Raw genomic sequence first — 103,668 nt, 5'->3', positions numbered from 1 at the left:
TTCTGTCTGGGCGAGACCCATTCGCCCACCACTTGCAAGCATTGCAAGGAATTCACCAAGGCGACCCTGAAATCTCGTCAGCAACGCCTCAAGTATTTTCTCTGGAACCGTACTCTCTCAGCTTCACAACCGTCAGATATGGAATCTGTCCAGTCGGTCTCCACCGTTCGTTCATCGGTCACTTTGGTCTCCTCTTCCCCTCCTTCGACATCCAAGGAGGTGTCCACGAAGGTTTCCAAAGCGAAATCTAAGAAATTGCCTACTGGAAAGAAGTCTTCCTCTGATGTTCCTTCTTCTTCAACCTCGGCACCGACAAAGAAGAAGGGTCCGTCCAAGGCGGCGTCGAAGGCTAAGGCGAAGACCAAGGAGATTACCCTGGTCGTCCCACCTGTCTCGGCTTCGGTCCCTTCTCCATTTCTTGAGGAGTCTTCTCGGGACCGAGACTCGGTCTCCGACTTAGGCGCCCCCATTCCACCTCGCCAACCGCCTCCGGTGGATTTGGGAAAATCGCCTACGGTTAGCCAGCTCGACAAGCTCGTTGCCGGCGCCGAAAGCATGCCGCTCAGCCCAATACTTACCGGGCGTACCACCCGATCTCCTTCACTCCTTTCGGAGTCGGGTCGATCGGCATCTTCTCCCCCCCCACGGGGTCGACCTACCAAGCCAGTCGAAGATCCAGTCCCTCGGCGTCCAGCTTCACACTCTGCCGACGACGAACCATTGCCGAAAAAACCCCGTCATCGACGCAGGCACCGTCGAGGCCACCGACGCCGAAGGGACTCCTCACCGTCCGACTCAGAATACAGTCGGGGTCGGAAGAGGTCCCACCGGAGACGGTGAAGAAGGGATTCTTCTACCGAGTCCTCTTCTACCTCAAGAGATAGGAGACATAGGAGAAAGAGATCTAAGTACTCCTATTCCTCATCCTCTCGGTCACGTTCTCCGCGTCGAACCCCGTCCCCGAATAGACCTTCGGAAACGGGCTCCGGTAAGCCTACGGCGCCGACGGATGCCCCGACTGCACCGCCTGTCGCGCCACCTCGACGACCTGCAGAGGAGTGCCCTCCGGCCCCGAAAAAGACACCTTCGGGGCCGAAAGTACCTCGTCCTCCATCCTCTCCATACCACTCAGAGGAAGAGCATCCCGGAGAGGAATCTTCCGGGGCGGAAGACGACACCGAGTCGGAGGTGTCCTTGGAAGTTCCGATCCCGGGGGAACCTTTGCCCCCAGAGGCAGCGAACTTAAAGCCATCCTCTCCTTCGGAAGATTTTTCTTCCTACACCCAAATGGTTGGCCGCATGGCGCAGGCTTTGAAGCTTGCAATAGAACAGTCCCCAAGGAGAGAAGAAAATCTCATCTTCGGGGATATCGAGGCCGAGCGAACGCATCCAGTCAGTTTGTCTTTCATACCTGAACTGATGGATCTTATTAAGGAATTCTGGGACCACCCGGCCAATGCTACCTCGATTTCGAAAAGAACCGAGAATCTCTATAGGATCCATGGTGACAACACCTCTTTCCTGGTCATGCATCCTGCACCCAACTCTTTAATAGTGGAGTCTAGCTCCACTAAGACTCCTGCAAAGGGTCATCCTACCCCAACCAACAAGGAGGGCAGGAAGTTAGAGATTCTGGCACGTCGAATGTACTCTATGACCACATTTACCTTGCGTGCAGTGAATTATTTAGTGGCTATGGGTGCCTACCAAAAACAACTTTGGTCCAGGGTTCTTCCAGCCCTTCAAGTGGCTCCAGATGACATTAGGCAACTCTGTCTGGATACTCATGCGGAAGCTCTCACGGTATCTAAATACCAACGACTAGCCGCCCGCCATGTAGCAGAGGCCACTTCCAAGAATTTTGCTTCCCTTATTACTCTGAGAAGGCATGCTTGGCTGCGCTCAGCCAACATTGTTGAGGACATTAAGACTAGAGTAGAAAATCTACCTTTTGATGCCACAGGCCTCTTCAGCCAGAGTACTGATGAGAACCTGGAAAACTTACATAAAAGTAAGAAAACAGCCAAGTCCTATTCTGTCCAACCTCCACCTAGACAATCCAAACCTCAGTGGCGTCCAAAGTACACCACCCAGTCTTACCAACAGCCTTCCACCAGTACTTACCGTCCTTATGGAGGCAATTCTTCCCAACGTCCACCTCAAGCTTCTTCCTCTTCATCTGCTGCTTTCAGACCCCAACCGTCCCGTAAGAGGCAGTCCTTCAAAGCACCTGGAAGAAAACAGAAACAGTACCTTTGACTCCCTGGCCATTCCACCGTCACCCTCCCACACCACCCGCCTCTCTCCTTACCTTCACAACTGGACTCTCATCACCAACGACATCTGGGTTCTCAACATTATCACCTCCGGTTACCGCCTGGAGTTTATAAGGTTGCCTCCTCTAGGACAGGTCAACCCTACATCATTCGATCCAATCCTACAGGAGGAAATCCTGACTCTCCTTCAGAAAGGGGCCATCCAGAAGGTGTCATCAGAGGAGGTCCTCGACGGTTTTTACTCCCGATACTTTCTGGTACCAAAGAAGGACGGGGGACTCCGTCCCATCCTCGATCTGAGAAGCCTCAACAAGTTTCTCAAACCACGCAAGTTCAAGATGGTGACTTTAGAGTCCATTCTCCATCTTCTGAGGCAAGGAGACTGGTTTGTGGTCCTGGATCTAAAAGACGCATATTTCCATGTCACCATACACAAGAGCCACAGGAAATATCTGCGTCTACTCTTCAACAACACCATTTTTCAGTTTCTGGCCTTACCCTTCGGCCTTTCCACAGCACCCAGGACTTTCACCAAGTGCATGGCTCCCGTGGCAGCATACCTCCGCCTTCAAGGGATCCAGGTGTTTCCCTACATCGACGACTGGCTGATTGTCTCGACCTCAAAACATCAGGCCTTAAAGGACACTCAGTATGTTCTCCAGACGTTACAATCACTAGGTCTTACCGTGAATCACGAAAAGTCCAAGCTGAATCCATCTCAAGTGGTGGACTACATCGGAGCGAGGCTAGACTCTGTGCACGCTCGGATGTTCATGCCTCCAGAACGCATCAGAAAGTTGCACAAAGCCATAAAAAAATTCAGGCCATGGGCGAGAGTAAAAGCACGCCTTGCACAACATCTACTGGGCCTCATGGCTTCTACGACGGCGACCTTGTCCCATGCTCGCCTCAAGATGCGTTCACTTCAAATCTGGCTACTGTCCCTCTTCAATCCACTCCTCGACAGTCCAAACAAGCTTCTTACTGTCACCCCGGAGCTTGCACAGCAGCTCCAATGGTGGACTTTCCCACCTCACCTTTTGGTGGGACGTCCCTTCCGTCCTCTTCATTTGACAACTCAAGTCACTACGGACGCGAGTCCACTCGGATGGGGCGCCCATTGCCAGGGTCATCAGATCAACGCTCTGTGGTCCCCTCAGGAGAAGAGCTTGCACATCAACCATCTGGAGCTGCTAGCCATCATAAAGGCTTTGAAGTCCTTCCTACCTTTAGTGAGAGGCAGGGCGATTCAGCTCGTCACAGACAACACCACAGCGATGTTTTACGTGAACAAGCAGGGAGGAACAAGATCAAAGTCCCTTCTGTTCCTGTCAATACATCTCTGGGAGTGGTGCTACCAGGAGCACATCTACCCGGTAGCCATCCACATAGCTACCACCGACAACATCGTTGCAGACGAGCTCAGTCGCCGTCCCACTCAAAATCACGAATGGGAACTGGACTCAGAGATCTTCCAGGAACTCTGCCACAGGTGGGGAACTCCGACAATCGACATGTTCGCCAAGCACTCCAACAAGAAATGTCTCCGCTACGCATCCAGGGCAGGACGGGGCCCAGGATCATTGGGAGATGCTTTCATGATCCCTTGGCACAAGGGCCTTCTCTACCTGTTTCCTCCCATTCCATTGGTTCAGAGGTCAGTAGTCAGAGCCCTCCAGTTGCAAGCAGAAGCAATCTTGATTGCACCTTGGTGGCCCAGACAACCTTGGTTCTCTCTACTTCTGCAGACAGCAATCGACAAGATCAAGCTTCCTCTCATTCCTCACCTAATAACTCAGGACTCGGGGTCGATCTTCCATCCCGACCTCGACTCCCTCCAATTGACAGCGTGGAGGATATCCCGTCAATAATGGAAGTTCTTGACAATGCAAGAAAGCCTTCTACCATCCGCCTCTATCAACACAAGTGGCAAGGCTTTCTCAAATTTACTACGGAGCGGGGTTTACAAGCATCTCCCGTCTCTTTATCTACATTGCTACTGTATCTCAGACACCTGTTTGATCTTGGTTTAACCAAGTCTACCTTAAAGGTATACACCTCAGCCATTGTAACTTTCCAACCCAAGGGATCTCAATCCTCCAGATGGTTTTCCCATCCAACGGTGAAAGCTTTCTTCAGAGGTCTGACCAACATGAGACCCCCTGTGAGGAGACCATTACCTCAATGGTCTTTACAGACAGTACTACACTCACTGGTTCGTCCCCCCTTTGAGCCAATGGCTACCTGTGACCTGAAGTTTTTATCCCTGAAAACTTTGTTCCTTGTGGCAATCACTTCTGCCCGTAGGGCTAGTGAATTGGCGGCTCTCAGGGCTGATTCCCCTTACCTCCAATTTTTCAAGGACAAGGTAGTGTTACATCCAGATGTTTCCTTCCTTCCCAAGGTGGTGTCAGATTTTCATGTCAACCAACCTCTGTTGCTGCCTACTCTTTTTTCCGAACCCTCTTCAGATGTTGAGCGTACGCTCCACTGTTTGGACGTCCGTCGTGCGTTATCCTTTTATATCTCAAGGACCAAGGACTTCAGGAAAGTCCAGAGACTGTTCTTGTGTTACTATGGCCAACGTAAAGGGACTGCGGCTTCGACGTCGACCCTGTCCAGATGGTTGGTTTCCACCATTTCGTTGGCCTATGAGTTGCAGCACAAACCTCTCCCTGAAAACCTGCGTGCTCATTCCACACGTGCTGTTGCTACATCCACGGCCCTGCTGCGTGGGGTAGACATCCCCGATATATGTAGAGCAGCTACCTGGTCCAGTGTATCCACATTCATCAAGCACTACAGACTGGACCTCAGGGCCAAGAATGAGACCAGATTCGGGAGAGCTATCCTTACATCACTGCTGCAGTGACGGCCCACCATCCTGTAAGTAGCTTGGTAGTCACCCATCAGTGTGGATTCATAGAGAACCACGTTAAAGAAGAACAGGTTACTTACCTGTAAACATGGTTCTTTAAGTGGATTCTCTATGAATACACACGACCCGCCCAACCTCCCCACGTGTCCGTCACTGTTCACTGAGTTCCAACTCTCTCTATGTGCGGGCACATGGAACTGGGGATTTTTGGCGGGCTGCACTTGCGCAGTGCAGGGCAACTCAAACATTGTATCTTTTCCCTCATAGCTCTGGAAAATTCCGAGAGGAACCAGCGCAGGCGCTGTTTAACCCATCAGTGTGTATTCATAGAGAATCCACTTAAAGAACCATGTTTACAGGTAAGTAACCTGTTCTTATATGGCATTAGGTGCCACTGTCATACTAAAACTTGCATTTTTTTTCTTTTGAATTTTAATACTTGCCATTTTGTAAGCTGGAGATCTGTGGAAAGGTATTTGAGAAGTACACAAAAGATTCTGGTGATTTCTTCCTTCTGAAAATAGTCCTGGGCCTTCCCCACCCCTTACGGCCCTTCATTGGGAAACATAAGCTACAATGTTGGAGATGGTGCTAACAAGATACATTGCAACTATTTCTAGGGTGATTTGATTAAGCAGAATGAAACAAAATTGCATTTCACTTGAAATACAGTACATGGATGTTTTTAGAAAAGTTCAGAATACAAAGGAGAACTGAGTTCCTGGACAGAAACAACTGATGTGCTTCTGAACTGATCTAAGATCAAGAACGGGCTGCCTGGGAATGAAAGCTGAAGTGTGGGCAGTTTATTCTTCTAGCGTTAACCTGCTTCTTTGATGAAATGTAAAAATGCAAGAAAGGGAAGAGAATGAATTGAAGTGGGAGGTCACATGTTTGCTGAGAGTGGTTTTTTTTGTTGTGAGTCACTTTTGTGTCCCTTGACACTTAACGCAGAGCAGCATTTTTCTGTGTTTTAGCAGATATGTTCCTGTGTATTTGTTACAGTTCTGCCTATTTTATTCCTCTTTAAATGATGTGTAGATGAATTTCTGATAAATTAAATACTGTTTATTCATGCTGAATCTCTTTATTTTTCTTTCTAGAACTTACTCTCCATAGCATAGTCTTTATTCTTTTTTTCTCCCTGGTCATGACTTGCTTTTTACATTTTAAATCCCTCTTTGGGTTCCTATTTAAGGAGAAAAGCAGGATAAAAATATTTTACATAAAATAAATAATCCCGGGAAACATACTGCACACTTTTGGAAACACTGGAGCACTTGTGTTTTTGTTGTTCTGAAATGCATGGACTTAGTGATCACTGCTGGCGTATTTCAACATTTATTTATATTTATCATGTAAAGTAACTTAAAAGTTTGAGTGGTAGTGTAACTATGGCTGGGAGTGCTATTGGTTGACACTCCCAGTTGTGCTAGGATCGCAGAGGAGTGTATTACTCCTTCCTTGCTCAAGATCAAAGCTCATAAATGCTAGACAAGATTATTTGAATTGAGGCTTAGTTCTATTTATTTAAAGTGTGATTTTTAAAAAATCCCATGGAAATGCTGGGGTACGTATGCAAAAGTAATTTTAAAACTTAACATCATTGTGTTGAAACTGGAACAGATACCCTGATCAGTGTGTGGTTTCATAGGGAGGGGGAACTTTTCTGTACTAGAAAACCAATTGGTAAAACAAAGCAACAGGAGTCTTCAGCACGGATAACTCAGATAAATGGGCAGTGCAAACATCTTTTGTCAAAAGTGCCGAATAATTTTGTACAACAAAACTTAATCTGGAGTTCAGAGGAATTAAATCGAAGGGGAAATGGCATCATTTGCCACAAGAAAACCTGGAACTGGTGGCTGAACAGAATAGAACAGTGCTGTTAACATGTAGAAAAAGTGAGGAAAGGAGCAAATCTTAAAATAGTGATAGGACATTGTTGGCCCTCAAGATGTTTTAGACTTAAATTCACAATACTGTACTCAGCATGGTCAATGCTAAGGGTTTATGGGAGGTATCCAATACATCTGGAGGGTTAAAGGTTCCTTACCCCTAGCTTTAAGGCTACCTTTTTATACTCCATTCAGCCTGCATACTTGTTTAGTGGCTAGGAATAAAGGCAATTACAATGTTTTTAAAGAAACTTTTTGTCCCTGTAAGACTTCCAGTGGCAGAGAATGCTTGACCATTCACTCTTTGGCACTCCTGTTAGCAAGCTTTGATTAATTAAACATCTGCATTAATCTAATGGAAGAAGTTTATATTTAAAAGAGTCCCTTTTCCTTCTTAAGAGACTGTTTCTTCCATGGGGCCAGTGCAGCAAAGTCTTGTCGGGACATTCCAAAAGCAGCAAGAAAATCTTCATCCGATAAGTAGTCCTATAGGCAGCAAGAGAGAAAAAGAGAAGCTAGGATCATAACTGGAACTAAACGTAGTGAAAATTTTACAGTTAATATTTCCTGTAAGAGTGAGGACTACAAGCAAAACGGGTAACAGACAGTTCTTGTTCTAAAACTGAGCATTTCAGTGCTGTTTGGTACAACTTCATCTTCTTTGGAACTAATCCAGTAGTTCCGAATTGTAGATAACCCAGGTGTTCTTGGATTGCAGTTCCCAGAAACCTTCACCCCCAACTATGATTTTGAAAAAAAATATTGAAATGCTGCAGTATGTATGGAAATAAGTAATTTTAAAATTTAAGGTTGTGTTGAAACTGGAATGGAAGATCTGATCAGTGTATCATTCCGGGTTGGAAACCACTGGACTAATCTATTTCAAGTCTGCCATTCCAGTAATCCCACAGGTACTATGATATGTAAAAACCTGTGTGTGCAAGGTCAGGCAAAGCTGGATAGTTAACTTTCTAGTTCCTTCTGGAATTGTTTTTCTAAATTGGTTTGTATTTATGTTTTATTTCTGCTCACATATGAGCAACATTCTCACCTCGCATCAAATTCTCCAAAACCATCTACTAAACCTGCTGGTGAATAATGCTTTTTTTTTTTTTTCATTTTTGCTTTGTTATTGTTAATCTCACAGTTTTCTGCATCCAAGTGCCACACAATGCTCCTGAAAGAGTGAAAACGCTCATAAACATGAGGATGTTGAATAAAACCTTCAGGTCTCTCACCTCCTTCCTACTAGGATCTACATCACTGGGCAGCTCCTCTACAGGCACATTGACCAGTTTCTCCAAGGAATATGTTCTCAGTGACCTGTTGCTAAAGTTGGTGTTGGCAGTGAAGACCTCTTTTGCTTCAAGGATTTCCTGGAGGAAAAAGAAAACCCCAACACTTTTTTCCATGGCTGGACTGCACTAAGGCTATTTAAATCAAGTTGAAAGAACATAGATATTGTGAAGTGAAATACTCTTAAATCTATTGACACACCTTGTGAATATAGGTAAGCCCACACAATGTAAAATCAAGTGCAGAAATTAACCATGAATACCTTGCAGGTTGTGCAGCATTTTGTGAGGAAAATTTCAAACTTCTGATTCAAAGGTCCTATTACAGTCACAGTTTGTGAGATGTTCAAGGAGTCGCTTACAGTTCCCACCAGTGATGAAAAAGGAGTTAGGTTCTTGGATTTTCCTTTGTTACTGGTTTGTGAGTGGTAGCAAGCACAAGAGGGGATCCTGTACACCATCTTGATTGCTGACATTAGATTTTGCATCATTTTTCCTGCTAGTCAGTGTCACTGAGATGCCCTGGCATTTTGAATTGTAGATACAAAAGCAGAGTATTCCACATTCATGGAGTGGTGGTGTTGGTTTGTTTTTCATTTGTTTTTAAGGGATTGAAGTATGTATCGGACAGGTTTAGCGCACAAACCCTTTAAGTACTTTTCAGTTAAAATAACACACAGTGAACTTGAGTACCACCAATAGACTTTGTTGTACTGTAAACACGGGCAGGAAGGAACTCTGAGCAGTGTGGAAGAGCTCATGCTGTTGGGGAAGGACTGATCTCTAGGGACTCAACCTCTGGCCTTGTGTTGTATCCCCTGTGGCATCATTGACTACAGCGACAGAGGAATGGTATAAGATGGTGGAGGAGCCCTCTGTGGTGGTGATAGCTGGAGGAACAGGGTCTTTGTGTTACCTTTTATTTAGCAATGTTCAAATTCTTTATAACTCATTTTTCTGTTCTATAATAGTGTCAAAAGCATTTTGTCGTACAACTTGCACGGGGCAAACACTTTCACAGTAGACTCTACAGTTACTGGTTTTCATCAGAACAATTGTGACCTCAACTATTTGTGTATCTACTTCCCTAGTGCCATTTGATGTTCAAAGACATGAAAATAAACACTTGTTTTCTCCCTGCCTCTAGGCTCAGATGGCAGTACTCACCGAAGTGAGCTGCTCCAGCTCATTGTCGTGGGCAAGGTCAGCCTTCAGTTCTTCGTAACTTTTCTTGTCCTTTGTAAACACAAATTGTAAGAATTTATATGCCACATTATGCAAGCAGACACCAAAATCTGTTTTTGCCATAGATATAGCTGGAGGATCACAGTGAGTTCTATGCAACTCTTAAAAGAAACCTGCCAACTAGAAGTATGTCAGTCTGAGGTTACACATTTAATAGTCCTCTGACTAGCTGGTCCAGCTGGCTACCAACTCAGTTCAAACAAAAAGTTCATGAAGGCTGATGTTGAGAAAACTTCTATGTCCAAAGAAGAAAGACAGACAGGAAGGAGGAATAATGTTTTCTCAAAATGGACATCTTTGTTTCAGATAAGAACAGTTAACCCCTTTTTGGATGTAAATGTTCTGCGCTTCCATTTCCTATATCTGTGAACAAGTGTTGCTTACCTGCCATTTGAGGGGGTCCCATGCTGGGAACCATCCAGTGAACGTGGGAGGTTCATAGCCTTGCTTCACAACCACAATGGGGGTATCAAGGTCACGGCCACCTGGATGAGTGCGCAGGTACTCCTGGGCAGTGACAGCTGCTGCCGCTTTCTCATCCTCATTTGCATTTTTGCCAATCCAGAAGAAAACCTACAGGAGGAACGTTTGAATGTTTCTTGGCTTCTTGGAAGCTAAGATGGCGTGTACATGCTAATAGCTGGGTTTAGAGTCTTAATGCGGAAAGGAACTTCAAGAATAGGTAAGCGCGGGCATGCATGCAGTGGCAGATTTCCTTGACATTAAAGTTTACGTCAGATACCTCCCTGCTTTCACCAACAACATCAATAAGGAATTCTGGGGCTCTTCAAAGACCCAACATATTTTACTAATAATAAATATATCCACAGGACTTTTATTCTAAAGTAACTCAGTGTTGCATCTACAGCAGCAACACTGCTGTAGGTGCAACCTGTTCCTTCAGGTTGATCTAATAACTTATAGTATGCTCATGTACAAACAAGGCAAAGAATCCTGAAGATGAAGCAGTATAATGACTGATCTGATTATTTCATTGGTCTCCTGCTTGGGAACAGTGATTTTCCCCAAGCTGTTCTATTGGGCATCTGTTCTCCCTGTAGAAATGGCAGAGAGTTTAGGAAGACCATGTATTCCCTGTACAAGCTATATGTGGAGGCCTAGGTAAAGGTAAAGGTTCCCTTTGACAATTTTTGTCCAGTCGTGTTCGACTCTAGGGGGCGGTGCTCATCCCCGTTTCCAAGCCATAGAGCCAGCGTTTTGTCCGAAGACAATCTTCCATGGTCAGTGCGACTTAGACACGGAACGCTGTTACCTTCCCACCGAAGTGGTCCCTATTTATCTACTTGCATTTGCATGCTTTCGAACCACTAGGTTGGCGGGAGCTGGGACAAACGACAGGTGCTCACTCCGTCAAGTGGATTCAATCTTATGACTGCTTGGTCTTCTGACCCTGCAGCACAGGCTTCTGCAGTTTAGCCCGCAGCGCCACCACGTCCCCATGTGGAGGCCTACCTGAGGATTATCTTCTAAATATACACACAATGGGATCTTAAAATGGGAAAAAGGAATGACATTGACAACCGGTTAAGAAAATAAAATGAGAGACAGAGCTTTAAATGGAGACAAAGAACAAGATAATCCAGTACAGAGAAAGGGTAAAGGAAAGAGGAAGACAAAATACTCTGAAAAATCTTGAGTGAAAATGTAGCCCAACATCAATGATCAAATGTTGATAGCTTCAGTAATTATATCAGGTGGGAAGTGGCTGTGGAAACAAAATGAACGAGCAATTAAGCTGCACAGTTAATCATGATGAAAATTCTTCCATGATGCCCCTACTTCTGGCTATTGTTCAGGTAGTGGCCAAAAGCAGAAGCTGCTTCTTTCTACTGCTCCCTCTGGCTCACCTGGTCCCAAATATCCAGCAAGTACACATCATCTTCCTCCAAGTCATCTTGAGTATAACTGATTATCTCCGTGGCAAGAAAGGTGCCTGTCTTGTTGGAACACTCAAAGAGCCGCGGCGTGATGGAAAGCGTTTCTTCTTGCAGTCTGCGGAGATTGAAGGAAGAGGCAGATCAGGCTCTGCTAGGGCAGATCTAGGCTCAGCCCCACCCAAGACACAATCAGCTGCTTCTCTGCCAGGTTGCACTGGAACAGAAGCAATCTGGAAGGCGGAAGCAGTAGCCTCTCCCTTCGTGAGCATGCACTTAACCTTTCTCCTTGAAAGGTCCATTCCAGCTCTGCAGTTCTCAGACGATGATATCATCAGCACCACCACCATCATCATTGAGTTCCTCCTTGACCCTTGTTGGCTCAAGGTCACCTTCCTCTTCAAGTGTTTTTACAATAAGCACATACCCCTACACCTGTGCAGCCCACGTGGAAGAGTTGGACTCAGACTTGTGAAGTCCACACTTCAAGTCCCTCCTGATTCATAAAACTCCTTGGGGAAAGTCATCCTTAGCCTGCTTTGCCTTATAGAGCTGCAACATAGGGGGAAAAGGTGAGGCACACATTCTTGAGCTTACTGGAAGAAAGGCAGGCTTATAAGCCTAACCAAGAAATCTATAGCTGACCATTGAGTTTTATTACAATTATTAAAATAATATGTTTGTTTCTTAAGCTGAGCTCTCGGAGAATCACCTAAGGTTTTTTGATTCTGACAAGTGATGAATGTTGTGCTCTGCTCAGTTCAGTCTAAGCTTTGGTAAGGCTGAAGCTTGCAAGTTGTGTGTTTGGAGGCATACTTTGTAGACTCTGAAGACTGTGTAGGCCTTGGCAGTTAAGCCGAGGACACAAGGAGAGGAAGTCCCTTCTGTTTTCTCCCTGGGGGGTGCATACTGTCAGTTCCCTGATCCCCAGTCATAGGCAAATGGATCTGCTTCCTTTGAGATCTGTGAAGCTATTATAGGAAAATTAGAACTTTCTATGATTCTGAATCAGGCTACTGGTCTGTGTAGCCCAGTATTGCCAACTGTGACTGAAAGGATTCAGGCAGGATTCTCTCCTGGTCTCACCTGGAGCTACCAGGTATTCTTTAGTGGCCTCCCATTAAATCATTAACCATGGCTGACCCTCCTCAGCTTTAAAAATCAGACACCATCAATGTGTTGAGGGTGGTATGACGGTCACCTTTTGTTGTTGGCGTACTGAGACTTCCCGCCCAGGGCAACCCAGAATTCCGCAGGCTCCTGACCCTCAGCGATCACAATTTTCTCCATCTTGGAGATGAGATCTGACACAGTCTTGGCCATCTCTCTCTCATCTCCACTGCAGCCCTGAAGAAAGGATGATATAGCAGGTTATGGGAAGGGCTTTAGAGAGTACCTCAGGCTTTCAGCATCGTAGTTTGAGGGTTCTTCTTCCTCCTTCCCTGCTTCCTCCCACCTTGAGGATGCCAGATTCCAGCTGCTCCTCAAACCCAGGAAATGTGGGGCTTCTAGAAAACCTCCCATTAAGACATTAGTGCTTCCATTGGGTGGATGATGTCAGTGTTCTTGACAGAGGTAATCAAAGTGACTATGCTGGTTGGCGCATTCTGGGGATTAAGGTCTAAAAAAAGTGATTTTTTCCCCCTGCACGTAAAGTTTTCTCCTCGCTCTTGGACACAACAAACCTACCTTTCCATACCAGAGATAGCAGCAACTCTGGGTCTTGAGAATAAAGACATCATTAGAGTTAAGACAGGAGGCCCTGGGAGTCACCTCGGTGGCTTTAGTGTTGTACTCATTAGTTCCCTGAACATGGAAAAGGCGGGTGGAAGGCACTGGATCTGTATTGCCAGTTCGGGAGGTACCACCCTAGGTAAGGAGTAAAATAAAATAAATACTGTATCAAAAACCCGTAACAGTATTGGACCCAATATATAAACATTTTCAGAATGTGTTTTGCCTGGAAATATATCTAACCCCATGCCTCTTAACCATAGTTAGGATCTTATTGGATATTTGTGTGCACACAAGAGGAACAGTAGAAACTGTCACATTTATTGGTGAGGTACTGGTTGCATAGCAGTTGTGTACCTTGTACCATTTAGTTGTGCCAGTTTCTGTGCCTCTTCTTATGCACACATAAATACAGAATGGGATTTTGGCCCATGTTCTTGATGGTCATACAAAGGAGGAGCTCTACCATCATGATGCTACAAGACCTGAGGCAGTGATATTTGGAAAGTCACACTTGGGAGTAAGAACTATAGACCAAATCCATTCACACTCTTGCTTCCAACTGCCACGACATACTCCTGAAACTGTTGCACAAACTATGTTGCACCCAATATTCCGTCAAAGGAATATAGGAAGCTCTTTACTGTAAGTTATACAATTACCCATCTAGGCCAGTATTGTTTACTCTGACTTGCTACAGTTCTGCAGGATTTCATAGAGAATTTTTTCCTAGCTGTACTTAGGAAAGACAAAGTATTCTCTGGTTGTCTCCCATTCAAATACTAACCAGACTCAGGCCCGGTTTAGCTTCCAAATCAGGTGTGTTCAGGAGATTGAACATCATTATTACATAACCACAGAAATATAGCATTGACCCTCAACAGGGCAATGTCTGCCACAGGACAGGAATGGATAATGTTTGAAGTTCACTCTCATACTGAGGACTTACAAAAGAGAAGATTCCAGGACCCCTCTAGGCAGATTTTCTACCACTGTATTCATCTGAGTGCCGTGAATGACATTTAAAGCCACTGCTTCTTGACCCTATTTTCAGAACAAGGATTGAGCAATTATTTTCCCTCCCCTTTGTGTAATTATCACCAACAGCCCAAGGAAGGGACACATCCCAACATTGTGGGATGAGATGCTCCTGTCCCTTGCAACTGGTGGCAATAATCCAACAGGAGAATGCCTACAAAGCGAACAAAACAAACTCTCCAAAGAAAGGAATGAAAAGAAAGCTATGACTACAAAATTGTGGCTCATGAGGTAACATGTAAAAAAGCAACTCCGAGTGTTTACAGTCAAATGAATTTCCTGAAATGGTCTGGTAAGGAAGCTCTTGGGCCAAAAGCAAAGCAAAAAGCAAAGTGTACTGCTTATATACCACCCCATAGCGCTTCAAGCACTCTGTGGGTGGTTTACAAGTTAATTACAACACATTGTCCCCCTCTTGTTAATTCAGTCTTCTAGTCACAGGATAGGAAACATGCCAGGGATATTTGTAAGTCTTTGGGTCCAAGTCCAACTCGGAGTCTTTGGTACCAAGTCACAAGTCCCTATTTTAAAACAAGCTCCCCCCCCCAGAAGAAAGAGAGAGGGTGGGTGGGTTCTGAGTCACGAGTTGAGGCTGAGTCATTTAAAACAACAACCAAAAACACTGAGTCAAGTCCAAGTCAACTTAAGTCCAACTTAAGTCCAACTTGACAGCGAGACCCACAACTCTAGTCTCCATCCCTGAAACATACTTCTCACAACGGAAATGCCCCTCCTGCCTCTTGTAAGATAGAGAGGAGAGTGAGAATGTTGCAGGTTGGTTGCGGGGGAGTCGTTCTGCTACTGAGCAAACAAGGCCCTTCTGGCTGCTCAAAGAGCATACCTAGAGAAAAGCCCCTACATTCTGTTTCTGTCGTTTTCCTTTCAGTTAACACAGAAATTGATGTCAGTGGAAGGGCAACAGTGTTACTCACAAGGCAAAGTGCTGACAGTTAAGAAGTAAGCGTTTGGGTCCATCATTGTGTGCCCATTGGGTGGCTTAGCACCTGACCAAGAATCTAAACAGTGACTTGTAAATTAGTGGCAGTTTGCCACTGTGAATTACGTCATCGTCCTTCTGCCAATGTACCGTAACTCTGCAACAGGATTTTGCCTAAAATTTGCTAAGTAGGGAAAGGTAGAATAGCTACCTGGTGCCTTTTAACTAGGAGTGCTAGGGGCACTCAACCTAGAGGAGGAGGTGTGCAAGATGCAAGGCCTATCCTACCTAGCCCGTTAGGATGAATGCTTGGCACTGTAATCCAACAACACTTTGCCTACCTCTAATTTAGAAACACCCTTTGATCTTCCAATGGGCTCTTATTACTTTGGAACAGTTGGAAGGGCTTCATTTTTTGCTACCTGGTCATTTTTCTCCTTATCATTTCCTTAATTTGCAATGCACCTTCTCCTTCCATCAGCCCTGAAACTTGTTATTAGATCCTGGGCATGAGGGCAGGGAGAAGTACCGCTTACTTATATTCTGCCCTTGCCCTCAAAGCAAGACAAGTGATGTGTGTGGGATTGAAAAAAAACAATCAGGGGAAAGATTAGACATCTTACCACAATTGCTGTGATCAAAATCTAAATCCCCAACTGCTGCTTGTTTTTCTTTTTTTACTGGTGTAAACTACTGGGTTGTCATTAGTTAGGCAGTCTCCCTGCCTAGGTCTCTTTGACTCACCGCATAGACCACCATGCGTCCCTTGAAAATGGCCATCAGATGGGCAGGCTCCTTGCCCATGGTAACTCGCACCTGCACAGGTTCACCATTATACTTTTGGTCCAGAATGACCGCCTGGTACGCGGAGGCAGTGATTTCGTCCTGGCTGGCATGGCGACCCTGAGAAGCGGCAACACAGTGGGCTTTATTCAGAAAGAGGGGAGATGTACCCTGTTTCCCTGAAAATAAGACCTAACCTGAAAATAAGCCTTAATCTGATTTTTCAGGATGCTTGTAATATAAGCCCTACCCCAAAATAAACCCCAGTTCAGTGAAACCTCCACCATTGTTCAGCATTGTGCAGCCACCAGAATACATGGCTGTATTTGAATAAATGTAGATTGCTATACATGAAAAAAATAAAACATTCCCCTGAAAATAAGCCCTCGTGCATTTTTTTGGAGAAAAAATTAATATAAGACCCGATCTTATTTTCGGGGAAATGCAGTAGTCCTAGTCTTCATCCAGCAGAATTCAGCAGAAAAAGGAGCTTCTATCCAAGACGCTCACCCCTCTTGATTATGCTCTGACCAATCAGATGCAGCATTCTCATAGCAGAGTCTGGTAACATATTCAAGATCCTTTCTGAGAATTGAAACTGTCTAAATTTTGCATGCAGTCTTTTCACCAGCTTTGCAACATGCAGAGAAACAACCCACAGAGTACTAAACTTCTCCATTTTTGCCAGCCGTCTTCAAAACTTGGAAAATTTACTTTTTCAATTATTTCTCGTACAACCCCCCCCATCCAATGCTCTCCCAGATCAACTCAGATTCTTTGAGTTCAAAAGAGCATTTCCACACACACACCCCAATTTACTTTCCATGTCTCGTTTTTCTTTGCCTGTGCTCACCTGCCAAATGTACAGGATGTAATGGAACTTATTGTAGACTTCATATTTGTAGAGGATAAGATAGCAGTCACCACTGTAGAAATGCCCAAGCCAACGATTCTCTACTGGCACCAGCTCCAAGTTCTCAATTCGCCACACCTATTGACATACACAGAATATGTGAAATATGATAGTTATATATATTTCAGGTAGGGGCAAATGTAACCAATAAAACTGGGATGGGTAAAATTAGACTTGTTAGCAGTCTAGGAGGCCATAATTTTTAAACTCGACTAGGAATGTTTAGTTTTATTGTACTTTTAGACAGTAGTTGTACTTACTAAAGCATTTAATGTATATTTTTCCATTTTACATAATCAATCACATTTTTTAAAAAAAAATGTACACATGGTCTTGTATTGTGCTTTATTTCACCGAAACTCTAAGCAAGCCTCATACTGTAGCTGTGCCTATTTGTCCTGTAATGAGTCTTTGGAGGTGTGAAATAGATACTTTGCTCAAGAATTATCACTCCAACAAAATTCCATCCCTGCCTTGAGTCTTTATCCCAAAATGGTGTAGGAATCATCATTTAGGAATATTGCACAGGTTTCTGATGCAATGGCTTCAATGTTTAAAATGTACACATTTTAAATAGTCTAATTTTAAACTACTTTAGAGATTACAAGAATCACAGTGACTATGAGCAACCAGTACATAGAGCAGTGATTTATGTAGCTGTCAATGTTATATGTATGCAAAGCATACTAATGTACCCGTGCCCTGAGATAACAAATGTGCCGAGGGATGTGGAATTTCGTTTCCTAGGGACTCTTGCTTTCTTTGAAAATAAATAAACTGCACAATTCCTTTCTGTCCTTCTGGACACAGGGGCGTACTTCAACCTGTATGAGTGATGCTACATGAAACATCAGAACCCAGACACACACAGACCTGACCAAGGTTACCAATGGCCACGGGGGAGGAGTGGGGGAGTGTGCCTCGTGTAATAATTATTTGATGACTGTAACCCACATTGCTGTGAGGATAGACAGTGTAAGGAGAATATACAGACAGAAATATAATAGATTTCATTTTTTTAATTGTGAGGAATTGGAGCTACCTTAATGCAGCATTTGGATCCCCTGCCAAACCTGGCATTACATTATTTATTTAAAACACTTGGTAGCCATGTCTTCTGATCAAAATGATCAAATGATTTCCATGGCAATTTAGAAATTATAGCAATGAAGCACAAAGCAGTCTTGAAATTTCCTGCTGGTGCAACTGCCAGCAAAAACGCTGGTGTGAAAACCTTTCTTCAGCTCTTCTGGTATTCCTGCTGTTTAATGCTTAAAAGACTACAATCCTCTTTCAAGTTTTTCAATGTTCCTGCTGTTGTGTTTGTAAAAAAATACAAAGACGCCTCTCTGCACTGTTTTGGTCCCCCTGCTGTTGTGTTCCTTGAAGACTACAAGCCTATCCCAAGCTATTCAGTATCCTCCCTGTTGTACTCTTACAAGCCGAGAAGCTTCTCCCCAGCATTTTGTTGTATTTTCCTACTGCTTTATTTTAAAGAGCCAGACAGCTCTGTAAAACTTCTTAGTGCTTCTGCAGTTGGACAAGTCCTCTGTCTCCTGGCAACCATAAAAATCAATGAGACAAGAGCACTTCCTCCTCTTATGTGGAACATGGTTTCCTGTTTGTTGTTTAGTTTAGGAGCAACTTGCTCTATTGTATACTACTTAGCTCACATTCCTGTTTGTAGTTGTTGCAGTCTTTATAGGGCCTGTCATGGGTCCAGGGCATGTAGCCTTCTTCCCATGTAGGGAAATATGTAGAAATGTCTACACCACTCTGTCCAAGAGTCTTTGCAACTGTAACACATTAATGTTGCTTCTCATCAATTAGCTGAATTCCTCGTGATAGGTTTCATTTTGTGGCTTGCTGTCCTTTCAGAATGGGAAACTGAGACCTGTCAAGGCTTTGACTCCAACTTCTGCCCCACCTCTCGAGTACAAAGCTTGCTTGCATGTTAATCAATTAGCGTAACTGTAAAACACCAAAAATCAAAAGACAGCACGGCAGTGAATTATAAATACAGTAGATATGGTAATTTTAAAAAGGCATTTGCCTTGAATATTCCTACTCAGGCTTCTGAAAAACAAGCATGTGGACAGCTCTAACCAAAGGCATTTTTAATTCTTTGGTTGCAATAAGTAGACTGCAGCACAGCCTAAAATAAAATAAAATAAAAATTATGGACTACAACTCTCAGAATTCACCAGCCAGACTGGCCAGTGGCCATGATGCTTGGAATCACAGTATTAAAAAGGAATGTTTCCAGCCTGTGAACTAAAGTGGCATGGCTTGGTCTTAGGCTGGTTATACCACATATTTTGCAAGTGCACATCCTGAACTTTATGTCCAATTAGTTAAAACCACAGGAACAATCTATTTCACAAGAGAAAGCCTCTGTGCTTGATCTGCCTTCTGTCTTTATGTGGGTGCCGTGTCATCCAACTGGCCTCCGTGCCAACAGAAGACACATTGGGCTGGCTTGGTCCTTACCTCCACCTCTCCAGAGCCATCATCCACCATCTTGTTCTGGGCAGCTATCTCAGGCTTTGCATGCAGAGTGGTGGCATCAAACTTCACCTGCTCCACTTTGGCTGTTGAAAGAGATGATAAAAGGGTGAGAGAGTAGGCACAGAGTTACCCGCAGAACTATCTGAGACCATACTCTTGCCCCAAGGTTGAAGCAGTGGGAAGTCTAAGGAGAATATTTTATGGGTTGATAGTGGAATAAACTCCCCCCCCCACCAGCCAGCCTTGTGGTTTCCCTACCACAAAAAGGGAAGATGGAACCCAGCATCATTTCTTTCTAGAGTCATATTTGTTAATATGGAACACAAATCCTCTGTAGCTCAGAGGAGGGAAGGGCTTTTTTCTTGCAGAGGAGCATGGAAAAATTACCTTTTGAGACTTCTGGGATTCTGGGAGTTGTAGTCTTAAAAAAGGAACCTTTCCAAGCTCCCCAGAGGAGGCTGCCAATAGTCATGAAATACGAGCTGGCTTTCTTCCAGCCAGAACTCTAGAACACCACACTGAATGATTCTGGAAGGACTACTGCTCCCCTGCTTCTCCAGCATTATGTCTCTTTTGAGAGGATGTGAAGGAAACCCCCAAGAGATCCTATACAAGTTCTCACATTTGGGAGAGGATGATCCCTAACCACAACCCTCTCTGACTGTTCTGCTGTGAGGTCCATTCCTGCCTCTGGCCAATCATTATTCATAGTCTCCAGCACTCACCTACTTTTCCAATAGTATTGACCTTGCCAAAACCAGTAGTTTGATGCGGGACTGTCCATTTCTGAAAGAGCTGCCTAAACAGGGCTGATTCTGAACCATCATTTTCAGTCTCCACAGAGGTGCTGGGTGGATAGTTCTTTGCTTTGATAAAACCCTGAGGTGGGAAAGAGGTAGAGACAAGGCCACAATAGGAAAACTCACATTAAAAGGGATGTTTGGGCAGGGAGAAATCATGTTGCTGTGATTTTACTGAGCAGAACTTCTTCAGAAATGTCTCAGATGAAGACATTTCTGGGATTATATGGCCTTTGACAAGCAAGACCTGCAAAGAATGAGGTGGTGCATGTATTCACCATCCAGAAAAGACTCTTTGCAGATTGCCTCTGATTTGGTGAAAGCTGGATGAGAGACTAATCATACTCCTGTGTATTTTTTGAAAGCATCATATTTTTCCCCCTAAGATTTCACTTCTACCAACGAAAAGCTTTGAGATGATCACAGCTAGAAGAGAAGGAAATATCAAAAAGATATATACCATCCCCACCACCCTCGGTTTTTTAACACCAATAATTGGAGGAGGATTTCTTTGTTTGAATTTGGCACCCAACAAACTACTTCCTGTTGTCCACACCGTGGTGTTGTCCCTGGTTGTCCTGGGGTTGCTCCAAGTCATTCTGTTTTGGTTTTTGGTTTTGATTTTCCTTCAGATTTGAGTAGAGCATTCCAGTAGGGGGTATCCACACAGGGGGAAGGGTACTTGTAGCTGGTTGTAATAGGATGGACCTGGCACTGTTTGCATTCATTCATAATTGTTCCCTGGCGTCTCACTCCCAACAAAGATTGCCCTCTCCTTTTACCCATTTTCTCTGCCCTCTCCCTAACTACTTCACTCTCTCCTCCATTCCCTTCTGATTTACCCACTCACCACTCTCAAGCCATCACATTTTGGCCACCATGCTTTCTAATTTAATTTTCATTTTTTAGCATTCACTTTTGTGTGCAGGACCAAACAAAAGCAGCAATAAGGCATGGGGAGGAGTGAGGAGGACTGACCAGGAGAACAACATCTTCAAATGACACACACATATAAAGTGCATGGATCAGGATGTGGTACTCTGGTCTACATGACCAGATCCTGCACAGGAGACAAATACAGTAATAGCAAAGCAGAGCAAACAATGCACCACCACTCAAACAGTGGGTTTAAAAAACCCTAGAAAATAAAGGGGTTGTCCCACTTTCACTCTTTTGATACTAGGTTCAGCCTCAAAGGTGCAATACTGGTATCATGGGTGCAAGAAAAGCTGAACAAATGCTCGGTGTGGATGGGCCCATAACTTCTTGCCAGATAGGGAACGGGACAGGCCCAGCCTCGCCTCACCCCCAAGAACAGTAAGTTCTTCAGAGTTAGGGTGTGACTACATTGACAAATGGAGCTACTGGAAGGACAGATCCCGAAGATGAGGCTCCAATACTTTGGCCATCTCATGAGAAGAGACGACTCCCTGGAAAAGCCCCTGATGGTGGAAAAGTGTGAAGGCAAGAGGAGAAGGGGACGACAGAGGATGAGATGGTTGGACAGTGTCACCGGAGCTACCAACATGCATTTGACCAAACTCCAGGGGGGGCAGTAGAAGACAGGAGGGCCTGCCGTGCTCTGGTCCATGGGGTCATGAACAGTTGGACACGACTAAACAACTAAACAACAAAACACTGACAAATAATGCAGGAAATAGTCCAGGACTGGGAATAGTTTGACATTATTTTCCATTGAGTATATACCCTGTTCCCCGGAAAATACGACCTAACCTGAAAATAAGCCCTAGTATGATTTTTCAGGATGCTCATAACATAAGCCCTACCCCCACAAATAAGCTCCAGTTAAGTGAAACCCCACCCTCCATCATTGCACAGCAACCAGAAGAAGATGACAGGATTGTAAAATAAAATATGCCCTGAAAATAAGTCCTAATGCATTTTTGGAGCAAAAAATAATATAAGGACCCAGTCTTACTTTTGGGGAAACACGGTAACATACAAATCAATGTGCATCAGCCTGGAGTTTTTCACCTCTAATTCATACTTATTCCCTGTGCTGTTAGGGCTTCTTCCTTTATGGATTCAAATGCATTTGCATCAGCTCATGCAATGTAATTGCTTGAGCTGATGTGGAGAGGCTTGTAGCCATTGTATTTAAAGCCGTTCCAGCCAACTCCAACAGCAGTGAGAAACGTAGGGCAGTGTGGAAACTGGCTGACATTTGAATCTGCTCCTCCCGCCACCAGCTGCCTGGGCCTTCTTTTATCTTCCTGCTTCTTCCCATTTCTTTTTCTTTTAAAGGCTTGCTTTAATATTATTTTACCCAGGCTTCATGCTCTGGAGAGGACACTCCAGCTCTGCGTACAGCGTCAAAACACTAGACACTGTTCCAAGTCCTCCATACAGAGCACGCTGCCATAGTCTCTCGAGACTGAAGGATGCCTATGAACAAAGGCTTGCCAATTTATTACTAGGATAGCAAGGTGTCCATAGGGAACAAAAACCACCAAAAACTTGGCAGGTAGTGAGGAGGACATTTTAAGATCGCTCTCTTTTAACCATCCCTCTTGAAAATCTGGATGCCAGAGCAGTTACAGTACATCTTCCTCTCTCTCTGCAGAGTCCTCACTCCTTTTTCTTCTTCTCAAAAAACTATAAACAAAGCTGAAGTGAAAACTTCTTGTCTCTGTCAATTCCTCTTTTTTCTTCATTGATCACCTGTTCTGGTGCTAGAACAGCAAATGAACAAACGAACAAACGAAAGAAAGAAAGAAAGAAAGGGAGGGAGGTGAACAAGCTGACCCAGGCACCAGGTGTGGGGAAGAGGGAATTCAAACAGTTAACAAGCAGCAAATAAGGCTGATTTCTTGTCCTGTCTTCTGTGTGGTTGGTTGAAGTGAATGAACCCAGGGAAACCCAACTTCCCAGGTGCAACCTCCCAGCAGACCCATTCGCATTTTTCCTTACTCTCACTCACCAGGGCCCGCGACATGGCTTCCTGCTTCTCTTCCTTGCTGGCAAGCTTGCCTTTCCACACAAAGATCTTAATGCCACCCTGGTCCAAAATGTAGCAGTCCTGACAGGAGGCAAAACAGCATCTAGGTGAGGTCTTCATTTGGAAGCAACTGAGAGGGACAAGACAATCGCTGCCTACAGCCATCATCGCCTGACTTCTTCTTACAATACAGGTAGCCATCCAGACATTTCTGAGCAGCAACACTCATGATTCTGAATCATTACATATGCTGCACAAAACTAATGGGAGATAACACTCCCCTCCAGACAAAAGTAAAAAAATGGAGGGTCATATTTTCTTCACACCTGGTCTTAAGGACTTCAGGCCCAGTTGTACCACAAGGCAGAGTAAGGTGGCCATCTCTGGAAATAAGGTATAAGCGGTCATGAAAGCAAATTGTTTATTAATATTTGAATTGTATCTTTACCTGCACAGACAGAGAGAGGTAATCATGTGATTCATCTGCCTCATGCACCAAAACAGTCTGGCTGGTTGCTGTTCCACCTTAGGCGGCAAAATGTGACTTGTGATTCCCAAAACGAATCTGTTAAAAAATCTGCTCCCCTGGCTTGTGACAGTGCAGCCAGATGCAACAAGGAAAGCACTTACCTCATGCTTCAGGAGGTCCTGGGTAAGGGGCCGGATAGCAACTTCCTGGATGAGGAGGTTTCCTTCTGCATCAGATACACTGAGAGAGGGAGAGAGAACCAGGAGATGTCAGAAAGTCAGCTACTCAATGTGTTGCATCCATACATCACATTAGAACCCGGTCGAGAGTCACATTATTGGTCTACATTTCCTAAAATTCCCCATCAGCATGCCCATCCTGGCTGGGGGATTCTTTAAACTGTAGTCCCCAAAAGTAACTGCTCCCAGCTCTGCATTAAAGTAATGATTTTGAAAATTTAAATCAGGATTGGACTTCTTCAAACATACACACAGTCCAGAACCTTACAGAATTCAGCTCTCTTAGAATTTCAGAGACTTTCCATGTTTAGGATGAAGTGGGGAAATAGCAAATAAAAATTGACCATGGTTCTTTTTACTCAGCACTCCTGTGATATGTGATGGATGAAGTCTGCACTTCACTTGTATCCCAAACTGCCTTTGAATGTTTTCACTGTTTTCCCCCCAAAAGATGTGACTAGGACAACAGGATTTCTTTATGTTCGCTGTTGTAGGTCACTGGCAGTGGAGTGCTGTCACGGTGAGGTCTTAGGGATGATAAATCTGTTCCAGTGTTTTGCCTGAACTCTGCAGGAGAACCCTTTGCCCAAAATAAATTAAATGCCTTGGATACCTCCTTTAAATTTTCAGCTAAAACCTGGAGTGGATTCATAGCCCCCATGACACTGGAATGGCCAGTCTTCATTGCCACAGAAGTGGCAGAATGTGGTTCTTCTTCTTGCTGTCAGACAGCAAGTCTCATAAACCTTATAGCCAAAAGAGCCAACGGTGAGAGATGATGGGTCACAATCCAACAACATATAAAGGACTGCAAGTTGTCTAGCCCTGTTGTTAGAAATATTTAATAATGACATCTGTCAAAATGCAAGGAGTTCATCTGTAAAGCCCTCTTCCTTATAAGAGGGCTGTCTGTTTGTCTGTTTCATGTACTATTTACGGTACATCTTCTGCTATCACATTTTTTTCTGTTATCACAGTTCTTGCCAGGTTATTCTGGGTTTACTCAAAACTGAACCTACAAGCCACAAACAGATTTGCTCCCATGAAGGAGCCTGGTGCAAGTATTCACAGCTGCATCATTTGTTGTGATGGCAGAATAAATGGGTAAAAAAGTTTCACACAAACCCTTGGTTTCTTGACTATTCTCCAGCGTGGTTAATTTGCGGAAGGCCTCCCTACACTCCTCCTCTCGTCCCCTTTGCACAAGAATGGTTTGTCCCTGCCTTCTGTATCTGCTCCCCCCACAACCTTCTCTGACCTTCGTGGTATCTGCCACTGCACAGCAAAATTCACTCACTGATAGAGCTTAAGAGCAGATTTGAGTTTCTGGTCCACCACAGAGTCGGGGATGGCCGGTTGGATGTCTCTCTTCTCCCCCAGTATGTAGGTCATGACCTTCATGAGCCCAGGAGAGGCAGATTCATTCTCACCATCCACCACACCCACATGCGCTCGGCCCCCACGCTCCTGGTCACGGATGTTTTTGGCTAGGGTCATCGCCTGTGGGAAGCAGGTCAGAACAACAGCTAGGTCAGAAGCTGGCAGGAAAAAGTCTGAATGGGAAAATCCACACATAAGAGAGCAAGATAATATGTACACACACGTGCATGCATGAGAGCAGGACTTATCCTGAATGGAATTTTGGCAGTTCTCATTAGGTGTCAGTCTATTCTTCAATCATATACTGAGTTCTGGGCTCTGATGCCATCACACAACGAATTCCTTCATATCTGGTTCTTACTTGTGCTCCAGGAGGGAAGCATTATTATTATTATTATTATTATTATTATTATTATTATTATTATTATTATTATTATTATTATTATTATTATTATTATTATTATTATTATTGTTGTTGTTGTTGTTGTTGTTGTTGTTATTGTTGTTATTGTTATTGTTATTGTTATTGTTATTGTTGTTATTGTTGTTGTTATTGTTATTATTATTGTTATTATTATTGTTGTTGTTGTTGTTATTGTTATTGTTATTGTTATTGTTATTGTTAAAGAGGTTCTTGGTTGGAGACTGCTCAAGAAGGGAAGTTACAAGAGAGCTCCTGTTTCAAAAGATGAAGTTCTTTTTCCTGGTATCCTGTTCTTACGTGTGTCTTTGTGTGTGTGTGTGTGTGTCTTTGTCTTTTAATCTTTCTGATTGTTCATAAACAGGATTCATGTTGCATACATTTTTTTTAATCCTTCAAACTATCAGATTCCCCACCCCACATCACCAAAAGCCTGTTAATTGGAATCATCTGTCTTCTTTCTCTTAGGGCTCCCCAGCCTCCCTACTTCTACTCCCTCAGCCACCTCCTTTGCACCTTCAGCCGCTCCATCCGGTTGCTTTCAGGGCCATTCCACTGGATGATGAGCTTCCCCAGGTCCAACAGGAACACATCCCCCAGGTTGAAACTGATCCAACTCATCTCCACCTACATGAGAAAAGAAACACTGATGGGGAAAGGTGTTGAAGGGAGCATATCTGGATTCTCTCAGTTGGGGAAGCAGAATTGTTTTTATTTTTTAATTATTTTAAATTATTTTTAGCACAGAACAGATACACAATATTAAAAAATAGAAATTGCTGGCTCTCCCATCGGTCAAAATGACCTGTCAGTCTCCATGCAAACATTTGTATTAGGAGTTCAGCAATTAGCCTCTGTTTTGCTGCAGTTGTGATGTTCTCCTCAGTGAGATCAAAGTGTTGTACACGTGGCTTTCTTCCTTACCATTTTTCCTCACAACACCTCTGTGAATGTATGTCAGTCTGAGAACATATAACTGGACACCCAAGCGGGTGTTCGAACCTGACTTTCCAAAGAGCACTTCTAGCACTCTTAACGATGACTGCTCTCCACCCTTTCCCTGTGCCGCCCTTCTGTCTCATTGACCTACCTCTCCAGCTACTATGTTCTTTTTGCCCTTGACGTGCAGCAGGCGTTGCACATTGTATGAGTTGGTCTCCACATGCTTCATACCAGAGGCCACACCGCCATTCTTATAGCTGTGGAGGAAGGTCAGAGTTAGCCTGGTCCAAGATGGAGCCCCAAGAACCCTGTCTGCCACTGAGAGAAGGGCTGGTTTCTTCCCAACATGCCTTGCCTAAGAAAATGTGAGGGATCTACACTGTGGAGAGGGAGGAAAGAAGCAAAGTTCCCCAGCCTTTCCTGTCCACTCAGTCTTCATCAGAGTTCCTGATGTTTACAAAGTGATTTCACAACCAACTACTTCTCAAACCTCAAATGCCCCTTTGTGACCTATACATACAACAGCCTGTCCCAAGCCATGGTCCCGCAAACTGACAGGCCACAACTCCCATCATTACCAGCAGCACAGCTAATGATTATGTTGGATGAAGACAGTGAGAGTCCAACACATCTGGAGGGCCCTGGCTTGGGGAAGGCTGTTTATACACTATCAACATCAGCCACGAACGAATGTATCCAAAGCAAAAAAAGTCAAACAAGGCTTGACTTCTATCCAAAGAATCCATAGCCTGCTTAAGAGTCGGATATGTCCTCTTCACCTACAAGAGAAGGGGACTGAAAATTTTTATTTCAAGTTTCAAATCATGTTTCGATGTTTGGGCATAACATTAAACAGTTAACCAAAATGTGAAATCTTTAAGTTCTGTTCTATCACTTGCAAAGTGTGTGAAGGAAGAGCGTGCAAATCCAAATCAAACCGTCATTCATTTTTCTAATACTATCCCATTGCTGATGTGAGATCTGGAGCAGATCACACAAAAAATTGGAAGATGTCAGATTCTTGAGAATCTATTATATCATGCAGTTGCTACTAGCAAGTCCAGTTGTCATGTTATTTCCTTATCTCTGTCCCTGTCTTTTCAACCGTGTCCCACCCCACCCCACCATCCTATATCTGCTAACTTACAGTGCTTTCATTTGAGCTCAAACTATATATTACATGAAGTATATCATTAGGAAAAGGACTCTGTTACGTAAGTACTAAAAGAGGTCTGATAGTCACAACATGAGTGTTCCATACTTCCTACAGCTTACAAAGTAGCTGACTAGTCCTTGGGTAGGAAGCATGGGCAACATGGTTGCTCTGAGGTTCAAGGGAATTTCTTTTCTGCAACACTAACGTGACTCCAGCTTCTAATGGGGTGCTAGATGTAGCATAGAGGAAGGTGAGCTGCCTCCAAAGATCTGGAGGCCTCACATGCTCATCCCTGGATTTTATAGGGCTGTACTTACTCCCATGACCATTCTCTGAAATCTATTTTTTTAAAAAGGAGGGGGAAAACTTTTTTAAATAATTGAGCTAGAAGGGACCTATAAGGCCATTGAGTCCAACCCCTTGGTCAATACAGAAATCCAAATCAAAGCAGATCTGACAAATAGCGGTCCAGCTTTCTCTCCAATTTTTCTCTTTTCCCCCCTCCAATTTTTAATGTAGGCTATGAAAGACTATGAATTTTAATTTGGAAAAGTTTACCTTTTGGATCTCTTGTTCCAAGTTGTCCAAGACAGCACAGTTACTAACCATGCTGTCTAGGCGATTTGAGGAGTTATAATTTCCAAAGTAACTTTTCCTAGCTCTGCGATGAACTCCCTACAGCCATTACATTACATAACATTACATACATTACATAACAACTGGGTTTGCCACTGGTGCTCCCTTGTAAGGTTGTGTCCCTCAGTCATAAAAAGCCCAGCCTGGCCTGTTCTATTTTTGCCTTTGACCAGGGTGACTCCTTGTTACATCCCCTTTTTTAGTGTTTCATTTTAGACAGACCATTCATTTTGTGTTGGATTCCCTCTACCAAAATCTGCTTGGTCTTCTTCACAGATAGCACTACTGAACCAATGTAAATTTACGTATGTTTCAAGAGATGGCAACTCTAATTCACTGTAGAAAATATAGGCACACCAGGTATACAGTAGACGTGCACCAGAGAACCACTGTCATCAGGATTCTTCCTCCCTGGATGTTAGGGCACCCACTGATACATTGAAAAAGCCAAGCCAAGAAACGGTCATGAGCATTATCAGCCACAGGGGGCAACAAAGAACTTTACGTACATGAGACCCTGTTTGAAGTAACTTCGGAAGACTTCGCTCTCATAGTTTTGGACCTCTCTGTGCTGCACTGCTACTCCACCCAAGTACTCGTCCATTTGAGTCGTGTAGATGGCAGCTGCACCCTGTTCATCCTGAGATGAGAGGCTGCCCAGCCAGAAGTGGACATCATAGGTGAAGGAGTTTCCAGTCTTATGGGTCTGTTGAAAGAAAAAGCTACATAGCAAGGCAGGTTGACATAGGATAACCCAACTTCCAGAGATGTTCCTGATTCTCACTCTGCTGCTCAGGTTTTTGACTCCCACACTTAGTTAGCCTTGCCAATTATCATTCATATCATCTATTGGTTACTGAGATGTCTGCTTATACTCACAAGAGGGAGTAAGACAAGCACCCTAGAAGTCCGCAACTCCTGCTGGAGTGTAGACATCAGTAAGCTTCACCTGCAATCCAGAGCAAACTACTCCTCTCGCACACGTGTTCTAATCTGGGGAAAGCAGAGCACGTGTGGGCGATAGGAATGGTTTTGATCCAAGTTGCAGATAACCCACAGTAAAAAAAAAAAACCTTACTGTTGGCTGCATTTCCACTCTCACCCTGGACAAGAACAATACTAAGTGCTGGCTTGGGCTGAAGTAGCTGGGAAGGCTCCCAGCATTAGCCACCCAGCAACCTTTTTACTGTCCGGAGAGTCAGCTTCAATGGCCCCATTTTCACTGCAGGCTGTTCTTCCTTCTCTGCAGGACTTGCTTGTCCGGTGGGTGGCTGAATGAATGGTGGCGGCGGCAGTGGCTGGAGAGTGCATGATAGCAGTAGTGGCAACGTGTGTGTGTGTGTGTGTGTGTGTGTGTGTGTGTGTGTCTCCTCAGCCCTGGACATGCTGGATAAGCAAGCCCTGCAGAAAAGGAAGATCTCTCTTGTCCAGCTGAAGCCTTATTGCGCTTTAAAACATCACTCAATGTACACTGCAGAGCAGAGTGGGCGCCAGTTTAAAGTGCTCCGAGGCATATGTCACGCGGAGTGACTAAATTTGCTTCGTGTTGACAGGGGTTTGATGGGAATGTGTAGTTCTGGCTCTGGTGGCAGTAACTTCCACAATGATATGCTTACTTCTTTTCATCAGTCATAAATCTCCCACAATTTAGCTTCAGCAGACAGCTCTGGATGCTGGTATTAGAAGAGAGGGAGGAAAAACTCGCCAGGCACTTTCTCCAAACCATGAATAACTATATACACCTCTATCATGTCTCTCCTTTTCTTCCAAGGGCTCATTCAGATGGGCATTTGTCCTGCTGTTGGGTACGTTGCTAGGGGTGGATTGGTCTGCCCTTTTTTTCTGGTGACTACTTGACAAGCAAACAAATGTACCCCCAAGGCACCCTGTGAGGGGCTTCTACTTTTTTGGCATTGTGTTGGTGCACTTTTATTTAGTCTGTTCCCAGCCCGTGTGGTCACTCAGCACGGACTAAAATCAAGCCTTGCACTCGTCAAAGCTGCCAATGTTCCTTCACGTTTGAATTTCCAGTATTATGAAGTGGCTTAATAAATGAGCCACTTTACGACATCAGCAAATAGAACACTTCCCCTACTTCTCTGCCAAGTAACAGAGAAACTATTTTATTTTATTTTATTTTATTTTATTTTATTTTATTTATTTTATTTATCTATCTATCTATCTATCTATCTATCTATCTATCTATCTATCTATCTATCTATCTATCTATCTATCTATCTATCTATCTATCTATCTATCTATCTATTTATTTATTTATTTATTTATTTATTATCTACTAGACTATTACTGATGTGCTGAATCAGATTAATTTTTTGGGAAAAATTATTTGCCTTTGTGAGCAGTGCTAGGTAGAAATGGGCACAAACTAAAAAAAATGAATAACCAAAGTTGTTCAAAAATCGCTAATTTGTTGATTCATATGAATCAATCCCTCCAATGAATATGAATCAATGAATTTTAGTGATTTTTTATTTGTTTGTCTGTAAAAGGGGCCCCCAGGCACCTAGAGACACCAAAATTGCATGGAAGCTTCCTCTGACTCTGGTTTCAGATGTTCAGGTTATGCACCCACAAGGAGGCCCCTCCAGGAGGCACCTAGAGATGCTAAAATCACAGAGAAGCTTCTGCTGACTGTCCTCTGCAATCCCTCCAAGTTTGGTGAAGATTAAGTTTCCCCAAGCCAGTTGCTAAAAGGCACTATCCTAGGGGGACTCACTTTGTGGGTGTATAACTTGGATGTTTGAAACCCAGTCTTCACCAACTTTGGAGGGATTGTAGAGGAGGGTCAGTGGATGATTCTCTGTGATGTTGGTGTCTTTAGGTGCCTGGGGCAAACTTTCCTGGGTGCCCTCCTTGTGGGTATATGACATGGACATCTGAAACCCAAACTTCACTAAACTTGCAGAGCATATATAGAAAAGTCATAGAAAGCTTCCAGGCAAAATTGGTGTCTAGGTGCTTGTGGGGCTGCTTTACAGGAGTTTTTAAAAAAACACAAATTGATGAATTTATTCATTGATTCATCAGGAAAAAAATTGTAAATTCATTATTCGTTGACCTTAATGAATCCTGCATCAAAATGAATCTTTCTGATTCATGCCCAACTCTAGTGCCAATAGAAAAACCACAGCTGTAGGCAGTATCTTTATCAGTACTACATACAAGGCAAAGGAAAAAAAACAATTTTTGAAAAATTTCATCTAAGTGATTGAGTGTATCAGCAATGGTCTAGCATAGGCAAAAATACCCCCCCCCCTTCAAGGAACACTATTTAGGTTACACCACTCAGCACCAAAAGGGCCAGTATAGATGTGCCTAAGTTAAACAGGAGTGAATGTTTTAACCTTTCCTTAAGAAGAACTGCTCCATCTCCTTTATTTTTTCAGATGCTTTGTTCTGCACCTTTTCCAGCTTTATAATATTATTTCTGAAGTCTTCTGGTGTTGTTGTGCTTTCTGGTTAAACTTGCAACATTTATATTGCTTATATCCTGTTAGAGGAGCAAAGTTTAGACAAGGATCTCTGCTCTGATCTAACCAGTCACTCAATTGTGCATTCATCCACACATCCCTTTCTTATCCTCACAGCCAGGCTGCATGTCGATAACCCATCATTTCAGAATGTAAACAATGCAATGAGACAGGGGCTGGCAGGGCAGATGGGGAAAGAATAGAGAGAAGGTGTAGCAATGGGTAGGGTGAGAAGCTTTGATAAGTTATTGTTTGATGACTACCCTACCTTTGGCCAAATTCAGCCTTCAAGACAGCTTCCAATAAGCAGAAATGCAAAAACAATCATTAAAAACCATGCAAATAACAATAACTATGACAAAAAGTGGCAATATATAAATACCATTGAAAGTTAACAAACTTTAAAAGCACAAGATAAAACTAAGTTGTTTATATCACTTAGGAATATTTAAGGATGAGACACCCCTCAAACTATGAGTCCCCTCTTGCTGCAGCTAGATCCAGCCTTATCAGAGCAGGTTCCATGATGTTAATGGGATTTAAGTTAGTCATTGATTTAAGTCCTGTTCTCTTGATCTAACCACAGTTCTCTTCTTATCTTTTCAGCAAGCTTGTATGATAAGTCAGCATTATCACAGATGTCACAGGTGGATGGTGAATGGACCAAGGCAAAGAATGATGCTTACAAGTACCTTGTGAGTTCATGTCTGACATGAGTTTTGACAGGGAAACTTTTAAGTTATAGCTTAGTCCCTTGTATAGATGTTGCAACAGATTTTAACCCCTCCAGTTTTTCAGAGCCAATCATATTAATTGCATTACTGGTTAATACAAACCATATTAAATGAATACTGGTTAATACAAACATAAATAAATAAATAAATAAATAAATAAATAAATAAATAAATAAATAAATAAGTACGTAAGTACGTACGTACGTACACACACACACATACACAAACACACACACACACACACACACACACACACACACACACACACACACACACACACACACACACACACACACATACATACATACATACATACATACATACATACATACATACATACATACATACATTTTTATACTGCACCATCTGGCCTTATCCAGAAGAACTAAATGCCACTGTTCATTTTTAAAAAGCAAAACGTATCTTGGTTTTTTCCAAAGAGGAGAATCAAGTCCTTCACAGTGCATGGATTCAAATCATCACAGCAAAGGACCAGAGAATGGGTGAAAGGCACATAGCATCGTTGCTACTAATGCTGATCCTAGGCCCTGCAAGCTGTCTGTATAAAAACTGTAAGCAAGCAACTCTAAATTCCCTGGCATGAGACACAGGGTATTAAGACAAGGAACAATCCTACCAGCGTTCATGTAAGGTTTGCATAAATTGCTGGGGCTAACTGTAACTAATAGACAAGGTGTCAGGGCACATCTCAGTTATGCGACCTGCCCTGTGACCAGGCACATGATCAAACACTTTCTCATTTAGTCTCAGTTAGCCACTGCAATTTATGTAAACTTTAGGCAAACACCAGTCAGAATCTGGACAGTAAATCAGCTGAGTTTTCCATCTAAGCGTTTTCAGATGTGCAACTGCATCAGAAACAAAAAGAGTTTAAATAAAGACTAAAATATTTTCCTTGTCATCAGCTCTCATGGACAGCAACCCTCTTCATCGAATGTATCTGAAGCAGCTTATGCCAAATAAAACTAGTTTAAGGTACCACAAAGCTCTATGTAACGTGGGCAAATCTGCATTTAAAGGTTGCATGTTCATACTCACACATTTACCCCACCAACATGCAGACTTCCATGTAAACAATCTGCTTCATCTATGATCCCCTTGCATTGCACAACCCACTGCCACCCTCCACACAGGACAAGACCCCCCTAAGTCTGCTTCTTTTGGGGGCTTTCTTCTTTCCCATCCCATCAAGTTAAATAATATAAAGCCTTCGCTTTTACCGCAAGAATGATATACGCATCTCCTTCGTAAAAACTCCCATACGATTGGGTTGGTATAGGCACCATCTGCATGTTCTGGAAGAAAAAAAAAAAGGAGAAAATGAGCTGGGTCCATGCAAAAGGTCTCTCACTCAGATATGTTTATATCATGAAGAGCGTTCTTCCTGTATACTACACATGACATTCAATGTGTCTTTGCTAGTCTTGTGGAAATCTTTAATTTTCTTTGTGTTCTACAGAATCTAGCAAAATATTCTCATCCCATTCAGGTTCTGCACTGCCTTCCCCCCTATTCCTGCATCAAAAATCATATGTGTTTTGGAAGATCCCTTTTGCTACAATACACATTTCCTACATCAATTTTCAAATGTACACATTTTTGGTTGTGCATTTTTACTTGCATATAATTTGAAGGAAAATAACTGAAAGAGAGCATTGCTACATTTCCTCCCTGCGTTAGGAAACAGAAAAATAGCTTGCATTCATAATTTTGCAGAGTACATGCTGGATAAATTCACAATAAATGTTTCAGATTCCTTTTCTATCCCATGTCCTTGCATTTAACACGCACATTTACAGAAACTGCTAATTACATTTTCTGGAGGATGGGGCTGATAATTCTTAAGATAAAAGTAGGCAGGAGATTTAACTGTGCCCCCCCCCCTGCACAGAAGGGAAAATCCCTTTTCTGAAATTGCTATTTGCTTTGGAAGGGAATACCCCATTGGCACCAAGCTTTACTCCTTGTAGCTAGAGAGACCTATGCGATGCCAGCTTAGCCTGTGGAGGTGTCCTTGTTTAAATAGCAGATGGGGATGTAAGGCAGGGACAGGATTAGCCTCTTCCTTCCTGATCCTCTTGTATCCAATGATAGGCCATTAATGTCACATCTGGGTTGCCCCCCAAAACAGCACATTAAACATTAGGATTCTGCAATTTCTGTTGCAATTCCTCCGCAGCATTCAAAAGGCAGGACATCCCAGGACAATGTGGAATGGTGGGAAGACAGAGAGCACATAGAGAGAAATACACTTTTTAAAGTTGGTCTTGTCCTGGGATACTCAGCGTGGTGTGGTGGACATAGTGACAGACTAGGGCTCTGGAGACCAGGGTTCAAATTTCTGCTCAAAATGCACGTTGGGCTTTTCACCAATTGGTGAAACCACTCCTTAAATATTTCACTTACAGTATATCACAGAAGTGAGTATACCCCTCACATTTCATAAATATTGTAGCATATCTTTTCATGTGACAACACTGAAGAAATGACAATCTGTATACCCACTGATTTACACTGTAGCCAAGTGCCATTTCTTCAGTGTTGTCACATGAAAAGATATACTAAAATATTTATGAAATGTGAGGGGGTGTACTCACTTCTGTGATATACTGTACCTTGAAAGCCCTGTTAGGGGAAAGTCCATATTAGGGTCACTCCAACTTGACGACACAAAACAACTTGTCCTCAACTTGATACAATACTTTTATCTTGTTTTTTCCTCTCTCTCTCTCTCTCTCTTTCTCCCACACCCCCTACACAAACCACACCAGTACGTACCTCAATTCTCCATATCTGGAGTCCAGGTGTAGTTTTGTTCAGAGTCCGGGTAACCGTGGCACTGAGTTCCGGCATGATGCTTAGCCCTTTGTGGTGAGATCTGGCATAAGGAACGGGAAAACTGACTGATAATAGCCATGTCACAAAGTATGCATATCAACCAACACCGTAAAATCGCAGAGCGATCTGGGCTACTTCTGTAGTGTTGAAATTCCCACCACCACCCATTCCTACAATTTGAAAGCACTACTGAGAGAACCAGAATATGTTATCATCTGTGTTCATTCAGATCTTGTTTGCTTTTGTCTATACATTGCCCCCTGTAATGGGACTTGAGGTGGCAAACAATGATGAGGTGAAAAAAACCTTCTAAAACAAGTAAAAACAGTAAACAGCTGCAATTAAAACCACAGAAGTCTTTAAAGGCAATGATGATGATGGTTGAGAAGATGATGGTGGCAATGGCACTGATGACAGCATTTGCCTGGATCAAAAGTCTCTTTTACAGCAACCCTGCTGAATTGCCAAACACCTGCCTCAATAAACATAATAGTTTGAACCTCAAGTGGGTGGACGTACACTAAGAATCGAGTTGTACATGCTTTGAGTACATGCCCAGTATGGGAATTTGTAATCAGTACGACAAACAAGCTCACAAATCCTTTTCCATAAAATAAAATAAAAAAACTAAAAAACACACACTGCCTGCTCCTGATTTTCCTCAAAACAATCTTTTTCACCATCCTAATTTTGCAAGGGAATAGCTTATTAGCTGCTCCTGTATGACATGTGGGAGTAACAAACTCCCTGAAATCTGCAGCTACATTCTCCTCATGCTTTAGAACAGCAACAACAAGGAGAACAGTTTTGGGACTATTAGTTACACCCAAGACAAAATGAGATCTTGCAAAGTGGGCAAATGAGTCGGCTCTGTCGTCCGAAATGCTTCGCTTGAATCAAGCAAGCTCAGCTCTTGGGATGGCTTACTTTAGTGTTTACTCTCTACACCTAAAACATCATTTTTTGGGGGAGAGGGGAACATGGGGGGGATTTTTATGCATGGGGTCCTCTTGCATATGTATGTGTAGTTTAAAGAAATAAACATTTTAACGCAACACACAACGAAGAAACAACAGTGACAAGTCACTTAAAAGTAAGGAACTGCTTCTGGGAAACAAGGTTCCAAACTCCGACTGGGCCTGTGTGTATTCTGGTGGCTTCTGCAACTAAAGAGAAGCCCCTGGATAAAGCAATGGAGACAAGAGATCTGCTTCCTAAGATTTTCAGCTTTGAAATGGTGGGAAGGGTGAGGTTGGAATTGCCTTAGGATTTCAGAGATGGGCTTGGAAAGGCATTAGCAACATGCAGCCAATTTTTAAAAGCAGAAAAATGCCTGAATAAGATTCTCCTTAGACCAGACACTGATTCTTCAGCTTGGGACTGTGCATCCTTGAGAGAAAAGACTGCCTGTTTATTCTACCTTGCCTGACTAAGCCTTTGGTAAATTAGACTGCTTTTGTAATTCATAATCTGAGAGATTAGCAGAGCTTTGTAGTTTGTAAGAAGAGGAAACTGGCATTTGCCTTTAATGTGTAATCTGACTCTGAGATATCTGAGGGTCATCAGGGTGGAGCTTCAGTGTAAATCCCTCCCCCCCCCCCGCACCCCCAAGCAGGGTGGAAGAACAGGAAATAATGACACAAAATAGTAAAAACTGCTGGCCAAGGGCCATCAGAGGACAATCTTCTTTTTGCTATCCAGTCCAAGTCTGATTTAAAGGCAGAGAACCATAAGGAGAAAGAATACTTAAAGAGCTGACTCAACAGGTAGGTACGGAGATCACCTGGATACTGTCTTCCTTACACGACTGAGATACGTGCATTCTGATTCTGTTCAAATTATTTAAAAAATATATTCGCAAAGGCTTTCACGGCCGGGATCTAATGGTTGTTGTGGGTTTTTCAGGCTCTTTGGCTGTGTTCTGAAGGTTGTTCTTTCTAACGTTTCGCCAGTCTCTGTGGCCGGCATCTTCAGCGGACAGCAACCTGTACCCAGAGCACCCGAAAAACCCAGAACAACTATTTAAAAAATGATTTCTAATTTAATGTATATATACATTAGCATATGCAAATCAGGATCTCTTTTATCCTCTGGGTTGTGCATACATGCTTTTCTTTTCAGTACTGTGCAAAAAAAAAAAGAAAGAAAGAAAGAAAGAAAGAAAGAAAGAAAGAAAGAAAGACAGAAAAGAAAAGAAAAGGAAAGGAAAAAAAGGCCATCCTAGCTGCCAGTCAGACTGCAATATGGTGCCAATCTTGACCTGGTATAAGGTGCCTTTATATACAGTATATTTACATATTTCACAAGATAGTTTCATATATTTATTAAATAAGCCTTGAAATTGATTGACTGATTAAAGGAATTAACCATAAAAATTAAAATAAACCATAATTGATAACAAAACAGAATGAAAGCTGAGTGGTCCGAGGCCAACAAAAGGATAAGCAGAAGGTAAGGAATGCATTTGCTGCCCCCGCATCTCCATCCCCGAATCCAGTCAGTGTTTGCAGTATTGCCCAGTTGTGTGGGGTGTGCACAAGACCAAAACCTTGAGAAGTAAAGTTGCACAGATTTTTATTTAAAACAAGTGACACCAACCCAGACATTTAAAATGTAGACTTCTCTTAAAACTAGCTAAAGGCTGTTCGTGCTTCCATTTCGTACTCAAACAATCTGTAGAACTTTGGGGAAAAGGTTTTTCCTCCTTCTTTTCATTGCAGAGAGTAAGTACTCTTTGACAGACACTAAGCCACTGAGCCGAGCTGGATGCCTCCTTCAGCCTGGCTCTCAGAACAACTGCCCAGTCCTAAAGCTGGCCTTCTTTCTGCCTGGCTTCTACCTCAACCCAGAAGCATATGTGGGAGGCAGAGTAATCACCACTAGGTCAAATCTTAGCACTCAGTTTGCATGTCCAAGTTTTGCCAGCACTGAGGAAAACACAACGAAATAGATCTCATGTACAGTATTTCAAAAAATATAATACTAGCAGCTATTGCTGGCATCCTATTGCCTATAGCCTAATAAGTTACACTACAATAGGCCCACTGAATCAACGGGAATTCAGTGAGTCAACTCCACTGTGGGTTCAGTTGGTTCAAATGGGCCTGCTCCAATGGCTACTTACTATGCTAAAGTAAGTTGCTACTAGAGATAAGCAGAAAAAGAACCACAAAGGAAACAAACAAACAAACAAACAACCAAAACCATGAACTGGGCCATTCTGTGGTTCGTTCTGGGGTGCTTCGAGGAAACACACCTATCCAGAATGAAACGAAACACTAAACTATTATTGGTGTTGAAGACTCGTACACTTTATGATTTTGTGTGATTTGGGATTTCTGAGAGTGGTGGAATGGTCCCTGCTAAACTCACAGCAAGTCTTCCACTGACTCTCCTCCCCACCCCTGCCAAGTTTGGGAAAGACTGGATTTGGGAGGTCTGAGTTATAGCCACCGAAAACAGGTCCCCCCCAGAAAAGTGCTCTGAAGGGACCTCCCAGGTGTGCCCAATGCATTGTCATTGGAAGCGAGCCAGTCTGTCTATCTGTGGCAATGCAAGGATGCAATCAGATGGCTTCAAAGGCCTGCATATGATCACACTGGAAAAGATTGCTTTTAACGGAGGCAAACTCACTTCAAGGGACCCTTTCATCTGCCAGGAAATTGCTCTAGCCTGACCCCCTCCCCCAAAGCAGAAGCCCTACTGCTAGACCAAAAAGGTCCAGTTTGGGCACAGATTGGGACAGGCTAGAGTGCATTTCCCTATGGATTGTGTTACTGCCTGGAAACCCACCAAACACTGTACCAGCTAACAAGTGCTTCAAACTGTGATCTATTTCCATATGGGATCACACCTTGAGTATGTGTAGGATTCCAAGACAAATCCAGCAATTCAGAGCTGTCTGTTTGACATCATCTATAAGACACAAGCATTCAATTGCTGATGGGTAGTTGACAGTGGATGAAACAGAATCTGTGATTCTGCAAACCTCTTTGTGGGTCCCTCTAACACCTTTGAACCAGTGCACAATGTGACATCTAAGAGAAGGGATCCACAGGGAGTCCCTTTGGCAATCTAGATTCGCATTTTTCCATCTCTGTAACAAGTGAAGCTTCCTAGGAGTGATTCTTCCCTGTCACTTTCTGGAGACATTCACTAATTCCCCAAGTTTCACAGCACAGGGCTTCTGCTAAGCCAGCAAGCGAGTGTGACAGCTTTCTCTGCATGAAGCAGATTCGGGATCACAGAAACATGCTCAAATTAAAGCTGGAAGCAGAAGCAAATGGTGTCCTTCTAGTTAGGACCTTCAGCTAAATCTCCACTGCCCTCATTCCTCCAAACCTGAAATAATTTCCAGGTGATTAAAAAAAACTAAAACAAAGGCACACGAGAGAGAGAGAGAGAGAGAGAGAGAGAGAGAGAGGAGACAGGTTGCCTAAGGGCAAGACAAGTTTAACTCATGGCTCCAGCAGAGAGCAAATACAACTTCGGAAGACACTGGGCAAGCATACCCCTGCCCTAACGCATGCAGAGGCAGCCAGTGCCAGGAGCTGGAGATCCTGAGAGAGAGCCACTTACCTTAGCTGTGACGGCGGCTTGGTGGGCACGGGGCACCTTGGCGACGAACCGTACCTGAACAGAGCAAGCACCGAGGTGACCTTTGGTCCCTCCTTTCCTCCACACACAACGCTGTAGCCACCTGCCTTTGCCATATAAGGGCAGACGTACCTAGGAAGGGAAGAGCAGCTGTTTGAGCCAAGGTCCCTTCACAGTGTCCTTGTAATCCGTGTTACTCTCTCGGCGTGCGACCACCTAGGCACACAGTCAGGGTGCTGCTCGCTTGTGCTGGAGGGAAGGCCTGTGCCCCTGTGGCCCTCCTCAGATACCAGTGCAGTTCATCAGCTACATTATTAGTGCAATCTGCTAATGTTTTTGCAGAAAGCAAGAACAGATCGGTTATGGAGTACATGCTTACAACTTTGTATTCCGCTTGGTTCGTCATCCTCTTAATTTTATCTTTAGTCTTGCTTCCCATCATCTGACTTGACTGGTTGAAAAATGTGATAGATTTTTAACAAGACAGGGCACCATTTAATTTAGAGATTGGAACAGAGGCAGGCAGAAGAGGGGTCAGGATTCACTGGAATATCTGTGGGTGATCTAGTCAAGGTAGAAGAGACTACAGAGTCTGCAGCCCAATTCATCAGCTGCCTTGAGTGTTCTCCAGACTGGTGTGTGGGGGGGTTACATAGAGCCTGGAGTTGGGGGAGGTATGGAGGCCAGATTGCAGACAGTGAGGTCAGATGGAAATTAAATACAGAAAATACAGTGAAAACTACATCATTTCCCGCAACTTCAGGAAGTTATCTATTCCTGCCTTTGAAACTGGTTGACAACTATGATGGTCGTGTTGGCCAATTTTCAGCCTGCAAGATCCTCCAGGTGCTGCAAGAAATGCCAAATATGGGGATAACAACCCCCCAAACCACCAAAGAAGAAAATCCTAGACATGTCTGGAAAGCCACTTCCAGTTTTGAAAAGTGGTTATTGCAGGTTCTCTGGGAACCATGTGAGGCTTTCACTGGAGATGGGAACAAATCACTTCTCCCTCCTTTGTACGAAGTTCACTGCACGGCACCAGAGGTGCTGCATGGGGCCATCCCTCACCCCACCACAGCCGGCTGGGCCGCTCACCATGCTTTGCATCCCAATGGGGCCCTCCTTCCTTGCTGGTGCTCCAGTCAAGCCAGAAACTTGGCCATCCCATCTTTGCCCCCTCTGGCAGCCAACCATACCCTGGCTGTGTAATCACCCTGCCTCTTTGTGGGTCAGCTGCCAGAGGAGGCAGGGATGGGCCACACAAGCTCCTGGCCTCTCTGGAGCACCATTGGAGAAGGAGGACCCGGGCAGTGTGCAAAGCATGATGAGTGGCCTGGCCAGCCAGGGTGGGTGGAGCATGGGCCCATGGTGCCATGCCCAGCGCTTCGTATGAAGCATGATGAAGTGATTCATGCCCATCTCTAGTTTTCACCCCTTTGGGTTTTTATAAGAAAAAAAGAGGAACATTTGAGGGAAAATATTTATTGGGTGGGTAGGAGAGTGCGATGGTCACAAGGCTTGAAAAGTAGCTTTGGGCCAACATAAAGCCTTAGGGCTACCATTCGTCTCCACTTGCTCCCTCCTGATCTCCAGTAGGATGAGAAAATATACCCCCAGTGGTGTCCCAGAGCCACTAAAGAACTCAGCGGTTATTTCCACAGGGACTTTGATAATTAAGCTGAATATAGGAGCTGTGGGACACAGCTTTACTTGGTAGATTGCATAATTTAGGGACTATGTGGTGTTTGCTGATTGAACAATGAATAATGGGTGCTCTCTTAGGAAATTTTAAATTCTCTTTATTTTAAAATGTGAACTGCTTTGAAAACTAGGAAAGCAGCAAACATGCACCACACCAAAAATGAACAGATATTATAGAAGTATTAGAAAGGGGGAATGCAATCTTGAATTTTAAGAATGATAGGTTTTTGCTAAAGATTTAATGCAGATATTTTAAACAGAGGAAGTAACCCCACAAGCCTATGGGCAAATGGAGTAAAGAGTAAATGAAGTATGGTGAATTCCCAAACGTTCTGAACTTAAGATCCTCTTCTAAACACACAGTGTCTTCTACCTCCATGCCCAACCATCTGCTCTGCATAGGAGTATGTGAAGATCCTTCCTTGCAATGAGGGCCAGCCCTACTATTAGGCAGAATAAGGCAGTCATCTCAGATGCCAGCTGCTGAATGATGTGGAGGGGCTGTGGCATAGACTGCTTGGAGGTTCCCCTCTACTGGAAGATAGAATTGTGTGTAGTCTCGTGGCGCAGTAGTTAAACTGCTGTACTGCAGCTAAAACTGTGCTCACGACCTGGGGTTCAATCCCAGGTAGCCAGCTCAAGGCTTCTATTCTTCCAAGGTCAGTAAAATGAGTACCCAGCTTGCTGGGGGGGGGGGGCAATGTGTAGCCTGCATAACTAACTTGTAAACTGCCCAGAGAGTGCTTGAAGCACTATGGGGCGGTATATAAGCAGCACGCTTTGCTTTGCTTTGCAGGCAGCCTGCCTTACAGTCCCATGGCTAGCTTCATACCCTTAAGAATGGTGGAAGATGCTGTCTTAAAACCAGGGTTGAAATAAGATTTAATGGAGAGCAGCTTGTGACCAAAACAGGGGTCTCCACCCTCAAATTCAGGGGAAGTCTCCCATCCCACCTGTTCCACAAGCTTCCCATCAATGACAGCCTTGGTGGCTTCTGTCTGTAATGAAAGGGACTACATATTATTGTTTGCTTCAGGCAGCAAAATATCTCAGATCAGCTCTGGAGGCAGAGATAAAGGATCTGAAGAATACAGCCCAGTGTGCTTTTAGGAAGGGGCTAGAACAAAACTTTGACTCATCCCCATTGCCTCAGTGAAATCCCCAAAGAGAAACATCATGTGAACGAAGAACAACGTTTCCAGCTATGCCCTTGATGGGATTCAACTTGAATCATGAGAGTGATCAGTCTCCTCATCTCCCAGGTGTCAGGTCCAGCAGTGGGCTGCCTTCTTTGTGATCGTAATTCTTCCAAAGAAAGCAGAACTAATAAACCTGGAGTTGATTTCAACAGGATGATTGGCAGGGAAGGCTAGAGAACTGTTTGCCTTCTCTCACAACATGCAGATTAGCTCATCTGCATGAGCAGCAATTGCTCCGTAATCAAAATTCTACCAGTGCCCTTTCTTGGATTACATCAATTGATTGATCTATGAAAGGCTGATGGATGGTTCACAGTGTATGGGTGTGCAGTTGCATGGGGTGGGTGGGGCAGAAGTCAGTTTTATCACCCATTTATTTTCCATTGTTGCAAGAATGGCACTTATGACAGGATAAATCCTCCCTCCAGGGTGCAGCAGACCCCCATTTCATGTCTAGAGCATAAGCAGAGATGCATTAGAATCCTATGATTCGGTGTGGTGCCTGCCAACTCTGCCTTTAGAAAATTAGCATATGACGGTGGGGGCAGCTAGTCTTTTATCAGATGCACTACTTTTCTGTTTTCAAAGGGGCTGTTTGCAGGGAGGATCATTCCAGCAGGAAATCTGCTGAGCCAGGTTATCAGGGGATTCTGCTGCATGTGGCAATTTGCTTTTGTTATAAAACTTTGGGAGCAGCATCTTCCCTCGGGATGCCCTTACCCCAAGCCTCCTGCAATGCTAACCATCTGCTTAACAGCCCTTCAGTGACACACGTGAAACAAAACGACTGGAGGTTCCTCTGTGCTTCTCTCTTTATGACTCCCAGGGAAAGGTTCAACTTATCTTATCTCCACTGTTGAGCTAGCAGAATTGCGTTCCTGGCAGAGGCAGCTCCTTGTGCCCGCTGTGGTCCCTAGCAGACCAGCAAACAACGCCTCCCGAGTTGCCCTTCTGTTGCAAGTAAAGACCCTGCGACTGACCCTTCTTCAGCAGAGTGCATAAAATGCCCAGATGAACGCCTCCTGCCTGGCACAGTGCCCCTCCCAGGACAATGATCATGAACATTCAGGAGGAACAAAGGAGCCTGTAGTTCTGTATTCCCCAATGCATAGTTTGGCATTGCACTGGTACAGGCCACTGTGATATGTGTCATGGATTCTGCAACACACATATGTGCTATAGGGTAGGTATTTGGTGGGACTCCCAGGTCTGAGGACACTGGCTGAATTCTTACGGCATTGTTCTGCTTCCCTGGGCCCCCAGCCAGGAAGATACATCTTAGGACCAGCTATCCTGGAGGAGTAAGATCATGGCCACTGGTCCCATCACCTCCTGGCAAATAGAAGGGGAAGATATGGAGGCAGTGACAGATTTTACTTTCTTGGGCTCCATGATCACTGCAGATGGAGACGGCAGCCCCGAAATTAAAAGACGCCTGCTTCTTGGGAGGAAAGTGATGACAAACCTCAACAGCATCTTCAAAAGCAGAGACATCACCTTGCCAACAAAAGTCCGCATAGTCAAAGCTATGGTTTTTCTGGTAGTGACGTATGGAAGTGAGAGCTGGACCATAAAGAAAGCAGACCGCCGAAGAATTGATGCTTTTGAACTGTGGTGCTGGAGGAGGATCTTGAGAGTCCCCTGGACTGCAAGGAGAACAAACCTATCAATTCTAAAGGAAATCAACCCTGAGTGCTCACTGGAAGGACAGATGCTGAAGCTGAGGCTCCAATACTTTGGCTATCTCATGAGAAGAGAAGACTCCCAGGAAAAGACCCTGATGTTGGGAAAGTGTGAAGGCAAGAGGAGAAGGGGACGGCAGAGGACGAGATGGTTGGACAGTGTCATCAAAGCCACCAACATGACTTTGACCAAACTCCGGGAGGCAGTGGAAGATAGGAGGGCCTGGCGTGCTCTGGTCCATGGGGTCATGAAGAGTCGGACATGACTGAACGACTAAACAAACCCTGGAGGAGGTGGAAATTTGATTCTTTTGTGTGTGAAGTGACCTTAAACCCTGGACACCAAACTCCAACCATTCCCAGCTGGTGCCAGAATTCATTAGTCTGGGGCAAAAGTGCTTGCATCTACATCATGTGGGTACAGTGCTAGCACAACAACAATACAAAATCAAGAGGAAGGGGATGGGGAGAGAACTGGTGGGGAGAGGTGTACCTGCTTTGTGCCGTTAGTAACAAGACAGAGAGTTGCAAGGTCATCCTTAGGATGCCTGAACTTTCTTGTGGCATAAGCACACACACATCACTGTGTACTGTGCTGCACATGGTGCCAACCCTTGTGACATAACACAAACAAACAAACCACAACAACCCTTCTCTGTGACAACATGAAGGCCTGGCCCCATGGCCTCAGATTTTAGCTCTGAAACCTCAGGAAAGGGGAAGCTGCTGAACTGGCAGCCCTGGTGTTCGGATGCAGGGTGGAGGCAGAGGTAAATGGGTCCTGTTTACATAACAGTCGTGTAGAAAAGGGACACAGGACAGGTTTGGCTTCTACAGCAGAGAAAAGTGAAAACACGTTACTTTCATTTCCATTGCATTTTCAGTGTCCTAAAAGGCATTATTTTCCCAGTTCCGTACTGGCCTGTAAGATTTTTTTTCTTTTCTTCCCACATTGAAACAGATGCATCTATTTTGGAGTGGGGTCCCCCCCCCCAACACATACACATTTTTCTGCACATTTTTACTGATGGCCACATTTTTTATGCTGACTGGAGTGCAATTTTGTACAATTTTCACTACACACATACATGTGTATAAACACATTTTGAGGCATGCATGGTTTTCAAGGGCACTTACTCTTTGGTGTGCATATTTCCTTTGCAAAAATGTATCACAAATTTCAGTTAAGTAAGGATTTGTGAAGCAAGAAGCACTTTGATTTCCTATTATTCTTATGAGGGGCAAAGTGTGGATTTTCACTGGGAAATGTGAACTCAACAGAAGCAGCAGCAGTGTTTCCTTTTGCCTTACCTTACAAGTCTTACAAGATGGTGAGAAAAATCTGAACAGGGAACACTTATGTCTCTTCCCCAAAATGAGACACACGGAGAATACCTCCAAATGACTGAGATGCTCTCACACTTGCTAGAAAGCAGGAAGATGATAGACATCCTGAATCATACTCCTGATCAGAAGATTTTCATTTTGAAACTGAGCAGTCAAAATGTGACAGATGAAGGTTCACTCGTAATTAAAAGGAAGGATTCTAACGCAAGAAAAACCAGCCAGCTACACATTGCATGTTGGACAGTAAGACCTAAATCTGGTTGTTAATCCTCGCTAAAACAGACCCACTATATCAATGGAACTTACATTAAAAGCTAACCTAATGTATTCCCATTGAACAACTAGATACAGGATTAAGAGATCTGTTATGAATGAATGGACATAAAACTGTAATTAGGATCCCTGTTGGCTACTGTTTTTGTATTTAGCTGTCCCCACAGAGAAGATCAAACACATGAAGTAAAAAAGAGCAAGTCATCCTTTCGTTAACGTAGGGTGGTCCCACTCTTCCACCAGACCAACCTGCTATTACTTGCAGGTAGGGAAAGCAGCATTATGTCTGGGGACAAAGCTAATCATTGCTGAGAGGTGGGGCACATTTGCATCAAGGAAAGAGCACAGGGAAGAAACACTGTCTTCAAGAGGTCAAACACACTGTCTTCAGATCATCCCTTCCTTCCATGCACACTACCAAAAACAAGCACCATCATTCAGCACAGCAGAATCGTCTGCAATTCTAAGTTTGGAGATACCCCAAACCAGCTCTTGTCCTCTCCAAGTATGATTCCAGTGTTGCAGCAAAAGTGTTGCTGACTGATGGTGGCTGACCCTCTTCTTCAATGCCTCCCAGCTGAAGAGCGCCCGCCATTTCCTCCAGCACTCCCCGTTAAACAGCTCACTGTGTGTTAAGTTTCTTCTAACAGCTGAAATCTGTTTCCCTGAGATTTCCACCCACTAGTTGTACCCGTCTCTGGGGCAACAGAGAACGAATCCACTCCATCTTCAGCAATGACAGCTCTTTAGATAATGAAAGGCCACTACCCTATTTCCCTCCAGGCTAAACACACTTTACTTTTTCAACTTTCCTCATAGGACTTGATTTCCCCATCCCAGTTCCGGTTGTTCACCTTTGGGCATGGTTCTATTTAGTCGGTGTTCTGCTTAAAAGGTGGCATCCAGGAGTGGGCCCAACATTTAGCTGCAGCCTGGCCGCCAGCACAGAAGAGAGCTGAAAGAATGGGTGCAATTGCTTCTGGTCCTATTAGCTGCAGCTTAATTGTCATCCTTGGAATAATAGTAACAACAACAACAACAACAGTACTACAAAAAATAGCAATATTAGGAAGAGTATATATACTGCACAGATATTTAACAGACACTTAGGTTTTGGGTAAAACTTGTATCTGTCATAGAATACAAGTCAATATTTTTGGGTTGATATTTTCAATAATAACGATGATGATGATGTGCTGTCAAGTCAATTCTGACTTATGGTGACCCTTTTCAGTGTTTTCTAGGTACAGAGAGAGTTCTCAGAAGTAGCTTACCTTTCCCTTCTTTTGGCGGCGCCCTGGGGCTGTGTGCAGCTTGCCCAAGGCCACACAGGCTGGCTGTACTCACAGGAGGCCCAGTGGGGAGTTGAACTCCCAACTCCTCACTCTGCAGCCAGAAATCTAACTCATTGAGCTGAGTCAACATCATATGAACAGATATAGAGAGTTTTAAAATGCATTTCTTTTGCCATTTTAGGTCATATTAATAACGTCAAAAGTTGCATGTTAGAAAATTATGAAACACTTTCACAAAGGAAAATGGAACTGTTTTTTACATTTCTTGCATTTGTAGTCTAGATTCCATGTGGACTTTGTCTCGGAGGCAAGGTTAAAAAAAAGAGTAGAGCCATTCTACCCGTATCACCTGATCTAGTCAGGAGATGAGGCTGAAGAGCCTGATGCCGAGGGAGGTCCGGAAGGAAAAAAACAAGAAACTGAGCCTTCTCGGTGGTTGCTCCTCACCTCTGGAATAATCCTGAGATCCGTGCACCCCCCCCTTGCTGGGCATTTTAAAAAGCCAATTGAAAACCTGGCTGTTTAGGCAGGCCTTCCCTCTAGTTACTATTTGATTTATTTCTTCTTGTATTTTTTTTCATCTTGAATAATTTGATTATTGATGTTTATAATGTTGTTATTTTTATAATGTTTTATTATACATGTTGGAAGCCGCCCAGAGTAGTCAATTGACTAGATGGGTGGGGTATTAATTAATTAACTAATTAATTAATTAATTAATTAATTCATTCATTCATTCATTCATTCATTCATTCATTCATTCATTCATTCATTCATTCTAAAGTGAAATTAGAAGTATTCTAGCTACTCGTCATTTAGCTTCAAAATGGATCTCTCCTTTCCAGTTGGCCTTCACATAGCATGACTGTGACAGACTCAAAGGTACTTACCAAGGCTGGGTCTCATCGTGCCTCCAGCCCTGATTAATGGGTGGGGCGGAAAAGCAACTCTGATAGGGCTGGCACACGTCCATAAGTAACCTGCTTGGCTGGCTGGCTGGCTGGCCCACATGTCACCTTCCAATACCCCACTCAATGTTGGTATCGCACGCAGACATGCAGAGAGCTTAAGACAGATTTTGGCACAACTTTTGCAAAGACCACCATGCAGGGCAGAGGGGCGGAGGGGCTTTGAGCAAAAGAAGAGCGGTTCAACAGTAACCCTTGCCTTGGGTTAGAGTTCCTTTCTGCCTTGCTTGGGGAGAGGCATCAAGGGGAGAATAAAGTCCTGGGAGTATTTTTGGCTAAGAGCATCGTGTTGGAGAAGGACCCTCTGGAGAAGAAGCCAGGCGGATGTTCCGAGCAGCTTATTCAAATATTAACCAGCTGCTTCCTCCTTTTCTGACTTTTACAGCCTCAGGAAAAGCAAACGGCGTATTGGGGAAAGAGGACCTTTGCTGTGTCAACTCTGCCTTGGACTGTGGACTCTGCCTTCTTTGACCATTCCTTGGGAGAACAGTTACAGCATCGAAGTTCATGCGCCAGGCGGGATAGTATTAGGGTGGGGCACCCTGCCTGGTTTATTAACCCAGTGGTAAAAACAGCCATCAGAATTCCCTCTCCTCCCTCCTGCTCCTCATTTCGCCTCAGCAAGCTTCAAGGACCTGCATCCCTTTATAGTCTAGGAGTGGAGAACTTTCCCTTATGGATATTATTGGGCTCCAGCTCTTATCAATCCCGGCTGCTATAGGCAGATGGGATCTGTTGCCCAACAACACAGTGGTGGGCCACAAAAACCCCATTACTTCACCAGCCTGATTTCCCCCCTCAGTGATGTGACAACACCATCACTTTAAATTTTCAAATGTATATTTGGGAAAGTCACTTGTGCAAAAGCATGTACTGTAGGAATGAAGGGGGGGTAATGCTATGATACCAGTGGCATAGTGGAGCCAGAGCTCACAGGGTTGAAGACCTGGGATTTCCTGATTAGCAGGGAGTACAATATCATTCTCCCCACCCCCACTCCCAATCTTCCTTAAATTTAGGTGCAAACCTCAGGGCACCTAGGAAGACATGGATTTTCCCAGGAACAGAATAGTATTGCCAGCTATCCTTGCTGTAATGCAAACTGCTTGAGGATAGTTTGGTTTGGGATTGGCAACTAGGAGCCATTAGCTTTACAAAACACTTGCTCCCGGTCAAGACAACACTTGTTAGAGCTTATTTGTTTATACAAATTAATTTAGCTATCTCCAGTTTTGGATTTCTTCTGCAGAGCAGCCCACTGTGGGGACCGTCAGGATGAGTACAAACACAATTACAGTATAAGACTGGCCCTTCTAAGCATGCTGGTACATCACTGTATGATACAGTTATGTATTTGAGAAGGAGGTAGAAATGAGGAATGACAAAGAATGTTTTGTGCATAATGGGAAAAATGGAAACCAGGAGAACACCTACAGGTAGTACATGTGGAGTGCTATGGGAATGGTTAAAGGGCTCTGCAGTTATGAAGATGTATGAATATCAGAGCACAAAGTAAAATGGAACATTGCTGAGGAACCCATGCAAGATGGTGTTCTTGCAGACAGTTATCCTTAGGGGACTTGAATATGAAATTGGATTTGTCCACTCTTTTTGTAGCAAGTTGCACACCATCCTTCAGTGGGCCTTTAAAGGACTGGTTGACCAAGGATATATGTATATTTAAAGGAGCATTTTATTCTTTATTTTACTTGTGTTTTTAATATTATTCTTGTCATGAGTTTTAATACAATATTTGTTTAATACTTTTAAAATATTGTAATAATTTATTATTTGGCTTTTAACTTTGCTCTTTTAAGACTGTAAGCCACTTTGGATCCTTCAGGAGAAAGGGGGCAAACAAGCAAACAAGGCTTTGTTGAGGCAGAACTTTGTCAAATGACAGACTTCTAAGAACAGAACCTCAATGGCTGAATGTTTAAAATTATTATTATTTGAACTGAAGTGCTCCAAAATTGTTTTAACTCAATTATGTAGTAATATTATAATCTGTTTAACTATGTTCTAGTCTTATAATTGTGTTTGTACTTTTTTTTAAAAAAAAAGTTGTAGGATCCTAGTTCTGGAAGACAGGCAGTATATAGATCATTTTTTTAAAAAAAAAATTGTTCCACAAAATTTTATTTGGCTCAAGATTTCATACATTGTGATGTGGTGGCGCTGCGGGTTAAACCGCAGAAGCCTCTGTGCTACAAGGTGCTCATCCCCGTCTCCAAGCCATAGAGCCAGCGTTTGTCCATAGACAGTTTCTGTGGTCATGTGGCCAGCATGACTAGACATGGAATACCATTACCTTCCCACCGAGGTGGTACCTATTTATCTACTCACAGTTTTACATGCTTTCGAACTGCTAGGTTGGCAGGAGCTGGGACAAGCAACAGGAGCTCACTCTGTCGTGTGGATTCGATCTTACGACTGCTGGTCTTCTGACCTTGCAGCACAGAGGCTTCTGCGGTTTAACCCACATCGCCACCACGTCCCTCCTTGCACTAGTAAGGCCCTTGCCCAATTGGTTTAGGTATAATTTTATATGTTTGTGTTGGAGGGGTGAATCTACATAGTGAATTTATGAATTGCACATAATTGTACTGATAATTTCTTTTAAGGATTTGAAGATTCTCCTGTGTTATGAATATCCAACCCAGTTGAGGAAGATATCTTGAATTTTTGCCTGACTTTGAAATCAAAGAGATACTTGAACTTTGCAAATTCTACAAGCAACTTCTGTATTTTTACGGCTACCAAAGACTTGGGTGCACAAATTGTGGCATTTTGTTGTTGTTATATTGTTTGTGCTGTCTGGCGTAGAACTTAAAAGTGTTACACTATCAAGTAATTTAATGTGTGTGCTCTGTAGGAACAGGTTTTCAGAAAAATTGAGCCTGGGAGCCGCTGGAATCACACTTCACATTTGGCTCAAGACCTTGTGCCAAGCTGTTGTCCCAGTGTAGTGTTTGTGCCACATGGATGATACTATCTGTTGCACGTTTTTCAATATGTAAATGTTTGGGTACATCAGCACAATGGAGGTAAAGTACTTTATCTATCATTGGGTCTTTGTGCCTGTTGTGTTGATTTCTGAAGGGTCACCCTCAATTTATATATTTTCATCAGGCTGGCTACTGTGAGAACAGAATGATGGACTTGATGGCTTTTTGCATGACCCAGCATTAGGGTGTTCTTCTTACAGTCTTAGAAAATGGCAGTTAATTGCCAGGAGATTGCAGCTAGCTCCACCTGAATGTCCAATTCTTGTATTCTTCCTGAAGAAGCCAATGTCTCAGGCTAGAATGGATGAGACATGAGGCCATTTTTTGCCATCTCTTGTCTTTCCTAAAGTAGTATTTGATAATACGTAAATTACTCTACTTTCTCTTTTCTTGAGCCCTGCTTGCTGTATTTTCGCTTTGTTAGAAGGAGTTAGTACCACAAAGGATCTCCTCCATTATGGACTACCAGCATATTCCCACACATGAAAGATAATCCTAAACCTTCTGCAGATTTTAGGGTGGTTTTTCCCCCTATTGCACTATTTCTGAGTGGATTTCCTGAAGTGATAAGCTTATATTTACTATTTTTATTTAAAATAAGAGTTTCTGAAGCAGTTATTCCTATTTAGTAGCTAAAAGTCCAACACTGGCCCACCACACACTCCAGCTAAAAACAGTAGATACTGTATTGTTACAGTGTTGACCTAACTTCACTAATAGGTTCTTCTTTCCCATGAGCCTCTAGGGCCCAATTAACGTGATTAAATAATATGCAATAAAAATGGTAACAATCTTGATAGTAATCCAGTTAAAGGAACAAGCATTTGTTTCTCATATGATCATTAAGTAGTATCCCAGGAGTTTGAAAGCATTAACCACAAACAGTATTTTATTTTCATGGGCATACTATATTTGCCATTTGAAGTCAAGCTTATCAGCTAATAGCCTGATGATTTATCGGTTTGTGGGCGGTTCAGATGAAAACAGGTCATTTTACTATTGTTATTATCACACCATAGAGTAATGAATTCCAAAGATCAATTGAATCTGATATTTGTGTTTAAATACTGTACTTAAATGTATTAAATAAGTTTTAAATACTTTAAATGTATTAGACAAGAAAACATGTGCTGTCATTTTAAACCTTACATTAAAGAGCAGGCAGAGCTGTTTTGTAAACTCTTACTTCCACATAATGCTTTTTAGACTTAGCCGCCTAGAGTGGTCCTCACACGACCAGATAGGCTGGATATAAATAAAATAAATAAAAATAAATAAAATAAAATATATACCTGCCTTGGTTTTGAACATTATTATACCTTTACTGCGGAGTGCAGACTCAACCCATCCAGTTCATCCAGCTGCAACGTTTGCTTGTGTTATCTTTCACTGAAGAATGAGAGACTCAGGAGACTAGAGAAATTCCAGCTTCCAGGGCTACTACCAGCTCAGAGTGCTTATACAGCGCAGGGAGATATAATCACAGATGCCAACATGTTACACTCCCTCACAATAGTGCGAGGGATGAACACAACTGTGTAATAACAGGCTGGTTCATTTGGAAACTGAAAAACACTATCCCTGAAAAGGCCGACTCTGCTCTCATTCTGTGAGAGAGACCTGCCCGCTGCCTCTCTTTGCAGACGGCCTTGGTCTGTTGTTCAGCCCTCCTTTTTGGGGAACATTCTCATAGCGATGGGTTTGGTCCCTGTATCTCCCTCCAGAAATGTTCAGACGTTGTTGTTTTTACCCACAATGCATCTGCTCTAATGGTCCTTGTTTCTCCTCAGCCCTAGCCAGGATGGCCAATGATCTGATAAGATAGAAGTTGGAGTCCAGCAACCTCTGGATAGCCAAACGTTGCTCAGCGTTGTTACGGGCATTTGGTTCTCTGCCACAATTGAGAGTTCAGGCCACACATATTGCTTCAGCTGTTTTATCACAGGATGGGCTGCGGGTGGTTCTCTAGAGTTTGTTGGGCTATAAACAAAACCTTAGCACTGGATGTACTAGCTAGGGCTGATAGGAAATGTAGTCCAAGAGTACATGGTGGGGCACAGTTTCCCACTTGTCACTGAAATGAGCATAATCAGAGTAAACTTTCTCAAGAAAAACAAGCAATCCATCTGTAATGAACCCAAAGTCCCCAAAACACAATTAAAGCAATGTCTTTGTAAGTGATAAAGAAAACTTCTTATCCGTTCACTAAGCTGCTCATCTTCACAATTTAGTGTAGCACAGGATGCAGATTATATTTAAATTACAAAGAAAGAACAAACTATGTATGATTTGAGATTAAAAGCCAAGCCCTTAGGGAAGGGTGAGTGGTGGCAAGTGATGTTTGGTAATCAGACCTGGGGCTCTGGAAATACACCAGAGAGTTATAGGTGAAATGGTATCCAAATACTATTAGACATGAATTCAAACTCCATAACTTTTTGTGTGTGACAGATTGAGACTTTTGCATTTTACCTTAGCTCTCCCCAGGCAGCTCCATCTCTCATGACAAACCAGTGATAATGCTGATTGCCATCGAAAGATTGCGAGGTTTGCCAGCTGATAGGAAAACAGCTTGGACTGTTTTGAAAACATTAGCCAGTTAGCTTTGCTACACCCTTCCACAGCACATCACAACCTAGGAATATAGACATCCTGAACTGCCATTAAGAGACTTTGCTACTGTGGCCACTTGAAGAGTTGGCAACCCCTCCGTCTCCTGCTTTCTGACATTCCAGTTAACAACCCCACTAAGGCGGTAGCCTTGCCTCTTACCTGGTGCTGCCCGATGCCAAATGTTTTTAATAATTCAAAATTTATTCGTTTCCGCAGTTTGTTGCTGGTTGCAGTTGCTAAGCCAAGGCTCAGCAAGAGAAGCAAAACAGTTGTGAGCAAAGGAGGGGCACAGAGCTAGCAGCCCAGCTTGGATTATTCCTGCTCCACTAGGCTGCCAGCTAAACCTCCCCCCCCCATAGCTTAATGAGCTGAATTCCAGCAAATACTCTTTAAAAGGCTCTCTCTCTCTCTCTCTCTCTGTGTGTGTGTGTGTGTGTGTGTGTGTGTGAGAGAGAGAGAGAGAGAGAAAGAGAATGAGAATGAGAGAGAAACTAGGAGCTCATTAAGAGAAGGCGGGGGGGGGGACCACAACAACAAAGGACAAATCAAGCATAACCAGTACAAACAGAGCCGGATCTGAATATAAGGAAGAAACAAACAAATGAAGAAAATGGGGCCTTTTTGTAGCCTCGTTGGGGAACAAATGCACCAGCCTCCAAAATGTAACAGAAAAGGACAAAACGGAATATGCACAGGCAGCAGAACCCCAAGACTGCCTGGACCACCCTTTCAAAATAAGACTAAATTGTTAGGCTGGCCCTACCATTAGGCAGAGCAAGGTTGCTGCCTCAGTTTCAGACCAAGGCAGCCAAGGTGCTGGGAACGACAGCTGCGTAAGCCCATACAGTAGGGCTGATCCTGTGGCGTGATTTGTGGAAGATTCAGTCTCATAGCAAGCAATTCAGTGAGTTTCAGCTGTCAGTCCAGCTACTGGCTGTTCTGCTTAGAATATTTTGAGGATTGTAGTTTAAAATAGCAACAACCAACAACTGTTTTCCGTTTCTGGTTCCTACATTTGGGACATCCGAGCCCTCAGAGAGTTAGCAGAAGTTTGAGAATTGTCTTACTTGGGAAGGGATATAAAACCAAGTATCATTTCTCTCTCATCACAGTGATAGGAAGGGAAAAAAGGGAAATTCTTCTCTTTAGGTAATGTATGCCACATAAATAAGTGTACCTGGAGATTGTTTGAGTTGCAGTTTCTGCTAATGGACAACAAACAGCTTCAGTAATTACTGTATTAAGTTTCTGACCTGGCATTGAATGCTCGCATCCTATAAGAAGCCCTGTGAGATCTTCTCCCATATGAATATTTTTGAATCATTTTGGCATATCAAGAGTGAAGCCCTGTTGCCTTTTGCATTAACAGTAATAGTCATTAAATTTAACACTGCAATGACATAGGGTTTCAGTGTTTATACAAATGAGAAGGAAAACTCGCAAACTTCTAGCTTTGTTGGACTGCTCTGCAGACTTTGAGCAGTTCCTATAAAATGGCATTGTACGGCAAGAACCAACCAGGGCATTTGGAACTCTCGTGTGTGTGTGTGTGTGTGTGTGTGTGTGTGTGTGTGTGTGTGTGTGTGTGTGTGTGTGTGTGTGTGTGTGTGTGTGTGTGTGTGTGTGTGTGTGTGTGTGTGTGTGTGTGTGTGTGTGTGTCGGGGGGAGATATAGGGTGGGTCAGAAGACAATGAAGGAAGCCTGTTCTGTGGCAGAGGGGTATCAAATCAGAACACTAAGAGGCAGGGGAATTGCCCTGAATAGTACATTTATACATAAACAGTAACTACCTGCCTCAGGACCAGCCCTCCTCTAGGATGGTTCAGTGGCTGCCTTAGGTCATTGCTGCTGGATGGGCAGAAATAGGCGTATGGCACAACACCTGCTCTGTGTTTCCTAAGCTAACCTGCTGCTTTCAGGTGTTGAGGAAGGCACTGACCAACCTTCATTGCTGAAGTAATACTGAACTGCCGGTCCAGCTGATTACTTTATATGAGGAACATGCCATCTTGTATCTCACTTCAGGCAGGGAAATATTTGAGGGCCTCCCCAGCATTCGCTGACATCGTTTTTGTAGAGTCTCCTTTTGTAGTTCCATTCCTTTCAGTCATTGTCACCCTTTCCTATATAAAAGGTGTCCTTCTGTTTGCCAGCAGCACCTCCTGCCCAATGTGGCGGGCAAACAGATACACCAGCAGCACCATCAACATCTTAAAACTGCACACATCCAGGAGACAGGAGAAACTGAAACTCTGTGTCAAAGCAAGGGCTCTCTGTTAGACTCCCTTCTCCCTCCCCTTCTTTCTTCACAGCTAAATGGCTTTTGGAGGCACAAATTAAGGTCAGGCAACTGCACAGTGGCATGGCTCCTGCACACAATTCAGTATTCTTTACATGGGCATCACCTTGCAAAAGCACTCTTTGCATTTCGACCTGTGCACATTCCCTTGGATGCGGAACCCCCCCCCCAGGTCAATAAATATTACCTTTAGTTAGGTAAAACAGAATTGCAAGATCCTTTATATGTTGACTGAGAAGTAAACTCAGAGTTCAGTGGAACTGACTCCCGAGTAAATGCACACAGGACTAGATCCTAAAACAAGCATATGTTAAAGCTGACATGTACAGAAGACAAGCAAAGAGTTGCAAAAGAAACAGCCTACAATCATTATTTGACAAGAAAATGAGACACACCTTATTTGCTGGTGACCTGAACACTTAGAATAGGTGGGATGTCAACCCATTATATGGCATTCAGTGAGGTAAAGGTAAAGGTTCCCCTTGACAATTTTTGTCCAGTCGTGTTCGACTCTAGGGGGCGGTGCTCATCCCCGTTTCCAAGCCATAGAGCCAGCATTTTGTCCAAAGACAATCTTCCGTGGTCAGATGGCCAGTGCGACTTAGACACGGAACACTGTTACCTTCCCACCGAGGTGGTCCCTATTGATCTACAGTACTTGCATTTGCATGCTTTTGAACTGCTAGGTTGGCAGGGAGCTGGGACAAAGCGACGGGAGCTCACTCCGTCGCGTGGATTCAGTCTTATGACTGCTGGTCTTCTGACCCTGCAGCACAGGCTTCTGCGGTTTAGCCCACAGCGCCACCACGTCCCTGGCATTCAGTGAGAGGCACTCCCAACTCGGTAGTAATGATTTGTGTGTGGAAAATCCCAGGTCCAACTCTGATACATCAAGTTAAAAGAGAAGGTCCTTCTCTGCCTGCTGTTCTTGAGAGTCCCTGAGCTCTCAGATGGACCAGGATCTGCGCTAGTACCCAAAGTGGTGTCCTTTAGAACTCTCCCAGGAAGAATACCTCAAACCTCTTTCTTCGTCCATGTTCCACAACCAATCTAAACTCTATCCACATAACCTCTGTTTTTGAGAGAGCTTCTCATATCTGAACAGAACAAAGAGTTGACTGCTATGTCCGTGTGTGTTCTTACAGAAACCGTTACGAAGTTATTGCTTGGAGCATTCCGCTTTGCAAAGCCGCCAAACCCCATTTAGGTTTTCTTCTTATCCTTAAATACAACAACTGCTTATGCTTTGTACGCTATACAAAAAGACAGAGACAGGTCTTGAGGATTTGTAATTTTCTTTTTTAAAGATTATTTTTACAGTTTGAATCACATGAGAAGGCACTTTTTGATTTTTTTTTTCATGCTCTCTTCCATTGTTAATGATCAGCTTGTGGTCAAAAGAGATGCTGCGAGAGTCTGTACAGATGCAAGAGGGGGCAAAATCCTTCTCCATACACTACTGCTTTGGAGAAACCAAGCATTAATGATTAGAATTTAACAACAGCTGTACGGTATGTGAGAATCTGAAGTGACACCGTCCTCTCCCATCCCAGAACACTCAGAAGGGCAGTCGAACCACTGAATCATTTCACATCGTTATGTCTCAAGGTGAAAACTTGTGGCTCTTGATGGATCTTTCAGGTTGGCACTGAGAAGATCTCAACACTTACCATACTTTTCTAATAAGATGTTGAAGTTTCCAGTACCGTGTTAGGGAACTCAAACTGGCTGATGGCACTGAATCTACTTCCCAGTAAGGTGAGAACAGGAGGAGGAGGAGGAGGAGATAATTTGATGTGGGGTGGGGGCGGTCAAAATCTTTTGGAAGAAAAGCCAGTCCTTCTAAGGCTAGACCCTGCTTGCAAATATGATTTTTTAAAAAAAAAAGCAGAGAAAAGAGGTGTGGATAGAATCAAGACAATGTGTGCAGCGAGGGAAAGAGAAGAAGAGGTGGAAGCCTCTTCCTTCTTGAGGGGCAGCTTTGGGCATTCCATGCCTGACACAGCTAGAAAAGAAATTAAAATAGGAACGAGGGCTTCGAAGTCTCCCTGGTAACTCCCCTTTGACTCCCTGCTAAAAGCTGGTAACACCAGGGCTGTCAAAGGCAACTGTGGATACTTCACTCCCTTGCTCCAGGGCATGTCTTAGGGATAAGGTCAGGGGAAGCAGCAGGCATTTGGAGAAGGGAAGTAGGCCCTCCCCCAAAGAGGTATCACCTCATAAAAGCAAAACCACTCCCACCACATTTCCTTTTACACGAGGAATAATGACAACCAACCACACAAAAATAATCACCATCTCCCAGAAACATGTTAAAAACACAGCTATAAAAATCCTGATGTTTTCCCCTTCCACTGTTTTCCCCCACCCCCCGTCCCCACCCCCAGATATATACACATTATACATATTTATATAATCTGAAATGTGCCCAGTTAAAATTCTTCTTTCTCCGACCTGTAAAAAAATAAAATAAAAAACAACTGTCCAAAAAGAGGTGGGGGGGAGGAGGCACAGGCCAGCTCAACCACACAAAAGGTCTGTCTGGCACCACTTTAAAAAACAAGCATTTCATCAATTTGGGGGCTGTTGGGTCAAGAGTGTCTCATGGCTGCTAAGAAATGGGCTTCTTAGGGCTGCTGGAATGGAGCAACAAATGAATATGCTGAACAGAGGAATAAGGGTGTGTGTTTTTCCTTAAACTACAGTGCAAGAAATAAGAAGGTTGGAACATGGTAGAATTCAATGTACTGTATTTCTGCTGGTAGGAACTTGGTCAAACTCACTTACGCTCTAGAGGAGAACGCTGGATGGAAGCCAACTAGTATTTGTGCCTCTGAAAGCTAGACGGTTGGACAAGGCAGACAGAGAGGCATAGCAAGCAATGCAGCACATGTTTACGCTGATGAACGTCGTGCCACCTAAATAAAGGTACATTGGACAGCAGCTTTAATTTTCTTTAAAAATTTTGGGGTATTAGCATGTTCCTGCAAAACGTAATTTTTTGTGTGTCACAAGATCCTTTGCTGCCAATTCATTTTAACTTGACATCAATACAGGTGGAATTGAAAGACATGGTGGAGCGACCAGCGACTTGTTTCCAGTTTACGTTGTTTTCTGCGTGCTTTCCTCCTTACTTCTACATTATTGGCCAGAAGCCTATTGGTGTTTGTGGAAGGTGTGTGGAACTTGCTGTAGCTAATGAGGAGATGCCCAGGAGCATCAGAGTTGTATAGTCAGGCACGTGACTAAGTGTGTGACTTAGCTGCAGTCAGCTGTGCCAAGTTACAGAAAGCTTACAAGAACAACAATAGAATCCTGGGCCTTTATTGGCACATTCATATGTGAACTTTTTTTTTTTAAACAAACTTGAAAATATGTACTCTCAACACATTTTTGATATGTTTGAACTCCTGAGAATCCTGGCACAACTTTCATGGAAAAGCAAAATTCAGTATAGGGCTAAATTTTAATCCACACATTATCCTGAGACACACAGATTAGCTCGTGTCACGTGGGCATTTACAAGGACTGGGTTCCACATGCATTTCTAGGAGTGTGTATGGATTTTTTTCTTATAGTTTAAGCAATTAAAGCCATTTATATGTGCAAGCACCAGAGTGAAACAAAAATCAGAGGAGATGCTTTTTAAAAGCCTTTCTTTTGTGGTTAACATGGGGATGCTTTTGATGTGAAACTGGGATGGATTCAGGAAGTAGTGACTGGGGTCTCGTTATTTTATTGTTCTTCTGGGGGGGGGGAAATGAAATCACAATTAACATTTAATTTTTTTTAAAAAATGACTTTTTTCCTCCACTGCATAAATGATCTACAGTTCTCATGATTGAACTGGCCTGAGGGCTAAATTTAGCCATCGCTGTTGGAAAAGGCAACCCCATGTTCAAGAGCTTTCTAAGCAACCTTTATACACAGTAAGAGACAGAATCCTAGTCTGATGGAGCTGCCTCGTCAGGCAGCAGTGAGTTACTTCCTCTATTCCAAATCCATTACAATAGGGGTTTAGCAAGATTGAACTGTGACATCATACTGTGTTATGAAGAACAAATCAGTTGCTCCTTAGCAGCAAGTTTTGATGTGCTGTGTGCTCTCTTAACAGCAGGTCGACCAATGAGCCACAGTTGACAACCAACGCCTGACCAGCCTTTTCCCAAAATTACAGGATCAGGCACTCCTCCCCAATCCTGTTCCCCAAGTCACAATGGTGCCACCCTTACACAGTTCAACCTGGCATGGGCTAAGGCTCCAAAGATGTGTGACATCACAATTTTTTTTTTTAAACAAGCAGGCAAGAACAGGACTAAAAGGCACAAGGATTTCATGTATTCAAAAAAGAGAGACATAGTTTAAGGCAAATGTCAAGATGGCACTGGAGAAAAATCCAAGGCAAATAAGTATCTGGCAGAAGTGTCTGGACAGAGGAGGACCGAAAAAGTTCCATTCTGAGTCAAGATTCCTTCCTGTTACATGGGCTTTCAAAGCTCTTAAGAGACAGATGGGAAGAAAGTAGATTCCTCTATGGGAAGGATCTTGATTTTGGCTAAAAACATCTCTGGGAAATGGAAGTGGCTTGAACTATTGTTAAATCAATGGAAAGAGCAAGCCCTTCCACCAACATCACCCTGCACTATGTCCATTCTCTCTCAAAAGATACTGGCATGTCCATCACTTCTAAAAAGGCACAATTTACCCATGTACTCTTTCAGTCCAGGAAGATTATGGGTTTCCAACTATAGCCCATCGGCAATTGTTGCATCTCAGCCCCCCCCTACCGAAGCCAGGCATGTAGGCTGTGAAGCCTGAAGGCACTACAGCATAATATAGAAGCACACAGTGCCAGAGGAAAAAACCCTCTTTCCTCCAATGCAGAGACATACAGATTTTACCCCTGCCCATAGTCCAGCCTATGTACACATGATTTATTCTCATAGTCCCTGAAAGGACAGAGTTAAGGGAGCTAAACCATGAACCTTGTAGAAGACAGAGGCTGAAGGAGGAGGTCAGGATTTGTACAAAATAGGAAGAAGCTACAAGTACAACAATTAAAGTATGCCCTATGTGAGTCTTGTAAGGCAACCCCATGCTTATGAACTCAGTCTTTGCCCACACCTGGTTGTTTGAGCTACTATGACCGTATGTTTTTTGGACTACATCTCCCATGATCTCGCACCATGGTATTGCTGGCTAGTGCTCATGAGAATTGTAGGCAAAAAAAAATAAAAATAAAATAAAATAATAATAATAATAATAAAAACTCTCGAAGGTCACAGTTGCTCATCCCTGTTCTAGATGCTAGCAGTCCTCTTTAGGACAGGTCAACCAACTTTCTTCTCAAGCCATCTTCAAGCCTGCAGCACACCACCTCAAGAACAACCCCTAACTCCATTTCATCTCAGTCTCTCCACAAAACAAGCATATGGCAACAAAAGCTGTCTTTGTCTTCTCTGCTGTAATCAACCACTGATCCAGGTTGGGGCTCTGCCTTCCATCAGCAGAAGAGCCAAGAATGAGTTGTGCTTGGGATCTGCGGGTCCTCCAACCACTGGATTAGTCACTCCTGCAACCTCTGAAGGCCATATCAGGGCCTAAACTGGGAGACCTAATTTTCTCTTACTTCTCAGAAGAAAATGCCGCTCCTCCATTCCACCACCTCTTACAGATAGAAAAAGACTGTCTTATTCCCCTGTCTGCTTCTCCAAGCTGGAAATTGTTGTGGAAATTTCCTCTACAAAATGGAATATTTCAAGAAGGAACAATAAACATGTATCTATCCCAAGAGAGATAACTTATCTACAGCGGCTGCCTGCAAGTAAGCTGTCCCTTTTATGAAGATACAGCCCTCCAACCTCAGACTACAACCCATCAGCTGAGGTTTTTTTGGGAAGCAGAAGCATCGTCTCCTTTACAGAGGCAGCCAATTCCCTCTACAACTTCTGTCTTCTTCTTCCTCCCTCTCTTTTCAGTCCTCTGTCGTCCAAAAAAAGTTTATCCTGTTCTCTCAGGCTCCTCCTCCAACCTCCCTTAGATAACATTTCCAGTCAGTCAGTGACCAATGCCAAAAACAAAGCGGAGGTACCTTTACCACTTGTTCCCAGAAATCTAGGACAACATCTACAAGGAGCAGGGGGAGAACGGAGTGATGCTGAGATGCAGTAGGTACCTGTGTCTGGTCCTTGTGTAGCACCCCCAACCGGTTGGTATGGAAACGGGCAAGGTTCTGGTTGGAAGGGAAAGGACCATTGTTTTGGTCCCATTTGATAGGCAGAAAAAGGAGGGGAGGTTAAATTCTGGTCTCCACATCCCATAATACAATAGGAAGGGGGCAAACCATTAAAATACAGCATCTAGGAGATTTTCTCCCAGGGGTTCAAGGTTACGCTCAGACACTGGCCTCTGTTCTGATGCCCCATGGAAACAACTGCTCTCTGCTGCCCCCTTCAGGGTTTCCTGTGCACTGCACTGGTTGGTGAGGCTGCCAGGGGCTAAGTTTGGGAGAGCAGGCCACCCTGCTCGACAGAAAGAAACAGCGGAGATGGGCTTACACCCCTCTTTCCCCCTGCCCAAAGCCCCCCTGCAGTCACTAGCTGCTAGTCCGGTGCTGCTTTAGCACTGTATACACGTTGTCCACTTTGCTGAGTCTCTCAAAGAACGGCAAGAGATCAAGAAGCTCCGTGTCGGCCATGTTGTCAAACCACGAAGCCACAGGCACCTGCCAGGAAGGAAGAAGGAGAGAAGTGAGGAGGTTGAGTGCTATTCTTTGCCAAAACAGGGACTCACAAGAGGTGGCTGAGAGGCCAGAGAGTCCTGCACAGAGAGCCGCCAATATGTTTTTCGGGAGAGGGGGATGTGCTTTACAGGCAGTTTCAACAAAGATGGAAGCCCTTTCCAGCATAAAGTGATCTTGCTTATAAACATTTTGGGTGAACTTTTTCTCTCCTACAAAACAGTGGTCCATCCTGCAGGCATCTCAGGGCCCAAGTAACTGTAGTAAGTCTGTACATTTAAATATGGATCTGACCAAGTGTCATAAAAAGAAAGGGGAGATGTGGCATTCAGTTCTTCTGCCACTTATCTCCCTGTAACCCACATCTCACTTATCAGAAACATTCTTCATGTGGGAAAAATGCTGTTCAAAAGGAGAAAATTCCAGGAAGAAAGTGATGGCCATTAGGAAGGTCACTGCATTTATATTCTCTCCTACTCAAGATGTCCAAGGTGAGATCATATTCTAGGCTGCCATGGGGTAGATGGGTTTGGGGTTATGGTTTCAGTTGAGGTGCATATGATTCCCCACAAACATTTGGGGAGATGAGTGTGCCATGGCAAGACGGCGCCAGTATGTTTATTTTTCACACAACAGTTAATTAGCCCTGTGAGGGAAAACACCCAAATAGGGCTAAAGGGTTCCAGTAGACTGAGCCAGCCTCACCTCCAGAACAGTGGCGCTCAGCCTCTGGTGAACAATCCCAGTATAAAAACTGGGCTATAGTTATGACAAGTGCTTAAATTAGCTCTAAGACAATGCTTTCAATCAGCTGCCTAAATAACCTTTCTTTAATATTTCAAGTTTTTAAAAAAATATTTCAAAAAATATTTTAAAGATGTTTTAATTAGTTTAAACCATCTACTGAACATCGCTTTGGGGGCCCTTACTGGTCAAAAGAGCAAAATACACCAATAATACAAAAGGAAAAAAATTCTACATCTACATGTATCTGTCTGAAAGCATACCTATACATATCATCAGAGCTCAGGAAAAGAAAGTGCTGCTTTACCTACCTACCCACAAAGAGATCCTTTCACAATAAGAAAGACATATTATCCCCAGCTGTGTTCTCAGCCCCTTTCAGCCAAAAAGCTTGCCTCATTTGCCCTCTGTGGAAACCCCATTGTTTCAGCTGCAATCATCAGGGTTTTGTGTCCCGCTTGCATAATGAGGAGGAGAAAGCTGACCTGCTCAAGGAAAAAACCCACTTACAAACCACACAAGATCCAGAGGTTTGTTTTAGCTACCCATCTACTACCTACAGCATTATCTGGATGGAAGACGTAAGAAGCGGGTGAATTGTCTACTATGATGATCCGTGTCAGGTCACGGCCTAGGCGGCTGAGGTCCTTGACGTAGTTCCCACGGTGGAAGACACAAGACTCACGGAAGAGGCGGGCTCGGAAAGCTCCCCATTTATCCAGCAGGTCAGCCACAGGATCTGCATACTGGGTGTTGGAAGGAAGAGACGGGAATGGCCGTCAGTTGGGCTGCACTCTCCAGGTGTACTATGAGTTGTGTCTGTTTGTGTGTGTGTAATTGCTGCACAATACATATTAAAAGATTTGCATTGTGTCTCTTTCTCCCCATGCATGATATTTGTTTTCAGTTTCACTTATCCAACAAGAAGGTGTACTTTCCCCCCCAGAATTCCTGGCTGTTACCTGTTGCTCAGGTGGAGACTGAGGTCCAAGTTCAAGGAGAAGAAAGGCCCCTTACCCAAGTGTAGGTAGTCTGGTGCTTAGATTTGTGCAGTTGGGGGAATGCTTATGTTATTTATATCTGTGGACTACAATACGCGGAATCCCCCACTCCACCCGGCCACTGGCTGTGGGACTCTGGAAGCCGGAGCTCAGATTGTAACTTTCACAAACTCTGCGTATCATTCATGTACCTGCAACAGCCCTGGCTTTTCCAAGTGCTTTGCTATGACTAAAACCCCAAAGGACAGCCTCTCCCTGAAGACTTTGCTCACCCCTACTCTGGGTGAGGCAGTTCACCCTTTCTGCTGCAGCTCCCAGCACAGATAGGCAGGCCTGGGGCTGTGAAGGATCCAGCTTTTATTAGAATGTCAAGATCCACCAGCCAGAGGCTAGTGAAAAACAGATATAATTAGAATTAAAGCACAGAGAGCCTCCCAACATATTGTGAGCAAGGCAACCTCTTCTTAGCACCAAGGCTGAGTAGGGCCCTGCAAGCCTTTTGTACAGGTCCATTTCTGGTCACTCCAAGAGTTCTTCATTACAACAATTTAGCTGGGGAAAGGTTGCTACTGTAAAACAACCGGGAGTCAGAAGTCCAGGAGATCTACCTGCATATCTCTCACAGGCTGGAAAAGTTACTTTTTAAGACTGCCTCTAATAGAATCCCCCAGCCAGTGTGGCCAATGTCATGTGCTTCTGCTGGGAAACAGGACTTTGAAGTCCACCCTTTTCTCCAATATGGCTTGTTTTGTTTCCCCCCCTAGTGTTACAGCTTTTCCAAATACTGTAGAATCTACTGTCCTGATCACCATTCTGTTTGTGTGTGTGAGAGAGAGTGTGTGTGTTGGGGTGGGTAGGTAGGAGCTCACCTTTGCCAGACTAGCAGTGAAGAGCACACACTCAAAGAGCTCACCCATCCGCCGCAGAAACTCATCCACATGGGGTCGCTTCAGGACATACACCTGGAGAGGGAAGGGAGAGCGTGGAGAGGCAGTCAGTTAGGGCACACACATCCCTGGGGAGTCCGCATCCTGCCTTCTTAGCCAGCTAACCACTTGACAGCATGGTATGAAACATATGCTGTTTGTCTCTTAAGCAGGAGTAAGCCAAGTACAGGGGAAACCCCTCTTTTAGGTAACAACAAAGAAATTGCTCAAGAAACATGAGATGCTATGCCAAGTCAGACTATTTGTTCATTTAACCCTGAGGTGGGGACTTTGTGGTGTGTGGTTACATTTCATCCTGCACTCAGCATCTCCCTTCAAAGCCCCCTGTCTCACCAGAACCAGAAGACATCCACTGTGCATGCATGCATGCATGCGTGCGTGCATGCGTGCGTGCGTGCGTGCGTGCGTGTGTGTGTGTGTGTGTGTGTGTGTATGAGAGAGAGAGAGAGAGAAATTGAGTGTCAATCTATGAGAAGAGTGTAAAAGTTGAAGGGTTTTTTTGCCTGGTGCGGCTGTCAATAAGGTAGTTCTCATAATCTGTCACCTGAGTCTTTTTAACTGGAGGTGCCAAGGACTGGACCAGCAACTTTCTGCATTCATCATTTCTTCTGCCACTGAGTATAACATCTTTCCGAGAAGACTGGACATTTGGACAGGATGGCGCGACTCAGATACAGGCCAGCCAAGTGCAATACAGATACACCTCTTATTAAGTGTGAAAGGATAAGGACCTATATAACATTTGACATCTCTCTCCTTATCACCACTGTAATGCTTTCCTAGATACCCCTTTCAGATCTTAATGAAAGAGCATTTAGTTTTTGACGTGGAGGCCCTATTGACTTTGTGAACGGTGAGCCTGGTTTTACTTGGGTCAGGTGCCACTGCCAGCAACCAAGACACACAGCCCACAGCTTGACTCGTTTCATGGGAAGAGAAAAAGGTGAGGTTTTAGTTCCAAGCAAAACCAGCCAATTGCCCAGCAAAGTGAGTGAAAAACAGGTAATCCACCACCTCTAATAGAATGAATTCAAATACTACAGCAACAAGAGCAAGTTAATATGACCAATATTTATGGATACAATTTCTTTCTGTGGCATGTTTGATTTAAAAAAATGCCTAAAATTAGGATGTCCATTTGTTTGTTTGTTTGTTTGTTTGTTTGTTTGTTTGTTTGTTTGTTTAAGGCAGAACAGAAGGACTGTGTGCTTGTGTGTCTGCAGAAGAAAGAGGATTATATAGGCACAATAACAAGGGGTGGCAGCTAATGACTGAAGGACCAGCCATGTTCCTGTATATCTTTGGAGCAGGACAAGGGGAAGGAACTTCAGCCCCATTACTTTCTGAAGAAACTCCCTCCCTAAAAAGGGGTTGGGAAAAGAATTCTTGATCTTAGAACTGCAGAGGTGGATCTCTAAGTCCAGCCTCTGTCAAGGACGCACAGTGGGGGAATCAAACTCCCAATTTCTGCCTCTGCAGCCAGATACTTAAACCACTGAGCTATCCAGCTTCCTGACCCACAGTTTTGAGGAGGGTTTCATGGGGCTGCACCTCCGTCACTGCTTCTTCTAAAGGATGAGCCTAGGCAGCTTCTACATGTCCCGTTTGAGAGAGTCTCACCCATTGTCCTGGGCAGAGGATGGCAGGCAAATTACACAGCTTATATTGGTGCACAAGCAAGCCTATGAACTGATACATTTTTGTGCAAGTGTGTTTATGTGTTCTAATGTGTCTAGGGGAATGAGCCTGTCAGGGTAACATACATCAGAAGAGCCTGAAATGTTAGTGTTGAAGCACATAGAGGAGAGTCAGTAGAAGCTTCTCTGTAATTTTGGTGTCTCTAGGTGACCGTCGGGAACTTTCCTGGTGGGGCCCTACTTGTGAGTGTATAACTAAGACATTTGAAACTCAAACTTCACCAAACTTGCAAGGATTGTAGAGGCAAGTCAGGGGAAGCTTCCCTGAAAATCTGGTCTCCCTAAATGCTCAGGGGGGCATTTCATAGGGTTTTAAATTTAAAAAATGAATTGATGCATTGATTCATCGAGTCATCAGAAAAAAAATCATACATTTGTCGACCTGATGAATCACGAATCAAAACAAATTACATTTTTTTCTGATTCATGCCCATCTCTAATCAGGAACACAGACAGAAGGATAGTCATTTGAATGGCACTCCAAAGCCTGGTTGTGACCACACCAAGTTCTCAATGTTCTGGCTGTTACAAAATTCAGAAGCTCTCTGAAGCCAAAGTTAAAAAAAACAGGTGTGAAAATGAAGCTAAATAAATTTTAGTGCCAACCTTTTATGTTGGGGACCGACAGTGAGTGAGCTACTGAGAAGGACAGAGAAAATTAAAAACAAGCCAGGTAACAGAGTTTTCAGGAGGAGATGGTAAGGGATTGTTCAGGATTAGTGGTCCCAAAGTTTGGGCAGAGAGATCGGGGTGGTATTTGTTTTAGAGGCCCTGGCTGACCTTAGGAATACAATCCTGGGGTCTTATGCATGCTGGTCCCCCAAAAAGCTGCTTCAAGACTTGAGTTTGTCATATACTATCCTGGGTCCATTGGCTGACTCACAGGCGAGACATCCTTCACACAGAGAAACTGAGGTTTCTTTTCTCCCCCGTCTCGACACATGGTACTCAGTGTTTAATGTGAGATGTTGCCACCCCTGAGATGAAAAAGTGTGGTCAGGCCATCCTAGAATCACTCTGGCTCTCAAAGCCTGGTTCACAGAAGTCACATATTCACTCCGGCCGATGCAGCTGGCCGCCTCCAAGGCCAAGTAATCGAGAACAGGCTGACTGCAGTACCTACAGCCTATCCTGGATTACTTGAACCTGGTCACAGCCTTCAGAAGGAGGGGTGCCGAGCACAACTGAGACAGAAGAACAGGAGCAGGGAAAAGTTCACTCCCAGCTTCCATTACAACCAGCCAACCCACCCATCCCCAGCTGAGTTTGATGGAGTTTTTTTTTTCCACCTCTTGAATGTTGCATCACACAATTACTCCACAATCTCCTTTTGCAATTCAAGCTCTATTCTGGACCGCTCGTTCCACCTGAAGATGGCACTGTCCCCTCCCTCCAGTCCTTCTTTGCCCATTAATGCATGACCCCATAATCTCCATACCTGGTGCATCACTCCATCAATCTCCACTGGGATGATGAAATCTGCATTGTTCACTGGCTGGGGAAAGATGCAAGACAATTGGCATGTTAGATCTCAGCTGGGTTCCTCTATGACCACAACTATTCTCACCAATTCTTACCTCAATAGGTTTCTTTGGCAACGGCTTCTTCAGACTTATTGAAGCAGGCAGAGCTTGGAGAGGTTATTTTTGGACTCCAACTCCCAGAATCCTACAGCCAACCTTCTGGGAGTTGCAAGTCCACAAGTAGTCTACTCAACCTCTGGAACAAGGCCCATGTCAAACCTCTGCTCTGCCCACAATATGTAAGCCATAGTCTCCACTTCCCGCCTCACCCCACTCCTGTCCTTCTGCAGCAGGAATCAAAGTGGGATCCTTCTTTAATAAGTTGTAAATTAAGCCTTTAAAGGGATCAATGAGAAATCCCAGCCACTATCCACTATCTGGATAGTTATATCTGAGCAGACTTTGACTGGATCTCTTGGATTTGTGAAGGAGATGTTGAACACATCTCAGCAAGAAAAAAGGTGAAGACACAAACAGAAACACACACACACACACACACACACACACACACACACACACACACACACACACACACACACCATTTTGTAGCACAGAAATCTCAGTGCCATGACCAGGAAAATAAATTTGTACAACCCGGTTACATTGATTTTTTTTAAAAGGCAGTTAGTTATATAGATATGTCCTTAGAATGTTACTCCATTCAGGTTGATAAGAACTCTAAATTCTATAGGGTTTCAGCTCCAGCTGAAGTCAGGAGGAAGGGAATAGTAGATTATATAGGGGTATGTTGGAGCTACAATTCTGGATTGCATTTTGAAGTCTGGGAATAGTATGGAAATAAAGGAGGTCAGAATATAAGAACCACCAGGTTGACAGATTGTTTCTGAAAAATTAATCTCGGATTAGAAAAAAAAGGCCAATTAGAAGCTGACACACTGACCAAGAGAAGCCTGCAGGAAGTTTACAAGCAGGACAGAAGACAAGAGCATTCTCTTGCTTGTGTTCTCTGGAACATCCTGCCTGCGACACTGGAAGTAACATATAGCTATTGTGACAAAACCCTCTGCAGAGGGTGCAGCCGAGACACGAGGCACTCTGATACTGCTGTTGTTCCTTGCATTCCCTGTACTTCTGCACCACCTGATCCGCAGGATTCCCTGGGAAAGGAGAGGGAGACAACTGGCCTCTCTCACAACTCTCAGATTTCAGCATCAATCCTGTAACTCGCACTCCGTGGTGCAAGACTCCATTAGACAGTCTTTCCCAACCTTGTGCCTTCCAGGTGTTTGCAACTACAACTCCCATGAAGCCCAACCTAGCAGATCCAAATGGTAAGGCATGATGGGACTTTCAAGACACACAGGAGGTACAAGGCTGAGAAAGGATGCAGCAAGTAGAGATAAGAAGAGTTACTGTCCTCCTCCAGGTCTTTGGGAGGAAGACGGGGTAACAGTCTGAAAAAAAAAGCCACCAACAAGTAATGTAAGAGTTACAGCCTGGGTGGGCACCTCTGGCAGTGCCAGGAGCCAGTTCAGGCCTCTCCCTCGCCCTTGTAGATTTCTGTTGGTTTTTTTTTTTAATCCGAAAAAGGAAGTAAACTGGGAAGGGAAAGCAAACCACCACATCCTTATTTTTAGAGGAAGCTCTAAAACAAACCAGAGGAGGTGCCAGATCTGTGTTTCTCCTTTTAGACAAGAGATATATATGAATAACTGATGTGGTGGGCAGAGTGTTAGCACCAGGGTTCATATCTCCACTTGGCTATGAAAACTCACTGGGAATGGTGGTGGCAATGGTAAACCACTCCTTGAACATCTCTATGAACCTTGAATGAGTGACTGGATGGCATGCAACAAACCTACATCTGTGTTTATATACATATACAAGCATATACACCCGCGTATGAATGCACACACCAGAGATACGTATATACTGCAGCAAGGGAGGGGGTGTGATGTCGTCTAGAGGTGGGTCTTGGAGCGAGAAAAACAGGAGTGTGTCGTCTGTGGGTCACATGCTGCCTTTTCTGGTGATACAGTTTTTCAGGGAAAACATGTTTTTGAAAGTAACATAGCAACAGCGGAGAACAAAAATGCCCCCAGTGGCTGCTACCACTGATGTATCTGCTGTTTATTCTATGGATTTTCACTCTCCTTTTAAACAGTGCTGCCCTTTGCAACAGTTCTGTTGACAGAAAAGCCTGAGCATGAGGAAAATTTGTAGAAAGGAGCACGACGGGGCTTCTGCTGTCCTCCCTACTGTTTCTCAGCTGGACTTTCCCCTTGATTCTCTCCTAGCTGCCCTTCTTAATCAATCGGCAACAATTCATTGCAGTTCACACAAACCTAGCCTTGACATAAACAGCCCTTTCAGGATGGGAAGGTTGGAGAATGAGGTGGAGCAGTAAATGGTTCTCTCTTCAAAGGCAGACCCTTCAAAGTGAAGGACCAAACAGGACCCAAGTATGGCTGGGCTATTTTGGACCCTGGGGACGGGGGGGGGGGGGACACAAAATCTCATAAGCACCTTGCCTGGGAGTAACAAAATGCAATTAAACAAAAATAAATAAATAATGATTTGCTGCTCTCTAATATAATTCTCTTTTTTGCAACAACCAGGATCATCTGCTGGAGACAATCACTTCATTCTGCTCAGTGATACCCCCACCTCTGGTCACGGCCCTAATTTGATAGGATGCTGGGGGAGGGGATACTGAGGAGCTCCCCCCCACCTCTTAGGAATCTGGGAAAAGGTGGGTGGAAAGCAATTTAGGCATCCTTGTTGAGTGCAAGAAAGGGGAACATGCAGCCCTTCAGATGAATGTTAGATCTCCCTTCCCAGCAGCTCCAGCCAACATGGCCAGTGGTAGGGGATGATGGACATTAGAGTCCAACAACCTCTGAAGGGATCCAGGCTGAGGAAACGTGGTGCAGTGGAAATGCAGGAGACACACCCTCTTAGAAATAGGGAAGTACATAAAGATGGAACAAGTGAGCAGTGTCAGAAAAGGGCCCGCCCCGCCTGCCTCCAGCATGCATTCATGGACGTGAAAAGACATTTAGGGATGGACTGACCTTGAAGGAGCTGTGCACCAACGTCTCATCCAAATCGATGACCACACAAATTTTGCTGGCATCTTGTGGCTTGATTTCTGGTAGCAGGTACCTGACAGTCGCCTGTAGAGAGGCACATATGCATTCAGGAAGGGGGGAGGATGCTTTGTGAGGGATAACAGGGTGAGAGATGATGGGAACCCGAAGTGAAGAACCCAGCCTTTTAACAATTGTGCAGGGTGATCTGCGAGTCCAGTCTACATCAAGGCACTTGAGACCACCAGTTTCCCCCGCGTATCCTCTAGAAAAATGGAGGTTCTCTCCTCGCAGTCCCTGCTGATGCCAGTTTTCCAAACCAGTGCTTGGGACCTGGGGGGTGGGGGGAGCACTCTAGCTGTTCACCAGGATTTCAGTCTAGGGAGCAGGAGTTAGACAGGAAGAGGCCACCGAGGCAGAAGGATTGGCAGCTGAAGTATCTTTTTCATTCTAAGCTCATTTCATACCCTGTGACCTTGCAGGCACAAAATCTGTGTTGTTGTTTTTTGGATATGGGCTGACAGGAAGTGCCTGGGTTGAGGTGGATCACACTCTAATACAAGGGAGAGCCAGCTCTAAACACAAGCCAGGGCAACTGCAGTTAAACAAGTGGGCACCAGAGGGCGCCAGGAACAAGGATCAGGAGGAAGTTCTTAAATCTACTCAACTTTCACTGTCGGCTTAGAAGGAACTCATAATTCAGCCGCCTTAGGTGGTGGTGATGATTAAAGGCTCCAGTGAAGCCGCTGACTTGGCTGGCAACCTAATCTAAGCAAGAACCTTATGTATTTGCTACGCCCTCTGCAGTCCCTTAGGCTTCGCAAGAGGATTAAAAAATGACACTACTATACAGTATTGATAACTAGAGCGAGTGGCATACTCCAGCTCTCCAGCATCTATGGGCATCAGACAATAAATCCTGGGATATCATAGAAGGACCAAAAGATAACCCTGGCAAGCTGGTTTGGGGGAAGTGGAATGGTTAAAAATGTTAAATAGAGCTCAGAAAAACTACTAGTTTGGGCTTCAAATACCAGAAGAGCTGGGCCCACCTGTCTTATCTCTCAGTGTTGTCTTAAAAAAGGCAGATCTCTAGTATTTGGGTTGCCAGGTAGACCCAAATGCATGCCCAGAACTTTAAGTGCCTTCCCTATAAGTACGGGGGGCTGGGTGGGTTTACTAACGTGTCACAGAAGGCTAACTAGTACATATTAAATGATCCAAAAGTGCATTCCTCAAAGGCTGTCCGGCTCTTGTGAGATGGACATGGCTCTGGACCATAGGACAAGGGCCTGTTAAGACTGGAGAGCACTCTCCCAGTTCCAGCCTGATAGGTAACAGTTTGGGCACTGAGACTATTAGCACGAGGCTAGCAATTATGCTTGAAATATAACCGATGAGGAGAAAGGTAACAGAATAAAAGGAAAACAGAAAGATGGTGTATAGGGAGGGATGTTCCTTTTAGGGAATCTGAACACTTCTTTAGTTAACCAGATCTACTGCTCTAAGCAGAGACTGCCATGCTGGCTATGGGATTCTGGGAACTGTACTCCAAAAAAAGAGTAAACTCCCCCTTTAGGGTGCCCCCAAAAGATGGGGCCTGGGCTGCCCACAAAACCCTCACAGAAAGGATGCTGACCCTCCATTGTTTCAATGGGTGTGAAGAAACCAGGCTACCTGACTGAGAGCTGGGCCTACCTTGGTCACCGAGCCATTTTCTTCCACCAGTAGTGGGGCGTTGTTGTTGACAGGGATAGGCTCTGAGTTGTCATGGCAAAGGCAGCAAAAGAGGGACTGGAAGATGCTGCGGTTCCTGGGCTTCTTGGAAGGTGATTGGTTTTGAGCACCTGGAAGAGAGAGACACAACCCACGTCATCATGGAATCGGAGGGCTCTCCTGTCCAGTCCTCTTCCCTCCCTCATCCTGTTCCAGCTGCAGAGAAGGGTTCTTCACCATCCTGCCCACAGTACACGTTTCAGCCATGCGTACGTAGCCTGGCTTTGGACAGGGACTTCCTTTCATTCTCCCTCATGCAAACTTTGGACGGGCCCCCTTTTCCAAAGTGTGGAGACCCCCCCTTCCCAAACAGTATGGGAAAAGACTGCAACAAGCTGCCTCAGCATCTTAAAGGTTTCCCACCTTCTCTGTGCTTGGATGGAGAGGGTTGCATTTGCCACGGACTTATATGGGCTGTGGTTCTGTGCCATAGATGGATATAGAAAGACGCTTGCCTGATGAAGAGGAGAGAAAGGGAGGCCATCGCAGTGCAGAACAGGATTTGCAGAGGATGATCATGGGTTGTACATCCTTGTTCTACGCTTTTTGCCTAACATTATGGAGCTACCTCTAGGTTTGTTTCAGTGTGTAGCTCTAATTATTGATTTTTGCTATCGTGCTTTTTCTTTAACGTGGTGCATGTATAGTCACAATGGACTATGAATAAAAATTTGGAGTACGTGTGTATTTTTAAAGAATAAGTTTGCTACTGCAAGGGAGAAAACACAAAACACAGGAGTATTAACTGCTGGAGTTTTTCCAGCCATATATTTTGCCTTTAGCAGGTTTGACTGGGAGGGACCTTTCTGGACTTAGATGACCTCAATCCATCCAGCACTAACCCATCATTTCTTCCTTCCCTCTAAGTTCAAAGAGGGTCCTGCCTCTCTGCTCTGTCCCCCCCCCCCCCCGGAAGTCTTTTGAAGTATTGCTAAAAGCAGTCATGTTTATCAGTTTGATGTTTGATCTGTTCAATTGCAAGTAATGAAGCCTTTTATTCTTTCTATTACTAATGTCTCAGAGTGAGTTATTGAGACTGTGAATGTCAGATAATGAGAAAAGGGCTGAACTGCTCTGGGGAGCTGGTATCTATTCTGCTCTGTGAATCCCTGCACTGCTGCCACACAGCTAGAGGAATTTAACCAAAAATTCAAAACTCTGCATCATTAACCACAGGTCCCAGGTGGACAACCAAATGAATCCATCAGTTCCAGACAGTGGATCAGACACACTGGGTTTCCCATGAAAAGGACAGATACATCTCTCTGGGGGAAGATTGGAAAGTGCCAGGCAAAGCGGGCACGTTAGGAGCCGGGACTAAGAGGAGGAAGAAAGTGCAACGCTTGGTAGAAGAGAGATCAAATGGGATAAGTGGATCCAGTGGGGTGGAGTGGAGGCACAAAGTGGACAAGGGAGGCCCCGTTGGGTGTGGCATAAGGGACAGCGGGAGACCAGGCTAAAAGCGGGTGACGCTAGCTTGGAAAAAGGACTTCCAGACTCAAGCAGTAGTTTTAATTCCAGTTTCCTAGCCTTCAGAGCAGGGCCCCCTTTTTCTTCCACATTTCATAGAAAGCCCTCACTTTTCTTACTATACCCCACACAAGCATCCTTTCCTAGTTCTCCACGAATGGGAAAAATATGCCCCCATTCCTCCTCTGTCATGCATGTGGCTCCTGGCACCAGGAGAAGTTTAAGGTGTTGTTGTTTTTTGTCTTTTTTTAAAAAAAAAAATCATGTGCCATCTCTGAGGCTCTGGATTAAATTCACTCCCTCATCTAATCCTTTTGCTGTGAGTGGTTCCTGCTCCCTAATCCGGCCCCAGATAATGAGATTCTCGCTCCTTTAAGATGCCCTGGATCACAGACACCAGGCTGCTAGAAAAGGAGGGGCTGTGAGTGAGCGGCTAGGGGAAATCTACAGTACCAGCAAGGAAAGGTGGATTTTGTGTGTGTGTGTGTGTGATGGTTCCCATATTTACTGACCAGTCGGCCCACCTGAGTTCAGTGAGACTTAATCCTGGCAGGTGTATACAGCAGTAGAGGGGGGCAATTTTGTTGTGTTGGAAAGCTGTAGGTGTACACATATGTCCCACAGATCTTTAGGAGCTATACCGTCTACTGTATATCTATAAAATGTGGTGAGAACTGCCCTGTTTCAGTGGCATGGAAGGGTGTCGGTGTTTCCACCTTTACCATAGAGCCCTGTGTGACCCTATAGCCCTACGTTTTTCCCTCCTGAAAAAAAAGGAGGGAGAAAACTCAGAACATGGTTTCACTGGCATGGGTTTTAGAAATAGTTAAGTCAATGTGGGGAGACGGTCTCAGGAGCAGGAAAAAGGGGATTTGCAGTCTCAGTGTTGCCCACGCCTCATGTATCACTGGATGATGATCATATTTTCTCTCTGATTCCACTGTGGCCCATAAGAGTCAATCTCAGTCTGAAGGCAAATCCAGGAGTCACATGACAACACAAGGGATTAAAATTAACTATCGAATTCTGCAAAACAACAACAAAAACCCACCCTGATCTCAATGCAAGCAGAATGGATAACTTTAGAAGCTCAGAAGTACGGTCATCCCCTGTTGTCTGTTCCCATCCTTTGGTATTCATAGCCGTGGTGTTTTCAACCAAGTACATTTACTACTGCTATCATTAATGAAATAGTCATGTTTACTAGCTGTTAATAAACACACAGAAAATGAGCCTAATAATTCTAAGCAGGCCATGGAAGCCAACAGCTCTCACCACATCCTGTGGTAATGACTTCTATAAGTTAGCCTCGCATGCAATGATGGTACACTTCTATAGCTGAACTTTATGTCCTCAGGTGACCTTCTTGTTCAGCTTGACTCCCACCCACTTAAGTAGACTCAGGGTATGAGAGAAGCAATGGGGGGGGGGGCGTTCCTGCCTCACTGGACAATGGCAGCACTGAACAGCAAGGAGTTTCAAGTAGCAGGTTTCCTCTACACAAAAAAACCAAGTAGAGCATTCCAAGGGTTGCTGTACATCTTACCCTAAAACAATGGCTCCAAAATTTACCATCATGGACTGAGCAGAACAAAAGAAGACCCCGGCCAAAGATTTGTAGCTAAACTACATGGTGTAGCTAAGCTAGACGGAAGATGCTAAAACCTGAACGTGAATCCATGGATAAAGTGGGACTACAGGAGGAAGGTTCAGGTAATTGGATGTTTTTCTGTTTCAGGAGTGGGAATTGCTCACCTTGTGAGCCTCAGAAAAGGCCGCCATGGCTCCTCAAGCATCCCTCATCGTAGAAAACAACAGCTACTACCCTGCTCCAAATTGAACCCAGCACATTGCTTTCAGCAAGTTCCAAAAAAAAAAAAGCATCCATTTTAGTCTGCTTCGGCATGTTGGCGACATTAAAGGGGGGAAAAGGTGGGGCAAGGAGGTGGGTGGGAAAAGGACAACATATTGCGGCACCCTTAAAGGCTAACAGCTTTATTTCAGTGGGTCTGAAGAAGTGGGTTTTGATCCACAGAAGCTCACACTGAAACAAATCTGTTAAGTCTTTAATGTGCCACAATATTTAGTCCTTTTAAAAAACTCCTCCCCCTACCTTCCTCTGCCCGTTTCAGTCTTGCCAACACCCATTACAAGCATGAAGAGGGATATAACGCTTCCTTTTAATGCTATTTTATATCACTTACACTTATCTTGGATTAAAGACAGATTTGGGTTTGTTTGTTTTTCAAAATCAGAATTGATTGATTGATTGATTGATTGATTGATTGATTGATTGATTGATTGATTGATTGGATTTATAACCCACACCATCTGGCAAACAAGCCACTCTGGGCGGCTAACAACAAAATAAACCACACAGTATCAAAACACGATAAAAAACATTAAATAATACATACATTCAAACAAATATAATAACCAACAAGATAAATTAAAATAGATGGCAGTGAAGGTGGTTAAAGGATGATGAAAAGGATGGCAAAAAAGGATGGTAAATTTATCTTCTGGTCACTTCTGGTTTTGAAAAAAAACAGGATAGGTGGCCCTTTGAAGTCTGGGGTTGGTGGGAAATAGAGTGGGGACAGTCCTCAGACTCTCAAGAAACAAAGAAACAAACAAACAACAATCAGATACCAGGGTGAAGGGTTTTAGCTTAGCTCCTCATAGGCAGGGACATACTTATTTTCATTTTAAATAAAGGAACAGTCGCTCACGTCAGCATCCCCCTGTAATCCAAGGAAAGGCAGCTCAGTCATAATTTTACTTTTTTGAGAGCTAAATGAGAGGTGACCATCGCATCCCTTTGTGCAGAACCGGGCCTGCGGCTTAGATCAGTCACCACAGGGCATAGGATTGTGCTGCCTTAGTGACAGAAAGGGACCACACTCAAGAGAAAATGGTAACTTAGGGGTTAATCCCTCTCTGCAGGTTGAAGGCAGCTCAAAGGTGCAATAACAGCTAATGAATAGCTCTGGGTGCTGCCTGCAAAGGAGTCTTGGGTGCTAACAGGGTTCATTGAGATAGCAATGTTGCCTAGCTGCAGGGTGGAGTTTAAAAAGTGCCTCCTTTCTTGTGGGTTAAAAAAAAAGCCAGTCTTATTCCACACAGCTTGTCTGTTTTGGTGTTTTATAGCACAGCTTTGTTTTTCCAAGCCTTCCCTTTATGGTTGTTCACACCAATAACGTATATAAGATGCAACAGCAAGCCAGCAGAAACCTTTTGCAAACTTGGCCATTCATGCAATTGTACAGGCCTACTGGGGCTGGCAAAGAAGGAACCAAGAGGAGCATGTTTACACCAGAGTTGAAGACAGGTGCCTTCTTATATTTAACCACTCACTTCACTTCATTTCTGTCCTGGGAAGAGAGCTGGAATGGACCACGCCACCCCTCCTTGGCCAACTCACACACTCTCCAGCGTGCAAGTCCTAGTCACCTATGCTGACCACTCAAGCACACAAATACAAGACTAGTCCGTAAACAGCAAGACCTGGTCAGCTAGGTGGAAGGAACTGAACCTTCCACCATCCAATTCCCCCTTGCCTCCTGAAACCAGTTCTCCCCCAGCATTGAGCAGTTTTTCATCCATTGGGACATTGACTATAAGTCACCCCTGCTAGGAGAAAAATCCCATAAAAATGTTTTAACAAGGACAAAGTGTGGGGAGATAGCGGTTTCTCTGTCTTACTCATGCTGCACTTACAAAGCGCTCCCCCCTCCCCCAGTTTCACTTTAGAAAGAACTGGTGAGACCCACACAAGGATCTGTGGCCCTGATATCTAGCTGCACCCTGGGAAACCTAGCACCAGCCAGCACAGGTCAGGCATAATGCCCTAGCATTGTTTGCCCTAATGTACTTTAAACAATCCATGATTCAGAGCTGCTGGCCTGCCTGCTTTTCTTTTTGTCTCTGCTCAGCCTTGCAAATTCACTCCCGTTGCAACAGGGCAGCAGGAGGAGACTAACTGTGGTCTCCTAAAGCACTGATTCTTAACCTTGGGTTGCTCAGGAGTTTTGGACTGCAACTCCCAGAAGCCTTCACCACCAGCTGTCCTGACTGGGGTTTCTGGGAGTTACAGTTCAAAAGCATCCGAGTAATAAAGGTTAAGAACCACTGTCCTAAAGGATGTCTGAATTCAGAATGAACAGGAAGACAGCTAGTGCGATCAGTGGTTTGGAAACCACAGCATGGTGGTTCCCAACCTTGGGTAACCCAAATGTTCCTGGACTGCAACTTTCTGAAACCCTGGCTCATAGTGAAGGCTTCTGGGAGATCTAGTCCAAGAACTTCTGGGGAATCAAGGTAGGGGACCACTGCATAACATGATACTCTTGTTTGATGATCTCCTGCAAGCCACAGACTGTAAAAGGGTGCAGGTTCAGATATGAACACCAAAACATGTCTTGGCTTTCTGGCTGAATACAGCTAGTGTCTTTATGTGACAGACAGCTGAATCAGAGAAGGACGAGCCAGAGAGGGAAGAGCATCAGTCTATTCTAGCGACATAGAGTCAATGGCAACAGACTGCTCTGAGAATTCGGCACCATGTCAGCTTCTATGCTTGCGTCCAAAAGGTGTTATACAAGTAGCTTTTTGGGATAAATGACAGAAGGCAGAAGGGTGATACTGGACACGTTGATCCAGAAGTGACGAGTTGTCCTGATGCCAGTGGACCTGCAATCTCAAGAACAGTTTGCATGTGTACACTGGGTCACCATCACAATATGCCAAATATTGTACTTGGTACACCATGTTCTTGGGCTGGCAAATGTTCCTTGTAAACCTGCAGGGGGGGAGAGAGAGAAATATTCCCCTTTATGTTTAGTCCTCATTTCCTCCCCCAAATATTTTGCATTAGCTCTTTTTGTTTTTTCCTCTCCCCTAACTGCCAAGGGTAATCAGAAAAAACAACAACATATCTCATCAGAATAACAACAGCAAGAACAACAACATGGACTGAGATTTGCATACCAGAAGGGCAAGGGAAGCAGTTCCAGCTACCAATCTATTCAGCCTTAAAAAAAAAAAAATACAGAGACCTGAGATGCCTTGCATGAATACAAAACACCATCCAAACCTTTCCTGGGGCAAAGCTTGAATACTGAACAGCTGCTGAAGCCCAAATGCAAGGCAAATCGTTTGTCACTTGCCAAATGCTGCAAAACAGCCACTTAGACTAAGAGTACTGCTTAGGAAGAAAGACAGGAAGCAGCGACCTTATACCAAGTCAGACTTTGGTCCATCGGATCTAGGGCTGTTGACATTGATTGGTTGGGGATCCCCAAAAGTTTCAGACCGGGTTTCCAGCCCTGTCTGAAGATAAAAACAAAATAATACTGGGAAACATGCTGTCTCTTTCATGGAAGATTCTAGGAACATTGCCCGCGTTATCACATGTAATTCAGAATGGCCACACTCTTAATTACCTAGTATTATTACCCCCTTGGAATTTTCTTCTCTCATGAGTGAACAGCTAGCTACACAGGAACTTGTCAAGCACTGTAATGATTACACTGTAATCCAACACCACACAAGGTACAGGAGTCCACCAGGAGGCCAAAATTATCAGGGAGGACAGTGAAACAGCCAAGGAAGTGTCAATGGCCATTTTTATACATGCCAGAAAGACAAGCATTGCTGTACTGTATGCTGCTCAGCAATGCAAACAACAACACAGCCTCCAGAGTTTATACCAATTAAATAAGGAACCATTTTCAAAGGGGTAGCTAGGCTATTCTGTCATAGCACAAACAGCAGAGTCGTGCAACACCTTGAAGATGAATGAATGCATTGATTGCAGCATGGACTACAGCCCACATCCTCAGATGCATGCAGTGTTACCCAGATGTTCAAGCATGGATGTAGAAGAATATATATGATTTAGAGACAAGAAATGGGAGTTCTTAAACTGTGAAGTTAGAAGGACATTAACTGTATTGACCATGACAACTGCATTATTAATACAGGCCATTTACAAATCTGTTCCTTTAAAACACAAAAATTTTAGGATTAGGGGAAATCCATTACTTGTTATGACATAGTAAAATACCTGTAGTCAGTAACAAAGCAGAATTTCCTAATAAAGCTGCCTCACAAAGATGGATTACAATCCACGAGAAATAATGCAGAAAGCAAAATTTGGCATCCAGTACTTAAACACAGTTCCTTCAGCTTTTTGGGGGACATGTATCATCAGAGCAATGGTGCTGCCATGGGCACATGCAGGGCTCCAGTTCAGGACTACAGATTCCTAGCACCAGACCCCTTGCCCACCTGGGACGTGCTGATGACAATATCCTCATTGCAAAAGTTCCATCAGAACTTTAATGACTTTCATGCAGCCATCATGACCAGTCCACACAACTAGTTTGCTTTCTGTATCCCGCCGTGACAGATGATAGATAAGCATCACTTTATGCAGAAAGGCCAAAATCCTATTGCGTAGCTCTGCCAGCTCATAAGGAGGGACATCAATTGCAGTGACAAACATTAAAGGTGTCCTTTGCAATTTTAAGGTGCATATGACTTTATATCATTGTACGGAACTCATGGGCACCTCAAAATTAAAAAAGGAACTCTTATTAGCCATCTGCTGGTGCCGGTGCCATCACTCGCACTGCTCAGGCATCGCTAAGCAGGAGGAAACTAGCTAATACCGCCTAACCACTGCACATGCTTATGTGCTTTTAGCTTCCCACAACCGTAGTAAAGACCAAATGGGATGTAACAATGGGAGTCCAATGGCCAAAAATGGCATCTGTCACTCAAAGCACATCACAAAATCCACAGCCCACAGCCTAACCCTTTGATACCCCTGGATCTGTTCAGATTCAATGGGCAGGGGGCTCACAGTTTAAGGAGTTGTGTCTGGTTTCTTTTTCCATCACAACTGCAATACCCATCCAGTGATGAAAACAAACAAACAAACAAACAAATTGGCAAAGCCAGACTGACACTGGGAAATAATTTGCTTTTTTTTAAAAAAAAAGCCTAGCAGGAAAAAAAATGGTAGAACACATCTTGTTGCATGTTCACAAGTTACACAAGTCAAACACATCATCAACAAACTACAACTGATCCTGAATAATGACACTTCTTCCCCACAGGCCTTGGGCTATGGGCCTCTGCTTGCTTAGAGCCATTCCCCCAGTAAATCCGGTGGCTGCTCACTCACAACAACAGCTGTTCATGATTAAAACAAACAAACAAACACATAAAAAGGATGCAGCCATGGAGACCAGACCCATCACCCTGCCACAAAGCCAGATGCAGGCTCTGCCCTCCCCTCTATTCTGGCAAAAACATTACAGGCGATGGTCACCTGTTACATCAGGGGTCCATTCGCTTGCTGATCTTCCCATATGTTATATCCTGTCCTCTGTCAGCAATCCCCTTTCGTGTTTTGTACAAGGTAAACAGGCCTGTTTCTACACAAAATAATAAATGGACCAGAAATAGCATTTTGTTTTTGGAAAAAAATAACTGGTTCAATGCCCTTGTGCCCCCAGATGCTCTCTTACTAAAGTACCTGCTGTAGAGGAAAGACAGGCCAAAAGAAGGTTAGAGTGAAGTTTGAAGTCACTGGGGAGTCCTGTCTGCCATCCAAGATTTGAATCAGAATAAAGTTTTTTTTTTAATGTGTCACATGCGTTACTTGGCTTCCCCAGTTCTAAAAGGCTTGCATTCCCAGGAACAGTTCTGTGAATGTCCAGTGTTAATGACACTATTGCCGCTGTCAGTGCTTTCTGTACTTGACTGTCCCACTAATGGTGGGGGTTTCTGCAAACCCCCACCATCACCTCTGAATCAGCTTTACACTATCTGAAATCCTGGGTAATAATAACACTGCATATACCAGGAAGAAATGGCCTCTAGCTAGCCCATACAAGCTCATGCTAGGACAAATGTGTTGCCGTCTTTAAGGTGCTGCAGAATAGTCTGCTTTTTTAAATAAACCAGCACTCCCTTCAGTTTGAAGCCTTACATGATAGGCTGGTTGCACGTTTTCTTTCCCGTCAGGCTGAAGCAAGTGCAGAGATAACAAGCAGGGCCACCTCCAGCCTCAAGGGGTTTTGCTTCTCCGGCAACTGTCATCTGGCAGCCCTCAGGCCACAGAAGAAGAAGAAGGATCTTGTAATTGCAGGGCTGGAAGGGACCCTCTGGATCATCAAGTCCAGCTCAAGGAAGCACAGTGGGGAATCAAATTCCTAACCTCTGGCTCTGCAGCCAGAGGCCTAAATCACTGAGCTGCGCAGCATAAGGAAAGAATGAAACTGGATTCTCTGCCTTGACTCTGCTGAGACACCTGCTGTTCTTGCCTCCCCGCCTTTAAGAGTTATTCCCATTCCAGGTGGTCATAATTAAAATGAATACACAAACAAACAAACAAACAAACAAACAAACAAACAAACAAACAAACAAACAAAAGTCCAGCTGCATCCCATCAGGTGACTATAAAAAGCATGCAACATTAAAAGTTGGTACGTGTGAGTTCTTGTTTTCCTCTACCCTCCTCATCCCCCTTTCCTTTTGCTTTGTGTTTTTTTTTAATTTAGAGGCATGAGGGCAGAGAACCTTTTGCTTTTATTTGTCTCAAAATGGCTCTGGGAGCCTTTTCAGCAGAAAGCAGGACAGGCATGCTTCAAACAAAACAGTTATAACATAAAAACTAACTAGCTGATGCTGGCTTCTCAAACAAATGATGCTTGACCCCTATGAGTTTCAAGTGCTCTCCTTCAAGCCTGGTGCAAAAAGATTTGCTATGTTTTGTTTTAAGCTACAGTTACATTTCATCACTCCTCAGGTCAAGATGGCATTCAAGCTAAAAAGTCAACAACCTGCTGTGAGTCCTGTTTTGATGGAAAAGCAGGATATAAATGTGATGAATAATAAAATCCCAGTCCACCTATTAGATCAGCAGCACACATGCATGTGCATGTATGCACACACAAAGAGAAGTTGCCAGAGGAAAGACAACAAAATAAGCAAAGAAAATGCTAGAGATTTCTTCCTGAAACCCTTAGCCCAGCAATTTATGTCACCACAATGAAATATACAAATCTCAGACAAGCACTCATTGAAGCCAGAATGCAAAGTAGGCAACCACAAAAATTCCTTTAGAACACAAAGGCTTGTGAACTCTAACCAGCAGGGGTGAATACAGAGAGAAAGAGAAAGAATAATCTTTGCAATTTACACTTTACATTACAATTGGACTGCCCCAGTTCTGGTGCACTAGGTTGAAAACAGACCTCCACTTACAGGCAGTAATGCATCAGGAAAGCCTTGGAAAAGGAGAGAGGAATCTCCTGTTTCTGCTCACTTCCTTGGGACTGCAAAAAAAGGAGGGCACAAGAGGGAGTGATCTCTCTTGCCGGCCACCTGCTCATTGGGCATGCCTCTTTGATGGAAGAATCTTGCAGAATCCAAAGCCCAGGTAATCCAGAACAGACCAAAGGCCATCCAGCACGCCCTTTCCCACAATGGCCAACCATGCACTTCCCCTCCTATTGCCCCCCCCCCAAGACCTGCTAGTTTGGTACAAACAGCCTCTGAATGCAGGAAGTCCCTTTTAGTGCATCTGGCCTGTGTGAGCAAGTCAGGCTGGCCTCTGTTGCTGGACCACAACATACATAAGCCCTGATCAACCATGGCGACCCGTGAAGAATGAGAAGAGCTGTCATCTAATATTTGGGGGACATGGAAGATGAATAATAGAGAGATCTGATCAGGCATGCTTAAAGCCAGCTGAAATCAATACTATTGACTACATGCTGGATAGGAGCCACACACCTCTGCCCCCTCACTTCCAAGCCCCATGGGGTGAGACATGTCCACACAAGAATCCAGATATTCACCAACTGTGAAATTCCAGGCAATTCCAAGGACCTCATCCAGGTCCAGCATAGAAGCTATAATGGCAGCCATGCCTTTGTGACATGACCCACTCAAACCATTCACCACAGAATAAGATCTGACCCTGCAACGGTGCACTGGGAGGAGCCTGCTTGCCAAATCTCCTTTGGTGATGCAAGGTTTAAAGGCAGTTCCAGGTCAAGCAGCTATTTATTACTCTCAGCTACTGTCCCCAAACCATCAAAACATAAACTACTTTCATACATGCCCACAGCTCAGGGATTTGTCCACATGCAGACTGTAAGTGGCATGAAGACAGACTGAGATCATATGTTTATACAGGTAAGGGGAGGGGGAGAAAGAGAAACATCCCTGGGCGTGGTCATTTACTTAAATCTTTGCTTGCATTTACATAGGATGCATGGTTATATTTTTATATTGCTAAAATACTGCTTGCTGGAGAGCTCACTGAGTTAGATTTCTGGTTGCAGAGTGAGCAGTTGGGAGTTCAATTCCCCACTGGGCCTCCTGTGAGTACAGCTAGCCTGTGTGGCCTTGGGCAAGCTGCACACAGTCCCAGGGTGCCTCCAGAAGAAGAGAAGGGTAAACCACTTCCAAGTCCTCTCTCTATACCTAAAAAACACTGAAAAGGGTTACCATGAGTCTGAATTCACTTGACAGCATATGATTATTATTTTTAAGATACCTGCCTGCCTGCAGAATACCCCATGTGGTATAGTGGATAGAGTGATGGACTAGGACTCAGGAGAGATGCATTCCGAGTCTGAAACGGATTACCTGGGTTTCGAAACCAGTGAGACTCTTCCATAGAAGAGTAACCATGGATACTCAGGGGGCGGGGGGGAGAGGTAGAGTAGGAGGTCTGGTGTGGTGTTGGTAAAACTATTCCATAGCTATATCACTTACCTTGAAAGCCCTATTAGGGTCATTATATGTTGGTTCTGACTTGACAGCACATTGTCACCACCACCATCATCATCATGTGCCATCAAGTCAATTCTGACTCATGGTGACCCTTTCCAGGGTTTTCCAGGTAGAGAATAAACAGGAGTGCTCTACCTTTCCCTTCTTCTCTAGGCGTCCTGGCTTTGCCCAAAGCCACCCAGGCTGGCTCTTCTCCCAGGAGGCACCGTTTGGGAATTGAACTTGCAACCTCTGGCTCTGCAGACAGAAACCTGAACCACTGAGCTATCCAGCCAGCTGACAGCACAAAACAACAACAACAACAACAACAACATGCCTGAACATATGTAGACCTAATTTGACACTTTCCTAGATACAGATCCAGCTTGTGACATGAATCACAGGTACATATGTGCACAGAATCATAGAATAAGAGTTTGGGCCTGTGTGTAAAAATATTGCACACATCTCTCTCACACACACACACACATCACACACACACACACACAAAATTCTGGTTGGGCATCACAGTGAGAGGAGCAGAGAACAGTGAAGAGAGAGGGGCAAAGAGAGTTAAGTACCTGATCAGAGCCACTGCTGGGTGGGTGGGTAGGGGGGGCAGCCAAGGGCTGAAGGCTGCAGCAGCTGTAGGTAAAGCTCTCTACTGGTGCACCTTGCTCAGCCACGCAGTTCTAAGACGAGTGTTGAATGGGAGGGAGATGCTAAGGAAGCTGTGCTTTCTTTTGAGGAAGGCGACCTGGTGGCACCACAACGCCCGCCTCCTTGCCCTTTCTTTCTCCTCTCTGGGCCTGCCCTCCCCTTGACCCTGGGCATTCAGCTACACCCTAGGCACCCCCCCTCCAAAAAAAAAAGTTCTTTGTGGATGGCTGCTAGCATTGCGACCGCATAAGATTTCCCAGGCTAGGAAAGGCGTGCGGTCTCTGTTCTCATGGGAATGTTCCCAACCTCAATGCAAAAAGAGAAACGGGCTTGGCGGGCTACCACCGACCTCCCACCGGGGTTGGGATGGGGGGGGAGAGAACATATCCGGCTCTCCAGCCTTTTGACCCCCCACCCCCATCCACTGGGCTCCTATTCCTGTTCTGTCCAGGAATGCTGGGAATGTGTGCCCCACGGCCAGGATTCTCAGCAAGGCAAAAGATGGTAAAGACACTGCCTTATGGCTCTCTGTCCCATGAATTTATAGAGCCCCTCCCTTCTGTTGTTAGAAAATGGTGAAAAGAGATCCTCCCATTCCCAACATCCTGTCCTTAATGTCCCAGCCTGACCTTCTTCCTGCTCTTTGCTTGCAGGTAAAAATAATGTGAGATCTTGACACTATGCTGCACGCATTACTCTCTGTGACATTTTGGAAACCAAAAGCCTGGGTTGCTGAGAGATGAGACTTGCAGGAGTGTGTTGGTTGTTGCATATTCCCCACCGCTACAGCTAATAATAGCACTGTTTGGTATTCAGATAGTCCAAGGGCTTCCAACAGATTTTGAATTTTACAACAGCCCTGTAAGGCTGGCCAATGTTATGCTCACCATCCTACAGGGATAAGGACTTGCAGTTTCCTCTACTTGACAAGCTGACAGCTTCCATCATCCATACCATTGGTTATGCTAACTAGGCATGATGGGAATGGTGACCCCAAAGTAGATCAGAATCTACCGATGGAATTCTGGGTTCTCTGCGGGATATTGTCAAGGGTGCTTGTTTTAACAGGGTATCTCAGCAGTGGGGAACATGTGCTTCCTAGAGAGTGTTGCACAACATCTCTCATCATCCTTAGCGACAAAAGCCACTGCTGAGGAGTGATGGGGATTGTGGTCCAACAGCATCTAGAGGGCTACGTGTGCCCCGTTTCTGGCCTCAACATTCCTTGTCTGCAGTATATAGGAATTAACTGGTTGCCTGGTTTAAATCCAAAGCTCCACTGGATGTGTTAGGAGTTTTGACTCCATTGTTTTCAGCCTGAATAATTGGCTCTGATAAGTGAGTTCCAGGGTTCTAGTACAAACAATAGCAGATCCCACAAGCCATAAGTGTCTATGGGTCTCACCCACCTGACCAGTTCTTTCGGGAAGCCAGCATATCACACTCCTTAGAACCTTTTTCTTTGACACTGTGCAACCAAGGTGGGGGGGGGTCAGGGTTCTCCCACCTTGCCCTGGGCAGCCCAAACAGCTACAGCAGCAAGAGGAAGACTTCCTTTCCAGCCTGGATGGCCTTTGCTATTGGACTGGCTTCTTTCTGCATGTACAGATGTTGCTGCACCCCACCCTCACAGCAGCAGGCCGACTAAACCTGAGCACAGAGTTACACCAATTGCACAGCAAGGCCCCAAACAGTCCCAGATATCCTTCCAGTGTCCCCTCAAATAATCTGTGAACTAGCCCTAAGCAATGAAGGGTCATTTTTTATACAAAGTAGCCTACATGATCTGTGGCTAGGAATGCAGGTGGAGCAATGTGCAATAAGCTGTAGGGACCACCCTTCTTCACCTTGTTTGGGTGGATGGCCATTAAGTTTTAAACACATTCCATTCCAGAGGCACTCAAATTTTTATTTCATGGTGCTCCAGGCATTGTGATCACCTGACATGTAGGCAGCTCATAAGCAAAGGCATCTGTTAACAGAGTTGTACCAATCAGTTGAGCTGGAGGTGAACTTGGAAGTCATTAAGTTAAACGTCCTGGCCTCGGGTAGCACTCCCTCTAATGATGTGGCGGCCAAAGAGGATGAACCAGATTCTTCATGACAGAAAAAAGAAACAACCCCCCAAGCTCTCTGCAATAACAAGAGAGAGCTGTAGATGAAAACCAGGCTGGAATTGAAGATGTACAGCAAGCCAGTTCTGTACAGCTATTCAGATTCTCTCTCTCTCTCTCTCTCTCTCTGTATCTGTATCTGTATCTGTATCTTTATCTGTCTTTCTCTCTCATACACATAGATCCTTAGAGAGGCTACATTGCCCTTCCCAGCCCATCATGAAGCTGACCTCATTGGCTAAGGAAAGAAGGAGGAATCCCCAACACAAATACACACCCAAAGGAAAGAGTCCAAGCAAACAAAACATAAAACAGAGCACCCAGTAGGCAAGCAGTGTGGATCCCATTAAGTACTTACAGTGGAGAAGTTCTACAACTGTTTAAAAACAGAAGGAAATTCCTCCTCCCACTCCACCCCGCACACATGCGAAGAACAACAGAGAGATAAGCAACCCTGACAAATGGGCCCAGTGGAAACTAAAAGAGCCACTCAGTATTCCTCTATGTGCCGTCTTGTACGGATTTCCTTCAAAGCAAGTTCCACCAAGTGTGGCCAGGTGCAAGTTCAATGGGACTTCTACCTAGCTAAGTCTGTATAGGATTGCAAGAAACCTTATATAAAAGCAGATAAAATGGTGGTGTTTGATATATTTAGGATGCTGGATGGAGGGGCTATGGCTCTGTCATGGATCATGGGCCACATTCAATCTCCAAACAGGGCTTGCAACAGAACCTCGCCTGCAGCCCTGGGGATGTGCTGCCAGTCAGTGTTGACAAAACTGGGCTAGATGGACCTGCGGTCTGAGTTAATAAAAGACAGCCTTCATGTCCTCAGAGATGCAGGATATATTCCTTGGTTTTGATTCAAGAAATATTGAATTATACATAGACCCAGAATGGCGTAGTGGATAGAGGGACAGACTAATCCCTGCTTGGCTACTGAAACTCACTAGGGTTAAGGGGGTCGGAATGGGTAGAACCACTCCTTCAGTATCTCGCATACCTTGTAAATCCTATTAGGATCACTACAAGTCAGTCTTGGCTTGATGGCACACAACACATGCACAACACCAGAGATGGAGACGGTGTGCCCCAAACTTGACTCCATCTTTTTTGGCTGTCGGCTGGCAGGAGACCCCAAAACAGCCTTTTCAAAGTGGAAGATTGCCAGGTCTGTTGGCATGGTAGGTGGTGGGGACTACAGCCCAACACAGCTGAAGAATACCATGCTGGGGAAGATGGGTCTAGGTTTCCAAAGAGGCCACTCTCATCAGGTGAGCAAAATTAAAGGTTAGGAAAAAAGAGGGGGAAAAAGAGAGTGCTGTGGCACTCCAAAGACTAAGAGATTTATTTCCACATGCATTTTCACAGACCAAAATCCACATCCTGGCAGAAGGGGATTCTGAACCACAAATGCTCACAATGGAATAAATCGATCCTTCTTGAAAGTAACACAATATTTTCCCCAGTCTTCCCCCTCCTTCTTACTGACCTAGATTATATCTCTCACTTCGGACCATAGGTCAAGAATGGGCAGCTTTGGCAAATATAAAGCCAACTTTCTCTCCCTGGAAAACGGTGGTTAGGGTGCACAAACCACTCCAAATGCCAAAAACCCTGGAAGAATGAAACTGAAAGTAGCTAGCAAGTTGCTATTTAGAAATACAGTACTGTACTGTTATTTTTTGTTGGTGTAAAATGGTGCTGAGGGACTCTTACCTAGTTAAAAAGATAAATCGCAGCTGTTTTAAATCACAACAACATAGCATTGCAAGTTCAATATTTATATCCCTTACATTAAAGGCAGAAGGACAGAGGCTGGGAGAAAGAGTGACATGTTTAAGGCAGGAGCAGGGGAGCCTTTGGCCCTCCAGATGTTTGGGATTTCAAATTCCAGGAGCACAGAGGGGACTGATGGCAGAGATAAAATTCAAACTAGAAGCTTCCCTGCCATTCACAGCCTGGCGTGCTACAAAGCCAGGGTTCAGCTCAGTCTGTCTGTCTCATAGGCAGAACAGCTCTAGAAGCTGGTAAAGGAAAAGGGGGGGGGGGAGAGAAAAAGAGGAGTCAGATGAACAGTGAGATCCTGTTGCATGGCTTGTCCAGCTTAAAGAGGAGTGGGTTGGGGGGGGGGGGGAGAACAATTAAGCAGTTTCTAATGTGTGGTGGGGAGGTGGGGAAGAGTTGGGCATTGATCTATTTTTCCTTTTTGAAGACCTTTACAGTCAAGCAAGAGAAAACAAGAGCACAGATGGAGTGGGCATTTTCAACCGGGGGACTTTCCCATTCATCTTCATAACATCCCTTTTAAAAGCAAAAGCATCAGAATGGGTGGCTCAAGGCTGGGACACGCTTCCAAAAGAAGAGCCTCCTCACCTCCCCAGGAAACACAGCTGGCTATCCTACGAGAGGCCAGGATGGGGCTCCCCGACCTCATTAGTACCAACCGACTGGGCGGAGGGCTCTTTCCACAACCAGAGCAAGCCTGGCAAAATCCTGATTTAAAGGCAAGTAGATAGCAGTAGTCGCAGGAAGGGATGCTGGTTGTAGTCCGTGTTGTTTGGTGAAGTTCAGAACCAGGAGCCAATCATTCTAAATCGAGGAAGAGCCCTCAAAATGAAGGACTTGATTAACACAAGGAAATTATCCAATTAATACACACACCGCCTATTCACCAGTATTGTTTGCTTTTGATGCAGAACTTCCTTTTGAGAAGATCTCAAAAGAGTTTTGGCTTTTCCTTCCTTCCTTCCTTCCTTCCTTCCTTCCTTCCTTTCCTCCTCTCGAGGAATGTTACAGCTCAATTTTGGCCAGGCCAGGCCAGGCCAGGCCATTTGTCCAGGGAGGCCAAGACATCTCTCTGGCTCAAGCAAGAGCTCCCCAGAGTTGCAGTTTTTGACTCTCTCCCCCCCCCCCAAGATGCTAGGGATGTGAAGCAGGTGCTTTCTCACTGACCTGTGGTCCCTCCTCCCTTATTTTGGGACCCACCTGAATCAGGGACATCCTCTTTTAGGAAAGGCTCACAGCTCAGCAGTAGATCCCAAAGCCTAGAAACATTTTGTTTTGCTGTGAATTCTAGTCATACTAGAATTCACAGCATACTGAAGAGAATCTCTGCCCCACAGACACAATGGGAGGCATCTCACAACTGACCAATCAGTCTTCTGACCAATCCGCCAAGTTTCTGATCCAACAGAATGTACATCAGCCGTACATCTACTGAGTATGCAGTGCCAAATCTTGCATTTATTTTTTAAGATCCAAGCACATTACATTGCCTCTTGAAGAAAACAGACACAAGATACAGACTGGTGCAGTGGCTGGTCTTGTCCACCTGGGACTTGGGAGGTCCATGTTCTCATCCCTCTCCCCTATGCTTGAAGCCCACTAGGTGGTCTCTTTCAGCCTGACCTCCCCCACAAGATACCAAGACCCTAAGTTCATTAGGAGAAAAGTGAGATATTGTCATGAAACAGGGACCTTACTGCGGAGACCAGATGTTGTTGGCAGGCTATGTCTGACCAGGGAGACTACAAATTTTGGTAGACTTTCCTTAGAGCGGTTGTTCCCAGCCTTGAGTTGCCAGATGTTCTTGGCTTCCATTTAACTTGATGATGCATAGAGTCCCTTCCAGCTTTGCCGTTCTAAGGTGGTGGTTATTTCCTTTCGTATTTTTTCAACATAAGCAGCAAAGAATCTTTTGACATCTTAAAGCAGTGGTTTCCAACCTTGGTTCCCCAGATGTTCTTGGACTACAGCTCCCAGAAATCCTGGCCAACACATTTTGTGGTGAAGGCTTCTGGGAGTTGTAGTCCAAGAACCTCTGGGGGCCCTTTGGCTAAGAACCACTGTCTCAGGGTATCTTCAAGTCTAAAAGTTTCAGTGCCATGTTTCACCTACATCAGAAGTTTCTTCATCCCAGCTCCGACCATGGGTCCAGCTCACTCCATGGTCTAGCTGGATGATAGGGTAAACTGACAAGCTGGTCCTCCATGCCATGAGCTAGACGGAAGGTGGTTTCCCTGCCTTTCCCTGCCCTACAGAGGCATCCTGAAAGGCCTGAAATGCATGATAAAGTGGTGATCACGGTGGGGGAAAAGGATGTTCATGTGTGTCACACTGCTAGAAAAAGAAGCGAGAGGATTTTTCCCTCCTATATGAAGATGACTGGAAGCAAGTGGCTTGGCACTTGGCAAAGCAGTGGGGAAGCACTCTCCTCTATTTCCTTGGTCACTAAAATATGTAACCAGAAATTTCCTACTTTCTTAGTTAACGGCCTCCATTTTCCTCACCCTGCTACTTGGCTTTCTTCCCTATAAGCCAAGCTCACCGAGGATCAATGGGTGAAAATCTAGGGCAGGCAAGAAGCTTCTCCCCCCACATTTTGTCTGCTTCCCCCATGTTTACCATTTGCCCACCACCAAGAGGAGGCACTAGCACTGGCACCTTCCCCCAGCAGCCCTGCAGCAGCATCACTGTACCTCCCCTGTGGAACATGCACAGCGCCCCTCCCCTAGCCATGAAGGAAAAGGGGTGTGGTGGGAATATGGCCAGGGAGGCAGGAAAACAAAGCTGTCCTTCCCAAGTCGGCCAGTTTCTGGACCGCACAGAAGGAAGAGATCCATCCAGTCCACCATCCATGAGTACACCTTTCCCCACCCAACATGTCTGGCTCCTTGGATGAAGGCAGAAGGATCCTTTTCAGCCATGAACTGGTCTACCTGACATCAGTGTGGGCACAGTGCCACCTGTATCCTAGGATGTATCTCCCTGGTCCCACCCAGGGCAGCAGGCAGAAAAGCTCCAGGTACCTATTCCATGTTGATTTGAGCTGGTTTTTAAAAAAGAAATCAAAGGTATCTCCTGCTCAGAGAAACAACCAGGGATCCAGAGGGAGATGCATGTATTTTATTGGGGATGGAGGTGAAGATACCTGTCGCTTCCCAAATCAGACCTGTTGCTGACCTCGAGCCCGCCTCCCCCCCCCGCCCCCCCCGCCCCCCTCTCTGGTAAGCATCGCATACAGAAAAGATCTGTGCGTGGGCACGGGCGCATCAGGACCCCCAAATATGCTCAGATACGCTGACCTAAGCGGAGTGCTCTCCCCCTCCCCCTTAACACCGCTTTTTCAGCCATCAGCTAACCTTCTCCTTGGAGGAAGCAAGGCCCTCGGTTCGCCTCCAACCATGGGGTGGGGGTGTGATCTGAGAGCCTGTAAAGCCTTTGCACCAGTACACGCGAGACAACACATTCACAGGTGTGCCAAGCAGTGGAGCGGGACGTCGGTGGAGCGGAGGAGAGGCGGCTTGGGTGAGAGGCAGGGATCGGGGAAAGTACGCGGCGCCTCTTCGGCGACCGGGCACCCCGTGCGTTGCACGAACCCCTCCGGGGCGCAAGGGGATGGCTGCGATTCGCCATGGAAGGTGGGGATGGGTGGGTGGGTGGGTGGGAAATGACTGAGTGGTGGGCAGTTGTTTCCTGCACAAAATAAAGACACGTGCTCGAAAATCCGGCTAAGCGCTTCCCTCCTTTCCCTTTTGTCACAATAATCCCGATCCCAATTAAATAAAGGGTCGATCTGGGAAGGGGACTGTTGTGTAAACACAGCCTGCCCAATCCGAGGGAGGCGCTCGAAGAGATCCGGCTCTCCCTTGTGACCAGTGGGCGATCTCGATCTGTCAGCGGGACTGGGGGGGAACAAAAAATGTTGCCAGGTCCAAGATCGGAGCCCCTCCTCCCCCGCTTTGGGTGGTCAGGGGCTCTGACGGGCGCCGAGCGCAACGATCATCTCCTCCCCCGCATTTGACCTCGGGAAGACTGGCGGATGCGGGCCCCAAAGCCAGCCGACATCTCCGCCCCGCGGTGGGTTAGTGGAACGGGGGGGGGTTCCTGCGCGGATCGTTACCTTTCTCCTGCAGAGGAGTATTCACCTCTTCCTTGCTAACCTGGGTGATAATGGACCCGCTGTCCATTAGACCAGAGGTACAGGGCGCGCTGGGTCGTTCTCGTTCTCGCTTCCCCTCCGCCAATTGTCTTTCCGCCGCTCCGGGGAATTTTTCCAGGGAGTTCACAGATTTGTTGTTTCAAAATTTAAAAAAAAATTAAAAGAAAAAGGAAAGAGGGAAAAGGGAGGGAAATGGAAAGGGGAAAATTAAAAGGGTGGGGAAGGGGCGGGGGGAGATGGGGGAAAAGGGAAAAACAAAACAAAAAGGGGGGAAAAGAAAAAGACAGCGGCGAAGGAAACTTTGTTACAACATGGAGTTCCCTCTTCACGGTTTCTGATACAAACATGGAGCCCAGGCGCGGTTTCAAGCTACCCCTTAAAAGGGCAATGACTCCGGGAGGCCGGGGATCGCCGCCGCCGCCGGCAGCAGCAGCATCCTTCTCAACTCTTCCATCCGAGTCCAGGAAGCGGGTCCTTTCTTCCCTCCCATCCTGGGGCAGTTGGAAGGAATCAAACCGGGTGCGGCGCGTCGAAGCTGCGTGCCAGATCTGTGCAAACCAGACCCACAAAAAAAGCTTGTTAAAATCATCATAATAATAATAAAAATGCGCGCCTCTTTACATTCTGCAAAGCAATGAACTCCCACTCCGGAGCAAGGAGCGAGAAGCTTTCTCTCCGGAGACCTTTGGGGCCGGGACTGAGAGCGAGAGCGAGGGATCGCCGCCACCGCCACCATTGGACCCAACGGCTTATGGAGGGACCCGCCGGCTCCTGCCTCTGTGAGCGTTTCGGAGAGACTGGCTCAGCCTCCTCTGTAGATCGCAATAACTTCTCCTGGCCCACCTCAGGCGGCGGGTTCGGGGCCAGGTACGTCGGAGAGGCTCCAGATGGAAAGGGCAAGCGGTTGGCGCCCCCTCCCCGCCCCACTTGGCTCGCTCCTACTCCGATCGCGGGGGAAGAGTCCCATCTGGAACGATGCGGGGGCGCGCGCGAATACAAAAGCCTCCTTAAAGCGATTTTCGTTTTCTGCAAAGATGGAGACTGGAAGAGTAGCCAGGCGAGGAGGCACTCGGGAGCGCTCCGAGGACGGGGCATTCTGCCTATGCAGCTGTTGCCAGCTTTGCAGCGTTGTCACCCCTCCCCGCATCTCCCCACGAGACGCCAATGTCTCACCTCCCACCAGCAGCATCTCGGTTCCGTTCCATGGGTCGGGGCTCACCCTTCAAGGCGAGCGAGGGGAGCCACTTCCTTGGCCTCGAGCGCCTATTTGCGACAAGTGGTCGTGGAAAGAACACGGGCTGGGGCCGGATGCAAGTGGGACATTTCCCCCTCCACCTCGCAGCGTGGGAGGTATAGATCAAGTCTAAACGCGTTTACTCAAGCGTAGGGGGGGGGGGAGCCAGTGCAAACCCGTCAGGCCAGATCTCGCCCCGTTCTTTGCCAGACCTTCTTGAGGGCCATTCCAAGCAAGACCTTTCTTGGCTGCACACCCCAGGTCAGTTCTGTAGACAAAGTCTGCTAGTGGCGGGTGAGGAAGTTTCCCTGCCCTCTTGTTGAGGGGTGGTGGTGTCGGAATTGCGCCTCTCTTTATAAATCCCCAAGGCCTTCCAGCTTCCCCATCATCCACTTGCTTCCAGGTTGAGAGAAAAGCTGTTGAGGTACCTCTCTTTCGCCTAAAACGACCTCAGTGTGTAGCTAGCAGGGTAGTGTGGTACAAAGAGTTTATGTCTTCAAATGCAACGTGCTTTGTAAAATCACCCTCTTTAATCATCATCATCTTAGAACTGCCGAGCTGGAAAATGACCCCTATGGATCATCAGCCTTTGTCAAGGAGGCCCCCTGGGGAATCGAACTCCCAACCTCTGCCTCCACAGCTAGAGAGCTAAACCACTGAGCTATCCAGCAGTTCTTTAGGGCATCACTGAGATCCTAACTCCCAGTGCAGGACTGTTTCTTGCCTTACAGGAGAACAATGTTTGTGTCATTGTCTTGCACACTCATTTGGATGCAGACCTGTGTTCTACCATGCCACCTGGAGTCTGTTGCTGCTTAATGCATTTTGGTCCTGGAGGAGGTTCAATACATTTGATTTTAAAGATGAACATCCAGGATCAGTCATTTCTTTTTAATTTTTTTAATTTTTGGGGACAATGCATATTTGGGCTTTGACAACATGCATACTGTACTTGATTGGGAGTTATTTCCATTTTAAAAAGGAAAGAACGTCTGAGTAAAGATATACAAGACTGTGCTATTAAAGTGTTGAAGCATACAAGCATTGGCAACATCTATATCTACAGCTAGATTCCCAAATCCCAAAATTCCATACCAGGGATTTAAATTTATGTTATGTATTTACTTGTTATACTCCAAATTCCACTTTTCCTATGTGGTTTGGCTTTGCCACTCATCCTTAAAGAGAGCGAGGTAGGTCAGGCTGACAGAATGTGTCTGGATCAAAATTATGCAGTGAGAGCTGCATGGCTGAGGGGGCGGGATTTGAACCCAAGGCTCCTGAGTCCTAGTCCTACGTGGCAATCATCACACCACAGTAACTTCTGTTCCATGGAACTATGTCCTGGCTTTTCCTGGTCAGAGCAGTGTAGAGTATCATGATTTCCTAGTCCCTAAAAACAAAACAAAACAACACTATCCTGACAGATTAGAAGAAAGGATCATGGCCTTACATTGCATCCTTTGCACACCAAAGACAAAGAAGGGGATAGGAGTGTCTCTACTGTCAGGCAGATGGAAGAGGAGGCAGCACATGCTGAGGAAGCAGGAATAGACAGAGTTGTGTGTGCCAAACAGGCCACGTCCACCAGCTGAACGGATGCCCTCCTGTGCCACGGGGGATGCCCTATCATGAAGACTGTTGAGATGACAGTCTTGTCAATATTTGTATCCATAGTGACTGAAGCTCCACTTCGGGCTTCCTTTCAGGGGACAAAACATCATCAGGAAGAAACTTGAGACATGTTTCCCTTTCCAGAGATGGGATTTCAGGATTGCTCCTGAAGTTGCCTTCTATACCAACTGCTTTGCTGGCCAGCCCTGACCAGGCACGAAACAAAGCCAGGCTAATTGACCACAAGCTGAACTGAGGTCAAGAATGAATTTAACCTCTTTGGAGAGTTCTGCTTCTAATGTAGCTTCTAAGTGAGAGTGCAGGCTGGATCTGATGTAGGATTCCCTTGGTTGCTCTTCTGGCAGTCCAGCATATCTGCAAAGCTCTGCTTCAGCACCATGTCTCAAATGCATCATTTTCTCTCTCTCAACTTTCTTCATAGTCTAGCTTTCACATCCATACATAATAACTGGGAATATCTTGGGTCTCCCATGATGCATCTTAGCATCTAGGAATCTTCTCTAGTTCCTTAATAGCTATCTTTCCAGTCTTTTTTCTTGGCTTTATTTAGTCTTCACTTGAATTAGTGATTGAACCAAGGTATAGAAAATCTAAAGCAATTTTGGTTTTCTCATTATCAGCTTTGAAGTTGTGCTATTTTTTTCTCAAGTAATTTTTGTCTTTTTAATGTTCAACGAGAGAGCACTGGTACATTGTATGGTGGATAGAGATATGCGTTCAAGACCTCTGCTTAGCCAGGAAACTGACTGGGAGGTGGCAATGTTAAACTACTTCTTAAATTTCTTATATACCTTGAAAATCCAATTAGAATAGCAACAAGTCAGAAACAAACTGATTGCACATTACAACAAAACATTCAATTGTAAACCAGCATTTGCAGTTATTTATTTATTTATTTGATTTCTATCTCGCCTTTTAAACCTTTATTAGTAGTTGTTCCAAATCACTGCTATTTTCTGTCAATACTGTAATGTGGTTTCATCTGAATATCTTAAAACTATTTGATGTTTCAGCAACTCATATTTTGCCCTTCACTTTCATCTAACCCAGCTGTCCATATATATTCTGCATAACAACTGAACAAATAAGATTCAAATTATACCCTTGACTGATACTTTTGACAATTGGAAATTTCGCTGTACAGTATTTTGTCCCCTGTAACCTGTGGTTAATTGTATTAGTTACATATCAGAATAATGAAATGTTGAAATATATCAATTTATTTTACAATTCATAGCTTTTCACAAACTAAAAGGCAAAGGGTTTGTTACAGTCTAAAAAGCACAAATGGTATTTTTTCTGAAATGTATATTTGCAGTATGATCTCTAGTGCCTCTTCTTTTTCTCAACCTAGTTTGAACCCCTGGCATTTCTTGCTTTAAAAATAGTAAAAACCTTTCTTGTAAAATCTTGAATATCACTTTGGTTGCATGACAAATTGATGCAATGGTTTGATCATTGTGGCAACCTTTGGCATCTCCTCTCTTTGGAAGTGAAACATAGGTTGAATGTTCCCAATTTTCCCATATTTGGCAGCATATTTGTGTTAGTAGTTTAATAGATCCAGTTTTTGTAACCTGAAATAGATATCTTGTTATTCCATCAACTGCCTATGATTTATTTCCTCAAATTGCTTTTAAATCAACATTCACTTTCCTTTAAAAAATCACAGCTTTTTCATCAAACGATTCTTCTTTAAAGTTACCTATCATCCTCACAACCAAATTAAAAAAAATTGAATATTTTTTTGAATGCAGGGCATTTCTTTGGAAGCTTTACAATGTATCTGTTCTCTATATTTACAAGAGCTGGTTGGATAACTCAGTGATTTAGGTATCTGTCTGTGGAGCCAGAGGTTGAGAGTTCAATTCCCCACTATACCTTCTGTGGGTACAGTCAGTCTGCGGGGCCTTGGGCAAACTTCACAGTCTCAGGGCGCCCTGAGGATTGGAATGGCAAACTATTTCTGTGTATTCTCTACTGGAAAATCCTGAAAAGGATTACCATAAGTCAGAATTTAATGACCGCACATCATCATCATCATCATCATCATCATCAATAATAATAATAATAATAATAACAATTATTATTATTATTATTATTATTATTATTATTATTATTATTATTATTATTATTATTATTATTATTATTATTATTATTATTATTATTATTATTATTATTATTATTATTATTATTATCAGGATGTTTTCCATCCATTTAAAACAGGGCAACCTGGATGTTGTTATATTCCCAACTCCCATCAATTCAGTAAGCAGGGCCAGGGATGGGATTTGGGGAGGACACCACCAATGTTATATCAAGAATACTCTACCAAAGTGACCACTAACAGCTATTTTAGATTTTCAATGAATGGCCCCAACAAGAAGCATAAGCAAGCATTGAATCTCTCTCTCTCTCTCTCTTTGGATATTTGAGATATTTGTAAGACAAGCATACATATCTTAGTAGAAGAAAGATGGAGAAACCTCCTCTTTGAATATTGTTTATGACACAGAAGCATAAGAGCAGAAAGGTTTCATTCATTGTTCCTGTTAACCTCGTTGGTCAAACATTACACTGAGTGAAAAATCTCTCTTTCTCTCTCTCTGTGTGTGGTGGGAATGGGCACCCACATTCAAAAAACATCCTCCTGATGAGCATGTGATGAATTGGTGGTACCTGGCTTTCTTTCATCAGCTTCGGGATCCACTGTTTGGCATGGTGCCGTGCAGAGATACAATAACTATTCTTTTTTTGACTGACAGCTTCCAGAATCCCGGGGCCAACATGATCGTTGCCCATGCTTGGTGTGGGGCTCTGGGAACTGCAATCCAAACTAGCAACTTCTCCCACCTCTACCAACCCAAGCTGCAATGAATGGGGATTAGCAACCATAGGATGAAAAACCAAGTACTGTACTGTATGTAGCAGTAAACCACGATTGTCTTACTGCAGAGCTGGAACGGCTGGGAATTAGCATAGGCAGGCTCTGGGTAGCCCATCACCCAAGGGGTGTGTGTGTGTGTGTGTGTGTGTGTGTGTGTGTGTGTGTGTGTGTGTGTGTGTGTGTGTGTGTGTGTGTGTGTGTGTGTGTGTGTGTGTGTGTGTGTGTGTGTGTGTGTGTGTGTGTGTGTACACCTCTCTGTATTTCATCTACTCCTACCATCACTACTCTGAGCTATATTCCAGAGAGAATGTAGTAACCGAAGAAGCATTAAATAACATTGAGTGCCTGCCTGTCTTGGAAGAGCTGGACAACGAACCAACCCTAGCAGAAATAAAAGCGGCCTTGGACTCCCTCGCCTCCGGCAAGGCACCTGGAAAGGATAACATCCCTGCTGAAGTGCTGAAATGCGGTAAGGAGATCATCACCACCGAACTGTATGAAGTCTCTTGTCTCTGCTGGAGGGAAGGTGGAGTACCACAGGACATGAAGGATGCAAACATCGTCACATTGTACAAGAACAAAGGAGACAGGGGTGACTGCAAGAACTACCGTGGCATCTCTCTTCTTAGTGTGGTAGGGAAGCTGCTTGCCCGTGTTGTGCTGAAGAGGCTCCAGGTGCTTGCAGATAGAGTCTATCCAGAATCACAGTGCGGATTTCGAGCTAATAGATCCACCACTGACATGGTATTCTCCCTCCGACAGCTGCAGGAGAAATGTAGGGAACAACAACAGCCACTCTTAGTGGCCTTCATAGACCTTACAAAAGCATTCGATCTGGTTAGCAGGGATGGCCTTTTTAAAATACTTCCCAAGATTGGATGTCCACCGCGTCTCCTTAACATCATCAGATCTTTCCATGAGGGAATGAAAGGCACTGTAGTTTTTGACGGCTCAACATCAGATCTCTTTGACATCCAAAGCGGAGTGAAACAGGGCTGTGTCCTCGCACCAACACTTTTTGGGATCTTTTTTGCTGTCATGCTGAAGCATGCCTTTGGAGCTGCAACCGAGGGCGTCTATCTCCGGACTAGATCAGATGGAAAGCTCTTTAATCTCTCTAGATTGAGAGCGAAGACCAAAGTCCAACTGAAATGTATGCGGGACTTCCTCTTCGCAGATGATGCAGCCATTGTTGCCCACTCTGCTGAAGACCTCCAACAACTCATGAATCATTTCAGCAAGGCCTGCCAAGACTTTGGACTAACAATCAGCCTGAAGAAAACACAAGTCATGGGCCAGGGCGTGGACTCACCTCCCTCTATTACCATCCCCACACAAGAATTGGAGGTTGTTCATGACTTTGTGTACCTCGGCTCAACCATCTCTGACACCCTCTCTCTAGATGTCGAGCTGGATAAACGCATTGGCAAAGCAGCCACCATGTTCTCTAGACTCACAAAGAGAGTATGGCTCAATAAGAAGCTGACGACACATACGAAGATTCAGGTTTATAGAGCCTGTGTTCTAAGCACACTCTTGTACTGCAGTGAGTCCTGGACCCTTTGTGCACGGCAGGAGAGGAAGCTGAACACCTTCCATATGCGTTGCCTCCGACGGATTTTTGGCATCACCTGGCAGGACAAAGTTCCAAACAGAGCAGTCCTAGAACAAGCTGGAATTTTCAGCATGAATACATTACTGAAACAGCGACGCCTACGTTGGCTTGGGCACATCGTGAGAATGGCTAATGGTCGGATTCCAAAGGATCTCCTCTATGGAGAATTAGTGCAGGGAAAGCGCCCCAGAGGGAGACCACAACTGCGATACAAGGACATCTGCAAGCGAGATCTGAAGGCCTTAGGAATAGACCTCAACAGATGGGAAACCCTGACATCTGACCGTTCAGCCTGGAGGCAGGCAGTGCATCACGGCCTCTCCCAATTTGAAGAGACTCTTGCCCAGCAGGCCGAGGCAAAGAGGAAGTCACATAAGCAGCAAAACCAGGGAGCCAGACAGGGGACAGACTGGATTTGTCTTCAGTGTGGAAGGGACTGTCACTCTCGAATTGGCCTTCTCAGCCACACTAGGCGCTGTTCCAAGCCCTCCATACAGAGCACGCTACCATAGTCTTTCGAGACTGAAGGATGCCTAAACTAAAAAACCATCACCCAAGGTGTGTGTGTGTGTGTGTGTGTGTGTGTGTGTGTGTGTGTGTGTGTGTGTGTGTGTGTGTGTGTGTGTGTGTGTGTGCGCGCGCGCGCGCGCATGTGTCTGTGTGTGTGTACACCTCTCTGTATTTCATCTACTCCTACCTCACTCCACCCCGTGTTTGGAGAACACTCGGGTACAAGGGCAAGATCCACCCCCTTTAGTCACCACGGGCTTGTAGGAGACCCTGAGAAAGCAACCTATACCGTTCATTTCCGTAATGTCAGTGGCACCACATTTGCTAATCTGTTGATCTGCTGCAAACCGTTCGGCGGGCTTGCTTCCAACGCCGTTTAGCTTGCCCACCTCTGTGGACGTTACTTGTTTCCAGCACACTGAATGAACCGTGAGATTAGATCCGCAGCCATGTCCAGGAAAATGTTTCTGTGATCTGAAATGAAGGGCGGGCAAACCCGTGCCTCTTTCCTGATGTTACTGGATTGTAACTCCCATCATCCTTCACTATTGCCTATGCTGGCTCGGATTGACGTGAGCTGCAATCCAACAACATGGGGAAATCCACAAACGTTCCCCCAAGCGCCCTGGTTCTTGACTAGAACTTTACGCGTGTACGCCTGCACTTGAGAACACTTTTACGTTTCCCTCCTCAAAGGCTCGGCTGCTGCGTCGTCGCCTTCTTTTTGGCGCGCGTGCGCACTCGAGTCAGAAACGCTTTTGGCCAGCTCAAGCTCGCCTCCGGCCGGTCCCCCACACTCTCGAGCCATCGCCCTTTTAAGGGAGCAGAAATTCTTCGCATAAACAAGCTTTTGGG

General features: G+C 44.7%; 2 protein-coding genes across 2 annotated transcripts; both read right to left on the bottom strand.

The window, feature by feature from the left end:
• Positions 1 to 6,654: 6,654 nt before the first annotated feature.
• Positions 6,655 to 54,590, bottom strand: VIL1 (villin 1). Its single transcript, XM_020792058.3, has 21 exons — positions 54,331 to 54,590; positions 40,065 to 40,214; positions 35,427 to 35,526; positions 33,869 to 33,943; positions 28,912 to 29,108; positions 26,759 to 26,867; positions 26,185 to 26,295; positions 25,165 to 25,367; positions 23,790 to 23,868; positions 23,142 to 23,240; positions 20,126 to 20,279; positions 19,383 to 19,483; positions 16,833 to 16,970; positions 15,941 to 16,099; positions 13,177 to 13,356; positions 12,689 to 12,834; positions 11,461 to 11,605; positions 9,977 to 10,165; positions 9,515 to 9,583; positions 8,291 to 8,428; positions 6,655 to 7,538 (listed from the first exon to the last, which is right to left on the bottom strand). Exons 2-21 carry the CDS (start codon positions 40,196 to 40,198, stop codon positions 7,425 to 7,427), a joined length of 2,640 nt encoding a protein of 879 aa, XP_020647717.3. The 5' UTR covers positions 40,199 to 40,214; positions 54,331 to 54,590; the 3' UTR covers positions 6,655 to 7,424.
• Positions 54,591 to 57,748: 3,158 nt separating this feature from the next.
• CTDSP1 (CTD small phosphatase 1) lies at positions 57,749 to 96,212 on the bottom strand. Its single transcript, XM_020792082.3, has 8 exons — positions 96,106 to 96,212; positions 94,894 to 95,480; positions 73,870 to 74,018; positions 72,157 to 72,258; positions 69,037 to 69,093; positions 65,824 to 65,916; positions 64,514 to 64,699; positions 57,749 to 63,194 (listed from the first exon to the last, which is right to left on the bottom strand). The coding sequence occupies exons 2-8, from the start codon at positions 94,958 to 94,960 to the stop codon at positions 63,066 to 63,068; spliced, it is 783 nt and encodes a 260-aa protein (XP_020647741.1). The 5' UTR covers positions 94,961 to 95,480; positions 96,106 to 96,212; the 3' UTR covers positions 57,749 to 63,065.
• Positions 96,213 to 103,668: the final 7,456 nt, after the last annotated feature.

This window comes from Pogona vitticeps, chromosome 1 (genome assembly GCF_051106095.1).
Source record: "Pogona vitticeps strain Pit_001003342236 chromosome 1, PviZW2.1, whole genome shotgun sequence".
NCBI classification, from domain to species: Eukaryota; Metazoa; Chordata; class Lepidosauria; order Squamata; family Agamidae; genus Pogona; species Pogona vitticeps.
Note: the sequence above shows the minus strand (reverse complement) of the source record. Positions and strands in the feature narration are given on the sequence as shown.

Excerpts from the sequence above, each read along its gene's own strand:
- CTDSP1 (XM_020792082.3), bottom strand. The coding sequence starts at position 94,960 with ATGGACAGCGGGTCCATTATCACCCAGGTTAGCAAGGAAGAGGTGAAT. Across the intron at positions 74,019-94,893 it reads TACTCCTCTGCAGGAGAAAG|GTGCTCAAAACCAATCACCT; the intron begins GTAACGATCCGC and ends TCTCTCTTCCAG. Across the intron at positions 65,917-69,036 it reads TTGATGGAGTGATGCACCAG|GTGTATGTCCTGAAGCGACC; the intron begins GTATGGAGATTA and ends TTCCCTCTCCAG.
- VIL1 (XM_020792058.3), bottom strand. The coding sequence starts at position 40,198 with ATGGCAAAGGCAGGTGGCTACAGCGTTGTGTGTGGAGGAAAGGAGGGA. Across the intron at positions 20,280-23,141 it reads AAGCCATGTCGCGGGCCCTG|GGTTTTATCAAAGCAAAGAA; the intron begins GTGAGTGAGAGT and ends TTCCCACCTCAG. Across the intron at positions 19,484-20,125 it reads CAATACTATTGGAAAAGTAG|CCAAAGTGGAGCAGGTGAAG; the intron begins GTGAGTGCTGGA and ends CTCTTTCAACAG.